Raw genomic sequence first — 144,179 nt, 5'->3', positions numbered from 1 at the left:
AAATCTCCCCTGCTGGCAGCTCGTGTTCCAGGCTCCTGGCTGGGACGTGCCTCTTGCCCTGCATCGTTTTGGGCAGGTAGGCAGGCAGGCAGGAAGGCACAACTGGGGATAGTTGAGCAATGTGGAGCTGCTGTGACCACAGCTGGTGCCAACAGCCTGGCACACAACCCACCCTTCCCCTCTTCCTCTTCACCGAGAACTGCACACAAAGGTTGCAGGTACCTAAAATATGTGATACACAGCTTCTAGGACAGTTTGTTATTTAGTTACTAGGTTGTTTTTTTTTTCCTCCAATTTAAAATTTAATTATTCCTGTGCTTACATGGAGAACAAAATATTTCCATCACCCGCTTTCCCTGAGGACAATTGTACACATTCTCATAGACACACTTTTAAGACACATCAAAGTGCCTCTAAATGTGGGAAAAGAGGAACAGGTTCAGAATAAAGAGAAAATATTTACTATAAATAGCAGTTAACTCTCTTGATTATTTGCAAGAGGCATTTATTAGCAAGGCAAAGGGGTCCTGAAGGTTGTGTTAATGAACAACACACACACACACACCCCCCCCACACACACACACATTCTCTATTCTTACTGGGAATCTTTATTCAAAGCAAACAAGCCATTTTAAAATTCAGATGATAAACAGAGAAATCCTAATGTGCACCAAATAAACAGATTCTGCTCTTTTGCTTCTTCAAAAGCCGAGTCTCACCCTACTTTTTCTTCTCCTTTTAACCTCATCTAGATTCCCAGCTGAGGGTGCCAGTGACCTAATTCTGCTCAGTTCTAATGCAATTCAGAATATCTCGGTATTGGCCTTGGCGGGATTGCAGAACCCCAAAGTCGTTATCCTCCTCCAGAGGTAATCCTGTAATCATAACACCACTCACCGGCCCTTCTATCGGCTTGTAGGAGAAACGCCTTTACCCCCTGTCCAGCGGGGACCTGAAGAGTTTAATCCAGTTTACCTGTTCAAGGTCAGAGTGGGTACAACGCTATCTATTTTGGCCTAAAAAAAAAGGAAAACTGCTTGCTCCAAGTATTAGATTTCTGTTTTTGTCCCTGTCCCACTCCCCCAGCCTCTTGGTCTCTCTAGATGTATTAAAGGCCCACGTCGGGCTTGTAGTTTTCCCTCCATCATCTCAAAGTTTTAACTCTTGTTCTCAAAACAGGTGTCCACTGTCTTCAATTTTTATAGTGAAGGGTTAGGAAAGCAAAACTTTCCAGTTCCTAATCTAAGAAGCATTGAAGCTTTAAACTAGGAATTTATCGACAATCCCCAAACTGACTATATTCAATGATCAAGATAAAATGCATACATAAAATCCTGGCCAATTTGCATGCTCCATTCTTACACACACACACACACACACACACACACACACACACACAAACACACACAAAGCTAACTATTTTTAACCTATGACTGTGACATGCATTTGTTTTTAATATATCTTAGTTTTATACAACCATATATTCAAGGTCTTTATCATTCAAGGTACATGAAGGTTGTGCCTTTAATCTTCAGCATGGTGGTAGGAGATATGATTCACAGAGTAGAGAATAGATAAAAATAAGCATGCATGCAGCAGCATGGTGCCGAATCATCAGAACTCACCATCTTATCAACAAATAGAAGTCATTCTTCTTTATTTCTTGAGCAAAGCAGTTTCATATAAGATAAATAGCTTTCAGTCAGAATGGCCTAGCATGCAGGATGCATCTTTTTGACATGTATATTCTAGTACTACTTTAGACTGTAAGATTAAAATAAGAAGAATCTCAGGGTTGTGTGTTGACAACAAACACTGGTTGCATCGGCATTTTTTTCTATTTTTCATCCCCCAGAATTTGGCTCAGTGTGTCTATGTTTGTACGTTACTGGCTATTATTAAATGATCAACCTCTAGTGACCTTCAAATATCATTTTCTAAGGTCTTATAAGGGAAATAATTTGGGGGATCTGTACTTTTGTATATCATGCTTTGAATATACTGTGTTTTGTTTCCAGGGCATAGCAGAAAGTGTTTCTAATAGATGTGAGAGACTGGGTTTAGATTTGTGACCTTGAGAACGTTACTTAGCTACTCTGGTTTTTAGTTTCCCCGTCTTGCAAAGAAAGCATTTGGGTCAGATGGTTTTTCAGATTACACCTAGCTCTCATATGATGTTATCTATACATCATTGTTCTTTCATTAACATAGAAAGTAGAGGGGGGATGAGGGAGGTAGTGAAGAAATTAAGTGGGCACCATACACGGCCCAAGCCTACAGCACTGGACCGATCTTCCCGCTGTGGGTCCAGACTGAGCACTGTTTTATGGCTGAAGACCTTTCTCACCCAGGCTCTCTCACCCTTCCTGTTCACCAGCCCTGTTGCAATGCAGCCATCGTTGTCTTATACCTTTCAGGCAGTAATGTTGTTGCAAAGTTTCTGTTCTCACTTATGTATTAACTTCCACTTTCTGAGATGGAAAACTGAACTGACGCTCCTGAGAAAATTGGCATAGTAGAAAGCTTCAATTTTCAGATATTCATTGTTCTTTCTATATTTACCAGTTTGCATGTGTGGAAGAAAGAACTTGGATTTTTATAGCAGGCCGCTTTTGATTAAAACTTCAGCTCTGCTACTTATCTCGCTGTTTTTGGCCTCTTTGAAATTCATCTCTGAAATGTTCTCTCATCTGTGAAATGGACAAAATACCTATATGGATGGTATTATAGAAGAAAAGCAATGTATTTACAAGTGCTCAAAAAATACCCTTTTCCCTCCCTCTGCTTCAAGGTCATTATTCTGGAGGGTATTAACAATGATACTGAACATTATCAATTCCAAGAAATCTACAAAATCTATTTCTTAGCCTAACATTAGTTAGTGAGGAGCCATGTTTTGAAATGACAAGATGTGAAAGAAACTGTCTCCTTTACCCCAGAGATACTGCTAACTCAGTTTACTCGGATCAGCTTTGTTTTGGCTCGTACTATTGAGTGAATTGGCTGCTCTCTTAAGGTTGACCTTTGTCTGCCTCTGTGACCTCATCCCTCTCTCCCAGCCCCCACAACTTCAATATAAACACCTGGGCCTAAAATGAAAGAAATTCTGCAGGTGTCAAATTAGTCTTACACGTGAAAGCTCTTTGAAAAGGATGAAGATCTAAGCAAACTCAAGACAGCGAGTGAGAATAAAGTGAGATGCAGTTTCCAAAAAAGTAAATTTGTTCCTACTAGATAAAAGGTCAGTGTATAAACACGTGCTGGACGACTATACCCATTTTGGAGCATACGAGACAGGATAAAGGAAAACCTACTAAGAGAGCGTCAGGAGGCCTGGGTCCTAAATACAACTTTCCTCCTTGCTCTCCATCTGGGCTGTGATTTGTAGAAAGTAGAGTAGCATCACCAGCACTGGTCCTGGCTCTCCACAATTTACTGTGTGTGTGAGCTTGGACAAGTTACCTGTCTCTCAATTCCTCATTAGAAATATGGGACAGTTACTGTCCAACTCACGAAACTGTGGAGCACATTAAAGAAGATAATAAATGTAAAGATCTTGGCTCAAAATGTTACTCAGAGAACATGTTCAAAAAAAGTAGCTAATGATTATGAGTATTATTATTTTTGAAAGAGAAAGTTGGATTAGATGATCTGAGTTCTTTTTCATCTTTAAAAGTCACTACATCCCTCTTTCTTCCTTACAAAATACTCCTTGTGGAGTTTGGTACATCCGGAGCTCAGGGTTTCAGAAGCCTGACCAGATTTAGTAAGAGGAGTGTTCAGATTGGGCAACTGTAAAAACAAAAGCTATCCTATCTTTACAAACCCAGCTGGTAAGTGAATGTGCCTGCATTACTGCATCTTCGGCTTATACTTACAAATACAGAGAACCAGCTCAGATAATAAAAGTGAGTGCTGAATATTTTTGCAAGCTATTCTAACATTTTGAAAGAATACTATAAACACACACAAGATGTGACTATATGGTAATGAAATGAATTTTCCTGTGTGGCGCGAAGGCTCATTAGCTTAGAGTCATGCTCTGCGCTGTTCTACAGAAGTTCCATGTGACATTTCTCACTAATGGCTCATGCTGTCACTTAATATTTGTCTCTAACTCCCTCAGTTTTGGGGAATGCAGACATCCACTTGTGTGTAAATTAATAGCTCTGCAGAATCTAAATGAGATGCCCAGAAAGGTCCCTTCATTTTCTGAGTTCAATAAGGGAAAAAAAGTCCTCTTCCCAATTATAGACTTGACCAGAGTTGTTGTTTCCAAATATATAAGAAAATACGTATTTTATGGGAAAGAATGCTTTATAGGATTCTCTGTTAATAAAACTGGGGCTTTGTTTTTAATAACTTTACTATTTACACTGAACTGTGATTTTCAGCTGGGGAGAAAAGTAGGTGTGCACACTTACTTTCTTCATCAAGGAGATTTTCAGCAGCTGATAGTAATCTCATCCTGTCTTCTGGGTTTTTAATGTTTAGTTCAATGAGGTGACTCTCTTTTATATCCTTTAAATCTTCTAGGGTCTCATAACCGTTGAGCAAAAGTGTTGAGGTATATTCCTATGGGGGGGAGAAATATGTATAATATAAACTAGTCAGATTCAAATATTTTATTTTTAGTTCTCTTTAGGTTTAAAGAAAGTGTAGAAGTGCATATAGAAACCAAAGTCACCGATAGAACTTTTGCTTAATTTTATTTTACTTTGTACTAGTTCTCCACACACGAACTCTAGGGCATTCAAAAGAGTATGTTGGAGAATTCTCACCTTCTGGAAGGACAAATGTAAAGAAGAAATAATTACCTTAAGCCGTGCAGTGCTAAATCATGGATCAATTATATAGCTGGATCATTCATCCCATTTGGCACTTTTTCACTTCTCAAATAGCTCAATTGACAAAGCTACCGTGTCCTTACGTCTATCAATAAAATGCCTCTACAAGAGTAATTATAGTAATATTTCTGAAGCTACATCTCTTCTTGTTTGCTGGCTTGCAAAAATAATTTACCCTCACTAACTTCTTGGGATAGTTTAAAAAATGAATTTGAGAGAGGCACGAAAAATAGACTTAGCATTTGGTGAAAGTCATTATATAAACCTAAGGAATTCCAGACATTCTATTTAATTAAAAGATTTTATTAAGCATAAAAGCACCATGGCTGGGAAAAGTATTGTTTTCTTTTCTCAGCATGTATAGTTTGTCCATCATTTGCATCAATATATATTAATTTAAAATTCATAGGCTTCTGATTTCTGGGTCTGTATGTTATTTATGTAACCTCTGTTCTCTCTAACAGAATAAAAATGCAAAGTGAAGTTGAATGCTTTACAACTTCCTCAAAACTTCCTTCCATTTTACTTGATCATAATTTCAATATCCTTAGTTTGGTTACCAAAACTGAATAAGAGGAAGCATAAAAGTTTTAAGTAATCAGGAATAATTACCAGCCCCTTTTTACCAAAAAAAAAAAAAAAAGAAAGAAAGAAAGAAAGAGAGAGAGAAAGAAAAAGTACCACTTCTTTTAAAAATAATGTCTCTTAGAAGGAGCACTGAATTAGAATAGAGAAACCAAAATCCCCATTCTGACATAACCATCTGATTGTGGGTTCTTGAATAAGTTATTTCACTTCCTTAGACCTTGGTTTTCTCATAGGTCACCGAGCAAACAAAAAGAAGAAGCAGGTTTTAAACTTTGTACATTATCCAAGCAGAACCCCATCTGAGGGGCACCAAAAGTAATATAGGAAGGCCTGGGTAGTGTGTCTACAGACAGGAGCATAACTAGATAATTCAGGAGAAACAATTAAGGAAAGTTTAATTGGCTATTGCCTTGATGAATTTTGAAAACTATCAAAGTACTGCTGCATTAATATTAGAAATGGATTGCAAAACAGTAAATTGAGTGAGGCTAGGTAAATTGTATGTACACACCATTTAACAAGGTAGATAATTCATAAAAATTTTGCTAATATAACAAGAAAATAATTGGATTATAAATATAGACAACACAGTTTCCTTAACATAATCATCATGGGGGCTTAATGATCACTATTTCCTAACAAACTGCTTTTGAAACAATTATATTTAGTTATCTTCTCTTGACTTGCTTTTGATCTCTGCCCTACAGAAAATGCAATTTTCTTTCCATATTTCCTTTCAATTCTCTGGATTTTTACCTTTACTCTTCATACTCTCTTTATCATTCTCATTTACATGTTTTCTCTGGACCTTTTAGTCTCCGAGGTATTTTTCATTTTTCACTGCACTTTCTCAACATTAATCTCTACTGTCACTGCTAAGTATCATTAGAGTTTAGTCCGAGGGAGGTTATATCAAGACCTGTCCTTGTGTAATAGAAGTAATAAAGGAGAAATAAGAAGTCTTCTTGGAAAACAGATTTTCCTTGGCTGTAAGTCCTATATTTTTTTACCGCTGGACCAACACTGATCCATTCTCCTCAATTATTCCATCCAGACGCCACCAGGATCAAAGAGGCCACAGGTTTGCTAACCTGAAGGTGAATCCTCTCCAAGAACTCCTGCAGAGTTTTGGGTTTTTCCTTTCCACTCTTTCGGTGTGCCTTTATTTTCTTGGGGGCTGCTTCCTCTTCAGAGATGACATCCACATAAATAAATTTGAAGTTTCCCACCTTATTGTTCAACATTCCTGTCCACATCCCCATTGGCGTTTTGCAGATAATGTCTATGATGTCTCCTTTCTAAAGACGAAGAAATATACCAATCAGTTTTCAGAGAACTTTGGTGCTATGACAATTAGTAGAAAGAATGGAATCAAAGAAAATCAAAGAAAAATGAGGGAATATGATAATGGGGGTTACTGATAACAGAATAAGTCTAAGAGAAAATTTCTTTTAAAAGTTCAAGGGAACTATTTGCTAGTAATAATGAAGAACGCTTCAACAAGCTTGAAGAAAAGCTCCTACATGCATTTGATGACATCTTTATGTTTTTGGTATATCAATTTATGAACTCATAATTGTAAGGCACAGTGGAATTTACAAAATCCTTTTGCAGATAGTGAGTCATTTTATGCCCATGACACACTTCGTAGGTACATATACAAGGTATCTTTATAACTCTAAATATTATAGAAAAGAAATGCAAACATTAACTTCCCAGAACTCATGGCAGTCAGTTGTCTGACCTCAAAAATGATGTGTCTTCATTCATCTTGTCAAAGCAATAGATATAGAGCAAAACTCAAGCCACCATTCCTGGAGAGGCTCCCAAATGTGGAAGGGGAAGAAAAAGAAATCTATCTCTGTCCATGCTTCTAGTTCATCTGAAAAACCTATCTAGAGTAAAAAATAAACCATCTAAAGTAGCTTGCATTCATCTAAAATAATGAAACTGTTAAGAACTTCCTATATCTAAATATGGAACAAAATTATGTGTGTGTGCACTAAGGACAAATTATGCTACTGAATTATTTAGAAAAGATAATACTTAGATTGAGCTTCATGACAAAGTTTGGATTGAAGTATGAATGGAACACATTAGGATGGACGAAGCAGTCTGTCTTTTTCTTTATTCACATCTAAGACTCTTAATTGGCTACAGGCTGCCAGTTACTGGCAAGAGTAGAAAACCCCCAGGGGTACTTCTTTGTAAAGAAAATTGATTTCTAGACAAATGCAGTACCTACATTTAAAAGTCATATTTCCTCCTTTGAGACATAAGTTTCTACCCCAGAGAGGACATTATAGATTCTGATATTTTTGCCATTTTAGGGGTTTACCCTCCAACAAACAAAACATCAAGTCTGCTACTAAAAATGTTTTTTCCTCAGGCTTTATGAATGTGTATTTTTCCATCTAAAGCATACATTGTATTTTTAAAAGTAGGATTCAATGTGATTAAAAGATTTGATCTTTTTGATTTGTGATCATCTGCCTGTCTGACCCTATGAGCTGTTCCCCTGGTTCTTCCTGTCTTTAACTATGGGGAATCAAATCCTGGGCTAGATGGGATCAGCTAAGTGGACCTAGAAAATCCCCGGAAGCTCTAGGGGAAGTTTCTAAGCATGGGAGCTCTCTGCTGCACCCTTCCTATTATCCTCTAAACTTACAAAAAAGTATACATTCCAGGAAAGCCCATAGGTCACCAAGCAAAGACCCAATTTCATTGTGGATAAGACCCTTGATATAAACAATAGCATTCAATCCTCAGTGGTAACTATGGGATTCTTATTGTGTCCTACAAGAGCTCTACAAATATCATCTTAGGCTGCGCAAGTGGTGGGGGCACTGGCATGGTATCGTAGGGAAGGCGAAAAGCTCTCCTGAGTCAAAATGTGTTCGATTTATTCCCTTCTACACCCTCCCCCAACAATGGTTACTAGGCTACAAATATTCTTTCCCCAAGACTTGAATTTAGACTTCAAATCATTTCACAGAAACGACTGAGGAGCTAACCATGGAAAATAATGTTTTCCTCAGTCTCCTGCTGAGCTCACTCTGGTTTGTTACAGTGGAAGGGATAAGGAGAACAGAGTGCCTCAAATGCTACATAATAACATCAATACTTGATAACTTATAATTACTGGTTAACATTGGCTTGGTGTTGATAGTATAGGAAAGTTGTAATTTCTGTCCTTTTAGCTATATCAGTTTGTGTTACTAAAAGGAATAATTTAACATGTATAAAATATTTAGCACCGAGCCTTCTATTTGTACAATTGCAACAGCATCTCCCCTCTAGTGTGAGTAGGACTATGAAAATGATGGATTTCACACCCATGATTATGTTGTATTATATGGCACAAGGGATTATGGAGATGTAATTAATGTCCCAAATTAGTTAATTTTGTAATCAAGAGGGAGATTATCTGGTTGTTTCTGAATTTATCAGGTAGGAGCTCTTAAAAATAAAGAGATTTGAAACGTGAGTGAGCTTTTCTTCTGCAGGCTTTGAAGGAACAAACTGCCACGTTGTAGAGAGGACCATGGCTGGTAATCTCAAGGGTCCGAGAGTGGCTCCCAGACATATCCATCAAGAAAGCAGGAGCCTAAGTCCTACAACCACAAGCAACTGAATTCTGCCAATAGCCGTGAGCTTGGAAGAGGACCCTGAGCCCCAGGTAAGATTACAGCCCCAGCTGTCACCTTGATTTCAATCCAGTGAGACCTTAAGCAGGGAATGAGGCTGGGCCATGACCAAATATTTGACCTATAGAACTGTGAGATAATGCATTTGTGTTATTTAAAGTCCCTGAGTTTGTGGAAATTTGTTACACAGAAAAAGAAAATGAATACAGGGAATAAGAGTAAAGAAGAGGGAGTTCAGGAGGGAATATCATTGGGAGAAAGATAATCTGGTTATTCACAGCAACCAACTTAAGCAATGAAGTTGCCCAGCCAAGTCTGGTTCCCAAGGGAGTTGCTGTGAGGGGCTCTTGCCTGATAACGCCATCTTTTCTCTCCCTCCTTTTACTCCAGCAAGTATTAGGCAGAGCTGGGCACCTCCAGTAAACTGTGAGGCTTTTGGTTTTCAGAAAAATGTAGACAATTTCTTCTCCCCTGATAGGCCTGGATTCTGCATTATCCACATAACAGCAACTTGTGCTATAGCCTCAACAGACCGATTCCCCTATCCCACCTCGAGTGTTTTATTCGAATTCTTGCCCCAGTAACCCAGTCCTCAGTTCTACAGGTGGAAAGAGCACACTCACTCCCTCCACCCCCTGAGTTCCCACTGCTTGCACTTCCTGGCACAGCTCATACAACCAGTGCTAGACAAACCATACAGAATGCAGATATGATGTGCACACACCTTGATTTTGAGGGAGTCAGTGTCATAGGGGCTTGGTGTAAAATCAGTATGTACTCTGGCACGGCCACAGAACGGTCCAGAGTAGGGGCCATCGTCATCAAGTCGAAAGCTATCCCGGTTACTGGTACCATCTGAACAGCTTGTTATTCCACCTGATGAAAGCAGAGCTGAGGTTAACAGTTCTCATTGAAGGTTCATAACATTCTGAACCATTGTCTGGATAAAGCTAAGCAGGGATAATGCTGAAGCACTGGATGCCAACCCTTTGAGAGGGTTCTAAGTGATGGAGTCTTACTTGTTCTGCCTCCCAGTCATTCTCCATCTGTGATCTCTCTCCTCTGAGCCATTTCTGAACTTTCTGACCACTCTTTCCTCAACCACTAACCCAAACACCCTGTGTGATCTGATCTAGAAGCACAGTATTTGAGCATTGAACACTTGCTAAAGAGGCAGACAATATAGACTTAACTCCCTGTATAGGCCAGACAATTAATTTTGTACCTGTAAACAAAAACAAAAACCTGTAGCAACAGTTTGATCTTTGTGTGCTACTGATCACAAATGATCAAAGCCTAAGACTACAGGGTTCCCTCTACACTTATCACAATGTAGCTAGAATGCTCTCCCAAACATCCTATTATGTACCAAAAGCCATTCTGAAGGAACATCGCTATGCATTAAAGGTAGCACTTTTGCTTGTGTGAATGTGAAGGAAAGAGAAAGTGTGTTCCAGTGTTTGTACTCCCAAGTGATTCTAAACTTTCTAAACTGGGCCTTTAAATTGCTTCAAATCCTTGTTCTCTGGTCCTTTTCCCTTCTGAGTTTGAACCTCAAGGGGAAAAAAGAAAGACATTCCATTTTTGTTGTCTGCAAGATGGGGACAAGAATGGCTCCCAATGGAAGTTAACTCTCAGTTTCTCCACCACTCTCGCCACTCTCCACTACTCTCACTTTCTTCTTCAGTGTGGCCTTTCAGTGCTCTGTTCAATGACGAAACAGCCCTGGTTTCTCTATTGTTTATTCAAATGATTACAGAAATAAGGTAAAGAACCTTAGAGATGTTCCATATTGAATATGTACCAGTGTAAGAAAGGGCAAATTGCATTTAATCACAGAAATTAAGTTGCATATGACAACAGCTAAGTGGGCCACCATCTCCTTACACCTTCCCTTCCATGGCCACCCCTGGCCCTGGCTTTTTATAGTACATTCCAGTTAGTAAAATTCTACCCACATTCAGCATTACAATTTAGAATTTTAAAACTTCCAGCAGAAGTGAATACTAATGAAATCTGAATTTCACACATGCAAAAATATATCCTTCAAATGTTTCTACATTAGTCCCCCCCCCCAAAATAACTCTTCTTCAGCCAATAGGAAAAATAGGAATAAAATTCGGTATATCTGAAACATCTGGTCTTCGTGATCTATCTTCAGATAACAGAAGCAGTTGATTAGAAAGGAAATAGAAAACAAACCTTGCAAAAAAATAAAACATTTAAAACCCTGAAAAGATCAGAAGGATGTATAACAGTGTACACATAAAAAGGTACAAGGCACCCTGCAGTATCAGTAGCTTCATCCAAATATTGTAGCAGGATATGTGACTGAAACCTGACTTCCTTTAGAAACAATGATTTTAGAAAATCCTTGTTGAACACAGGCTGCTTCCTTTCTGTCACCCAATTGGTGATATTCTTTCTATTTAGTATTTATATAGTATTTCATTCTTTATTCAATAATGCTGGATGGACACCTAAAAAGTAAATGTCAGAATTGATGCATATGTCCTGCTCTTTTCAGAGAACTTAAGGCAAAAAGGAACAGGAAGGAAGGAAAAAAGTAAGAGAGAGGACAGGATAGGGAAAAAAGAGAAGAAAGAAAGTAATGAAAGGAGGGAGGGAAGAAGGAAGGAAGAAGAGAAGAAGAAGAGAAGGAAGGAAGGAGAAAAAAAGGAGGAATAAAGAGAAAAGGAAAGGTGAAGAAAGGGAAGGAGGGAAGAAGAGACAGAGAACAGGATCTCATTTATCTGAATATGTCAAGTCATTCAAAAAATTTGACTCAAGATCATGCTAGTTCTCCTAAGCAAACATTTTTATTTTAGGGATGCAGACTTAGTCACCCAGCATGATCATTTTGAGGCATATCCCTAAGAGCCCTGCCAACTACAGTGTTAAAAGTTTCAAAATAATACATGATTCTCTCGAATATATTGTGTATCATTTTAAACAACAGCAACTATACCGATTCAGCAATCCTACATTTTCACTATTTTCTCTTATCAAGTAGCTGGAAACTTTTGCTAATTTGATAAGCCCTAGAGAATCAAATCTGTTGTTGTTGGTTTTCATTTGAATGTGTTTCTTTTTTTTAATTGTTTTTTAAAATTTTAATTCCAGTGTTATTAACATACAGTGTTATATCAGTTTCAGGTGTACAGTATAGTGACTCCACACTTCCCCCCATTACACAGTGTTTATCATGGTAAGTGTACTCTTTAATCCCCATCACCTGTGTCACCCATCTCCCCCCCACCTCCCTTCTGGTAACCATCAGTTTGTTCTGTATGGTTAAAATCTCCTGTTTTTAATTAACTCAGCCCTCCCAATTGGGATCTTGTTCCTTATTCTGTAGGCTTACTTGATGAACTCCGCCCACTGTAGAGACTATCCATGGAGTCACTGGCTTTGAGGGAGACCTTCTCTGTGTGAGATCCAATCATTGGGTCACTGTTCCGATATGGGAGGGCATTCTCTCCATCTTCCTCATCCTTCAGAAAAACATATCAGAGGTTAAGTGCAGAGAACTGATTTTCATGGAGATATTCACTGTGTGCACTGATTTAACAAACAAGACATATTTTAGCAATAAAATACTTAGGAATACATCAGCATAAAATATGAGAGTCATTAATCTTTAGTTCAATTTCTAGCAAAACACGTTATACTTGGAAAAATTCTTTAGATGAAACATGCCACATTATGGAATTCAAATGAAATTATAATAGTTCATTTTGTAAATTAGGATGAATATCATATTGAGACTACTTAATCAGAAATGCTAGATTTATTAACATCTATGCTTTTTCTGTTAAAGTACTTTTATTCCTTCATGTTCTCCTTATCATCTATTTAACGCCATTACTAATCCTTTGAGATCAGATATTACAAGTTTAAATTCTGCATAGTTGTTTCATGTCAGTTATTTGCACCCTACCAGATCACTAGATATGAATAAAACATGCACATTTTGCAATTCTGAAGCAAAGCTTATCTAAGAAGCTTTACAAATCTCATACCGAGCTTGCACACCTAGTCAAGTGAAAAGCAAATCCTGCATAAAATTAGGAAAGACAGACAATTTCAAAACAAATTACATCTGCTTGAAAACATCCCAAATGTCTTCCATATTTAGATAGTCTGGACAAAACCTATAAATTTCTTAATATTCATCAAAATGTAATTCAATATTCCTCATTTATGAGCATTTCTAAACATCAGTAAAACTTCAGAATACATATATGATATATACTCAGTTTGATTCTCTACTTTTATCCATTCCTTTATTCATTTGCTCAGTCATTCAACACAAGTTTACAGAACACCTTGTAAGTACCTGGCACTGTTTTGGGAACTAGGGATACCATAGCAAACAAGATAACAGGGTCCCTGCTCTAATAAGATACATTTTAGTGTGTTAGGGTTTGTATGTGTGTGTGTGTGTGTGTGTGTGTGTGTGTGTTTAGTGTTTGGGGAGGTGTGTGTAAACAAAATGGAAAAGAAAATTTCAGAGAATAAGTGCTATGAAGGAAATAAAACTAAGTGATGTGAAAGGATTAACTACTAGGATTAGGATTAGGGGAAGGTTGGCTGATTTAGATGGAGTAGCCTCCAAAAACCTCCTCTATAGGGTAATATGTGCTCTGAATTCTTGACCCGAATGTTAAGATTTAACTTACATGTAGAATTGGAAGCAGTTTTCTAAGCAAAAGGAACAGCAAGAACAAAATAACTAAACTCAGAATTAGCTTGGGTTACGAGCGGGAAGACCAGGCCAGTGTAGCTGGAGCTGAGTAAAAACAAGGAGAATGTTAGGAAATGAGCTCAGAGAAGTGGATTGCAGTCAGATCAGGAAGAGCTTTTTAGACCATGTGTGGTGGTCATGGAAATGTGTCACTCAGATCTTTTGCTTTGAGACCCTTCTTTACTGACAGCCCCAGCTGCCTGAATCCACCACTGTGTCTGCATGGAAGCCATTTTCTCTGCCAATGACTGAAACAGTGAGTGTACCATTTGAGTCCATTCTGGTAGGATATAGGGCTCCTCTAATGGAAAACTTTCATTAGTTTTCAAGAATTATCTACCAATCTGGCTAAAGCCTTCTTCCTGTCCTTTCACAGGTGTCAAACTTGCACTGTTGTCTGAAGACTTTCCCTATCCAGTTCTTCTTTCTCAATCCTTCATATTCATTTTCCCCAGTAATCTTTGGTGTGTCCATTGCTCTCCTACGATCTGCTTCTCAGAGGACTGGAATGAACATACTATAGTAAGGGAATGCCTTGTGAAGGCATTGTAAAATTTTAACCAAGGGGCATGATGTGTTCTAAATTCCACTTTAGATCTTTCTGGCTTCTGTGTGGAGAATGGCTTTTATGGAGGAAAGAGTGGAAGAAAGACGACCAATTAGGTAGTTATTATGGCAGTCTAAGCAAAAGAAGTTGTTCTTGGTTGGTTGGTTGATTGGTCTAAAGCAGGAATAGTTTACATAGAGAAATTATGGATTTTAGATAAGGTTTTGGAGTTTGAGCCAAGAGGATATGCTGATGAATTGGCATGAAAAGTGAGAGAAAAAGGAATTTGGAATGATTCTTAGGCTTTCTTCCTTCTTGCTTCCTTCCTACTTTCCTTCTTTTCTTTCCTTTTCTTCTCTGTTCCATTCTTTTCTTTTCTTTTCTCTTCTCTTCTTTCCTTCCTTGCATCTAGAGTTATGGCAATGTTGTCTATTACTACTGTAAAACTGGACAAGAAACATGTTTTTTGGTAGAGCATAGAGAATTAATAATTCAGTTTTGGATATATTGGGTTCCAGATAGATATTGTGTGTAGATATATGTATAGATTCATATAAGTGATGATATTGAATACACAATTGGTTGTTTGAGTACAACAGATAAGATGTCATAGCTAGAGATTAAATGCGAAAAACAAAGTGATGAGAGTAGATGAGATCACTGAGGGGGAGAGTAGACTGAGTAGAGCATCTAGGAATGACCCTTGGAAGGACTCAATATTTAGAGACAGGAAAGAAAGCAAAGCGAAGAAAGGAAACTCTGAGAAAGAAAGCCAGAAGAATGCTCAGTTAAAGAAACCAAGAAAAGAGAATGTTTCAAATGTATTGAAATTATCACTTGTGTCAAATACGTAAAAAAGTAACGTAAGAAGTAAGAAAAGTGACCAGTAAATTCAGCAACACAGAGGTTAATACCGATTACAACTACTATTTTAATGAATTACTGGGCACAGAAGTCCTATTGAAGTGGGTTAAAAAGAGAATGGACTAGACTTACAGATCAATGTAATAGAATTGAGAGTCTGAAATAAACCCATGTATTTATGATCCATATAATTATGACCATGTATTTATTATCAATTGATTTTCAACAAGGGTGCCAAGAAAAGACAATAGTAAAATAATTGTCCTTTTAACAAATTAGTGTTATGACAGCTTGATACCCACATTCGAAAGACTGAAGACGGACTCCTACTACACTCCATAGAAAAATTAGATCACACACCAAAATTTAAGAGCTACAACTGTAAACTCTTGAAGAAAACAAAGGAGTAAATCTTTGTGACCTTAGGTTAAACAATAGTTTTTTAGTTGCAATATTAAAAGTTCAAATGACAAAAAAAAAAAAAGATAAATGGGGCTACATCAAATTATAAACATCTGTGCTGCAAATATGATGAAAAAAGTGAAAATATAATCCACAGAATGGGAAAAATATATATTCAAAATCATATATCTGATAAGGTACTTGCATCCAAGATATATTTTTTAAAAGCTTAAAAGTCAACAATAGAAAAACCTCAAATAACCCAATTAAAAAGTAGGCAAAAGATTTGAGTAGACATCTTTTAAATTTTTTTTTGAGATTTTATTTATTTATTTGACAGAGAGAGTGTGTGTGTGTGCACAAGCAGGGAGAGCAGCAGGCAGAGGGAGAGGGAGAAGCAGACTCCCTGCTGAGCAGGGAGCCCGATACAGGCTCCATCCCAGGACAAAGGCAGACACTTACCCGACTGAGCCACCCAGGCGCCCCATGAGTTTCTTTAAAGAAGATACACAAATGGCTCATAAGAACAGGACAAGATTCTCAACATCATTAGTCATCAGGGAAGTGCAAATCAAAGCCACAGTGAAATTTCACTTTACACCCACTAGGAAGGCTAGCATCGAAAAGACAGTAACAAGTGTTGGCAAGCAAGTGGAGAAATTGGAACCCTCACACGTTGCTAGTGGGAATGTAAAATGATGCAACTGCTTTGGAAAGCAGGTTGCCAATTTCTCAAAATATCAGATAGTTACCATATACCCAAGAGAAACAAAAGAATATTTCCACACCAAAACTCATAAATATTTATAGCAGCATTATTTACAATGGCCAGAAAGTGAAAACAACTCAAATTCTATTAACTGATGAAAGGAAAAATAAAATGTAGTTTATGTATAAAATGGAATATTATTTGGCATTAAAAAGAAATGAAGTACTGATGCTTGTTACAATGTATGACATACTGTTCTCCATATACTACGTGTGACCTTTCTGAGCCTCCCTTTCCCCTGTTAACATAGGAGTCATAACATTTTTTTTCCATCTAACTTCTGAGCACAATTATTAAGGGAGAAAATAAATGCTGAAATCCTTCTTAAAGGACCAAGTAATTCTATCTCTAGAAGAAGAATCTGTTGACGATTTTAAGAAAAAAATTAATAGAAAAATACAAATAATTAGCAGAGTACACTCACCTTTTCCTCAGAAAGGGCTTTGATGTACTTTTTACCCACTTTTTTCTTCATCGTCCACGAAATAGCTCTCATTTTTTTCCCTAAACCTCCTCCGTTACTTGTTTTATTTTGTTCACCAGTTTCATTTATGGGTTCCCCTTCATACACCTATTTAGAATTGTTTACAAAAGAAAGAATAATCAAGCAATAAAAATCATTGATCTGAAAACATTATTAAAGAGAAGATTCCAAATTTGTAGGCTTTTTATATATTGTGTACAGCAGCCTCCAAAACTTCAATCTGGGTATAATACATATTTTTAAAGTTGACCAAGGCTGGTTACATGTGTTACAAACTCAGAAAATAAAACTTGTGATGTCAAAGGACCTGAGCTTCACATCTAAAATTTTTAAAGAGAATTTTAGTTTATTCTTTAAATAGCTGTACAGTAGAGCCGCTTTAGTTTTCCCCATTTTTAAAGAAGATTTTATTTATTAATTAGAGAGAGAGATAGAGGGAGAGAGAGAGAGAGCATGAGCAGGGGGGAGAGGCAGAGGGAGAAGCCAACTCCCGGCTGAGGCAGGAGCCCGACATGGGGCTCAATCCCAGGACTTGGAGATCACGACCTGAGCCAAAGACAGATGCTTTATCTAAGCCACCCAGGTGACCCAGTTTTTCCCATTTTTGAGATGGGCAAAATAGAATTAAATGACAGGCATAATGAGTGATTAAGTCTACATAGATGGGAGTTATTTTATTGGGGGCTTTAGAAAGGCTATAGCATGTATTCATACTGGACAGGCATTAAAATATCCTCTGGATTCTTATAGAAATTGAAATGGTCATTTCAAAAAAAGTTTTGGAGTTAAGTAAATCCACTGAGAAAGTGCAATTTTTTCTTCTTGCTGGTGAGTATCCCATGCAGATTTCCCACATTCTCAAGCAATAGTAAATGTGAACTTGATCGAGCCGTTAGTATGGAAATCTTTGTGTAATTCACATGGAATATATTCTTCAAAGTATTTAACATTGCCTGATACTACATTTTTGATTGATTATTACCTGCATCTCCCACTATGAGGTATGCTCCATGAGAGTAAAGATTTTATATTGTTTATTTATTCTGAATGTCTAGAACACTTACAGGAACATAACTAACACTTGATATTTTTTGAATAAGCAAAACTTCTCATGTAGAACTTTGGGGTGATTTTTTTTTCTTGAAGGACCTACTTGGGTTATATATCCTTAATATCTTAGATTTCAAGAAAGGACCCTTAAAGGTCATCTAGTCTAGCATTGCCCACCATTCTTGATGGGTGGGCAGACAGATACTTCCTGAATATAAAAAAAAAAAAAAATCAGGGGAAACGTCTCTTTAGTGAACTTGAATATTTTATTTTAATTTTTGTTAAATTTAAGATTTATTATTTAATTTAGAGACAGCATGTGCGGGTGGGGGGCGGCAGAGGAAAAGGGAGAGAGAGAGTCTCAAGCAGACTCCCCACAGGCCCAGCACTGGGCTCAGTCTCACAATCCCAAGATCATGACATGAGCCGAAGTCAAAAGTGAGATGCTTAACTGACTAAGCCACCCAGGCTCTCCTTGAATATTTTAATATGAAGGTTTAACCACATGGTTAAGAAAATTATTAATCAATACTATGTTTTGCTTCATATTTTACCCCAAATTGCCTATGATAAACATGAATGGACAGCCTATTTAAGTCCTCATTGAACTTTATTCATTTTTACATTCTACATCTTTATAAAAGGCAAAGATTCTTTGCTTAATTCAAAAGCCCTAAATAAAATATAACATAACTTGGAAACCCTTTAAATTTTTTAAGTTAGCCTTTTTCTTCTACTTAAGCTCTATATTCACTGTAAAATTACAAACGAAAAAAACAAAAACAAAACCAAGAAAGTATATTATTTTATTACTATGTTAAATTACCATTGCCTAAGCTTCAAAAAAGTATCACAAATATATTTTTTTAAGATTTTTATTTATTTATTTGACAGAGAGAGTGCGCGCGCAAAAGCAGGGGGAGGGGCAGGCAGAGGGAGAGGGAGAAGCAGGCTCCCCGCTGAGCAGGGAGCCGGATGTGGCGCTGGATCCCAGGACCCTGGGATCACAACCTGAGCTGAAGGTAGACCCTTAACCGACTGAGCCACCCAGGTGTCCCAGTATCACAAATATTTTAAACTTTAGGTTTTTCTATCATTTTTTCAAAGAAACTACCTCAGCATATTCTAAACTTTCACATTTTTCTATGCTGTTCTCTTTCAGAGCCTGAATCACTTTATTAGATATTTATTTACAGTTGTTATTGCTTTTCTAAGATCTGTCTCTCCCTCTGTACTTTAGGCTTCATGAAATAGGGAGTTTCATCAATTATTGCAACAGTAATTTCTGAGTGCCTAATGGAAACCCTGTCACAAAGTAAGTGCTCAAGAAATACTTCTTGAATGACTGAATGCTGCATTGCTGAAAAACGTGTGAACTACTTTTTCAGGTTCACTAAATTCTTTCACAAATTACTAAGCCACAATTACTAATCAATGAACCTGAAGGAGCCGGAGCTACTTTCACAGGTTAACCCTAGAATTATACACTAAATCACAGATTCTACTGTGTAAAACCTACAATCTATGTGTGATTAAGGAAAGTTAAAGGTTTATATAAGATGTTAATTGAAAATGACATTATATAGGGTTTCTCACTATTTATATACAAATATTGTCTTATTTAAAACTAAATAAATGTGGATAGACTATACAGCTATTTACAGGTTTATCCATATGCATGTGTATATAATAGAGAGATAAAAGGGGATATAAATAATACACATGTATAAAAGGGGATATATTATACACACACGCATATATGTGTACTAATGGATATTTATAAAGTAATACTAAATGTCATTCTATTTTCATTTCTTTTGTTTAGAATATCCATTACTGAAATACCAATATTTAAAAATATTATAGGGGCGCCTGGGTGGCACAGCGGTTGAGCGTCTGCCTTCGGCTCAGGGCGTGATCCTGGCGTTATGGGATCGAGCCCCACATCAGGCTCTTCCACTATGAGCCTGCTTCTTCCTCTCCCCTTCTCCCCTTCTCCCCTTCCACTCCCCCTGCTTGTGTTCCCTCTCTCGCTGGCTGTCTCTATCTCTGTCGAATAAATAAATAAAATCTTTAAGAAAAATAAAAATAAAACCATTATAGACATATACACATAGGAATCTGAAAAGTATGTTGAGAAATTAAATATAACAGGAAAAATTCTTTATAAAAAACAAAAAAATAAACATACAATAATGAGAATGAATAATTAAGAAATACATTAGATCCAAAACCTATTGATCTAAAATGTATCACATGTGGAGTTCCTTAATCAAGTTTAATGATAATATGTTTTTAGTTTTCTCAATATATATCCCACCTCTCTACTATTTGATCAGTTGTTAGATCTTTCATTAATCACATCACCGTTGGTCTGTGATTTGTGAGACAATGTAACAGAAATGCAAACTTGAAGTCAGACAAGATGTTGAGTTCTGCCTTTGTCATTTATTAACCCTACTTTAGAACTAATTTTACTCAACAAAATATATTTTTCATTGGTAACATAATAATACTAATAGTTCCTACATTATAGGTAGGTAAAGTGTTTAGTGTCATGCTTGTATCATGATAAATGTTCAATTAAATGTAGATATTATTATTATTACCATTACTTTTATATAGACTTAATTTTATGGGAAGCTTTCCTTAAGCTACATTTAAAGTGTTCATGGTTGGCAAATGTGAATGTAATAGTCACCTATGAGGCATTTCAATGCATATGGTAGAAGTGTGAGTGCAATTGAGCAACCATATGTTCTCCTTGACAAATTTACAACTAAGCCATTTAATCATTAAATTAAATTAAAGAAATTACCATTTACATAAAATTTAACATATATATATATTGTTTTATGGTGGAAATGCTCAGAAATTTGGGCTTATTTGTGTTACTTTAAATTGTCACTCTTTTCTTAAGTTCATGTTCTGCTTTTCCTGATGTTAGGCTTCTTACAGAACTTTTGACTATAAATACCCAGCATGGTAACTAGGTACTAAGTAGTTCTTTGCTCATTTATTACAAAAATATAGGCAAGACTGTGATTTTTAAATATACTTATTTTTCTTACTGTGCTTTGCAAAAGTAATATTGGCTTCATAATTTTTCCTAACGTGTTTGCATAACATTCATAAAATTGTAATAAAATACTAACCTCCGTTGAATCATCTGGCTTTGAAATGGAATTATTCCGAAAACGATCAAAATTCCCAAAACTGCTGCTGCGCTATAAAATAGGAAAGAGAAAGGAAAGGATGCTTAGGATTTGTGACTTTCACTGATAAAATCGCTAAATGTATCAGATTAAGGTTCAATAAGCATCAGTATATTGCAAATACAGGATTAAAAAAGCTCTTCTCTCTGGAGTATCTAACGGCACTGAAGGTGTAACTATTATTAACATTATAGTATTTACAGTTGACAAAATGCCTTCGTAAGTTTTATGTTATAGTGTTAAGAACCCTGAAGAAAATCTATTAAATTATTTTCAATTTATAGTGTTACTTTTGTTCTTGGGGATGGCAGCTGAAAGATCTATGAATTCTAAGCCAAGCCTTCTGGAAGTGAGCTAGCCACAAACTAATTTCCATGACGGAATGACATGGATTACTAACCAACCAACTAATAAACAACTAACAACAGCAAAACAAACAAAAACATCTGAGTAGATCCACCAGTATGTGTCATAAAGATCAGATTGGTCAAAAAACCAAAACCGAATACAAATGCATTTATCATTGATAACTTGATAATTTGAGACTCTCTACTTGGTGTCAGAAAAAGAAGGCATACGCATAGAGAAATTAATAAATCAAAAGGAGCATTTAGGCATGCTCAGTCTAAGGTTGGAAGTAAAACTGAATTTGTCCACATTTAGCATGGAATTACAATGAGACCTCTAGGTCAATTTCATTCACTGGTTTTGAGAAAAAGCTCAATATGTTAATAGAAGACTTGTTCCCTTGGATACTTTTTGCCTCCAAAGCTAAATTTTTATTCTTATGTAACTCATTCTAGGCAGGTAATTATAAATAATTTCTGATATGTTCCAAAGTAAATGATTCTCCTAAATACATTTTCAACAGTCTTTAGAGTCATTGAGTCAAAAAATGGATATTTCTTCGCTATCTATTTAATTTTATATATTGTTTGGAATGGTGGATATCTGATGTTATGTCCTTTATATACCAATAAATCCTAAGAATATGTTCTATCTGAAGAACTTAATTTCATTCCAAGTTTATAATATTTTCAGAATAAGCTGGTGATACTGAAAAATAACCTGGTAATTACCAGGAGCCAGTAATTTATAAAACCGTGTATTGTCCTGTCAGAAGTCACAGCCCAGTTTAGTGCAAGTCAGCTTGGAAGGCTCATTGTTCCTACAAGCACCCTTACAGTCATGTTTGCCCACCAGCTATCTTTAAAACTCCTTGCTTCCCTTTTAAATAAGCTGAAATAAAAAGATCCTGACGTGTGACAAGGGGTTAGCTTGATAGACAGTGTGATATGTAATATCGCCCCAAGGATGATGGCTGTGTTAGACACAATTAACGCCTTTTGCTGACTTGCCACCCCTGCTGAACAAGCCCTTCAGCTTGTGGCAAGAAGAGAGAAAGAGAAGGGCTGAAACTGAGAACCACACTGGAAAATACAAAGTCTTCTCATGCAGGGCTTACTAACCTAGAATGACTTCCCAGAGCATTAATCACTTCAACGTGCCTAGTAGGCATTTCCATGAGGCTATCATTGCTTAGAGATCACAAATAGGAATTGTTGTTGTCCTGCTTATAAACAATCTGAACACAGGGAAATCTGTTACTCTTTTATATACTTGAGACATTCTGATGGCCTATAGGAGCCTATGCCTAGGGCGATTTTGCAGCCTACATCCAGCCTGCGTCCTGCCTATTAAATATTAATGAGGTTGCAGCATGATTTCCACCACTGGATAATGGGTCCTGTTGCCCAGGAGGGCACACAATAGTCTCACTTCAGCATTTCTCAACACTATCTTCTGCCATTAAGTAATCAATAGTCACCACCTTTTAAAATTAATTCTCCCCTCATTATATCAATAAAGAGAAGCAGATTTAGAAGTAGTGGTTTAAGAAGTCTTTAGACTATTACTTTGGGTTTTGTCAGTCATCTCATTGCAAATCACTCAACAGCTTTAAACCAAAGGAGTATAATACCAATCCATGGTAACACACCGTTAAGAAGCAAATCTAAGTATTTAAAATTTCATTAATCTCTAGTCAAAAAGTTAGTGACTTTCTGAGATGGTTTCATAATGTATAGGTTATGGTTTATGATGAAAAGGGCTAATGTCTACTATGAGGTATGCGCAACGAACACATTTATAATTTCTACTCCCATTAAGTTTCCAATGAAAAGGTGAATCATGTGGAAGCAAGCTGGCTTCCTAGATAATAGTCCTTTATAAATGAGGATATGTTTGAATATCAATAATTTTGTCTTGTATGATCATAATGGATTAGATTTAGCAAATATTATCTTGTGACAGAAGCTCCCATCAAGACAGAGCTCTTATATAAATGAATAGCTGTCAATGGGATGAGTAACTTAAATAAAAAAGCAATTAGTATTTGGATAATTCTTTGTATCTGTTGACATTAGATCATATTTAGTCTTTAATTCCACTCTCTCTATATTTATACAGTCTTTCCTTGTGCAATTAGATATGCATTTGTAAAATGACACAATATTTGTGGAGGGTAATTTGGGAAAACTAGCAAAATTATATATGTATTTGCCCTTTGACCCAGCAATTACATTCCTATACATCTATACCAGAGACACACACTTGGCTATAAACCGACTTACATATCCACATTCATTATAAAACTTCCATATTATAACAAAGCTATAAAGTCTAATGTTCATTGAGAGGGGACTGATTGAATAATGTGTGGTAAATCCAAACAATTAAACTGTGTTTAACTGTAAAAACCTAAAATGTATCTCTTTATACTTTTATGGAATGATCTCCAGGATATAGTATAAGTGAAAAAAGCCAAATGTACATAGAGCAAAATGTACATAGCAGGATGCCATTTATCTAAGGGTGGAAATAGATGTTTGTGTTTTAATACAGGTGAAAACATATTTTCTTTCTTAGAAAATGGGGCAAATGAAAAGTGAAAAAGAAGAGGAAACAGACTTCTTTTAATGTACCTCGTTTTGTAGATTTGACTTTAAAACCATGTAACTTTTACTTATTTTTAACAGAATTCAATAAAAATAAAAGCAATCCCTAAAAATTCTAAATAAAAATAAAACAAATGAACCTAATTCTATATTGAATCGGTGGTTTAGAGAGAGGAATTACTTTAAGTGATTTTTAAGAACAATAAAAAAAAACCCCAATAATCTGACTACCCAAAGAATAAAAAACAATGACAAATTAAATTTTAACCTGTCTTCAGTAGCCATATTGTTATTAATAATATTGGCATATATAAGTACATATGTTGAGGGACAATGAAAATAAGTAACGATGTTAATGACTTTGGAGTTAAGGTTCTCAGCCAAAATTCTCATATTGGTCATGGCATAAAGCAAGTAGTCTTTCGAAGACTTCTAGGGCCCATGTCAAAGCAACACAGGGGCCATATTGAAACTATTCTCACTGGGGTAAATTATATCCAAAGATGGGATAATTTTTATATCAATAAAAATAATAAGTGAATATTGAAATACATCTAATATATCAAAGTTCGTGAGTTCATAATGATACCAAAAGGAAAAAAAAATCAGTGATCGCCTAAACATTACAGTTATATTATGAAAACTGGTAAATAAAAGATTTAAGCATTTAATGTACTCTTCTTTTATGAAATATATTTCAGAGTAAATAGTTAATGTGGAAAAATTTATCTTTATGTGTGTATATTCAAGCTAATCAATTAGGAATGATGAAATGACAAAGTGACTGTTTCATAAACCCCTGATGGCAATAAAAGGTCTCAGCGATGATCCTTGATGGCTACTACAATTACAAAAAGAGACAACAAGAATATGTGCTTCCTAATAGTAGCACCTAATACCACCAGTAAAGTATTCTTAGAAAAATAAATAAATAAATAAGTAAATAAATAAATAATAAATAAGGCAATCACACCAGACTTTGTATCAAACTACCAGATATAGGAAATACAGGGACAAAGGAACATTTTAAATGACACCAAAAGGAGGCAGGCAATCAGAAAAATCTAGACAGTGAGAAAATCTATAGGCAAAATAACCTGGTTTGTTCAACGAATCAATAGAAAGAGGGAAAGTATAGATTAATAACCTCTAAGAGTTGTCTAACCAAATACAACCCATGGATCTTGTTTAGATAGAGATCAAAGAAACCACTGTAACAAAAGTATCCAGGACACAACTGAGGAAATTTTTTAAATTACTAGCTCTTTGACGATACTGAGGAAGTACTTTTATTTTTTACTTGTAATTCAAGATAACCTAGTGAGGGGCAGCAATCGTGTAGGCAGAAGAAAAACATGACTGGCCATTTAATGGTTAACTGGGTGATGGATTTATGAGGTGGATTGTACTACTCTGTTTTTGAATATGCTTGAAGTTTCCCATAATAAAATGTTGGACTGAAAGAAAAAAAAAAAAGAGAAACGTACCTATATGATAGCTAAAAAATAAGAGTTAATCATATGCAGGGGCTGGGAGGTACATGGGAAAACTACTTTCCTCTTAATATTGCTGTGAACCCAAAACTGTCTAAAAAAATAATCTTTAAAAAAAGTTAATAGTTACACAACTTTCTAAGGAACCAATTTGTAAAAATATCATTAATATTGCTTACATCATAGTTGTTTGGAAGTACAGACATATTTAAGGAGAAAATATAGTTCTGCTTTCCAAGTTTATTTTAGAACAACCAACTTTCTGAGATAGATGCACGTTATTAGATTGCCTTTTGAAGACTTTCTGCGATTACACGGTACAGGTGACTTTCTTTCACTTAGTCTACTTGGCTTCCACAAAAAAAGGGCCAAATAAGGGTGTTTGAACACATCTGTGTGTGTCCCTACACAATGTAATGAATAATATAAAAGAACTTAAGAGGATTCCTTTTTTTTTCTGTTAGTTGCATTTTTTTTCTCTAGTTTTGTATAACAATTCTAATTATTACCAAATGTCATGTCATTAAAGCTGACAGTGTTCTTAGAAATGATCTAGTCCTTCTCAGTGAGGAAATTTACGGGAACCAGAACTTGCAAAAATAAATTCTTTTTTTTCAATTCTCCAACCTGATGTACTCTCAACTATGCCATCCCATTCCAAAGTTTCAATCTTGTCTTCTATTTTCAAAGAAACTCACTATCTGAGCAGGATGGAAATTTGGAAAGTTATCTTGATCAAATGAACGGAACTGAATCGGATTCTCAGAACAAAGGCCAGCCTAAACTTATCAACTTGAAGGACAACTGGGGGTCTCTTTTTGGAAATGTGAATCAACCTTTTGACCAAAACCAAGACAACTTGACCCTTATTTTCATTTCTGAACCAGCCATCCACTTTTGGGGTCTTCAAGTAAAATCTCATCTCCAGCATGACTGGTAAGGCACTGGTGGAAAAGTTTCACAGTCTATTTCAAAGAAAAATTTACATATCTGAGTCAGACATCCGCAGTATTTTGAAATACATTGGCAAATTAAAGATTACACACTCTCTGCCAGTGAGTTCTCCCATCTTCTAAATATTGCACATAGAGCGATGGTTAGTAATATGCTCTTGAAAATCAGAATCCTTTCAGCATGTGCTTGTATGAATATTCTGTAATAACAGTATGCTAAACCAATAAGCTTGTCAGCTTTTATCCAAAGGCATTCGAGGATTTAATTGTTCTAACTTCACTCAGGTGCTGAGATCTTTTGAAAAGTGTGAAACAGATTTAACTCACTTAAAATAACCTGTTAGGATTGCTTCAGTGTTAAATAACGACACTATCATGTGGTGTCAGTGGAGGAAGGTTGTGTGTCGGGGGTTGAAGAGTAAAAGACACCTGGAGTTGTGAAAACCTTCAGCAGCAACATTTTCACCCCAAGTCAAGGCCACGCAACGCTCAACCATACGGTGGGGCTCTCAATGTTGTTAATGCAGATCTGGACTCTTAGGCAGAAGTTAGTTCACTTGATCTCTCTGGTTCAGTATCTTTTCTGTCAACTGCAAAATATCTAGAGGAAGTGCAGATTCTGACTCCACTCTAGTGTTTGAAAGTTGTGTCAAAATTTCCACGTGAAAGCTTTACTTTCAAAAGTTGATGTGCCACTAGATGTGGGTTTTTTGTTTTTTGTTTTTTTGTGTGTGTGAACTGAAACAGCCTCAAAAGAAACTAGATCTAAAAAAAAAAAAAAGAATTAATGCAAAATGATCCATAACCTATAAGAGTGGTTACTCATATCATCCTGTTTAATGTAACAAAACAAGTTTTGTGAGTAAAAAAACTCGAATATTTAAAATTCTCAGTCGCACCTCTGCATGATTTAGTACCGCACGTCATGATTTACATTCCATCCACAGATTGTAAGTCAGGCTGCAGTTTTAAGAATTGAATAGAAATCAGGGTATTCTATTTTAGTTGAAAAGAGGTTTTAAAATAAATAATACTGGGGCGCCTGGGTGGCACAGCGGTTAAGCGTCTGCCTTCGGCTCAGGGCGTGATCCCGGCGTTATGGGATCGAGCCCCACATCAGGCTCCTCCTCTATGAGCCTGCTTCTTCCTCTCCCACTCCCCCTGCTTGTGTTCCCTCTCTCGCTGGCTGTCTCTATCTCTGTCGAATAAATAAATACAATCTTTAAAAAAAATTTAAAAAAAAATAAAATAAATAATACTGATACGTCTTAAATATCTTGTTTTCAGTTAAAAGGCCTAATGTGGCAAAAGTTCAGTCACTTGATATCACTGATTCCTACAAAATCCTATAGAGTAAAAAGGAGATGAAAACTTTTAAAAATGTGACCACGATCAGGCTACCCTGAACTGCTCAGCTTCTTATCTGCCCTATTGTGAAACTTCTGCTTGGCTCGCTCACTCCTAGACTATCGATAGAGTTCATGGTCTATTCTTTCTTTCTCTAACTACTAAATGGTCCCTCTTGATCCTCCTGGGATTGTGTCATTATACCACTGCTTCCTTGAAATCGTCCAGGGAACCCATGTTCACAGCTGCGCCAGCCCCCAGTGGCCCTTCTGCCTGCTTTCACGCTGGAAGGCAGGTGCACCAACCAGGGGTTCTCTCTGCTTCTATCCAGTTGCCCCTGAGGATCTGCTTTGATTCTGCCTTCTGAGCCAGCCACCTGCACTCTTGGAAATCTGTGTTTGCTCACTCTGGGGAGTGTGGACACACAATGCAAAATGCAGGCTACTACACACGCATTCTCTCAGCCTCCACATCTGCTCAGTTCTTTCTTGAAATCTCCGTTGTTGTAGGCATTGGTTTTCATTACTGCTAGTCAAATATGTGCTTATAGCCTCATTCCTGAGCCAATGTGTTAGCTTCTTAGTCCCTAAACTCTTGCCTTTCCAGTCGTCTAACATCACACCACTGAACTAATTTTCCAAAAATATCAGTTCTTATCATTTCATGCCTCTCAACATGTAAAGCTTGCTCCACATTGTTATGATGGTTATTGAGGATTTGTTTCATGCCAGGTGATCTGTGATTATCTCATTAAATAGACACAATCACCCTCTGAGCTAAGTATTGATTTCTCCAGCATACAGATGAGGAAAACTGAGGCTCAGAGAGTTTAAGTAGCTCTTCCTTAGTCAATAAAAGAAAGCTCAAACTCAGCCTGCTGCACTTTCATGATTCCCCGTGGTATCAGGTAACAGTGGTCAGTCTAATTTGGAACGTCCTGCAGTTCTTGCTGGTCAGAATGGACACATTCACTTATGCTTCTAAGCTGTTGCTCATGCTGGTTTTTTTTGTTTCTGTTTTGTTTGTTTGTTTTCCAAGAAAAGTCCTTCCTCTTTTTTTCCACCTACTTAGATCCAGTCCATTCTTCAAGGGCAGGATCCAATCCCACCTTCCCTATGAGATCACGTGCCAGTGCCTCCCTACGTTAGCACACACCGATTGCTCCTGTTCTTAAGTGCTACAGCACCTGTGCAGAAAAATCCGATACTTGTGAGGCTTGGGAAAACCACAGTAGATGACAAATCTCATGTTCTGCTTCAAGTTCAATGTCCAAAAGCCATATATTTCATGGTTAACACAAAACCAAATTGTAACTCGATCATGTTACAGCCAAGAAAGATAATTTGCTGAAGTCTAATTAAAGACTAGAAGGTATTGCATTATGCAATTCAACATAAATATATTAAGTGGCTTCTCTGGCTAAACTTTATGCATGGGGTTAGGCTGTCTCTAAGAATAAGACAAGAATCTATCCTGGAGGAATTTGCACTCTATTGGTGCCATCAACCAAATAACTTCAATCCCTAAGAGCTAAATAGAACCATATTCAAATGAATGGTATACAAATGTAGAAGCAGTTCCTAAAAGCAGATTATATTTATTCACAAAATAAATGAACTTAATAATGTATAATAGATGTCAACCTGGAAATTTATATTCATCCATTTATGAATACTTATTTGCGCTGACTACTTAGTACATGAAAGGCATTTTGTATACATATGTCTCTACCTTTATTATTTATAGTCAGTCTAAAGAAAGGGGCATTAAAATGATGAGAAATTTTTAAATGAGCTGAACGCAACATAGTTTGAATTTGCCTCAAAAATTATTTACCTTAAGAGATTATATAGTTGTTAATTGAGGGACTTTTTAGAAATCTCCAAACCCAAAGATGGTGATTGTTAAAATGATGACAACATAACAAAAAGGTGATGGACCACACACTGTATATTAAATGGAACACTGGATAACAAAAATGCATCTAATATAATCATTTCCTGAACTCTTCAAGGGAGAGAAAGGTTGTTTCTAGTGAACATCATAATTTTGGTCACTATAAGTGTTGTGTATTCAGTACAGGAATATTTCACTAGGATTTCCATTATCCGGACAAACCATCTCTCCAAACCAAAATTGGCAGTAAGTTTTCAATTCTTGCACCAGCACAGATAGTTTGTTAAAAACTCAATAAAGAGCTGTATTGAGAAGTGTTCTGAAGCCACTTGAAGGCTTAGAGTTAAAGAGGTCATGATCAACTGTGTCAACAATGGTTACAGAAGATAGTGTGTGTTTTAGGGAAGATGGTGGGGAGAGGAATAAGGAATTATAGGTAACATGTTTGATGTATTTACCATCCCTACTCTAAGTAACTTGCCTGAGCGAATTTCTCATTACTAATTTTGTTTTCTAAGTACCTTGAGAGAGAGAAGATGGTACCAAATACAGATAATTCAAATTTCCAGTTATAAAAATATGCATTATCCTTCCATAAATTTAGAAATTGGCTTTCTATTGTGTGCATATTAAATTTTTTCTACTTATAACCAAGTATTAAATATTGTAATTGTTGACACATAATTATCAACTATTTCCATCCTTTAACTAAACTTCAAAAACAATCTTGCAAATAAACTGTATAAATAATCTTTGTATAAATAAATACATATATAAATAACTCTATAAATAATCCTCCTGTGTAGGGTATGGCTAACAAAAGAAGATAATAGTGAATATGATGGTAAAAGAAGGCAACAGTTATTTAGGAGAAGAATAATTTTCTTACTTTTTTTTTTTTTAAAGTAGGCTCCATGCCCAACGTGGGGCTTGAACTCACAACCCTGAGATCAAGACCTGAGCTGAGATCAAGAGTTGGATGCTTAACCAAAGGAGCCACCCTGGCGCCTTGGAGAAGAATAATTTTCAAGTACTAAACATAACAGGCCTTCCTATATTGACCATAATCTTAAGTATCAAAATTCTGGTTTTCTTAAACAATACCTCTTCCTCTATTCTACCTTTTAATGAATTTAGACTTATGCTTTTTTTCCTTTTCAATAATCAGAGAGAGAAAAAGTCTTGAAAATGCTTCATTAGCTGACACATGGTGGAAGAATGTACTTTTTAATCTGTTAAGATACTTTTGAACATACTTAATAGTTAATGTTGACTAAACTTTAGGTTCCTGAACAATTTCCTAACATATTTGCCAAATATTTATACCACTAAGCCCAGTTACTCCAGTTTAAAAAATAAAATTATCACAAAGAAGCTAATATTCATTGTTTTGAAATCACGTTTAAATAAAGGAGTGAAAATTAAGCTGGGAAAACAGAATCCATTGAATAAACTTTCCCCTCAAATTCTCTGGAACAAAAACTCAGTCACTTCCATTAGTCTTAAATGTCCTCTGCATTCACGTGGCCTCTGGGTACATAATAACCTTTCTAAAGGTCTCCTTGAGGGGTATTTTAGTCATGCAGCGATCTCCTTGAACACAAGTAATGACAAACAATAAGCTAATTCTCAAAAAGTTTTTTTAAGTCATTTTTACTACTTTTAAATGAGCGTGTTTGATGCATGATTTTGGTCCCCCTGATTAATGGTCACCACCAGCCCAGCTTCTGGAGTTGTAATGTTTCCGTGAGCTTCCCTCCAGCAGAGCTCGACCATTAATCCAGTGGCATATGTCAGCTCAGCAGAGCAAGGTCACTCTTTGCTTCAAGGGGAACCTTTTTAGAAATAATAAAACTGACAGAAAGTTCTTTTTTGCATGCTTTATGCCACCTGAGGTTGAGTGCTGCAGTTAATATCATAAAGCTTATAAACATTCCCATCGCAGGCAGCACCCGCTGCCACTATGGTTAGGAATTTAAACGTTTTTTCCTTAGTAAGAGCAGACATGTTTATGTGGGGCAAATATACAGTATGTAACCCCAAACACGGAAAGAATGGGTAGAAAAAAATAACAGTAAGTTCATGCTAGGATATTTGGAAGAGATGTTAGGGTTCTGCAACTTCCTTATTATCAGTTACATTCTACTTTCAGCAAATTTGGATTTGGCTATATAAATGTTTCATTATATTGAGGGGCTAATAGTGATGTTGAAATGTAACAGTAGGTAGAAATGAACTCCGTTGATGATAATTCTTAAACTTACAATGTCTGACAACTGTAGACCGTTTATCTTGGAAGGAATTTTCTTTTAAAATTACAAGTCTGCTATAATTATTTGTTTTATAGGTAATGGCTGCTTTAAAATTGATAAATAATTAGAGTGAGATATTCATAACCTTAAAGTAACTTGAAATATAGACGGCCTAACTTAGAAGATGATGGCTGTATAATAACTAGCAATATAAAGAATATATACCCAGAAGCATTACAAAATTTATATATTTAATTACTCATTTTGTTACTTTTAGCTAATTAAAAAAATCAAAGTTGCATAGCTATAACCACGTGAAATATTCAGAAAAAAATCTAAACCAAATATCCAGATTAATGCTTAGACATATCACTATGTATATTATAAAATAGAATTTGCTACAAGGTAAACCTGCCTTAAGTCTTATTCCAGGAATTTAAATTATTTAAATTATGAAAAGTACAGAAAAGAAACTTCATTATTTATATTTAGCTGTCTTCACTGCATGTATGCAGAGAAAAGGTGGGGCCAGGTGGCAGCTCAGGCTCATCCTTTCTGGGAAGCCAGTTCCTTGGCCAAGTCTCCACGTCCAAGGACAGGTGCTCACTTCATCAGATACAGAAACTTTGTTTATTTCAATAAACAATTTCTGAGGGACTGACTCATCAATTAAAATAGTAAGATACGAAAAATGGCAATGGCAAGTATTGGTTAGGTATGGGAAATTCAACTGCCAAGAATACATATTCTTGTTGACTTACAAAGAATTTTCTCCCCTGGAGAAAACACTATATGAGATACAAGATCATTGTTGTAAGTTTGTTTCCTTAGTGTAGTAAAGCTATAGTAATTAGGTGGTATCCAAGGCTGGACACATGAAGTTACACGGCCTAAATTGCTTATCTTACTAAGTGAGCAAGTCAGCTGAGCCAAATGGAATATTTGCTATGTTGTTATGCAGACACTGGCATATTTTCACTCTTCCACTCTTTTCTAGGCTTCTGGCAAAGCAAGCCCCTCTACTTTTTTTTTTTTTTTTTTTTTACTCTTCAAACATATTAAATTACTATGTTTGATTATTGTTTTGTTTCATTACATTCTGATTCTAAGAATGGTTACTTTGCTTTATGTGGGTGTTGCCCAGATCTTTGTCAGCAACCCATTTGTAAACTATGTCCTGGGGTAGAGTACTTTTTAGATGACTAATATTATCCATTAGTCATTTCACACTCATTGTAACCACATTGAGAAATCATGACTATGTTTTGTATGATAAATATTTTTGGCAGTAGCCAAAGTATAATAGGAAGCACGTGGACTCTGAAAGTCAGGCAGACTGAGTTTAGTCCCCCTTGTTCCCCAACAAAAATTCCAGGGATGCAAATATGCCTAAGGTACATCCCCTGTTCTTGATGGTAACTCTGGTTGGGAGGGCATATTGTAATAAACTGTGTTACAAGAAACAACAGAGGTGTGGAACAGGTACTGTAAAAACAGAAAGGAGAGTGAGATTATTAAGGGACCATGTACTGTGTGCTAGAAATTTTTCATATGGTAATTAACTAAATCCTCACATCAGTCCTACGTCACATGCTGTAACACACCCCTTCTTCAGATAAGCACACTGAGACTTCAAAGGGGTTTAATAAAATGTTCCACGTCCCCTGGTGAGGAAATACCAAATAGGACTTCAGAACCAAGTCTATATATGTGGCTTTTGTTCATGTTCCCTACTGCTTTGCCAGAATGCCCTCTACAACACTTCCTTGGGCTAATTGGTGAAGGCTTTGTGGAGGGTTTTAGATGATTTAATACGTAGCCAGAAAGCCACTGAACAAGGGGGCAGAGCGGACGCTTTACTTACATTAATTTTCAAATGATTCTTAATAGAGGCCTAATGGGAGGCAGCAGAGGTAAGTTTGGATGGGAGGGAAGAACAAGGACAAAGACTGGACAGTGCGGGTAAAAGGGAGCCAGTCAGCGAGGTCAGTGGGGCTGGTTGAATGAGGGGGACTGGTCAACTGGAAGTGAAGAGGGATCTAGGGTAATCGGAAGGAAGCAGCTGAAAATCAAATCTTCATTTTCAATTAATAGAACTTCATGGACTATGCCATGAAGTTTGATTTTCCCAAAATTTGTATGTTCAATACCTAATCCTTAGTACCTCAGAATAGGATTGTATCTGGAGATGGGGCCTTTAAAGAGATGATTATGTTAAAATGGGGCTGTTAGGGTAGGCTCTAATCCAATCCTACTGGCGTCCTCATAAGAAGATAAGATTTGGACACAATAAAGAGAGACACACATGGCCAGAGGAATGACCAAATGAAGAGGAGTAAACAACCACACAGACACCCTGATCTTGGATTTCCAAACTCTAGAGCTGTGAGACAATACATTTTCTGTTTTTTAAGCCACCCAGCCCACTGTATTTTGTTATGGAAGCCCTAGCAAACTACTATAGGCGAGGTGAAAACTTCTAAGGCTCATCATGGGGGGGGGGGGGGGGGGGGGACACAGCCAGTTNAAGACACAGCCAGCTGTGCTGACAAATGGCTCTCTCTATGTATAGAAGAATCACTTCGTCTACCACTAGAGACAGCTTAAAAACCTCTTCTATTCTTATTAATCAATTCTTAATGTAGGACATTTTTGTTCTCTGCTAAGAAGCTAATTATGAATGTCTTGTTTCTGAAAGTTCACCTAAATCCTTAACACTAGAAAGGAAGAGAAATGGATCAGTTTGGTAATGCTAAATTTGGAAACTTAGATATGTAGAGTATGGAGTTAATTCCATTAGAAAAAAACACAATCTTCAGGGATAATGAAGCCATTTGTCTCCAAAGCAAGGCAAGGAAAGATTAAAGAGATGTGTCCCATTAAATTGATTTTTAACAAATCCAGTGCATTGGTAGTCAAAGTAGTGACTTGATACTCTTCCCACAGGATATAATATCCAAATTTCCAAAGAAAGGGAGGCTACACTTTTGTCATTCTCTCAGCCATTTGTCTCCTGAGCTCTGTTACCGACCGTGTGGTCACTGTGGTTTTTTTAAGTTTAGCCAACCTATTTGGCCCTACTTTTTTTGCTACTTGCTTGCAACACAACTTGATTATAGATTTATATTCTATAAAATGGGAAGGCTAGAATGAATTAGTGCTTTGGAGAAAAGTTTTCAAGGCTAAAATTACTTAAGTCTTTCAAGCAATTAAACATGATGAAATGAGCAAATTATTTGTTCATCTCTTCTGATTTGAAGTGCACTAGAATTGAGAATTAAGTTCAACAAGAAATTGTAGTTTGGAGAAAGAGCAGAAAATCTGGGGAAGTGGAATATCAATTTTGGGGTGAATTTCTGGTGGCTATGACAGAGAAACATAGGCATTTTTCCTGGGAACGTGGGCACCAGTTAGAAGAAAGAACAGTGTAGGGCAGTGGCGGCCTTTCTGTTCACCATCTTTTCAGCACGTGTGGTGTGGTTAAGTTTCCTGTACATATTCAACCGGATGCAATAGGTACAAACAGACCCCAAATTCAACATTTTCTCAACATCCACCCTGCCACTCCCCTTGTCTGAGCCACCCCCATCCCTTGCCTAGTTTCTGTAGGAGCCTCCTAACTGGTCTCTTCTCCCTATTTTCTAAGTCCTTTCAGTGTATTTGAAACCCAAAAGACATAATAAACCCACTAAAATGTAACCCAGATCCTTCTTTTCTTGAAATTTTTCAATACTAGCCCAAATCCTTATAATGACCTAGAAGCCCTGTGTGATCCTGCTCTTTGGGAATACTCTTCCCCCTGTGCACTCTGTTCCATGCTTCTCAAACACACTAGGGACACTTCCACCTCAAGGCTTTTGGACTTGCTCTCCCTTCTGCCTGGAATGTAATTTCATCAGTCAAACTCATGGGCAGTTCCTTCATTTCCTTCTGGTCCTTTTTCAAATGTCCCACTCTCACCAAATCTTTCCTGGTGTCTTGTATTCTTTCCCTAATTTTTAGCACTTATCATTACCTAGCATACTATATATTTTAACATATTTATCTTGCTTTATTGTGTGTCATCCCCAGTAATGTCAATTCTATGAGGGCAGGGATCTTTGTTTTATTCACCATTGTATTCTCAGAATATGGTCTATAGTAAGCACTCAAGAGATATTTGTTGTATTGAAGAATGAACGAATGAGTGAATGAATGAATGAATCAATCAATCAATTACCTTCTAAGTCTTTTGAAAAGATTGATAGAAAAAATGTTTCCAGATTGGGTAACTAAAAATTCCTGATGCTCAGGCACATTCTATAATAAGTCATCAAAATATCTGAAGATGGAATCCAATCATTAGTATTTCTTAAAGTTCTTCAGTGATGACTCAGATATGCAACCTAGGTTGAGAACCATTGATGTAAACATCATTTCCAAACTTCAAAGTTCTCAGAGAACTTGTAGGTATCTTGTTACAATATATATATTCTGATTTAATAAGTTTGGGGGAGGCCAGAGTCAGCACTTGTAACAGACCCCTAAAATGCCAGAGCTGCTGGTCTGTATGACCATGCTGAGCAGCAAGCAGTCAGACCCATGTTCAATTTGACCTTGGTGGCCCTATGATACCCTTTTAACATGATCTACATATTCTGTTTCCTCCTGACTTGTTTTAGTTTTGGATCATAATTTAACTATTTCTTGGAAAACAAAGGTGACATAGATACTAACTAAATACATAAATGAACAGAACCTTCGGGAGATCTTTTTGGGTATGGAGAGGAGTAATAACCAAAAGTAAAAATAAACATTTATTTACATCCATCATTTTTTAAATGGAAAAAGTGAATTTAAAATATTTCCTCCACTGTAGATCACATATCTTATTTGGGGTCACTTTGTTTGAAAAGCCAAAACATTCAACTGAATTTATCTAAATTAAAGTCCAAAATTACACATCAGATGAAGAAGCAAAAAGAAGTAATGGGGGGAAATCCACAGGTTTAGAAGAAGAAAAGCTGTCCCCTATGATCTTGAATAATTTTTTTTTTAACTAGCTATGATACTTTGAGGAAAATATTTCACATCTACAGGACTGTTTTCTTTCCTATACATTGGAGGGACAGTGTAAGCCCCTTGTGTAAGTGCCTGGCCTCAAGTAAGCACCTGTACATGTAAACATTTCTTCCCTTTTCTTATATATGGTTAGATAAGAGTTAAAATGTATCTCAGCAGTCCTGATAGGAAAAGCAATGAAGAAAGCTCTTTAATGCCACAACTATGTGTCATCCTTGTCTAGGAGCATAAATTTGCACAGCGGGCAGTGCAGTGAAAACAGCTCATAATCAACTCATCACCTCTCATCATTGCTAGGATCAAATGCAAATGGGAAAGAATGCCACTTCAGTCATTGCTAGTGAAAATTAGCATCTGTGACACTAATGGTGTCTCATTTAGTATGTACTTTAGATTTAAAAATATTGTAAAAAAAAAAAAAAGCTATTTCCAGAGCTGCCATTATTCCAGTGTTTCCCTTTAAAATAACAGTGGTATTTGAATCTCCTTTACTTAAAAAAAATCCTGTTAAAATTTATTAACACAGATCATTAATCCCAGCCGAATAAAGGCCAACTTGTTCTAATAACATTGCAAAGCTTCATTTATCTATTCTTTTTCTATTTTTGAAGTTTCTACCATATTCCCTGACCTGGAACAAAGGTCTGTGGTTACGTAAGGGTGGTCCTCTCCAGAGATTCTTGTACAACATTTGCTATGTTGGAGTCCTTAAAATAAAACTTAAAAATAATTACAGTTGCATTTATACACATACATGTAAACTTTCTTACGAACACACTAACATACTTAGTACCAAGGGAAATGAAAGTACACTGCACTAATGGGCATCCACACTTGAACCGGGATACACAGAGTAGACGCAAGGAACTCCATTCACTTTACACACGTTTGTCAGGGGCGTACTACACTGAAGGCAGTATGCTGGGGCAGGAGGGAAATACGTGGTCATACTTAATCTCAGTATTAGGTCATAAATTTTTGACAATTTGAATATTTTAAAAGTTATTGTTTTACAATTGTTAAGTATTGAAGCTTGAGTGGACACCTGGAGGGATTTTGTGGGCGGAATTCTAGTATCTAGTCATAGACAGGAATGGAGGACTTTTAAATTCCCTTCCAACTTACGGAGGCTCTTAAACATATGTTCTCCCTGGTTTCCATAAAATGCATTTGGTAATTAAGACAGAAATAGGAGTCATATCTCCAGTTCCTATGGTAGTAATGGCAGCATAATAATTAAGAACAGGAGTACTGGAAACTGACATATGTATTTCACATCACAGAGTTTTATTTTTCATCTGTGTGTCTTTGCTCAAGTTAATTAACCTTCTCTATGCCTTCTCATCTATGCAGCTAAGTAAGAGTGATTCAGAGTTGTTAGAAATATTGAATATTAGGGGCACCTGGGTGGCTCAGTAGGTTAAGCGTTTGCCTTCGGCTCAGGCCATGATCCTGGGGTCCTGGAATCAAGCCCTGCATCGGGCTCCCTGCTCAGAGGGGAGTCTGCTTCTCCCTCTGCCCCTTCCCTGCTCATGGTCTCTCTCTCAAATAAATAAATAAAATATTGAAAAAAAGGAAATATTAAATATTAAATAAATTAGTGTACAAAAATCTCACAATAAATATAGAAAAATAAAATAAAACATTTCAGTTAGAGAAACAGTCACGGAAAATGATGTTCTATAACTTAAGAATTTACAGAGTGTAATGAGATCATATCTTATCAAATCCGAATCCTAGATATGCTTAAAATTTTTAAAAATCACTATTAGTACTGGGCACTAATGATGAGAAGGCAAAAACAAACTTCAAAAAGCAAAGTACAGAACATTGCGTGTATGTTAAGCAAGGGTATTTTTGAGTGATTAATCTAAATGTAGAATACTTATCCACTATTCATCAAATTTCTTTACTAATTTGCAATTTACCTATATACACCATAGAGAGTTTGGAGACACAAATTAGACTTGTTGGAATTTTTTAACATTCCAGTATACATAGTGGGTTTCTTTTGTAATAATTCTCCAAGGCCTTCCCGGTTTCCCTTATAGAATATCTCTGGTCTCACTCCCTTAACCTACACTACAAATCCCTTATAACAAATATGAATACTATTGGCCCTATTCATGAGGTATCTGAAGGAAAGATCCCATACCAAAAAAGGAGAAACAGGTATAAAGGGTGAAAAAGATGACATGTTAATGATAAAATTAAAGATGGTAAAACTGTATTTTAACATATGTTTTCATTATGATTTTTTGAGTCGTGGACATGTCTATCGATAAGGCTTGTGAATTTAAGAAAATAATAAATCATCTTCTATATAGACTCTTATAAAATCTATTGCTACATTTTATATCCATGAATGTTTTGAACTTTCTCACAATTGCAGGACCTACTTAAAAATATTCATAACAAAGTCCTTCTCCATTGATTTCCTTTTTGAATGAACAGTTCCATAATTTTTATCTGTGACATTAGGTAAAATATGCATTCACCATTTGAATTGGGTACTAGGTCACCTGAACTATAACACACAGGAGTTAACACAAACTAGATGATTCAGTAATGGTTCCCTCATTTTTAATGCTGTTGCTCTTTACCTACTGTAGCATTCACAATAAAAAACAAGAAAATTACTCTCAGACATTCTGAAAGAGTATAGTGCAAGGAATATGTCTTTCTGGGTCAGGAGATGTGAACTGTTGTTTGAGCCCATAGTTAATCAGCATAGACTGTTACTCCCCATACTTCAGGCTGATTTCTTAATGGTTCTGTTCTATCTTTCTAGACACGGGTCGTAGGATCCCTTCGAGTAGATGAAGGAATTTGCACTCTTCATTCTACTAGCCATTTATTTGTAGGGATCATCGTGACACCCATCTCTTTCATGGTGACGATAGACTAAAGTATTATCTTGAAAACAGTTCAATGACATAAATATGATAGTAACTCACTACATAATGCAGTTCTTGTGAGATACTTTGACTTTAGATTTTAAGTACTTAAAGGAAAACCTCTGTTTCATATTAACTTTCATGATCTTCCTAAAACCTACTATTGTCAGCTCAGTATTAGTTACATTTAATTGAGTAAATTCTATATAAAATTAATCTTAAGTATAAAAGTGATGCTTTTAGAAATTTTTTTTTTCCTCTTTGGGAAACATTGCTGTGAGTTTTTATTTTATTAGGGAAAAAGACAGAAATCATGATACACTATCCAGCTGTATTTTTAACTAAAGATGCTTGACTTAGTTTTTAAAGATTGGAAATAATTTATTTTTTATTTTCCTTCAGACAGGTTGTATAGTAACTTTCAAAGACTTATAAAATATTGACCATTGTTCAATGCCACAACAATTTAGAAGTTCACAATCAATTTCCAACTCCGTTCTCTCAGAATGGGTGCCAAGAAAATAAAAACCAAAAATAGATAATAAGTCAGTCCTCTTAAAAGACATCTGACCTCAGCTATAGTTCATTCACAAATAGATTGAAAATGTTATTTATCTAGGGAACTCAAGAAATGTGTACGTATTGGAGAAAACCTTTGAATCCAGTATTTCATAGCTTCTTTCATGTTAGTAATGAAACTAATTTAGAGTTCTACAATAGAATCTAAACTTTGTTTTCTCATGCTGTACTTTTTTTAAAATGGCAATTATTGTCAAGACAAAAATAACAACATTCCAAATAGAACCAATTTGACAAATCTATTAATATATGGGGTTTTGATGCTTCCTAAAATATAACCCAGTCCTCCCTCTAGTAAAGCATTAGTTCAAGCAAGAGTAGGAAAAATAATCTTTTCAACAAGCTATCATATTTTAATACAAAAAAATGAAAACAAATATTTAGCCAAAACATCTCTATTTTACAATCTTCTCATAATTAAAAGTATTATGAGAGCTGAACTTGTGAGGGATAAAATTCATTCAGTTAAATATACACTGACAACTTTATAGTCATTAAAAATGTTTAAGAATATTTCATAATATCAACCTTTCAAACAGAGGCCACCAACTTGATTTCCATAAGGTTGGATCTGAGCTCAAACTTCAGTTACAAAGGTGAATGATCAAACACACATGATAAGGTAAAATTACAGAGATAATAATTGTCAGGTATTATTTAACACCTAAGTTTGCAATTCAACATTTTTCATGCTTGCCATGAGGCATTCACCCTAGGGCTGAATTGATTTCTGACTGACAAGAGAAGAACAGTGTGTGTGTGTGTGTGTGTGTGTTTATTCTGCTAAATGGTTTTGTTTTGTTTGTATGAAATTACCTTACCTTTGGTTTTTGATGTTTCTCCTTCTCTGAAACATTGGATGGCTTTCTCTTCAGCATTTTGAATTCCAACTACTCCAAGGAAGGGCACTTTCTGTTGTTACAGAAACAACTGAAGGCTGTCAGCACTGTGCCGTCTATGATGTATAGCAGATCAGTTTGAGCCCAGTGACCTGACACTTCCTCCTTTGGTCAGGATATGACTTCACATCTACATGGGTAAAGTTTTTTTTGTTTTGTTTTTTTTTAAACGGTAATTCTTTGGTAACTCATGTGCTGTATCTGCTATTTTCTATGAGGTAGATTCCTAAATCTCACACTTCGACATGCCTGTAGTTACCGTGAAGGCCATAAGCATTCAAAATGAATATATATATATATATATATATATATATGTAAAGTTTATATGAAAATAAAAATCTGTAACACATTCTGTGGATGGAGGGAGGAAAATATCTGAGCCCATAAATGATGTGGGGATTTTACTATTAAAAAAATGAAGAGAATACTCAGGGTAGTCAGTTTTATACTTCTAAGTAAACTTTGTTATAAGATGAAACGAAGTAAACTTTATACAATACTAATCCTACTTAGAGCACAGATGTATATACTTAAAAAACAGAGTATGGATGAAATTCATCTAAAGATAAATAGGAATATGACTTCAGAATTCAGTGATTATACATATTGTCACTTTTTAAACACATTACTATGTTGTCAAGCCCTGATTAATATGAAATCAATGAAACAGAACCCGGCCTTAACTGGACGTCTTTTCTGTTACAAGCAGCAATGCCATCTACTGATAACTGTTATTCCAGTGCTGATCCAATGCACCAATGGTACCTTCAATTGAAGCGTCAAGAGTCTCTATTTAAAAGGCCTGGAATAGAGCTAATATGGCTGAGAAAGACTTTACTCATCCAACAGAAGGGTTTAACATTTTTATTATAATGTCAAAACCAAGATACCCAGAAAGTAAAAGCAAAAAGTTCAAGCTTTCTTGTTAATTAGGGATTTACCAAGGGAGACCTGTGGAGCATCTAAAATTCCAGTTCTATTAAAACAGGCTTGTTAAGAAAATCAACCCAGATTTCCACTTATCAAACTCCTGGGTTGAAAAGCAGTGGCACCGTATTCTTAATGAGCAGCTTGCCTAGGTCAAAACCAGCTGACTTGATTTCTCAGTCTTCCCTCATGCCTCTGAGCTGGCCCTCCCTGAGGCCCAGTTCTAAGTGTTCAAATTTCACTAATCATTCAATGAATATTAAATTACATGTTGTGTGCTGTTTGACAGTATATCATGCCTCTTGACTAACTTAAAAATTGTTTATGTTTTATAATAGAATTAAAGACATACACTTAAGATTCTGGTTAATATGCTTCTTCCACTAGATAGTAAGAGCAATTATATTTTTAGGAATTATCAGACTGATATTTTCAAAATAACACTGAGGACTCTGAGGTTGGGTAATTCCCTAGAAGCGTGGCTTAGGTTCAGACAGTGACCTAAGTATATTTTTGTTTCATCTTTTCAGGAATTGAAAGTCATGAAAAAAATATATTTCTTAACTGAAGCATTTGCCCCCTCAGTGCCCCCCTTTCTTTACCTGTGAATAGAAATTTAATTCAATTGTGGAGTTCAGTCAACAACATGAGAATAATACCTGCACTTACTACAGTAATGGAGTTTTAGGGAGAATAAAAGGAAATATCAGTAAAGAGTGTACTTATTATATGACTTCAGCATTTATAGAATATATTATGACAAGAAATGTTTGTGGATCTTAAAAAAGTAGGAGATTTCAAATATTTACGTTGGGGTGGTGTTTGCTATAAATTATATTTCTACAATGATAAGTGAAGAATAGAGAACACATTCATGGGGACATACATGGACTAGACTATCTGCAGTTTTAAAAAGAGTTATATTCGAGCAATTTGTATAAAATTGAAATTTATGATCTCTAGGCACTTTACCATCATTAACACTTTGAGAGATATTTTAAAATATAAGTAAAACCAGAATCTTTTCCTTCAGAATTACAGATGGGAGAAGCGATTTTCTAACCTTCTGTACTACTCAGGAAAAATCTTTTCTGGAGATATTAAAAGACATTTGAAATCCTATCACAATCTATGTTAAACGATTTGGTCCTCAAAAAATCTCAGGTGGTAAGGTAGCAAATGTTTTTTCTCTTTTTTTGTTTTTATCAGTTATCTACTTTATGGAATTCTGGGGCCACCAGGACATTTGATGAGTGACAAGAATGACCCAGCAAATTCAAAAGTCAAAAGTAGGACAAGAATGAGGGAAAGAGTATTGAATACATCTAACTCCCTATCATGATTAAACCACTAACCCACATGTTGCTTAAGACATGTTCTGAAGCCGGGAAATTGCAAAACAGCAGTCTGGGTACTTTGTTTTCACAAATTACCTTAATGGTCTTAGAACCCTGGCAGGGTGAAACAAGATTGGGACTTTGTGGCATATATATCAGTCACTCTTTCTGCGTCATAGAGAGTGAGTCAAAATTTTAAAGAAATTGCAATCAAATAACAGCCTTTTGGGTGTATTTTATGAGAGAATGAAGAGGCCATAGAGGAGTTATTTTAGCAGTTCAACAAATATTTATTAGGGGCTTGCTAACACATGAATTATCAAATTCAAATCAGAAAAATTAGATAAAAGAAAATGTGGTCTGATGTCTTTGATTCTGATGTCTTGATTGCCTGAGGACCTTCATCTGTCTCTTTGCTTCCTGACATCAGGTTGAAGAGTGAAATTAGTAATGTTTGGATAAATCCTGGTCTATACTTTATTTTTTTTTTTTTTTTTTTTAAGATTTTATTTATTTATTCGACAGAGAGAGAGACAACCAGCGAGAGAGGGAACACAAGCAGGGGGAGTGGGAAAGGAAGAAGCAGGCTCATAGCAGAAGAGCCTGATGTGGGGCTCGATCCCAGATCGCTGGGATCACGCCCTGAGCTGAAGGCAGACGCCCAACCGCTGTGCCACCCAGGCGCCCCTGGTCTATACTTTAGACACTTACATTTGTTCAATGGAAGGAGGGTTTTCAAATCAAATCTTTTAAAATGGGACTATAATCCCCACACCATCTTCATGTGTGCCCCTCCAACATGTGGACTCGGGCAGAGTAAATCTAACGCTTCCGTGTATTACTGGGGCGACCATGACCAAAAGCTGCTTTAGTAACTATGACCTAAAATACTCCTAACTAGGGGCACCTGGGTGCCTCAGTTTGTTAAGCATCTGCCTTCAGCTCAGGTCATGATCCCGGAGCCCTGGGATCGAACTCCATATCAGGCTCCCTGCTCTGCGGGGAGTCTGCTTCTCCCTCTGCCCTTTACCCCGCTTGTGTGTGCCCTCTCTCTCTCTCTCTCCCCCAAATAAATAAGTAAAATCTTAAAAAAAAACAATACTCCTGACTATACCTTGAATGCATTGTTGGAGGAAGACAAAAAAGAAACATCTATAAACTTGAAAAATAGAAGAAATAAGATTGTAATCATGGAGTACAACTCTGAAATTAACATCTAATGTGAGATAATCTTACAGGAAAAAATGGATTATATTCCATTTAGATCTACAGAATTTAGTCACTTGTGATAAAGAAAAGAAGGAGTCAATCATAAAAAACACTTAAACTTGATAGTTCTGTTTTTGGCTCCTCAGAGAAAGTTTCTCTCTATGGAATGGGGAAGGGAAATTTATAGAAAGAAGCCCAGTGGGGCTGCTGTGTTCTTACCTGTTTATAGTTGCTGGAAGTGGAAATCCTACACTCTCATAGAAATCATAACTCTACTCAGGATTTCTTGAAGCAAGTACACATATTGATCTGATGAAGTTCTTGCAGTCCTTTACTCAATAATTCAGTTGGTAGTTTCAAAGTCATTTGGCCATAACCAACATATTGGGTGTTGTACCCTCCATATATCTGGCTTATTCTTACAATATGATGGATAAAACACCTCCTTGTTTACACTTGGGGGTTTACAGAGAAATGGTAGTATGGATATTCCCCCAGACTTACAGAGGGGATGAAGGTGGTGGAACCAGGGAGAAATGGTGAATTCTCTGTGAATCTCTTACATTTCCTAGCTCTCCGATGTCATTTACCCATTCTGTCTCTAGAGTCCCTATTTACTAACACTTTTCCATAAAGGATCCACCTCCTTCCCTAAGCTTTTGAAATCCCTTCTTACTAATTGAAAAGCCTTATAGTGGCTTTTCTGCTTTGCTCAGTGACCTGCTTTGCTCAGATGAAGAAAAGTTTTTGGGGAGATAATTGGGAGAAGAGAAAATTCTGATCCTATTAACAGGAGGTATTAAGATGGAAGCTATAGAGGTTTGTTTTTCCCAGCGAGGCCTGAAATTAAGCATATGTATCATGAGGATTAATTTTTGTCCAAGAACCCATATCAAGTCTTTATGAGAAATTAATATTTCATCTATTAATTTCTCTGTGATATGGTGCCTTGCCTGGGTTTTATCAGAGTTCTCATAAGGATGATGACTTAGGAAGGTGGGAGAAAATCTTAATTCATTTTGCCTCACGTAGAGAAAGGAGTGTAACAGAGGCAAATATTTGGTAGAACATAAATATCTGGGTTCAAGAAAGAGCACTTCCATGAACTTAAGTATCTTAATTCTCTGGCAATATAATCCGTCTTGTGGAGATGGATGCAGCAAGCCATTTTAGCTGGATTTCAGTGAACAATGTGTCTAACTACTTCTCTTTATTTTATTTTGATTTTAAGCTCAATAAGTAACCTTCTAATGATGATTTGGTTCCTTGGGTAGGTCTGTCTACAGGAGACAAATGCATCGTCCAAATGGACATCAAATACTGCAATTGTGTTTCTTAGTATAAATTAATGAATTAATTAATGAATTAATGAATTGCCATAGTGGTTAATTAGAGTATGTCCCAAAAAGGGATCCACTCCTGGTATCCTCAAAATATTATCCTTCTGAGAGAGGAGAGCTCAGGTGCTAGATATCTTGGAAAGCCTCTTGAGAGAGGGCCTGGTGCCCTGAGATATTATTGCATAGTTTAAATTTCCCACAAGATAATTGAGAACCTCATCTCATTATCTTAATTGTAGAAGAAATAGAGAATTGAGATAAATAAAAAGGACCAATGGTCTAAGATAAATGGGGAACCTAAAGAATCATACAGTAAGAAACTGTCTTGAAAGAGACAAAGAACTTCTAAGATCATATCTATGCCTGGCAAGATGTTGGAAAACAATGTAAGAGTTAACAAAAAATGAGGGGTACCAGTTCCAAAGTGACAAAAAAAATTAGGAGAGCTAAGTTCAAAATAAGGGCAAATTATTCAGATTATTCAGTAAATTGCAAATATATACTTTCTAAGTGGTTGCCACAAGTAATAAAATAAAATTTCATCTATTTATGATTCAAAGTTACAATACTCATGAAGTAATCTTATTCTCAAATTTAATAATAATAATGAGTATCAATTTTGAGTACTTATTATATGCTTAGCATTATGCTTAGTGCTTTACCCGTATTTCCCCTGTAAGCCTCCATGAGCTGGTCTAATGTTATCATCCTCAACTTCCAGGTGAGTTTAGGTAAAATGTCCAGTTTGCACAGCTAGGAAGTGATAGAGTCAGGATTCAATCCAAAGCCGTGGATCGTAACCATCATTCTCTATCATAGTTATTACTTGGCATATTGAAAGACCTGCTATAAAACAGAAATGATTTATTTGGGGGTTAGGTTCGAAATGGTAAAGGCTGGGAGGAGGGTAATGCTGAGCTACTGGTTGGAGACACTGTTTCAATTATTATGTGTATAAAAGAATTTGAAACCAGTAAGTGTGCAACCCATCTAGGACCCTCTTTAAGAGTCAGCACCACAGGGACACCTGATACCACCTCATTTTCCTTCTCCAACCCAAGCTACCTTGTTGTGACTCTAAGAAGAGTTAAGAGGCCCTCAATGCTATCTTTAATAATAATTTCATGGTTATAAAAATCAGGGTAGAGCACAAATTAGACTTGTCCACACTTTCTGAAATTCCCTAGGTTCTGAAGTGCCCTGATGATGGCTTTTGATAAAGTATTCATCTATAAACTGATACTATCTGTGAAGTTACTATCATGAGCACATTCTATTTCCTTCTTGATCTGGAGCTATAGTTCCCAAATTTATATTACTAAAATTTATTATTCTCTTAATCTTTCACCTTAATTTCACCTGTGTTTGCTTGCTTCAATGTCACATCCAAATTATGGTCATAATTTTCACATTTCTATAATACTTTTCCCTTTAACACATCTTAATATCATTTTAAGTTTTTAAGAATTAAAATGCTTACCCTAAAAAATTAAAAAACAAAAGCTTTCTTTTCTACTTCCAGACTTCCTAGTAATTCTTTTCCTGACTTCCTCCAGTATTAAAACCATCTTTCTCATTGTTTAGATTCATTTTTTCAATGATAGGCCCATACTTTCTTGATTTATGTATTAGACATTACCTATTGATTCCTGTTTTTATCCTTGAGGATTTTGTACTCTTTTCACTCCCCAAATCCCTCATAGTTATTTAGTTAAATCATTAGTCAGTATTATTTTGTAAATACTGTCTGTGGCTAAGTCGAATTGTATTTACTGTTTTATGTCTCCTTTTTTTGTCCACTTTTAGAACTTATGATTACATTCCTTTTGTATGGTTGGTTCCCTATGTATTATTGTTAGACTATCCCAGATAAACGCCCCAACAAATCTATCAGCTGATTGGCTTGATTGTTTGTTTTTGAGAGAGAGAGAGTGAGCTCCTGTGCGGGGGGGGGGGGGGGGGGGGGGGGGGGGGGGGGGGGGGGGGGGGGGGGGCAGAGTGATTCTTAAGCAGGTTCCACACCCAGCACAGAGCCTCACATGGGGTTCCATCTCACGCCCCTGTGATCATGACCTGACCCAAAATCAAGACTTAGATACTTAACTGACTAAGCCATCCAGGCACCACTCAACTGATTAGTTTTGAATATTTAAATATACTTGTAATTTAAATATACTTGTAATTTCAAATGCTCCATTTCAGGTTTAGTTTTTCCTCTGTTCCAAGGTGGTCTGGTTATTTAAGTATGCAGGGCTGAGGCTGAAATGGAACTTTTCAATCCTCTCTTAATTTGGATACTCTGTGGCCTGAGTCTCACTTCATCAATGTTGTCTATTCTCTCATTTGCAGAAACACGCTTTCCCGAATGGAAGTGTTCTAGGTCCTTGTAGATCCTTCACATATGAAAGGTATTTTGACTGGAAATAGAATTCTAGCCTCATTTTTCCTTAGGATTTAGAAGGCCTCTCCATTTTCCTCTAATTTCCAATGTTGTTATTGAGAAGTCTAATGCCATTGTGATTCCTGGTTTACCGTATATGGACTCTCTGTCTCTCTCCATTTTTCCCCTTTATCCTTGGTATGTCTTAAAATCTCGTATAATGTGTCTTGATACGGGTTATTTTTACGTTCCCTGTATGTTCATTCAGTGGCTCTTTCAAAATGGAAACACAAAACTTTCTGGTCTGTTTATTTAATAAATTCTTCAACTCTTTTTTTCTGTTCTCTTTGGAAATCTAGTTAGTCCAGTGTTAGATATCCTGGATTGATACTCCCATTCTTTTATACTTCTCTGTTTTCCATTTCTTTTTTCGTTCTGTTTTTTTACATTCTAGGAAATTCCATTACTTTTTCTACTAATGATCTACTAAACATTTTTACCTATAATATTTTGCAAAAGTTCTGGTTGTTCTATTTTCATAACATTCTGTTCTTTTTATTTTTAATAAAGCAGTAAAATTTAATGAAGTCAACTGTCATTTAACAATATGGATAAACTTAAAATTATAATATTACCATTCCCAAAACAATTACATGTAGCATAATGCTCTTTAAAACAAAACAAAACAAAAACAAAAAGCACATATACACAGTTTTAAAAAGGAAAGAGTAAGGAACACAGCATTTAGCATAATAATTCACTTAGGGGAGGGGGTGCACCATAGATATAAGGTATTTCTGAGGTCCTATTTTGAGACTTTATTTCAGGGGTTTATTTTAATAAGAGTATATTATTAAAACTAACTAAAGAAAGTGGGTCTTGAAAAACATTCTGTTCTCAATTCTTGGTAAGGCAGTAAAATGTACTGGGTAAGAGGGTGCACTTGTGAACCCAGGAGGCTACCTGGGTTCAAATCCTGGCTCTGCCATTTAGTAGGATGTCCTTGGCAAGTTACTTGGCCTTTCTATAAAATGGACATGACAGTAGTGCATACCTCAAAGGGAATACTATGATGATTAAGTGAGATATTATTATAAAAATTAGTACAAAGGTGTCTGGCATGCATTAGACACTAAGAGCTAAATACATACATGGAATATGTTCTCTTTCTGAAGTTATTAATTATCATTAATTTTCTTTTCCTTCGGTCTCTTTGTTATCTTTGTTTTTTTCTGATTTCTTTCTTCTGTTTGCTTTGATCTCTGTCTTTCATCTTTGAGGCTTTCTTCAAATGTCTAGCTGTCTTTGGCTGTTGGTACATCCCTAAGAGCATGGTATGAAAATCCTCCCCAGTACCTCTGTAAAGGGTGGGCTTATTAGGTGATCAGGCAGCAAAGAAGCCTTTCCAGCAGAAGACCCCTACCTGGCAGTTTCTGGAGTTCTAGTCTCTGATGGCATTCAGGTTTGGCAGGTAATAATCATCCCATGTCCTGGGAGGGCTGTGGGGGGGAGGAAGTGGCTTCCCTGCAGGTTTCAAATGCTGAAGCTCTCAGGAGGTCTTCGGTGCACACTGACATGCTTTGCTGCAGGTCCTGAGACTGCCACTGGCTCCAGTCCTTCCTTCACCTTCCATTGTCCCTAACACGAGCTGGCATCTCTCCTCACCTCCTTTTACCAAGTGTTTTTGGTGATGTGGGTTTTCATCTTTTTGGTACATGTATGCAGATAATAAATATACTATATTGAAGCACGAGTTTGGCCAACTCTGTTTCTTCACATTTTTATTACCTCTGACTCTCTTTCATTCTTTCCTTTAAAATATTTGTGTCTCTTTATCTTATTTTGCCAAGCTCCTAATTATAGGGAACATACATCTAATTACAAAAAACCAATCCCTGTCACTACCCCTCCTGCCTTACAATTTTTAGGACTGACGTAGGACATGGTTATTGGCATGACATGGTAGGAAGAATCCAAGCCACGAATACAAAGATTTTCCAAGGCAAGTCCGTTCTCACAGTTAAGTATTTGTGCTTTCTAGACATTTTCAGATGCCTTTCACAAGCACAATCTCGTGAAATAGTTTGCCTTTTAATTCTTTATAGATAATATAAAACAACAATAAAAAACTAACATTTCATTAAAAGACTTCAAAGTAATTCCTCAACTAAGAAAATAATTCAGTGTCACCTTGATCATACCTCATTAGGCTGAAAGGAAATTCTGTCCGTAGTACAATACTGACCAAACAAATTGAACTAACTTAGCAAAGAAGTGTTTTCTAATTAACTTTTATCTGAGCACATGTGAAAAGTACTTCACAGGTACTATTAAAATCCCCTGCTTCCTACTTCTTTCCCCAGAAGCACAAGAGGAAGGGAGACTTCTGATCAATAGACCATGATTTCCTGTCTTTACCTACTGAAGAAAAATGCAATTAATAAAATATTGCTGAAGAGATATATGTGAGTTCCTTTCCTCAGAAAAGCTATTCTTAAACCAGAAGAACAAAATTATTTCTATTTCCTTTCTACCCTCACTCATCAGAAAAATTTACAGCAGATTCAAGAGTGATCGTCTGTTTTTCAGACTTTATAATTTGAAACTGCACTAAAACTGTAAAGCTATAGGAGACAGTAATCATATACCTTATCTATTTAAATAATCAAAATCCTTTATGTGATCTCCATTCCCTCAACTTTGGCTACAGTAAAATTAGTTTAATTATGATTAAACTCCTATGCAATTAGACCTACTTTAATTACATATTAGTTTAATTACAAAAGAAATAAGTAGAATAGGATGGTGGTGGATATTTTTAAATAAAAATGTTTACCATAGCAAGATCAAATTGCACAGTGCCACATATGTACATATGCATGTGATGTGTGCATATGTATATATATGGTATGAATGTATATATACATGGATATGTTCATTTGGATGGAATGCCTTCTTTTCCTCTTAATAAAAAGGGTAATGGAAGAGCCTCTTAGGAGATCAGGTACATTGTAAATAAATGCCCGCATCCTCCCGGACCCAACACACGCAGGGGTTTCCACATACAATGTGAAGTCACAGTGAGGCGCAGCTCTTCAGGAACCCCCCTGCATTCTAATTTTAAAGCATCTGTATTTTTCATTTCTGGGAAGGGAAAAATCAGGTGATCAATTTACAGCACTTTACAAGTATGTTACTCACAACTCAATTCTATTTTCCTTTCTAGCAAGAAAATTTTCCATAACTTTTCACCTATATTTTTGAGAAATGAAAGAAAAGTCTGGTTTTCTTTCTTGATCTGTAGTACGGTGAACCAAATAGCCTAGTTAACATCTGCGCCCAGCAACCCAAGAAAACTAACTGACTAACTGAAAACTAATAGCTAGTTGGAGAGAATATTGGATTCTTTGTTTCTTTGCAAGGGCTCAGGATTCTAACCACCCAAAGTGGCCCCTACAGCAGTTATACATTCTGGTGACTAGTCCTCTGTTGAGCAAGCCTGCCTTGGGGTCTGCTTTTCCTCATGCCACCCATCCTTGGAGACCCTGTGGTGTGATGAGAACATGTGTGCCTTGGAGGACTGATGTAGGTCTGAATTCAGACAAGCTATATAACTGGGGCCCAACATTTGACCTTTCAAAGTTTCAATTTCCTCCTTGGTAAAGGGGGGAAATATTTCTTCTTGAGAGTTGAGTTTAAATCAGAAAACATCTAGGGGCGCCTGGGTGGCACAGCGGTTAAGCGTCTGCCTTCGGCTCAGGGCGTGATCCCAGCGTTATGGGATCGAGCCCCACATTAGGCTCCTCTGCTATGAGCCTGCTTCTTCCTCTCCCACTCCCCCTGCTTGTGTTCTCTCTCTCGCTGGCTGTCTCTATCTCTGTCGAATAAATAAATAAAATCTTTAAAAAAAAAAAAAAAGAAAACATCTATAAAATTCCTCACACAAAGAAGGTCTTAACAAATGCTAGTTTCATTCTTTCTCCTTCAAATCAAAGGTTGAAAAACACGAAATTCCTAGGGATTCAAGCCCCTCCCTCATTCTGGGATATGGTCACAGTGTGACCCAACTTTTTGGTAACCTGGTCAGCCTCTGATTTCCGAAGCCTGCACATGATGTCCTTGCTAGCTTAATCTGATGTGCTCTCATTGTCACATGCTCTAATGATATTTGAATATGCTATTTATCCTCTGCCAGCAACTAGGGGAAATTTCTACAGGGGAATTCAGTTCTACTTTCACTTACATTTGGGGATAAGCATTTAACTGTGGATTCGCAAATGCACTTAAAACAAACTCCATGCTCTTTTCCATGACCAGAACATGGGAGTGTTCCCCTGAACCTCTCTGGCCTTTGCCTGTCTCTGCCGCTCTCCTCTTCGACCTGGTCATGTTGGTCTTCTTACTATGCTTGGACACCATTCAATTTGTTTGTTTGCTTTGGTTACCTAGAAGGCAGAGGCCAGGCCTATTCCTGGCACTAGCATAGAGCCTGGCACAGAGAGGGGCTTAGGAAGCATTTGTTGAATGGATGAACACACTAAACTCTATAGGTTTGCAGACATTAGGGGCCATCTCCTTGGACTGGCAAGCATTAGGATCAAAATGTCAGAATTCATACCCCTGAAAACCAAAGGGATTATGGCAGGCAGAATAAATGTCTAATTAGACATTATCAGAAAAACATCTTGCAAGAATTTTGAAACATACAGACTACAAACCACTTCATAAAATACTTTCTCCTTTATGGAGAAATGCATAAGGTATGTCAACATACCTCCTAATGACGATAATGATCTAGTATTGATTTATATAACATTCTTTTCCAAGGCTTGAGCACATTTTAACATAAATTATTTTACCCTAACAGCTTTCCTATGAAGTACTTGTCCTGATTTTATGCATATGGGAAACTGATTATTTGAATTTCCTCTTCTACCAAGTCAGCCCCTGATTCTAGGACTTCTAACTGAGCTCGTGAGCTTTCCTGCAAAACATTCGTTGAAATGAAATACCTCCTTACAAGCTACTGAAAGAGATTATATTGGTCCCATCTCCACTAAAATCCTGGCGCTGTAGTTCTCTGAATATTAGAGCTTAACTTAAACTGACCAATTCATCCTGTGGGGATGGTTCCTTCGAAAACTAACACTTCTTTAAAAGAGAAAAGAAACTTCCTTTACATGATAAACATATAGGGGAAAAACATGGATTTTGATTCTAGTTCTTAGTGCAGTTGGTAAGTATGCCATATGGTTCATGCAAAGCCAACTTCTTTGTATCAACCAGCAAAGGTCAGCTCCTCTTCTGGCAGGCAGTTGGTGAACAGAAGCTACACAGTACCACCTCAAGAAGGCACCAATCTAGAAATTGTAGACGTTTGTTGCTGGTCTTTAAGTCACTGCAGCTCTGGCCACCAACCTGGAAATCCTTAACATGTTCAAGGCATTTCCTATGACTGACTCTTTAGCACTGGTGAGGAGGACTTGGCATAATCCCTCTATTAGGTAGACAGAAGACTGAGTGGGATTTGAATCTCTCACAGGCATAAAATGTTGCTTCTGGACTTCTCTCATCATGCTTGTGCTCCAAGATGTGGAGGACAGCCCTTCCTATCTTATTTGTTTAATAAGTATTTATTGAATATCTCCTGTGGACTTGGCATTCTGCCAAGTGACCAAAGATGGGAAGGCATGGGCACTGCCTTCCAAGACTTTATAGTTCAGTGGGAAGACAGGCGGACCAAGACACAATGAGACTCCAATATAACACAGTCTGTATCAATCCAGGTTGCAATGTATGGAAAGAAATAGAAAGAAAATTGTTCATTTGTCTGGAGGAGTAGGGAAATTATTCACTAAGAAAGCAAGGCTTGAGGTAATAATGAACCAATGGGAATTTGCTGGGCAGACAAGTGAAAGGAACATTCTAGCAATGAGAAGAGTATATGATAGTATAAGAGGTATGAGAGTATTTGTTGTGGTCTGGAAGTGGGAGTAATTTCTTATAGCAAGAGTTTACACAAAGAGAAAGGCAGATATTGGGGCTGCCAGATGGTTTGAAGCCAGACTATGAATGGTTTGGAGGGCATGTGTTATGGGTTGAATTGTATCTTCCCTCCAAAAGCTATGTTGTAATCCTAACCCCCAGTACTTCAAAATGTGACCTTATTTGGAAATGGAGTTGCTGCAGTTGAAAACTGGAGTAGGGTGAACTCTTAATCCAGTATGACCCGTGTCCTTAAAAGAAGAGGGAAATTGGATACATCCATGCACAGAGGGTAGACTAAGTAGAAATACACAGAGAGAGGTTGGCCATGTGAAGATGAAAGCTAAAATTGGAGTTATTCTACCACAAGCCAGGGAACACCCGGGGCTACAAGAAGCTGGAACAGTCAAGGAAGAATCCTTTTTTAAAAGCTTCAGGGATAGTATGGCCCCGTCAGCACTTTGATTTGGAGCTTCTAGCCTACAGGACAGTAAGACAGCCACCCAGTTTGTGCTACTTTATCATGGCAGCCCTAGGAAACCAATGCACTATACTAAAGAGAATAGATTTGAACATAATGGGAGTATACATTTGCATGGGATAGGAATTACTGAAGAACGATTGCTGAAACAAGAGAGTGACACAATCAGATGTGTGTGTTAGCCAGAAGGCTCCGGCTGAAACATGGAACTTAGACTGGAGATGGGGAATGGAAAGAATTTGCAAAATTTCCAAAGCTTCTTGGCCACTATACTTAGGATTTCCTCATCTATGAAATAAACAAAAAGGATAGAGAAAAGATCACTCTTCTCCTTCTCTTAGTTTGACTCAAAATGTTATAGTAGAGCTCTCTCCTGTCTGTATAATGTTACCTGGATAAAGAAAGGAGGGCACACTTTGATATTCAATTCTTCCAGACTCCCTTGTTTAGTGATGGGAAGGTCACAGTGAAAAAATGACAGTACTAATACTATGATACAGACACTTCAAATGATTTTGATATTGATATTTTGATATTGATAAAAAATATAATTCAGTTGAAAATCTCATAACCATGAAATGAATAAAATTAATTTTCCAGTAGCAAGCCATTTGAGTTCCCAGAATGGTTTTCGTTGATCTATCTTAATTGGAGAAACTAATTTATATCCATATTTTGAAATGTCTATTCCTAGGCAAGTGAAAAACTTATTAAGAAACATACTGTCACTAAGATCAATACTAGGGATACTGGGGTACAGCAGTTATTTCTGTTAGGTGTATTTCCTAGAAATATCATGAATTGTGATGATAATTGGCAGCTCTAATGCAAGCAAATGACTTTTTAATTGGAGTGGGTGGCATCCAAACCTCTGACACTTGTAAGGCTATATACCCTCTAGCTGTTTCTCATCTTAAATGGTTTAAATAGATCCTGTTACAAATACAGAAGACTTGTGTATGTTTTCAGTATTTCAAGCAACATAAATGCACACACACACACTTTACAAGTGATATATCTTTACTAAAGTGATAGAATTCACTAGAGAGCAAGAAGACACTGTTAAGGCATTCTGATTTACATTCTGCCATTTTATCATAACCTCCCGAGACACAGCGTGTTGTACTTGCATACATGAGTAAATAATTTAGTGAATCTAAAGCATGTCTCAATAATGTCCACTTACTGAATATCATAACTGATGTTACAGAAATATTAATTTGGGGGCACCTGGCTGGCTCAGTCGGTAGTGCATGCGACTCTCGATCTTGGGGTTGTTGAGTTTAAGCCCCACACCGGACATGGAGTTTACTTAAAGAATATGTATTAATCTTATAACATAACCAAACATGTACAGTGTACGTTTCGGATTGTATTATATTGAGGGAGTCATTTAACACGACTACCCCTTGTTTTAAGCATAAAGTATATAGTATAAAAAGTTTAAAAATCATGAGATTGTTAAATTAAGACTCTTCCTAAATAAACATGGAAAAACTTGTGTACACAATTTAGTGTTCAGGTGTCTTGAACACTGATATGTAAAATTCTGCTATTTCTTTGGGAAAGTTAAGGCTTAGAGGTCAGTAAGGGCAGCGCTGCTGTAGAGCCTGGCCCTTTCATTGTGGGGCAGATGTAGTGAGCGCCGCGCTGTTGTCACGTGACCTTCCTCCACAGTGATAGGCTCTGGGTGCGCAAACAACAGGGGCTGTTTTACTTAGTGATTCCAAAATGGGTTTTTAAAGAGGTTGGAAGCCTCAATCAGTATTATATGATAATTTCTCATCCCACAAAACACAATTTCTCTAAGGAAAGAATAGATCATACTTAAATAGGGAAAGACTGAACAAGTGGTATAGGCACATTTAAGAATGGTAATGGAAGTAAAACAAAAAATACCCTGTATCTACATGGGGTGGCTGAGTTAGGTGCACTTACCCACTGGCATCCATTTGTTTTTTCCACTCTTTTCTCCAAACCCAATTTTTAGTACTTATTATGTACCTAGTGTGGGAGAATACCTCCATTTAAAAAAATGTTTGATTTGCATATACTATCTGGACTCAAGAAGGAAAGAGATGGCTAGTTTTGAACCCATGCACTTGATTTCAGATCAGATCATCTAAAAGAGGAACTTAGATGCCTCTATAATACTGACTTGAAAGAAGAGTTAGATAGACATATGGACAGAGAAATAGTGTTTGTAAGTTAGAAAGCCACCATGCCCCATACTCACATATTCAATGTAGTTTGTTATTAAAGTACAGGATAGACAAGAAGAAGAGAGACTGCTTGAAAGAAGAAAATGAGCAAACATTTACTGATACCCAGCTATAGAACATTGCATCTCATTTAATCTTCTGAACAACTGCATAAAGTATTGTCATCTCCTCATTTACAAAGAGGAAACTGAAGCACAAAACAGTGAACTCACCGAAAGTCAGAAAGCTACCAAGGACCGAACCCAGGCCTGTCTGACTCCACTGTACCACAGAGCCCAATCCTTTATACAGAATAAAGTTCAAAGCGAATTAAGGGAGAAACTTGCAAGCCAAAAGCAGCACCACTCATTTCTTTAGCGGTCAACTGTGCACATAAACCTTGGTTTTATAACTAGAGAATGGGCCACTTCCTCACCTTTGTCCTCCACCCCTTCTTCTGATCTCTTTCCTTTCCCCACTTTCTATGTTGTAATTCTTTTCCAAAGCCTCACTACACTGCTACTTCCTCCTCAGACCCCAAGGGAGTATTTTTCAGGAGCAATTAGAGAAGGAAGTTGAAGGCAAAGGAGGGTAAACCCAAAATCAAGCCAAGACAAGAAGATGCAACAAACACAAACTTACCAGACAGTATGCAGGCTTTGAAGTTATTGAAATTGAGCAGAGGTGAAGGGGAGAAAAACAGAAAAGATACGCAATGAAACATGTGAAGCTAAGAAAACACATTTTGCTTTGTGTATATTGTACAGAAGTCTTCAAGATGTATGGAAAGTATCTTCAACTATTGAGCCTTTATTGATAATGTTAACATTTACACTAGCAGCCATTTTGAGAAGTTTAGAGACAATATTAAAGTTCAAAAGGAAGTCAAAGAGCTCAACAAAATGCGTCATTGACACCTGAATCTATAATTGCCACATTGGTGTTGAGATGCAGCTTTCCAAAATACGTGCTTCCTTTTAACATTGGTTCTTGGGGTTTTTGGTCGCCATCTATATGCTAGGCAGAGAGCTGAGCACCTTAATCTCTTACCACCTTGGCAATAAGTCTGGGAGAAGGGCTCTATTTTCCCCCGCCATGCAGAAGAAGCAACTGGAGATCAAACAGTAATGTGACTGTGTATACCACGGATTCCAAATTTAACCTCAGGGTTCCTTCTGTTAAAGTGCAATGCATTCCCCTTATACCATGCTACAAAACTTCTAAGTACAAGGCTAGCCACACTACAAATGCAAAAACATTCTATGGATAGTAGGTTTAATAAATACTGGTAATGGGCTGATATGTTTACTTTCAAAAGGCAAGCTATTGTACTATGTCTCTGTCAGGGGGGTGGGGAGTGGAGCATATGTCTAGACAATGGAAAGTACAGGGACATACCACAATTTATTCACTTCCAATTTCATATATACAGACTGACTTTTTAATTAGTCCTGTTTTTGTTACTGATAAAGCTGTAACCTCACCTTTCTAACAATTTTCTCAGATACAAAGGCCATACTGTTGCTTTGGGTGACAACTCATTGGCAGTAACCACATTTGCACTGCAGTTCCTTTGGTTGAATTTAAATTCAATCGTATTTTAGTCAAGGGAGGCTTTTTCCCACTTTCATCAGAACTGAATTAATGCACAATAAATACAGCCATCAAATGTACTAATTGTGGTGAATAAAGATATCCAAGGGTTGCAGACTGTCAGGAAAAGCATATTATAGAAGCTAAGTACTCAATTTCAAAAAGCCTTTTAACATAAATATTTCAAAATCATCAGTTTTGTTACCATTTAACACCAATGATTTTCATTTCCCACAACCTATTCTGACATTTAAAGGAACATTAAAAAAAAAAAAAGAAAAACCCTATTGCATCATATATGACTACCACCATATAATGCCACTTACAATGTACTGGTTTAGAATAAAGATAAAGACAGAAGGGGGTTGGCCATGGTGAATCAAATGAAACCTTTTTCACGTTTCTTTTTGAGTTATCCTAATGTTATTTGATGCAAAGAAATACACACTCAGATATGCACACACTCAGACATGCACACACCACCTTGAGATCCCTTCCAAACCCATCAGCTTGGTTCAAACATCTTAGGATTTAGAGATCATGAACAAATGATATTGGAAATACTAAAGTAAGTGGGTTGCATACTTGCATACTTAGCAATTCTTTAATCCTCTGACAGGGGATGACATTTGCCCCTCAGTGATTGGATAGAATGCTGTGTTAGGGCCTTAGGTCATTCAGAAGTGTTGGGAGAGAGTTCCATGACTACTAGAATCACAGGAAGGCAACCCACTAAAACATCCATACTGAGGAGGAGTTGGCAGAAAGAGGGCTAGAAAATGGCAGCATAGAAAACAAGGGAGGTACCCATAATTGGAAGAAAGTTGCAAAAATGAATTGGGCAAATGGTTTTTAATCCATCTGGGATGTTAAGCTTGAAAGAACAGAACTATGATCTAATTAAGAAAATCAGCTTCCATTTACACAGTTACTAAAAAAAATGATATCATAATCAAAGAGTTATTTATATTCAAAAGCATTTTATAAAATCTGGGAGCTATAGGATAAGCGGCCTGGTGGTTTGTTATCCTTTATCTGGGGATTTTTCTGCTCTGTGATTTATCAAAAGCCCCAAACACTCTCTGATGGGAGTTTTCATCAAGTCAGTTTGGAAAGCAATGAAGTACCTCTGGGGATTTATCAGGTGCACCCATTAGAGGCTCTGTACACTTTCAAGCAGGCTGATCACATGGGCTTTGAGAGTTTCCAGGGGCTGCCCAGTGCATTCCTTTGCTGTGTTCTGAGCATGAGGTCCCAAAGGTGATGTAACTATCTTATAGGAATGGGATTCTGAAGACTTTGATTGAACTCCCAGCTTGGCCCTGGAACAGAGCTTGGGCAAATTCCTTAATCCTCAGAGCCCTACTGCCTCTTTTGGAAAACTGAATTACTACTTTACAGGGTTGTTGTCCTACTAAATTATCTATTTATCTATCATCTATCTATCTATCATCTATTCATCTATCTATCTATCATCTATCTATCTATCTATCTATCTATCTATCTATCATCTATATTTCTCAAAAAGTTTTTAGGTAGGTGAAGATTAAATTGGAAAGTCAGCAAATCAGGAATTGTTTTCTTCTACTCAAAGGTGATTCTCAAACTTTGGTGAGCATAAAGATATCATCTGTGGAGGTTTTTAAAAGAATGTCCATCCTAGAAATTCTAATTCAGTAAGTCTGGCATAGGCAGACCTTAGTAAGAAATGCCTTAGGTGATTCTGATGCCTTTGGTTCACGGAACCACACATTGAGAAATACAGTTTTATAACATAATACTCTAGCAAAATTGTGAAACATATTTTATTTGGAATTGTCAAATGTGCTGTGTTTCTTTCTTCCTATGTCAGTTCTCTCCTTTGAACCTCAGTTTTCCAAGGCCTCTGATTCTCATCTAGAATGAGCTCCCTAAGTCCCTCTCATAAATGAAACTATATCAACCTTCCAGATCCAAATAGCATTGAGTTCTAGTAAGTGTGCAATGACGAGACACCCAAGTTAGAACACTACACATTGCCTAGTTATTTAAAATTGGGTAATAGGTTTTTACCATTTTACTTTTTAAAATATAAGGCTCTAAGTTTACGAATATTTTCATGGGAAATAAGTCCTAACCCCAAGATGATGGCTTAATATAATCCTCAGCTGCTATTTATTCCTTCTCAAAGCTGATTTATAAATATTTATCCCTGAAAGAGATCTTAGTAGTTACCTAGTCTTATCCATTTGTTTTACAGCTAAGGAAATTATAGTCTATACCATCTGGCATGTCCTCCAACCCAGAATCTTTACAAATGAAGACGTTTCCCACCCAAGGGAAGCCTAATTGAGAACTAAGTCTACACTTAGAAAAATTTCCCCACTGAGCCAAGCTTTGCTAGCCAGCGTCAAAAAGGACTGGTGTCTTAAATCATAGTAACAATTTCTTCACATAAGTAGGTTGCAGGGCATTTGGGTTAACTTCCTTCAGGGTATCTAATTCATGGGATGGAAAAGCAAGATCCCTGATTCATTTCACAAAGAAATACACTACTGCAACAAAACAAAATTACCCAGAACTATTTTTTACTTCAAGTATTGAAAGTCTAGCATTAAAAAGCATTAAAAGGTTACTTTCTCTAAAAATAGATCATCTGCCACATTCCATAGTAAAATCTGAATGTCTTCAGGGTCACTGCTGCTTTGGACGTTTCCCCCATTTTCCTTCCACACGTATGGAAAATTTAGAGATGATGGTATTTTTAATCTTAATCCTCACCTGCGTTTTTTATAGATAATTTTTGCAATTTTCAGAATGTGTTTTGTTAACCCAGGGCCACACAGCCAGCAAAACTCCCTGGAACTCATGCCTCTAATTTTCTTCCTCAATCCTATAAAGCTTTGAAAGATATTGATTCTGCAAATGTAAAAAATTAACTTATCAAAAAATAGCACACATAAAATGGGAACTGGCCAAAGAAACCCTAAGAATATTGTTTTAACTGGAAGTTGTACCATTAAGTGCTACAACTTACTGTATTCCTGTTAGGGCTCTTTGAGATATATTTATCATTGTGTGGGAACAGTTTAATCTACTCCATACAGAGAGGAGTAGGAGCTCTCAGTGGCCTCAAAATATGATGGCCCTTGCCACAAACAACGAATCTCAATTTCTTGCAGGTGGCAGGTCTAACTTTTTTTTTCTAAAAGGAAATAACCCTTCTCTAAAAGTCAAATTTGTTTTTAAAGCTGCGGTGTCTTTAACCACTTCTTTTTCCAGTTTTTCAGTTGACACCTTGTCATGACTTACGGTGGGTTGCATCAATCATTCTGGGTTCTTACAGAAAATATTTTGTGGTGGTGACTATCACATGCAAGAAGCTAAGTGCCCTTTGTGGGTGACTGCGCAGGCACCTCTGATTTCTGGCCAAATCATTCAGAATGCCGCAAATCCATTAAATCTCTCCACAGGGAGGAAAAAATTCCCGCATCCTAGAGAGAGAATTTATGAGTTCCTTTCAATCACCACAAATGAAAGCCACCCTTAATATTCATTAGAGATTTTATGGTGGCAATATGCATTATCTATCCGTATGCCCCCCTGAAAGGCCAATTTCCCTTGAAAACTTGCATGGCTTCAAGCCACTCTTTGTAGAAACAATGGCCTATGTCCAAGTGGAATCAGGGGAAGCAAATGGATGACATTTTCTTATCCATTGGTAATGATTCCATGAAGTCACCATGGTGGCTCTGAGCTTCTGAGTTTTAAAAATTAAGGACAGATTTGGGATGTGCAGTCATGTCACTGTGTTGCTTCTCTGCTGTCATCTGTGGCCACATGTCCTAAAGCGAACGGGGCTTTTCGGTTTGCATCACAAACGATGACTTTCAAAACTGACATTTCTTTCGTTTGGAGAAAGGTGTACATTGGGGACATAAGTCTATGAGCCCGAGAGCTTGTTTTTCATTTCTTCTTTCTACCACCACAGTTCGGGTCACCATCATCTTGCACCTATTTCTACCCCCAGGCTAGTCTCATCACTATGGAGAGGGAGCTTTTCAAAATATAAACTTCAGCACATATCTCACACCTTCAATAAATAAGGAACAAACAAACAACGACAACAACCCCAAGCTGGTGGTTTAAAACACTTCTTGCAGAGCTTCCCACTGCTTTTTGGGCACAGAAGACAAAACTTAGGATACACAGTTCAGCCATAGTGGTGTGACTCCTTCCTCAGACTTACCTTGTACCATGTCTCCGCGCTCTCCCCCAGCTATCCTGACCTATGTCGCATCCTCCCTAGCTTCGGCTAATTAACTTGACTGCTTTCCTCAGATTTGGGTTCAATCATCATTACCCCAGGAAATTTTTCCCGACACCTTGACTAGATCAAATCTGTTTATTGTAGGCCTTCACCGACCCACGGAGCTCTCACAGCTCTTATCAAAGTTTTCATTTCGTGTTTATTTGTGTGATTATTTCTATTTTTGTCTCTCATTGGACTATGAGGTTCACAGTGCCTGCTTCTGCCCGAAATTTGATCCTACTTAATGTAACTATTCCAAAAACAAATTGTTCTGTGAGTGAATAAACGACTTCTTGAACTTAATCCATTTTGTGCCTTGGCTAAAAATCCCTTTCTATGAATGAGATGCGGGCTTCAGTTCGGCTTGGGCTTAAGGTGAGCTGCAATAAGGCTGTATTTCTAATCCAGCTATTTATCAGTACGGTTGTATTTAATAGCTAGGAACGATGAGATGCATAAAGATCTTACACTGAATATTCATATGGGTTTTTAGAGTGAATTCAACCAGTTGCTTTACAACTTCTTAGGAAGGAGAGGGAGCATGAATTTCTTTCCTTCATTTTTCATTCTCTTCTTAAAAAGATGAGTTATGTCTGAGAGTTGTATTCTGACTCTGAAATAAAATATCGTGAAATGCATATGTGATATGGCTATGGTAAATATACGAAAGGAGCCTTTAGAAGCTAAAATAATTTTATGTAAGTAACATGCTGCTAATATGGTGATAATCTGGGAAGTCAGAAATGGGCAATGGTAAGCACAGCACATACATCCCCAGCCCCACCTTTTTTTTTTTTTTTAAGATTTTATTTATTTATTTGAGAGAGAGAAGAGTATGAGCAGGGGTGGAGGGGGCAGAGGGACAAGCAGACTCTCCATTGACTGAGGAGCCCAAGGACGTGGGGCTCAATCCCAGGACCCTGAGATCATGACCTGAGTCAAAGTCAGATGCTTAACTGACTGAGTCATCCAGGTGCCCCCACACCTTCTTTTTGTCTGCATGGTGTCGTCGCTAGGGCAGCCCCAGGCAGCTAAAAGCAGAGTTTCACCCTACTGCGTACATCTGAACTAGGCAGTTCTGGCTTTCTTATCTCCAGGGAGAAAATTAAGCAAATTATGTAAAAAAAATCTTAAAAATAAGTGAAAACTAGTAATGTACCTTTAATACAACATTATCTCATACGATATGATATCACCAAGAATTACTGATGGTGAGACTCTAATGCCAAGTATATGTCTCAGCCATCTTTTCGGCCCCACAGGCCAGGGCGATACCTGACATCATAGACATTATGCTGTCTTCATTGAGTGAAGGATAAATAATTATAAACACATAGTTATACATTATAACTAAATAGTAATAATTGTCACTAAAAAATAGTAGCTCTTCTTCATTGAGTTCCAACTGAGTATCAGGTACAGTGAAACACTTTACATCCAATTCTCACAAGAACTCCACAAAGAAATCTTCATTATGTCTATTTAATAGATAAGAAACTGAAACTCAGAGAAGTCAAGTGGCTTAGTCACACAGTAAGCAGTGAGGCCACAATTCAAGACCGGGCTTATTTGGCTCCAACACATATGGAATTTCTACCCTGTACTGTTTATCTTTATGCTGAAAAACAAAGAACAAAAACAAAACTTAAAGACAACTTACTGACAGGGAAGGTCTGGACTAAGAGCTCAGAGGCTGATGTTCAGTATCTGCCATCATCTGCTGTGGGACCTCAGGTAACTCACTTAATCTTTCTTGTGCCTCAATTACTCCATGTGTAAAATGGCAGTAATGTTTTGCCTAATTCACAGAGCTAGTATAAGACAAAATACGAGATAAGTTATATTGTACCTTGAAGGCAGGGACTCTATTTATTAAGCTATTAAGCCCCTACCTTGAATTGACACTTTCACATGGATCATTTCATTTTACACTGCAAGGTAGGAACTAATGTCTAGATAAGTTACCAGCCTAGTCTCAAACGGTACAAAGTCATGATCTTTGCAGGAAAACTTTGGACTCTTACAAATCGGAGCTTAAAATCCAGCTCTGCCACCTACTATTACATTGCATGAATTATTTAACCTCTTTGAGCTTCAGGTTTTTACCATAAATATGGGGGGTATAACACCACCTTAATGAATCATGACACGAAGTCGCATATATAAAAGCACCTGAGACATGGTCAAGCGCTAAGTCAATGGAAGCCATGATCGTCATTATATCGATGTGCCTGCCTGGTCAGAACAAGATCTCAAGGGCCTGAACCGCTCAAGGTGGCACCTAGGGCATGTGTGTGCATGTGGTGAGTGGCAAAGAGGACGCCTCATTCCAACCCGGCCCTCCTTTACCCTGCATAGCCCTGGCTCTTCCGCTCCCCTCTCTACAGTCTTACTTCAACTTCACCCACCTATTTTTTAAAGCAAAACTCATGCCTCTGAAATGACATTCAAAACGTTCTTTATGAATGGCATAAGCCTTCTTAGCTTCTGAGAATGGAAATGTAGACATTTTGGTTCATGGAGAAGTTTGCATGGCCAGGAGAACTTGGCTATATCTCAAGTGAAGTTTATATTCACATACACAGTTCCTGGTTCAGAACATGAGGGAGAGAGAGAGGAAGTAGCTGGGACAGAGGAAGTACGGTTAGGGAAAAGAAAACAAACCCAAACCTAAAATAGCTTAGGGGAAAAAAATGATAGAAATAAGGTCACCAACGGTCATCTGAAGAGTGAAAAAAGAGCGGCTTTTAAAAAGCTGAGAGAAAATCTTTATACACTAACCTTTATGTACATAGAATTCATCATCCTCAGTGTGTCCTCATAGCCCCAAACATTGAACGTAAAAATAAAAATAAAATAAGACCTTAAAAATAACAGAAAGCTCTCTTTTATTCTAAAAACGAGGGGGCAGAAGACCACGGATATTAAGCAACCTGACCCACAGTGATTCTAGTAAGTGGCGGAGCTGAACTCCCATATGACGCTCCTGGCTTCAACCTGTGCTCCTTTGACGTGTAACGTGGCCTCCAACACACCACACTGCACACTCAAAATGTGACTTTTGTCTTTAGCTTGCTTAGCAGTTTGAATTCTGAGCTTGTTTCTCTGCCACAAAAGAAAATCTACCAACACTTGGAGTGTTTTCTAAGGCTCATTTTATGCGGTGTTCTAATATTCAGTCTTCTCTACTCCCAAAGGTTGATTTCCAGCTTTAGTGATTTCTTTATATTCTTTTGAACCATATAGGAGTTAGGTTCTAATGAAGAAGGAGATGTGGGTCTCCCATGGTCAATGAGCATAACTGGAACCCTGTTCAGACTGATGCTCTTTGTCCTTCCATTTGAGGATCCAGTGAAACAAATTTCAACTTTCTTATGGAAACCAAAATGTAGTTATAACTGATTATCATGGATCCTATTTCGTTATCAAAAGAACTACTCTAAATGACAAATAATTCATGATGACTCTAGAAAGGTTTTATTGTGGGAAGTGCCAATTCAACATTCTCCCGAATTTGATGCATTTCAGTAAACAAGCACAGACTAACAAAACAAAACAAAACCAAGGGAAAAGTGTAGCAAAACCGTAAGGCCACTCATGAAGGAGAAGGATTCTTGGCCTCTAACAGCTTTAGAACTGGATCACAGGTCTCATATTCTCACTGATATGCATGCGGTTTGTATAACTGCGAAAAGCCACACACGAACCCAAATGATCAGACTGGTTTTCATTGTTCATCGTTCTGCCTCAAAAGTCTAATTTAATAGTATCTCTAGTTATCCTGGACTTGGAGAATAATACTTTACACTTACAGAGCAATTACATTTTCTCATTTTATATTTATTCTTATTATACACAATTTTATTAGAAATGATATTTAAGAATTTTATGTACATTTACAACTTACTTTCCTCAAACTCAATCTTAAAAAGTTCCATAAATCTGATACCTCGTACTTTTACAATCTCCCATAATTTGTTTCTTCTATAAGCTCTTTTTTTTTTAATGTAAAATTTGTATGTCTTGCAAGATCTTTTCCAGGATTATTTTATATATAAGTACTGCAATGTGTTTGCCATCCTAGTGAATTTTTATACCAAGGATTGTGATTATTTGTTCCCTTCCTTTTTGACTTGTCCTCTTAACCCATAAACTCTCATTATAAATATGAAAGAGGGGCGCCTGGGTGGCGCAGTCGTTAAGCGTCTGCCTTCAGCTCAGGGTGTGATCCCGGCGTTATGGGATCGAGCCCCACATTAGGCTCCTCTGCTATGAGCCTGTTTCTTCCTCTCCCACTCCCCCTGCTTGTGTTCCCTCTCTCGCTGGCTGTCTCATCTCTGTTAAATAAATAAATAAAATCTTAAAAAAAATATGAAAGAGTAGGTTGGCCATCCCCCCACATACACACTTCTAAGCTTGTACATTCATACACTAAGTGGCTTGGGAGGCACTTAACATGAATTCGCTCATGAGTGAATGAGTGGATGAATGAAGGAATCAATAAGCTGTTGCAGCATCTCCTATTTTTCAAACACTTCTCTTGGGTAAATGTTAATTCTCCTTCCACCAAACATTTTACTGGTTGTAGTTAAAATTTTGTCATGTAAAATATTCATAATTCATTATTCGTTCTTGTTCATTTATGCTTTTAAAATTATTTTTAGAATCTCAGTTCTCAAGTTCATCAATTTCAGTGCAGCATGTAGTAAGTATAGACATCTTTTGGTATTTTTGTATCACATTTTTCTATTTTTCCTTTCATTTTCTCAGTCTAGATTATCATTTACTCTGCTTTCCTTTTCACGAGTTGTCCAAATCTATTCTCTTTCCATACTACCATAATTCCAATGTCAGCAGATAAAAGTTTAAAGCTGTTCTAACAAATGGTTTTTGCTGTCACAGTTGAACACAAGGGCATGAAACTATGAGAAATTATGCATGGATGGTTCATAGCCTGCCTCCCTCTGGGTGGAAATGTGAGCAGTCTTCTTAGAATGTCTTATTCAGTGGGACCAGAGAGACTTTTTGGTAGAAGTCTAACATCAATAATGTACAAAGAAAGTGGTGGAATCTATGAAATTAACATGTTCTTTCTTTCTAAACCATGTGTTTTCTTACCCTCTTTTTACTGGTCCTCTCAATCTTCATTCTTTTTCATATATATTTTTTTTCTTCAAAGTGTACATCACGGATTCTTACTTATCCATCTACACTTTTAAATTTCCATACTATTCATCAAATAGGTAGAGAAGGAAGGAAGGACTAAATGAGGAAACAGTATAAAGAGGGAGAAAAATCACTCTGTTTGGTATCACCTTGCCAACAAACAGAGAGAGAGAGAGAGAGAGAGTGTGTGTGTGTGTGTGTGTGTGTGTGTGTGTGAAAGAGACTTGTGGGGAGCTAGTTAAAAGGGCAGATTAGGTGAATGAGTTTGCATTTGACCCTGTCCGTGTTGGGAGATATTTAAAGGTTTGTGAGAGGACCAGTACCGTTAGATTTGAGCTTTGCAATCATTAATCAGGTGGATTAGTGAAGTAAATTAATCTGCTAGATTAATCTGGTAATGACATGTCATGTTGATTGAAGGAAGCAGACCAGGGTCAGAGAGACTGGCAGAGGTTGCCAAGGTAGAGAATAGAGAGAGAAAGGAGAAGAGGCCCACAAATAGCTTAAACTGCTTTGGTCACTTCTTTCCCACAGATCAGTAGTTTTCTTGGTCAGCATAAAAACTCTTATACCATTTAGCAGTGGGTCTATAGGTCCCAAGAGCATTTTCCCATGTCAATAACTAGAGTATCCATTACTCCCCATTTGAATCGAAAGGTGAATTGAATATATTTTGTTCCTTTATTTCTTGGTGAGCGTTAGCAACATCCTGTTCCTCTCACTGAAACAGTTCCCTCTAGAAATTTTCCATTATCCACGCTTTCTCTTCTGGCGCAGTTGTGACAAGTTCACATACTACTCCAACAGACCTTCAGCACTCCACTCTCCTCATCCTCTTCTTAGGTACTTGAAGATGCTTTAAGTAGAGCTCTGTTTATTTTCCCACCTTGAGATTCTGTATATAAACTTCACTAGTCTTTCTTTGATTTTTATCTAATTCTCATTATTACTTTTCTATCCACATTGTATTTGAATTACCCTGTACTTGGGTCTCTGTTCTTTCAGGCCTTTGACTTTCCTTCTTCCTGAAAGAGCTTTTGCTATTCTCACTTATTAAATGTATCACACTATTTTTATAAAATATTTTAGACATATGAAGGGAGAAATGGATATTTGCTCCCCCTTTTCGTGTCAACATTACCTCCATTTCTTTATATTATGAAAAATGAGTTGTTTATCCTCCTTATAAATCTGAAAAATTATCCCACGTTTTGAAAAGTATGTTTGCTATTATCATAACACTATATTAAAGGAAGGTCTCATCTCCTTTGCAATTACACATTTTATTCTTTCTTGCCCTTCCTCCCAACCAAGTCTCTTCTGACTCACTCTCCTCTTTTGTTAGGATGTTTCAAGCCCTTAGCATGCAGAGCTTCGTTGTAAGTACCCTTCAATTACTCTTCTTGTAAACTGGTTGTAAACACTTGGCTTCAAATTTGGTTACCTCCACTATTACCTTTCTTAAGAGCATCTGAAATCCCCTCTCCACACCACTCATCTCAGATATGGAAAAAAACACCCTCTGCATCCTTAAGTAGTTTTTCCTTTCACGCTTCTCTTGTGGAGTATATACTTTCATAAATCTGGTCTTTACCTTTCTCAGTGTATATCAGTTCCATAATCACTTATCTTTTCCCCACACTCCGGATCCCATAGACCCTGCAAACAACTAAACTGCACGTTAAATATCAGTGTGTGTCTCAGCCTCCTCCTGTTGACTTCTGTGAAAAGCCCTTCACAAATAACACATTGCCTTGTCTGATTTCAGTTTGTTTATGGTATCTCCACTGAATAAAATGTTGCTTCTTTCCAAGCCTAGTACAAGCCTCTGGATTTGGTTTTGGTATGAATATCACCTACTATCACCTGAGTCCTGACACCATTTCCTCTCACCTTCCCAACAGCCCGACATGGTAGATGCCAATAACCTTGTGGGTGTTTTCAGTACACAAAGTCACTTAGAAGAGAAGGGATGAGCAAGGTCTGATAGCAGTGTCCAGAATTGGAATTAGTAGGTTAAAGAGGGTGAGGAGTTTGCCTACTCTCACTCTGCTGGTGAGGTCAGAATTGGTGTTAAACCCGGTTCTATCAGAACCAGCTTTGAGAGTATGAGCCTGCAGTGGGATTATCGGGGAGCGAGTCTAGGGTGAATAAGAACTTTCTGGAAAACAAGTCAGTTTCAGGCCACCTGAAAACTCTGCTTTGATAACAAGATCAAAGGCACTGGAATCTACTGTTGCTGAAATTTCTGAAGTCAAGGAGAAACTAGTATCTTTGTGGATTGGTATCATTTTCCCTCAGATGTGGGGTTTTGGCTCAGCTCCAGCATATCTGCATATGTTGGTATGTTTAAAAAAAATCTGGTCACACTTTTACCCTTTAAAATTGCAAAAACGTCACCTCTGACTACCTGTCATTGATGGTAAGTAACACTCATTTCAGAAGCACAACTTTTCCCTCAACACCATTTGCCTTCTGTACGTTCTATAGAATGAAAGTTAAAGTATAACCCAAATAATAACCCTGCAATTACTACAGAAAAAATACCAGCTCTGCTAAAATGAAACTGGGTATTTTTCACTTGGTATTATTATAGAATATATGTGTAGAATATAAAAATAATAATTTGCACTCATCCAACTTCTTTCATTCTGTGTTTCAAATCCCCAAGTGTAAGTGGTCTCATTAAGTTTACCAAACCAATTTAACTCTAGCATGTTCTTGAACTCTCTCTCCAAATCCAGTGAGGTTTTCCTGTCACAAATGCTGAACATTCTCATCTGAAATTCTGAGTATTCTGTAGATATGTTTGACCTTCTGCAGATAAAACTCATTTACTTAATCATTTAGTTATGTACTAAAATAGACAAAACCACCACCAAAAGTAAAGAAAAACGTTACTATGTATATATAATTAAATCTAGACACACGTTCACAGACACACATACACAATAACTGAGTTTTTGTATAATTGGATTAATATAAGAACGTTTAGAAGAATGAGAACAAATATTTTATGTAGATCTATGGAAACAAAATCCATTGGTTTCTCAGACTCCATTCATTTAGTTAGCAAACGCCACTCAAATATTAATCAAGGACACATAATATTCTAGGGACTATGGAGGATACAAAGATAAATTACTTATATCAAATGAACAAATGCTCAACTAATCCCACTCTAAGGTAGAGTATGGTAAGCTTCATGAAGACAGGGGCAGGGTATGTACCGTTTGGCTCTGTATCCCCAGTGCTTAATACTGCAAACTGGTATACAGTGATGCCAATATGGGTTTGATAAATAAGTAATGAAAGAATAATGCCCTTAAGTTCTCTAGAAATTCAAAGGAAGGAGTGATTACTTCTATCTGGCATGACCCAGGAAGTCTTTCTAAAGGACAACAAAGTAATCTGAGTCTTCACGGCTAGGGTAATGGTTAAAGGGGAGAATCACATGCTAGGCAGAGGCCAATACCTAAACACAAAGATAGGCAGGAAAGTACAAGACAGTCATTAAGAATAAGCAATCATTCAGTTCGGCAGTCAAGCACAGGGAATGCACAAGGAAGAAGTTGTAGACGATGCTGAACAGTTAGACTGACGTCAGACTGTTAAAATCCAGAACTGCCAAGTTAAGGACTCCAGATTTTACTCTTGAAAGAAGCTCTAAATATGTGAATTTAGATTCATATACACCAGCTTTGCTACTTGCCAAGTAGTCATTATTCTTGATCCTGATTCTGAAGCTGTCAAGGGGAGTCTTCAGAAGTAGTTCCTAATTATATTACCAGTTGCTCTCTAAGAAAGTACTCCAGGAAGAAGGCTGCAAAGCCCAGTGGCCCCAAAAGAGAGGATGAAGACGAAGGAAGTGGCAGAGATGTTCCTAAAAATAATTGATGTTGGACGGTTTTATCAGTTCCAAGTCTGCTACTAGACACCTGTAATATTTAATGTGGTACTTTGAACACAGATTACTTTAGCTCTAGTCTGCAAAGACCTAACTTAATACACAAGTCTTGAAAGGTGAAAAGGACTCCAAGCCTCTTCAGAGAGCTCTAATGTACCATGAAATATAACCTCTGTCTAGTGAGAGACAGATTCTTAGAGCAAAATGGTATAGAGTAGGGATCCTGGAAACACAAAGTTGTTCCATTCATTCACTATAAGCACAAATGACCATGAACTGTAGAGAAATAAAGGTACAAAATATACGCTTTAAGTAAACTACAGTCAAGGTGAAAAAAAAAATTACTTTTAAGTCCTCGGATATTTGTGTTATTTAGTTTTGGTTTCTCAATTACCTCATGAATATTACCATTTCCATTTTACAATTGAGAAAATTAAGATAAAAAGTTTTAAATTAATTTTCCCAAGCCAAACAAGTAGCAGAGCTTGGATCCAAATCCCAATTTTGTGTAACTCCAGAGTCCATGCACTCTCGTGCTACATAGCCTCAGGGCCTAGTTTAGTGTATGGGAAACACTATAATGTATTAGCTCAAAGCTAATAGCTTAGCATAAGCTTAGCATAACCTTAGCATAAGACTGTCTAGTTCTACATCTTGGCTCCACTTTTTCTTAGCTTTGTGACATTGTACCTGTTGCTAACTTTTTTGTGCCTCACTTTTCTCAATTGTAAAATGGGGGAATCAGCATTAGAATAACTTTCCCTACCTTACAGGGTTGTTGTGAGATTTAAATAAAATAACAAAGTGCTGAGAGGAATGAAAGGCACATAGAAAACGCTCATTTAAATTAGCTATTATTTGTCAGTGAAGCTTCATGACCACAGCAATGATTTAGACAATTCAATCCACCTCTTGATCTGAATCAACATCCAAAGTCTTCCTTCAACCAAAAAAAAAAAAAAAAAAAAGAATACTCTAAAAAATACCATGCAGTAGTTTCTTTGAACACAAGGTACATATACAATAGTAACATGATAGCAAAAGTCACAAGAGCTCCATTGCTTTTCGGAAACACAGCTTTAGTTCTAGTAACTTCCTAACACTGATAAAAGTGACTGAGTAGAACTTTTGTTATCTGTTTCTTTCCTGCCAGTGCAAACATCCAGATGAGATGTTACATTTCTTTAGTTTACAAACTTACCCAAGAATGTGGGAGATCCATATCTGTATAAGAAGACTTAAGCTGTGGGTGGTGAGTGCAGCGGGAACAGTTGTTCCAGGGTCCAGTTTGGGCAATTTGGAAATCAACACATGTCCAGAGAGGGTTTTCTGGAAAAGGTTTCCAGCTGTTCCACATCCGAACTTCACCTTCATGATGGGAGAACATTTCTCCCGAATTACATCCAGTTGAAGGGCTGGATCTAGCCAGTGATGCAGAAACAGAATCTAATCCAATCTCCATTTCTTCCTTTCCTCTTGTGCTAGCATTACCAATTTTCTTTTCTTGGCATTTGGCTAATTTCATACAGGGAATCAAGGTTTCGTCTTCATCTTCTGAATGACAAAGAAAAATGAGAAGTCTGTCTAATAATTTTGTACATGTAGAAATTATGAATATTTCCTTTTCTATAGTAGAAATGAGTGAATCCCAAAGGATAAAACAGGAAGTCATTTAATTTCACAAAACAATTTATAATTGTAATTCTTTAAAGAGTCATCTTTTGTATAGTAAGCGATTTGTTTTACAAAGACAGATTTACCTAAAATATTTTGAAGCTATATATAATGATTAAATTCAGTTTGACTACAATGATGAAAGCCACATGCAAATAATATACAGAAAGATATTTGAGAACAATTACAAATTTAAAAAATCACATCATATAAACATGATATAGTGTGTTTATACACACATCATATAAACATGATATAGTGTGTTTATATTCTTAAATATTTTTTAAATTTTTTGAGATAATGTGTATAAAGAACATCATAAGGAAGTAAATGGAATATTCCTCTTTATAAAAAAATGAAATTTCAGTGGACATGGGCTGAAATCCTATTGGTACTCTAATTTTTTTTCTCATATCAGTCTATAAAAAGATTTATGCATATAGTGTTTCTCACAGTGAAATACTTTGGAAAAGGAAGATCAGGACTGAGAAAACAGCAAAAACAAGATATACCTTTAATACCAAAAAGTTGATTAGTGATATATATATTTACATGTGGTGAAGGGTCTGATGAAATTTCTCGTAATATATAAAACAGTTACAAAAAATAGATGTATTACCCATAGTAAATTGTACCATATCACTGAATCTCTTTTAGTTCAAATGTTTAACTGGTGTAAACCAAGGATTATGATCAAGAGCATGTAATTGTGAATAAATAAATGAACATCTAAGTTGCATGGCATGCCATTTTGCTGCACTCATGTCAAAACTGAAAGATATTGTTTTCTGTGGCCAAAGAAAGGGTGGACATAGTGGACAGTGCTGACCCTTACTATTTCTTTTTCTCACTCCATCCCTGAGTCTGGTCTTGAAGGGAAGGAGATACGGGGTATATAAAGTAAAATTTAGGAATAGGGTAACAATAACTGTTTCACAAATAAATTGGTAATTTAAAAACCCTCAACGTTTAATGATTATTTTACAGCCTTATCAAAATGGCCTTCATTTCATATAAGCTACCCCAGTTCTTTCTCAAAGAACTTTCAGCAGCATTTTGACTGTTTACTTACGGAGATTTATGAATGTAGGTTTCATCTCATTCAGACTTGGCACCCTGGCTCTCTTGGTCCGGACCAGTTTCTGTAGTCTCTTTAATGTCCCCATTGATTCCACTGGGTCACCACCTGATTTTACTGCCTAGCACAAACACAGCTCAAGGTAAAGACAAATTCTTCTTCACAAAAGATTAAACGTAAAATGTGTCGAAATCATAAATGTGGGAAAATTAATAATGTGACCTTAAAACCTGTAGCCTGGGACAATTTTAAGCAGTAACTTGAAAGTAGACCATTTTTTGGTCGCAAACTTGTAAAATATATTACAACCGGCCAGTCATACTAAAGCAGGGTGTTTTTTACCTTTTTTTTTTTTTTTTTAACTTCAACATGCAGTAGAATGGATTGAATCTGGAGCCATCTACGAATGAGTCGCTCTTGCTCACTGTGAAATAGTGGAAAGCAACAAGGTCTTTGCAGGATAACAAAAAAGGAACAAGAGGTTTAAAGTTGCTTCTTGTGTTAGAACAGACTGACGGTATGTACACACAAAAAAGCAAAATTCAGATTTTCTTCACTTTTCCTTGTGGAAATTTCTGATTAAACAGTATTTTATTTCAAGTATGAAATGTTTTCAAATAGTCTACTTTTCTTTATATATAGCCTTTTGAATTTTAGAAGATAGACACTGAGCAAAAAACAACAAAACAAAACAGCCACGGCATTCTGTATTATGCTTTAGTTAGTATATAAGTGTCACTGGTTTATTATAGCAAAAAAATTGGATAGAAGAATTAATACTGCTTAATGACTTGAAATTTCTTTGAAAGATACAGAAATGCTTCCCACTAGTTTAATGTTAGCAAATCTGTGTTTATACTGCTTTTACTTATTATGTTTAGGATAGCTTTCTCTTAACAATTTCAAAGTATTTTGGAAATTAATATTTTATGTGCTAAATTTAATACTAATTGGTAAAATAGTTGTATTCTGTGCTGTTAGCTAGATATGAAGTAATACATAGAGGAATACTTCTTTTTCATCCAGAAATCTCTGGACGCAGAAATATTTCTCCCTCTGTTTTTGCCTCATTCTTTCCATTGAACAGCTGATAAATGACATCTAAATAGATACTGCAGTTTTCAAAAGGTGAATGACCTGTTTTCTCATTAATGTTTGAATAAGATATGTTGATAATAGTGCTTTCCAATCCTTTGAGAGAAACTAAGCCCAAAGAAATGTTTGCAAGAAAAGGATCTCTGGCACACAAACATTTCCAATCATTATTTTCAGCACTTAATTCTTGGTCTTTAAGAATGACTTTGAGCAACCAATATAAACTTCATGTTCTGTCTCTGCATAATAGCACCTAAGTAGGAAATGTGACGTTTTGTCAGAGAAAGCCATACCTGTTTGCATTAAATAAATGGGAAAATATTGAAATCATTTTAATCTTTCAGGGAGGCCTGTGATGAGATTTTCTTAGATATGCAAAAATCTTCCCTCTCTTTCCAAAGGTCATGCTCAGCTCAACACAATTTCTATTGCTATTTATTTTTGTATTATTTTCTCCTGTATTCCTTTTCAGTATTTTCTGAGTTACTTGGCTTTACAGGCCCTGTAACTCAAGACGAGTCATTTCCTAATCTTGAGGCCCTTCCAGAAATAATAAGCTGACATTGCACAACCACTGAGCACGAAAATTTTCTTTGTTGTACTTCTTTTCATATGGCAACCTCCTCCTATTACAGCCAATGCTTAATTGCTCCACTGAAACACTGGTATCAAAAATAGCCTTCTCCCTCCCCCTTCTTTGTGAAAATGACTTTCACTTGATATGGGGAAAGGTGTTATATACCAGGGTAACTGATTTTTCATATTAATGATTTGCCCCTAGGAGGAGTGAAAGCATTTGTATGGCGTCTAAATTCACATAAGTGAGAGCTCATGGCCCAGAGGAGTTAAAACAAACTGACCTTTCATTATTTTGTTCAAACTGTATTATAGTTTTTTCAAAGCACAGTCTCGTTAACTTTTGTATCTTTAATCACTCACGGATAGTTGAGTTAATAGAGATCAATCTATTGCATTTTATTCATTTTTGAATCCCGTATGTCTAGGATAGTACATGGCTTGATAAATGTTTGCTGCATATAAATACACTCTTGAGTTCATACACATTTTATCCACCAAATGCATTATCCATAGTAAATTTTTTACACTAGTCTATTTTCTTTAAAAGATTTCATTTATTTGAGGGAGAGAGAGAGGGAGAGCACAAGTGGAGAGGAGGGGCAGAGGGAGAGAGAGAAGCAGGCTCCCCACTGAGCATGGAGCCTAATGCCTGGCTTGATCCCAGGACCCTGGGATCATGACCTGAGCTGAAGGCAGACACTTAACCGACTGAGCCACCCAGGCACCCTAGGCTGACTACTTTCTAATAGCTAAATACTTTCAAAAAACCTTCTCTTGCTATTAGTTAGTACTTACCTGAGGGATGAAAGTTAGAGTAAATATTATCATAAGAGATACTAGAATCATTAAGATTATCTATTAAAAAGAAATCCTTTAGAATATTTTCAAAATTACAATGTTATTCACTACAGTCCTCTAATCTGTTACCTGTATATTTGTCCTGAATTTGATTAAAACTTGTAATAATGTGCCTTTAAATTTCTAGATGTTTTCTAAGAAGACTGTCTCATAAACTGAACTCACCATTCAACCAATCAACAAACTTAATTGAGCACCCTACTGTATGCCAAGCATGATCACACATTCTGAAGATATGGCATTGAACAAGTAAAGTGAAACCCCTGCTTTCATACAGTCTACATTCTAGAGGGAAGTGACATACCATAAACATATAAACACACACATAAACAAGAACATGTGACATCTGCTACGCTAACAATTAAAAGCATGACTGAGTGTGGATGGCAAAGGGTAACTAATTTACATTGGGTAATGGGGAGAGAGTGATTTCACAAAGGATATGGAAAATACGGCCTGAATTACAAGAAGGAACCAGACATGGAGATTTGGAGATGGTTTTGAATTCAGTGGATGGTCAGGGAGGACATTTCTGGGACTAAGAATTGAATGACAGAGAAGGGTCAGCTCAGCGAATAGCAAGGGGAAAAGAACTCCTGTGAGGGTAGGGCTTGTGTGAAGGTTCTAAAGCCGAAGGTCCTGGAAGAATTCTTAGCATGCCCAAAGAAGAGAACAGAGGGAAGAGCATTGTAAGATCAGCCAGAAACCAGATGAGGGGCCCTAAAGGCTGCCTTTGTAGAACAAGCTGGGGAACATGTATTTGTTCTAATCAGGGGAGTGTCACATTTGGTTTCCATTTTTATTCTTCTTCCCCCTTTATTAAATTTTGATCACCTTACTTTTTAAAGGACTTTTCCCAAAAGCATTCAAATATGCTCTGATCGTATCCATCTTTAATTCACCATATTTTATTTGCCACTCTTTCTGTTCCCTTTCCTGGGCATTCTTCTCAGAAAAGTTAGCTGTATATGCTTCCTTTAATTCCTCTAATTTCTCATCCTTTCAACTCCCCTCATGTACTTGTCAATCAGCTTTTGACTCTACTATTCCATTTAGATTATTTTTGTTTTCCAATAAATCATTTTCAAACTCCATTACTGCTTGATACGCAGCAATACTGACCATTATGACCTGCAGGAAACCATTTCTTTTCTTGGCTTCTGTGACACCATGTTTTCTTGTTTTCCTTTCACCCTTTCTAGCCCTTCTTTCTCTAACTCCTATATGCTGATGACTCCTTTTCTCTCAAAATCAAATGCTTAAATTCCATTACAGCTAGTTCTGGGCCCTCATCTAATATTACCAGCATGCTTTTCACACACACACACACACACACACACACACACAAACACACACACACACCTTTTAATGCCACTTATATGCTGATGTTTCTCAATTTATTTATCCAGGGCTTTCATCAGAGCTTCAGACTTATATATGCAACTGTCTACCTAAAATGACTCATAAGCACTATCAAGACTGACCTCTACACTCCCAAACATGATTCTCATCTGGTCTTCTTCCACCCAGTGAATGCCATCTTCATCCACCCTCATGGACATTCCATTAAATCAGATTATCACCTTTGCCACTTACCTCTCCTTTGTCTACTTATATTTATTCCATTACTAAATTTGGTCTATTCCCTTACTGAGTTTGGTCTATCCCCCGAAATCTATCTTGAATCTGTTTCTTGTTCACTATTTCCATTGTTACCACCCTAGTTTAATCTTCTCTCATGGAAACTACTGGCAAGTCTCTAACTGGTTTTTTTTTAACCTTTGCCTTTCTTCAGTTGATTCACAATATAATGTTAAGAGTTCTCTTTGAAAGATATAAATCTGATGATATTACTATCTTGCTTAAATTACTGCAAAATTTCCGTGTTCTTTAAATAAAATCCCAAACACGAGACTGGGCCTATAAGACCTATGTCTCCAGATTCCCTTCATATTCACAAGGTGAAGACTTTTAGATTCCCAATCTCCAGAGCACTTTTTTTTCTCAGTGTTTTTATGTATGCTGCTCTCTGCCTAGAATGCTTATTCTCATTCTCTTGGACTGGTTAATACCTACTGACTCCTGGAGCTTCATCCTAAATGTCATTTTTCCAGAGATCTTTCCTGACTCCCAAGTCCAAATTAGGTCCCCATTCTTTTACCTTCTTGGCTTTCACCACAAACTCAGATTTATATTTTTGTGTTAAATGTCTTCCTTTCCCATAGACTCTAAACTGAAGGAAGACAGAAACCATAAACCTTCCATATATGTACCATGCAGTACCCTTAGTACCTATAACATTGTTGATAGTTGGTACTCCGTATGAATTATTTGAAGTAATGATACAAAATGAATGAATGAATAAATGGTTGGGGACTTGATTTGGTAAAATCTATTTCTTTAAAATGTAATGATGTAAAAAATAGAATTAGGGATTGAGACTGAGAGAAGGAGATAAGGAAATTATTGTATTTAGTTTACTTACAATTTTTCTCCCATAAAATGGCAATTATATGTGAATATAAGTTATTTTCCCTATGTATATTTTACTATGTATATACTGTATCTTTCATTTATAAATGTGCATATCCTTTACTTCATTTTGCTCACATTCCTTAAATAATGTAAAAATTTTGTTAGAAGTTTTAGATTAAATATACCTCGCTGGCACTTTGCTTGACTATTAAGATGATAGAATAATTTTTAGAAAATAGCATCAATGAATTATTGAACTGGAGTAGTTGTACAACCATATTTTATGAGCTGGGATGGAACTTATTGGACATCTAGTCTACCAGCCTATTTAAAAAATGAGAAAAACCAGAGAAGCTAAGTGGCTTATCCAGAGAAAGATAATTCATTAATAATAGAGCAAGGATGAGAATCAAGTATTCTGACTTTTAATCCAATGTCCTTTCTCACAAGATTTTTAGAAGCCAGCATAATTACTAGTTGTCTAGGATTGACAGCCAAATTAAGCCCAACCAAATCCAGGGTTTTGATTTATACATTAAATATGCTTCTCCAATAGAGGATAAGTATCAGGTAGACACTCTCAGGTTTATAGGCCTATTTGCTTTCATATACATATAATATTTATTGTATGAAGTATATATATATACCTTCTCTTTCATATATATGAAGATATATAGATATGTATAAATATATATGGATATATATGAATATATAGATATCTTCTTTTATTTTTCTTATTTATATGTTATTTATTCATACACAGATGTAAATACATGAACATATATATATTAAACACCTCATAAACACACACACATATCTTCTTCCCCACATATATTTCACTACAAGGGAATTTAAATTTTTTCCAATAGTATCCCTTCTTTTCACACAGGAGAAACTTAGGCTTATGGAAACTAACTAAATCCAGATCACCTTACTGTCTGAATTGTGTACTCTTTATCCCACTAATGAAAAGGAAGTTGGAAAGTAACATGATAGACTTTGCATGAAGTAATTTCCCTTTGTTCTTTTTTTGTTCTTCTGATGTAGAAAACTGTTCCTCTCTCATGACCTCTTTAACAAGTATTCAAATAGAAAAAGCCTGATCACTTGATATCAATTTCACATAATTTCTTTAACAGGGGAAATAGAGATCTTTTAAAATTAATATCTTGGTTTATTTTAAAGAAAGCCTGTAATGAACTCCCTGAAATGAAACCTCAGATAGTTTCTGACTCCACTTAATTACTAAAGATTTACCAATTTCAGGCTTTAGAAATGATTTTTATAATGCTTACAATACACTATTAAGTGAAAAATCAGTATATAACTTTGTATAAAAAGTACAGGGGCGCCTGGGTGGCACAGCGGTTAAGCGTCTGCCTTCCGCTCAGGGCGTGATCCCGGCGTTATGGGATCGAGCCCCACATCAGGCTCTTCTGCTATGAGCCTGCTTCTTCCTCTCCCACTCCCCCTGCTTGTGTTCCCTCTCTCGCTGGCTGTCTCTGTCTTTGTCAAATGAGTAAATAAAATCTTTAAAAAAATAAAAAATAAAAAAAATTTTTAAAAAAGTACACCACTCTAAGTGGCTTTTTCCCCCCTCTTTAAATACTCTGCATTTTCCAAGTTTTCTACAATGAACATATATTACTCCTATAATTAGGAGAAATTCTATAATTTAAAAAATATGTTTAGAATACAGGTTTTTAGGGGCACCTGGGTGGCTCAGTCGTTAAGTGTCTGCCTTCAGCTTAGGGCATGATCCTGGCGTTCTGGGATCAAGCCCCATGTCAGGCTCCTCTGCTGGGAGCCTGCTTCTTCCTCTCCCACTCCCCCTGCTTGTGCTCCCTCTCTCGCTGGCTGTCTCTCTCTGTCAAATAAATAAATAAATAAAATCTTAAAAAAAAAAAAGAATACAGGTTTTTATAATCAAATTCATTTCTGCCAACAGAACCTAAGTACCCAGTTTTTCTACTGTGAATTTTTAGCCACTTGAAAAGAAAGGTACCTAGGGACTGGATAAAAATGGGGAAAGTTATTTTCATGGTAAAAACAAAAATAATTAGCTTTAAATGCTGAGATTATTAAAAGCCCAAAGCTGTATATCCATTCTCGTCTATATAAAAGGGACTACTCTCTATGACTTAAAACATACTCTGAAAAGATTATCTGTAAGGTCACGATGATCAATTAACATTTAGTAACTCAATGGACAGTAATAAAACCAAAAGAATTATGAACTAGAATCAATCAATGCAACCTATGAAAACAAACAAGTTTCGTTTCAGAGAATTATTTTAATCCTTTCTTGGAACTACAACTAACTAAAAAGACAATTTGAAAATAATTCATTTATACAAATGAATTGATTGAAAAAATAATTGGCAGAAAAATTGCCATGTTGATGTTAGGTATTCTTGTATAATTATAAATTTTATTTTTTTTTAGTAATAGAAATTAAAATTAAACAAACACTGGACCAATACTTAAAATAAGGTTAAGCATAATTTTTAAAAAGGCCACTGAATGAATAGGCAATTGAGTGAATTAATTAATGAAACAGAATATATTCTCCCAGAAGACTTATAAAATATTTATTTATTCATTCAACACACATTTACTAAGCACCTAATCTGTCGGAGATACAAAGGAGAATAAGATATTTTGCCTGCTCTGTGATGCTCATTGCTTAGTATGAATGATTAAAAAGCAAACAGGAGTCTGCTCCCGTGCCTGCTCCCACCCCTAAAAGGATGAGCTTTTGGGGCTTCAGAGTTATTTTTACACATCTCAAACTTGGTCTCTAATATGGTCAGTAAACATATGTGAACCCAACAGTTGGTTAAACATACATCTGGGCGGGGGCGGGGCCCCTGGGTGGCTCAGTTAAGCGTCTGCCTCTGGCTCAGGTCATGATCTCAGGGTCCTGGGATCCAGTTGCATCGAGGCTGCATGGGACTCCTTGCTCAGCAGGGAGCCTGCTTCCCTTTGCCTCTGCCCTTTCCCACTCCTGCTCTCTCGCTCTCTCAAATAAATAAATAAGTAAATAGATAGAATGTTAAAAAAAAAAAACCAAACATCTGGAGGAAAAGGTTAATGTATGTCATCTGAGAAGTACAAATAAAATATGATGGTTATTCACAGGAGAGAAGATTGCATAAGGTAATGTGGGGAAGGGAAATGCACTTGCTTAGAGGATTAAGAGGCATTTGAACAGTGTAATTTAGCATGTCTAACAGAGCCCTTTATGTAACAGTCTTATCTCACTATATAAATACAAATCATCTACTTGAGTTCTAATACAGGTTTCTGGCTCCTTCTGCTTCCTCTCAAGTAGATTTTTGATGTTTACAGTTCTGGTCTAGGAATAATGTGCCACATAGGCTCTATTTTCCATGGCACAAGGAAGTTATAACTCCATGGCCATCTTTCCCCACTTCTGTGTGGGCGGAGCCAAGACTGCTCTTTGCTCATTTACCCGTATGTTGGGGTCAGTCTTTTAGTGCGGAGACGCTGCGAAGTCAGCTGGGAGCTGCCTGGATTACACAACTCAAAGATTACTTCCTGTGTAATATCCTTTGTTCTGAAATTTGGAAGAAGTTTCTAGAACTGTTCATAAGACTATTTCTGTTTTTGGGTACACCCTCTAGCTGACCCAAAAATGTGCACAGTAGGAAATTTAAGTGCCAGCATACAAATTAATTAATTTTTGTTAAGTGCCTCCTAGAGTCCTAGCATACAATGAGCTATGGGGTAGGAAATTACATAGAAAAAAATTACAACCCTTGTATCTAGGAGTTATAGTTTAATCTACACAATAAATAAATAAATAATGACCTGGTTTGCTAGAACTAGGCCTGGTCTGCAGATACGTGGCTGCTTTACTGCGATGCTCTGCTTTGTGCCTAGCCGTGTGCACGTGAGCAAGCCACTTGGCTTCTCTGTGCTTCAATAAAATAAGGAGCTGGATCACAGGAATTCACTATTCCTCTGACAAGTTAATGGACATGTAACTAGACGAGTATCTCCTTTTGTTACTTTACATCCAACTCCTGGACCTCAGAAGGATATCAAGGAAAAAGTGAGAATGAGCTACTATTGATCACATATTATTAGAACTTCAACAAGTTTTTGTATTCATCTAGTCCAATAGCTTACTTTCAAAAAGAGGAAACTGAGGCACAGAAATGTGAATTTCGTAGCCCAAGAGCGTAGTGGTAGCTCCAGATCTCTTGATCTGGTTCTCCTGATTCTGTTTCTAATTTATTTCTTAGTTCTCCCAAATGCATAGCTTTATTTTCATCTGGGAAGTCCTTTATGTATTCATCAAGATTCAGTTGTTGTTTTTTTTTTTCTACAGCTCTCTGATATTTAATTAGTTATTAAAATCTTAGAAGCATGGGACCAGCAAGGGCAGAGTACAGTAGTTTTTCAGGAAATAGAAGTCATATTTAAATAGTACCTTTTCATCACTCTTCCTACCTAGAATAGCTATCATCCCTTAGGCAAAAAACTACTGTTGAGAAGAAACTACTATAGAAACGTAGATGTTAACATGTTAATTATCTTTGGGAAGAGAGTGCTGTGAATAGAGATACCTTGAAATGATCATACTCATACCTACATAAAGAAACAAGATTTACTGAAGGTAGTTATTTGCCACAGAACCTGCAAGTTTTTATTACATTTTAGGAAATAATAATCAAATAAATCTGTATAATTTAGCTAGCAGTGTTCCCAAAAGCAAGTCTGGAAAAATAATTGGGGAGAGGGGTTATAGTTAATTCAGGTCCATAGCACTACAAAATGTGCTGATGTCCATGAGTGTCCTGGAAATTGCCCATACCTTCTAAAACATGTCCTTTCCCTGAGCTTTGTTTAGCAACGGCCCAACATGGAAAGGAAGCTGGTTAAGGTGATCTGAGGATTTTATATGGCAAGAGAAATTTGGCACACAAAGATACACTTCTTAACACTATAAAATTTTCCTTAACTCAGGAGAAATTGCTAAATTTGGGGGAATATTTTTACATTAAAAACGTATTCTTCTTTAGAGGTACTGCTTTATGCTTAAGTCAGAAAGCTTCTCAATAAGGATGAGTCTTTATGTTCTCTAAAAACATTTCCATGTGGCAAATGTAATAAAGAACTATAGAAAATAATGCTCACTGTACTAAGATTATTGGGAAACAGGAAAACCAGTTAAATAGTATTATTTGGGGAGAAGTTTCCTATCATTTCATTGGCAGTGGGTTTTACATGTCTTAGATAGGGAGATGGAGTTCAGTATTAAAAGGTTACCCTCTTTAGCATTAGAAAAAGAAAAGGACGAGATTGATGTTAACATTCTTTAAAAAAAATAATAAAAAATTTTTTTAAAAACCACACAGGTGCCAAAATAATGGAGAAAGGATCCATTTTCTCAATTTTAGTAACCATCAAGTCAATCAATGGTACATTGATTACCATTTCATCAAATACATACATATAAAAATGAGTATCTGTGTGCAGGTATGTGTATATATAGTATATATACATTACATATAGTGGATTCACTCCCCATCCTTCACTGACTCCAGTCCCAACACATGATCCCAAACTCAGAAGAAGTTGGTAGAAAGAGAGTTAGGAGCAAGAAAATGGTTTATGAAGCAGTCTATACCTTGTTCCCTTTCTGCCCTTCGCTCTTAGGTACATAATAAGCATCATTTTTAAAACTCTGATAGAGCTTAAACTCAAACCAAATATATATTTGGAGTTAGGTAATATCTGGAATCATAGCACAGGACGTTTTTTATTATGTTTAGTACTTGTCAATGTAAGCTCCTTACTGTTGACATCTTCTTGAAAAATCCATGTACCTGGTATTAAGCAAAGGGCATTGGATGGAGTTTACAATGGAATAGAAGGGAATTTTAAATTTTATTCTGAGGGTGAGGCCTACAATGGGATTGCAAGTTTAGGGAGAGGACACAAATGCTCACTGAATGTCTTCTGGGGGTAATACACATATGCTGTTTCATTTAATATTTATAATAATGGTAAGAAATTTTTCTCATCACCATTTTACACATAAGGAAACTGAGACACAGAGAATTTAAACAAGTTCATAGTCAAAAGTTATAACTCATATAATAAAAGTGAAACAATTTTGGTTACTATAAAGTCCAAAGTTAAGCAGAAATCCTACAAATTCTAGCCGAGGACCAAGAGGCAAGAAGTAGAAATCAACAGAATAGCTGAAGTGACTGGAGCTAGTTCTGAGTGACCGGGTTTTATTTTGCCATTGGGTGTAGTATATGGATTTGTAAAGGACTAGGCCCACATTTTCAGGTCTGTGCTACATTTTAAAGATGTCAACTAGTACTTGGTGCTTGGCACAGTATAAGTTACCAGAATGTGTTCGCAAGCCATATTTTGAAGTGTATAATTCTTTTAAAAATGAGAATAACGCTAAGGAATACCCAAATAATTCCTTTCAACCTTTTAAAATGATCAAGATGGTATAATACCCATATACATATTTAAAATAAGAACTTGGCTAAGGCATATAGTTCATTCATAAAATTCGTTTGTTAGAACCAGGCATTTCTTTTTCTGTGTATAAACTAAAAGTTGACGTGGGGACTGCTGAACTTCTTTTCCTTGCTTTAAAAGGGGATGGATGGATGATGGAAAAATAGAAAGATAGATAGATAGATGATGGATAGATAGATAGATGATAGATAAAGTGAGCATGACTTTGGATACTAAAATAAGAAAATCTATTCTGATTTTAATTTCATATCACCAGAGACCAAGATACAGATTTCATACTAACATTCAATGTTCCTTTAACACCAACTAAAGCTACTCTGTAAAATCTTGTATTAAAACAAAAGGTTATATTTTTCTTCTAGCTAACAAATAGAGCTCTGCATTCTTTCTATCTGCAAAATGAGTTATAATATTGCTCTTGGGATATAGGAAAACTCCACCATCTATAATGGCGTAATATTATTAGGTAGCTTTGGTGGTTTTAAAATATGTTCATAAATTGTTTTATACTGTTCTCTTCAAAAGGTAGGTCATAATGCCCTCTCCTTAGTATGAGTTGGGATTTAATAACTTGTCTATAACAAATAGAATAAGGTAGAAGTGATGGTATATGACTTCTGAGACTAAGTCTTAAAAGGCATCAAGGTTTCCTTCTTACTCTGTGCCTTGGATCACCCGTTCTGAGGGAACCAAAACGCCACAGTATGATACACTCCTGCAGCCATGTGGAAAGGCCAACAAGATGAGGTACTGATTCCTCCAAGCGGCCTCCAGCAAGAAGCAGAAACCCTGCCTAGAATACGGAGAAGGAGTTCGAAAACAAATAACTAATGCAGTAGCAATATTATATAGTGTATAAGAATGTATTTGAAAATAAGAATGATGCACAACATAATTTGTTCATTTTTATATTACATCATACATAAAAACACTATTTTTTGGTTGACACTTGCAAGTACTATTTAAACAATCTGTCACTTTGGCCTGTTTTTTTCCTGCCTTACAGTTTGTTCACACCTTTGATTAGAATCACCCCAAATGTGTCTGATGAAACAATGAGGGACCTGCCTCTCCCGCTCATTAACAGATCACAGCATAACCTTCAAGTATTTTCCCAGTCACCTGGTGTCAAGCCATCTCAGTTAAGCTCACCAAAAAGCAGTCCCACTTTGATCCAATCTGCACATTTTTTTTTCCAACAGTGGTGTGCTGTACTGGATAACAGTTTTAAGGCTCTACGTTGCCAATGGGCTGTATGTAGCCAAGAAGTTTTTTGTTGTTGTTGTTATTAACCCAATTTTCTCTTAAGGACTAAATGACCAACTCTAACTCTAGATGCTGATTACCCTGGAGGAGGCTGGTCTGGATTGCACAGGCAGGGTCTGTGATGCTGAGTCAAGACACCCTCTAACTCTGTGGGCAACATTTGGTCTAATATCTTAGAGCAATTAGCAAAAGTGGCAGTTATACAAATAAAGTGTATCCATGAGGAATACGTTCAGCTTTGAAAAACAGAAAACCCAACCATAGTGGCTTAAGCAAGTACAGGGCTTATGATTCCTCAAAACAAGGACTCAAGAGTGTCCCGGAGGAATCAGGCTCTGTACCTTGCCTGCCTCACCATGCTTTTTTTTTTTAAAGATTTTATTTATTTATTTATTTATTTGTTGGGGAGAGAGAGAGCCAGCACAAGCAGGGGAGTGGCAGGCAGAGGGAGAGGGAGAAGCAGGCTCCCCACTGTGCAGAGAGCCCGATGGAGGGCTCAATCCCATGGCCCTGGGATCATGACCTGTGCGGAAAGCAGACGCTTAACTGACTGAGCCACCCAGGCGCCCCCCTGCTCCACCATTTTTAATGTGCCTTTTGCCCTATGGTGGAAGGACAGCTGCTAACTCAGTAGATACCATGTCCCAGCTTCCAGCAGGGAGAGCGCAAAGGACAGAACCTCCTCAGGAGGCTTTGTTCTTTTTTTTGTTTTTGTTTTTTCCCTGAAAAGAAAACCCTCCCCAGGCATTTCTCACTGGTCAGAACTGGATGCCATGACCACCCTAACCACAGGGGAGGCTGAGAACTCAAATACTTAAGCTTTGCAGTCTCCATAGAAAGGGACATTAAAAGAGAAATTGGTTGAAACGGGTGCGAAGTGATCTAGCCCTTAGAAGAAAACCTACCCCACACTTAACATACACACATGCATATTTTTAAAAATTAATTCACACAGCAACACTTTTTCCACTGAAGGAGCTTAGGGAGAAAATGTTTTGGTGCAGTCCTGGGTGGGGGTGCTTGACAGTGCTTAATATCATCACCAGCATTGAAAGTAATAAATGTTATCCTTCTTTTCTATCATGAATATGAATGACACTCTGAAGGCTGAAAGCAACCTAAGAATTTACGTGAGAAATGAGGCATGAAACATTTTTGAAAATATATTAGCCCAAAGTCTGTATTACTGCATATTTTATACCCTTTTCAATATGCTACAAAAGGTCTGAGCCATCAACTGAATGGTGCCAGAAAAGAACAAATAAGAAAAAGGATACAAAAATAAATGCTGGGAGTCAAGTTACCTCCAAGATGTTCTTTATGGTCAGTGTAATGATCACAGTACTGGGCAGACAGCTTTGCTTCAAACTCTCCCCATCAGCACTTGTCCTGCAATGTGGGTTCTCCAGGAAGTTTATCCCAGGCCAAGTAGTCAAAAATATTCATGGAACTAAGTTGGTATTGGAGAGGGGATTCCATAAACACTTCCCACCCCTGCCTCCTGCCCCTTGGTTCCTTGCACTTTCTTCAATGCCTGAGATCTTTCCTCTTATTTTGAGAACACGAAGGAAACATGTCTAGTTGAGGGGTTCCCGATTGGGAACTCAGTTAATGTTTAATTTTGTATTATGAATGTTTTATTGTCCAGATATATTTTGCAGGCATAGTCCTGTGATAATTAGAACTACGAATATATTTTACATCCCACGAACTCTACCCCATCTTAATGATATTCAGTAAAATGGCCAACCATATGAAAATATGTACCCTGTTAAGATATTATTCATTATTTTAATCCTTTCTACTTTTACATGATTTTAAAAAGTTCTACAATGAATATATATCATTTCACAATAGGAAACAAAAACCAACTTCGGTTTTTCCATGAGACTGCTGTCTTCCCAGACCAGACATGAGCCAAGTTTAGACTTGTAAAGTGAAATTGCATGGGGTATCATGTCTGGAGACAAGTGCCCATCAATCAACTGTCTGGATGCCATGGAGTCTCATGGTTCATGTACTCAGCATCATCAGTTCACTCATAAAAATACCTATTCCTGGCCCCAGACGTGGTGATTCAGATGTATGGGGGTGAGGCTCAGCATTTTTAACAAGTCCCCTCACTCTTTTTTCTTTCTTTCTTTCTTTTTTTTTTTTTTTTTTTTTGGAGTTTTNGAGCTTAAAAGAGCGAGCAAGCATGAGCAAGGTGGAAGGCACAGGGAGAGGGAGGGAGAGACTCCTTAGCAGACACCCCTCCCCCCCAACACAAGGAGTCCTAAGCAGGGCTCGATCTCACGACCCTGAGATCATGACCTGAGCCAAAATCAAGAGTCGGGCACTTAACTGACTGGGCCACCCAGGTGCCCCTCAAGTCCCTTCATTCTGATACAGACAGTCCCCAGGCCGCACCGGAGAAACATTGCTCTGGTAAGTCATTTGCTCACTCAACGAGAGGCCGCAGTCTATGCCCGAGTCCATTCTTACGGAGCCCACTGATAAGCCAGCCTGCCCCTTCACACCAGAGAATGGTGCCCTCTCTGCCCCATCTTTCAAAGGGTAAACTGCTTTTACTTTTCCTCAGTCACAAGGAGTTTATAGGTTAATAATTTGCCTAACACTTCTTAATACTTAATAAGACTTCATTACACTAAAGTATCCTGTCATACAGAAAAAGTATTTCTTCTTTTTTTTTTTTTCATTTTTAAAGATTTTATTTATTTATTTAAGAGCAAGAGCGAGAGAGAGCACAGAGTGAGGGGGAGAAGCAGACTTGCCACTGAAAGGAAAGCACGATGTGGGGCTCGATCCCAGGACCCTGAGATCATGACCTGAGCTGAAAGCAGATGCTTAACTGACTGAGCCACCCAGGCGCTCCAGAAAAAGTGTTTCTTAATTAGTTAAATTCAAGTGAATGCCCACCATGAATAAGAAAGATATTAAAGATAGATAAGACCAAACTCTACTCCAAATGAAGGTTTCTAGATTAGATATCTCCTGCTTGTCTGTCACTGCTTATGAATTCCCTCAACAGATCTTTGGTGATAAACTACACAGTACAAGTGAATGGTTACTATTCTAGAAGGATTTCTTAGCCAGTGAAAACGCAAGATTGGTGTAGTAAAGATATACCTTTAATGCTTTTCTTCTAAGAAGTTTTTATATCATTTTCTTCATTCTCAAAGATGGTTCTATTTTTCTACTAAAAACCTAAAGAAGGACTTCTCTTGGTGCCACACATGTCTGGGGAGGTCTTACTGTAAATCAGCCTTCACTTACTTCCTGGCTATCAGACAATGTTTCACTTAGATACTATATCTGAGGCCTCATCTAAATTAAGAGAATGGGACTGCATATTTCAGAAATAATCTGCCAGCTGTGCTTGTGGAAGGGTCATGAAGCCCTTGCAAAGAGTAAAAGGAGGAGGAAAGGGAGGGAGAAGAGAAGAGAGGAGCATCGGGGACAACAACAACTGAATTTTGTAAAGCATCTTCTAAACGCCAGCCATGAAGCTAAGCGCTTTAACAAAGTATCTCATTCAGTCCTCCTGACAGCCATGAGATAAAGTTTCCTTATAGACCGATTTTACAGATCAGGAAAACTGAGACAGAGAGAGATTACATAAATTGCCCCAAATCACAGAGGTACTAAGAGCCAAACTAAGATTCAGAGCTCTGTTTGCAGAGCTCTCCACCATGCACTGCAGGAGACTTCGGGGGCTGGAGGCCCTCAGGCCATGTGGTGCAGCCCCCGCAGGAGCTCACTACTCCAGCGGCAGCAGAACAGCCAGCAGAAACGGGCTGATCACAGGTTAAGGTCCGTTGTCTAATCCATCGGAAGGCCTCCGACAGCCTCAGAAATCAGGCTGGATTTAAGAGTGCGAGCTTCCTTTCCTCACCGAATCAGCCCCTCACGATTCAGATGCTGTATCTTGTCTTCCAATTGATCAGTCTATTGCACCAAGGAAGGCCAGTTCTAAATTTCCTAATAAAACTATCAGAATGATGAAAGAGAACACGATTGGCTGTCAGAAAAATATCAAAAATCAGTATGATGCTTGAGTTGGCCCGACTGGCTCATATACTATTTTTCATTACAAGGTGAATAGCAACTATTTGGCTGTTAATTAATGTTATGTTATTATTATGAGGGAGGCCCAAGGTTCAGACTTTCTTAATTGCCTGAACTCCTGGGCTAATTAATGCAATTTATAAAGGATATGTCAGGAATAATAGTATATGTTTTTATACCAAATGTAAAAACACGAGGGACGTGCCCCTCACTGAAGGTCACCAGATAGTTCTAAGTACTGAACATAGGTCTTGTCAGAGAAAATCCCAGTACATTAATTTAACAGGCTCAGAGTTACTTATCAAAAGGCTGTAGAGCATAATATTTTGCATAATCAAAATGGTTTATTAACTCAAGTCATCATTTGATTTTTCATTTATATTCCAATTCACAGAGATATAAGCATATCAATTACAAAACAACCTACAATATCTAAATACAAAATAGCTACAAGGCTAAGTATTGTACGCTGTATCTAGAATATTACAGAGCTCAATAACAAGATGATTTTCACAAAACACACGCCAAGTGTTGATTATTCACATTACCTGACAGGAAGTGCCTTGTGGTTTTTTTCCTTGTAAAGTATGTATGTTATTACTCAAAAGAAAATCATCTTCATTTAGATCTATGAAAAGAGATAAATGGTATATGTAGATTATCAGAAATTACAGGATTTGAGAAGTTTAAGTGCAATTTAATACTCATTATACTTTTCATTAGTCTATTAAGGTACTATATTGCCTAAATCATAAATCTTTATTTTCTGAAAGATAAGTTATTCTCATAAGAAACAGATCAAAATAAAATACACAAATTTAACAACGTAAACATGCAGAAGGCCACTGGTCTGCTGAGTACCTGAGCAAGCCATGGAACCTCTCTGGCGCTCAGTTTCCCTCTCAGTAATAAAAGAGTAGCATCCTAGCTACTAAAGCCATGTCTAAGTCCAAAATGCTCTGATTCCATGAAGTTATCACCTCACCCGATTCTGTTACACTAAGCTTTCCACCCCTGGCATTTTGAGCTTCATTAGCTTATAGACGTTTTCTCCACATGGATTATTTATGCTGAAATCGTTCTATGCATGCTTCAGTAAAAGGCTTGCAATGTGGCATCCGTTTGCTTGCAGCTACATGAAACCTTTCAAAGAGTAATAGCCTTTCCCTTCCAGGGACTGGAAAATGGTCTCCATTTATTTAAATGTGAAATGTACCTGTGCTAAAAGAGGACAGAACGTTAGGGTTCCCTAAATCCAAGCCCCGTAGTCTCCAGACGAGCTTACTGTGACCACAGAAATCACCTGGCCGCCAAGTCAGTGACCTTTCCCTTCACCTTCACGCTTTACTTGCAATCCCTGCTTGAATTTCTTGCTATTCCTCATTCTCAGATTCTTGGGGGGAGAAAGGGGCGGGTAAGGCCTCCCCTCCACGCACAGTGAAAAACAGGGGACAGGTTCTCCTCCAAATCGCCATCTTAGCAATCGTGAAAAGACAGTTTAAATTCAGTCTCAGAGTTATGTATATTGTTAACAATATTTAAAATCAGAATACCCAATACAAGTTTCCAGAAAACACTTCAATTTTATTATAAGCTTGTTTTGTGATCTGACTCTTGGAAACCAGATCTTCCATTATAGGGTCAGGATGCAAGACGCAGTCTGGGCAACCTTCTTCTCCTTCTTCTTTTTTTTTTTTTTTAAGTTTTTGTATTTAGCAAAAGAAAATTCTCTCCTCTGTTCCTTCATTCCTTTTCATCTCTTCCCTTTTCTGATTCCTTTAACATGAATTTTGGAGAACTCCCTCTGTGGTTATCCTTCCAGGTAGAGGAAAAGAGCGGTAGAGTGCTCACCTGTACTCTAGAATCCGGAAGCAGCTGAGACACTTGCACAAGGCACTGACGTCACTCAAACAGCGACGCAAAGTAGTAAAAGGAGTGATTCAGATGCTGCTATGGGGAGAGATCACTATGACTCGGGCTACTCCTGGAGGGGACCCCAGTGGAAGCTTGAAGAGTGGATGTAGTTTGGAAAGGCAGGAGAAAAGGAAAAATTACAAATATAGCAGCCTACGGTGTAGAATAAGTGGAACACATTTAATTCAGTGTAGGGACTGAAACTGGTCACATGACAGGCAATTCTCAATATAGCATAGAAGGAGGTAGGGCTGGAAGGGTAGATAAAGTGAAATTTTAAGGAGCTGTGAGCTCCAGGTGGAAGAATTTGGACATAACCTACTAGACTGATGTTGAAATATAAATGTATCAGCAGGAATCAAATAAGTACCTTAACTAAATGAGGCGAATTTTGTCAGGGAGATAATGGAAGATCTGTGGTGAGCTGAAGGGTCACCACTGATGAAGGGCGGCCATTGCTCTCAGCTTTCCCAGCCGAAATAACCTTAGACTTTGAGCCCAGGATTGCCGGTTTCCCTCTTGTTTTTCAAGAGAATATAAATATATGGATATTGATGTAAAATTTCCTGATTTTTAAAATATTGTGTGGTCCAAAGAAGCTTTTTCTCAGAATAAATTCAGTTACAGAGCTACCAGCATGTGGCCTCTACTGTAGAAAATGCGGGACCTTCGAGGGTCTTGGAGTAGGAAGAGGCATCAGAAAAATGGTATTTTATGAAGATTAGCTGTTTGTTTTGTGGTCTTATACATTTTTATTTATTTGCAATCTCCCAAATATTGCCTTACAAGAGAATATTTATAAAAACAGAAGCAATTTTGTCCTAAGGAGCCACCAAGTTGCAATAGTTGAATTAGGCAATATGCAGTTGTACTTTCCATAGACGGCCACAGAAATATCTCTCCCACCACATGTTCTGCAATGTGAACTTGGCACGCCTCCATCAAGAAATAGAGTTCAATTCTCCTTATTGAACTGAGTTGATCTTAGTAACTCACTTGTCACAGGACAATGCAGTGGAAATGATGCTTTGTGACCCCCCAAAACTAGGTCAGAAGAAGACTTACAGCTTCTGCCTTGTTCATTGGGGATGCTCACTCTCCAGACACTTCCTCCCATAATGTGTGAAGCTCCTTCTCATGTCTCTCCCTCTGGCAACCCAGCCCTTGGAGAGGCCACATATTGGTCTCCAGTTGAAAGTCTCCACTGAGCACAGCCTGCAAGTTACCCCAGAACAGGTGCCAAATATATAAGTGAAAAAGTCTCTAATGATTCAAGCCACCAGATACTTAAGGACTCCCCAGTCATTCAAGTCATTCCAGAAGAAGCCTCAGATATCATGAAGCACTGCCCTGAATGAATTCCTGGCCCACAAAATCCATGAGCCTAATAAAATGTTGCTCGACGCCGTTAAATTTTGGCGTGGTTTTTTTTTGCAGAAACAAGATTTTCTGAACATGCATAAACTACATAAGTGAGCTACAAATGACAGCGTATGTAGGAATGCACCATTCAACATAAACATTCAGACTCCAACTTCCCCAGCTGTGGGGAAGAAATGAGATTCAGTAAAAAAGCAGTATTTTTAATCAGCTTTTAGGTGATTATAATGAAGATACCTCTGGCCATACTCAGGTAACTATAATCCTGGGAAGAACTCCCCTAAAGAACTGAAGGGAAATTCATTTGTCCAAAACACTAGGATACCGAGTGTTCTTATCACTCAATTCAGAAAGCCCTCCTTGGAAGTTGGAGGCCCGCTCACAGGCAGCCTTTGCTCAGGGCATCTATTCCCACATGATAAGCAGATGACTGCTCATGTGATCCAGTCTAACCAGAGTTAAATTACATGGTCTTGGGAAACAATTTTTAAATTAGATGGGGGTCCCTGAATATTAAACAGTATAGTAAATACATTTGTGACTTTATATATAATTTGCCAGGGTATCAAGCCAAAAAAGAAAGAGAATTAATACGGTCTGGAAAAATCAAGCCAAAATATTTACATGCTTACTCTGAGGAGGTTGGCCAAATAATAACATTGACTAGAGTTCAGGAAAGAAGGTTTCAAACCAATGGCAATTCAAATGGGAAACTTGAAGGCCCTAATAACATCCCTCTTCTAATAGGATTTTTGATAATGAATCTCATCAAAATCATAGGTAAGGAGCATTTATTTTTAAAAAAATTTGACAGCAGTGTAGGTGCAATTAGCATTCCTTTCAATACTAACCATATTTCTTGATCTTATCCAGCCCCTTACTTCCTTTACTAACAGGCCAATTATTATTATTATTATTATTTTTTGTCTGTTTTCTGTTTTATGGAATAGTCTGTCATGGTCCCACTGTTTGAAAAATCGCTAAATACATTTTGTTTCCTTTTTATTATTTTTTTATTATTTTTTATTTTTTTTAAGATTTTATTTATTTATTTGACAGAGAGAGAGACAGCCAGTGAGAGAGGGAACACAAGCAGGGGGAGTGGAAAGGAAGAAGCAGGCTTCCAGCACAGCAGGGAGCCCGATGCGGGGCTCCATCCAGGAGTCCTGGGATCACACCCTGAGCTGAAGCAGACGCTTAACGGCTGAGCCACCCAGGTGCCCCCCTTTTTATTATTTTTTAAAAATTTTGCTTTGCTTTTATTCCTTGTACTTCCTGACGTAAAATATAAAAACCTTGTTCCTGATACTATCTTTACTTAAATCAAAACTTTATCTTAGGTAAACTCCAATTCAGAGATTTCAAACTTTGTTCTTTTCAGGCTTAACTTATTTTCTTCATAAAACTAAGGCCAAAATCAATTTTAAAATTTTAAAATTGATTTTGATTTACTCTAATGAACATTATGAATATTCTTCCTGTTTATGATGCTGAAAATACAATTAATATGAATTACAGATTCATTTTCCTTGATACCTCAACTATGCCCCTGCTTTATCACAAAGTCTTGAGCACTTCATTTATCCTGCATTTATTTTACAGATGTAGTCTTTTAACAGCACAGATGGAGATTTCGATAAAGCTCTTCTTAGAAGAAGGAAATGGACTAGATAAACTAAAAATATTATGCTTCTGGCACTCGACGTATTCTGGTAAATTTTGTCTTAACTGACATAATACAGTCATATTATTGAGCTACGTGAATATCCTTATGGATTGAAACACCAGGCACAAACCCTTGCTAAACATAACCTGTGGATGTTTCTTTCATCAGACCCCCATACTCTTTAGGCCTGGAATGCTGTTAAAATGTGTCATGAACAAATACCTTTTTGAAACTGAAATTGAGAAAAGTGTCTTGGAGTTTGTAACAGATTCCTTAGGAGTTAGTGCCCCTCCTACCATTTAATTCCTGTATATTTTCTTCTGTTTTATTGAGGCTGTCTTTAAAATTTCATCATACATGTTCAATAAAATAATGGGCTCTGGTGATAGTGACACGGCACCTTCCGGTCTTCCTCTCCCTAAACTTGACAGACTGCCTATCCTCAGACACAGTAAACCTCTCTTAAGTAATTATGCAATTAACAGTTGAAAAGTAGTGTTTAAAAATGAGAACGAAATATTATGGGTTGATGGGTAGGGCACTAATTGCCTAGAAATACTCTGAGCTTTCCAAATGAAGCTCCTCCACCCATAAAATTCACATCCACAACTGTGGCCCTCCCTTGCCCACTGAATTTCTCCCTTCAATTTACAGTGGCATGGATGGCCTTGGTCTCAGGCCATAAACTCTTCCTTGCACAGCATTAATCCCTAGGAAATGTCCTGTGACTCAGCTGCTACTGCTGAAATGTCAGCTGAACTTTTAGACACACACACACACACGCACACACGTGCACACACGCACACACGCGAATATATGGTAGCTCAAGCTTCAGAAGTAACCAAAGCAGAGAAGTTTTCTGTAAAAGCTTGCTTTTTTTCTTCTCCGACAAAGAACATGTCACTAATCAGAAACACCCCACCGTAAGCCAAGATTTTTTGGCTGTAATAGAATTACCTGCCTATGACTCCTAAATTTAAAAAAAAAAAAAAAAAGATCAGAGAAAGGCAGTTTTAGGAAATTGAACTTTTAAAGAAACTTATGGCAAAGTTTATAACTAAAAATAATCTACAGTACAATTATGACTTCTTGATCCATAGATCAATATACGGTAATCTAAAAATCACATGTGTTTATTAAAGGGACAGAGGACGGTGATGTGGATGAATGTTTGACTAAACATGTGTGAATGAACATAGCTGGCATCCATGAGGCAAAGATACAGTCCAATCAAAACATGATATTATTAAAACATTTCCTATGTTGTGATTAAAATATCTAAATCCCAAAATGTTTCACCTATTTGTAACAGAGAAAATTATGACTATTTAAAAATTCAGTTAAAATTATTCCCCAAAATGTTACATAATCTTGAGTAAAACTGAAATATTTCAAAATAAATTATTTTCATAAATACTTTGTAAATCTAAGAGCACTCTTAAACAAAAGGTAAAATTTAGACAGAATATATAATCAAATCACTAAACTAATGATAAATACGCACTATAATTCCCTTTGCCCTAAGATATTAAAAATATATTTAATTAAAAATTAGAAACTCTTAAATAATCAGTAACTAACAAAATCAATTATTTCTTGTTCCAGTAACATTAGAGGGAGAATACCAAGCAGATCAACTTTTTATGCTGTTGTTCATGTTTGTGAACTCTGAAGACTTACTGTTTTATTCATTACCTTCCCAAAGTTAAATAATTTTAATTTTGAAGTCATTTATTATTAATAAATTTTTCTACACCTGGCTGCTAATTTTCTCTTCTTGGGAATTTTTAAGTTATGAAATGATATAATCTTGTATTAATAATCAAGCTTACTCTTCTGTATTTTTAAGGAAAACTTACATGTTTTAACAACTATTAATATATTGATGTTATTTTAGAGGGGTTTTCTATGTGCTGATTTTTAATACATTTTAAAATTCTTATAGACATTAAAGACTTTCAAATATTATTTGCAATTGATTCTTTGCTTCCACAGTCAACCTAATTAGATTCCATTTCCTTTCTATATGTCTGTGTGTATCTATGCACACTCGGACACACGTATATATCCTATTAATAATACATACTTCCTATTCTAGTTGTTTTTCCTTTTTTAAGTAGACCACAATGCCCTGCTTATTTTAATAGGGAAAGATGTAAATTTTTCTTACCTGCCCTTTAAACTACTTTGGGAAAATGCGAAGTCAGCTGAACTGAATTTAGCAATTACCTTTTAGCTGACAGAGTCTTCTGATGTGGGAATCATTCTCAGGCTTGTAGGGTTCCTGCCAGATTGTGTCATTCACTGTTTTCCTTTCTAAAATAAAGCAGAGGATTGGTTAGCAGAATTCACAGTAACATCTGTCCAGTAAGTGTAAGAAATCTGAAATCAAAACAAGATCGGCACACAGCTGTAACTTGGTAAGAGACAGAAGAGCTCTGTGGTCCATCCTGGAGAGTTCTAGTCCCTAATGGACAACCCCCAACTGTCCCGTGGGCCCCCATTTATTTCCATGAACTACCTAAGCACCCATGCGTATGTGGTAGGATGCTGCTATTGAAATACCTGTTGGTAGTTTGTGATTACATTATTCTTGGAAGGATTTTTCCTGAATTAACATTTATGTTTTTATGCTTAGTTCAAGTGTCCCCACCCTCCACATCCCTTATCACTTGTAACAAAATGATCAAGTGTGTGGAGAGAACACTGAGCTGTGGTGATTTCAAGAAACTCTCAAATCTTGAGCAGAAGAACGATGACTTGCTGGGCCTTGTCCTCCCACCATCTACAGCAGGGCCTGGGTATGTGGTGAAAAACTGAACTGTGCTAACATGAACAATTAGAATCCCTTCTCATCTCCTTATCAAAGACGGTCATTCTACATGTTGTGTCATCATATTGATAAAGCAAATCTGAGATGACGCACCCAAAGCATCACCTGGAAACAAAGTCAGCACCCCTGTGCTGTTTTTAAAGGCACTATTTACTTTTCTATCTGACTACAGGAAGGGAGCTGAGCATCAAGAATTATACTAGGATGGAAACATCTATAGCACTGTGTATACAAACTGCATAGCAGGCTATGAGTATAAATCTAGATGGAAAATAAAACTTTCCCTTACTTCCTTTAAGATTATGCATTATTTAAATCAGGACTGATATGCAAAATATTTAACTAGTGAGATAGGACACAGCCCCGTGGATGCTTCCACCGGACGAATATCAGACACACTTGGAAGATGCATCCACTGGTGATCATCACCTTGGTCTGAATGAGCTTTTCAAGTCCTGCCCAGGAGACTGGCTTTTAAAAAGATGGGGAAAGGAGTTTGAGCATCCAACTCTTAGACTCTACCGGGGAGAAAGGGCACCCACAAGTTTAACAAACTTCATTAAAAATAAATTATCGGGGCGCCTGGGTGGCTCAGTTGTTAAGCATCTGCCTTCGGCTCAGGGCGTGATCCCGGCGTTATGGGATCGAGCCCCACATCAGGCTCCTCTGCTGTGAGCCTGCTTCTTCCTCTCCCACTTCCCCTGCTTGTGTTCCCTCTCTCGCTGGCTGTCTCTATCTCTGTCAAATAAATAAATAAAATCTTTAAAAAAATTAAAAAATAAGAAAAAAATTAATTATCGCCTGGGCGCCTAGGGGGCCTCAGTCAGTTAAGCATCCGTCTTCAGCTCAGGTCATGACCTCGGGGTCCTGGGATCAAGACCCACATTGGGCTCCCTGCTTAGTGGGGAGTCTGCTTCTCCCTCTCCCTCTGCCCCTCCCCCTCGACTTGTGCTCCCTCTCAAATAAATAAATAAAAATCTTTAAAAAAATAAAGTATTGCCTGAATAATCCAGATTTTTAAAAAAGATTTTATTTATTTGAGAGAGAGGGTCAGATATAGCAACACAGAGCATGAGTGGGGAGGAGAGAGAGAAGCAGGCTCCCCATCAAGCAGGAAGCCTGATGCAGGGCTCAATTCCAGGACCCTGAGATCATGACTCCAGCCCGAGGCAGATGCTCAACGGACTGAGCCACTTAGGTGACCCTAATCCGGATGTCTTGCCACTGTGACTATTTTATAATTACCGACACTATATTCTGTAAGAGAAGGCGAGACGTTATCCATTAGCTTTCTAAAAGTGATTAATAGAATTAGATATTTACTTCAGAATTAAAGTACAAATCAAGCCAATGGCCTTTATTATAATTACAGAAGCTGTAATCACAGAAACTAAAGAAAGGTCTGGTGTTTGAACTGCTGTGGAAGAGTCTTTTGTAATATATTTTTTATTTCTTTTTATTCATTCCTAGATTCATATATCTGAAAAGATACGGAAGAGGTCACCTTGACCATGGTCAGCCAAGCTAACATTGGGAAGCCGGAAGATAATCAGCCAATAAACCATCAAAGAGAATTATATTTTTAATGTAAAAGGAAATTATTCTGAATAAATCAATGATTTCTTTGTCTTAGCCATTTACAGTTAGAATGGAACCACCTTCCTTTTTAAAAAATTTCTTCTATAGAATTCAAAGACAACTCAATTTGATTTTCATTAATCACTTATTGTTGCTGTATGGAAGTGGAAGAGAAAAAGAACTTTTAGAGAAACAGAACAGATTATCTGCATGAGTAATCTTCTAAATTACTAACCAAATCCTTTGTTTTCTGACATAGATCTCTGGATCAACCTAGAAGCATAAAAGAAACAGATATTTAAGTCTACATCTAGTAAATAATATTTTTAATCAAACAGAAATTAGATTACCTAGACATGCATGAAATACATTTGAGAGCAGAAATAAATCCTACCTCTAACTAACGTCTGTATATAGCCCTGAATTTTCTTGACCCTAGATGGCAAAGTACAATTAATGTAAGTATAATCTTGGCCTGGAAATTTCCATGCAATTTGGAGAAATTTCCACGCAACATTCATAAAACCCACACACAAAAAAAAGTGGGCTATTTTTACATGATTGTATCTCAAGATAATCAATAGTTAATATGGAAAATCTCTTTTTGAAATAATTCCATTCAATAAATACAGGAAGAATGATTGAATATAATCATGTATAATCCCTAATGAAACAACAGATCTGGGCAATAATCAACAACTGCTGTTAAAACTTTTCATGGAAAGGCTGAAGGGCAACTTTGTGCTGGATGGATCAGCCTGATACCATCTGAACCCACTAAGCAAGTTCACAGTCATAAAACTACAGACAACCAGATATACGGGCTTCCAAAGTAATGCAACAGGAAGCCTACAGTCACTGATGACCTACTTTTAAAATATATACACATATATCAAACTTGAACATTATCAACCCCAGAGATCTAACTAAAAAAATTACAGGAAACATAGAGGATAGAAGAACATGTTTTTTAAAAAATACCACAATGATGCAATCAGCAAAATTCAAAAATATAGAAAATTCCTCAGAACAAATAATCCAGTTTCTTCAACAAATCAATGGAGAAGGACCTAGAAATTAAGAGAAATGAACTGAATGCATTGCAATGATCCTGTTTGGATCATGATTCAAATAAACTATTAAAAAAAAGCACATGAGGCTGTCAGAAAAATTTTAACAGTGACTATATATTTGGTCATATTATACAATTTTTCTTATTTTATTCTAGTGCAGTGGTGGCACTGTGGTTATGTTTGTTTTTTTTAAATACATGGCTTGCTTTGTAACAATATATATCAAAACATGAAATTATGTGTCTGGGATCTGCTCTAAAAAAATAGTGGGGGTTGAGGGCTGGGGAGTCAAATGGGTAGAAATGAAATAAGATTGACTGTAGGTTGATACTTGTTCAAGCTTGGTGATGCGAGTTCATCATTATCTCCTCCTTTGTGTATAATTGAAAATTTCCATAATAAAATGTCCAAAACAGAAACAGAGGCCAAGACTATGCTGACTTGATCACGTTAATTATTTTACGCACTGGGTTAACACACACGTGTCCTGTACATATAATTAACTTTGTGGTAGCTTGAGTGTTTTCCACTATTTATATTCTTGGTAGTCATTAAATTAATGCCACATTCACCTTTCCTTAAGCTCAGGATTGTAAGAAAAAAATCTGTATATATAATTTTTGTCTTTACCATTTTATTTGTTTTTTGTTTTTGTTTTTGTTTTTTTTGTTTTTTGTTAATGCAAACGTTTAAGACACCTCTTGGCAAAGAGTAAGTGTTCCCAAAAAGCTATTTATAGTATGGGAAGGTGAGGTAGGTGCAGAACAGCTCGAAATGTTATTCCCTTCAGGGGAGTGGTGGACAAAAGAATTAAGGAACTCGAGAGTCTTCAAGTTTATTTTAATTGGTCACAATCAGAGGAGCACATTAACTGCTTTTGCGAAACCCTAATTCAGTCAGCATCCGGTACTTTCCGTCTCATCCATTCCCCCTTCGCCTCCCCATGCTTTGGTATCCTCTGATCTATAGAAGCATCAATCGTAAGCCAACAGCTGGCATTTCGTGTCAGTCCCTCATCAGGAGTCGCTGAGTTCCGTCTCCGCGGAGAGAATGAACCGCCACGTAGGCAATGCGGCTTTTCACACGGAGATGAGTCCTGCCAAAACCCCTTCTTGACTCCAGCTCAGGCTTAAAACGCCACCGTTGTAGTTTAAATAGTTAACTGTGGCTACAAGACGACTGCCCCTGTCATCCAGGTGCTCTAAGCTGTTAATCATCCAATTACCTACTTCCTATGGGTGTGTTTTGCATCCTTACTGGGAGAAGGCTGTGAGCAGGAAAGGAAGGAAACTAAAGGAAAGCACAGAATGCCTAGGGGGCAGGAGAGCAGGCTGTCCAGAAAGACTCCATCCAGAGAGAATTTCACATAGGAACAGTTTGGTCTCAGACCATTCCAGAGTGCAAGGAAGCTATTCTGTATCATCAGCAACCAATCTGGAAACTTCCCCATAAACCAACTTCCGGCCCCTCTGCTATTTCCCGCTTATTAGTTAAAATCCTATTACTTTATGCAACGTGTGTGTGCCACATCCTCTGGCCGCTTGATGTGCTGAATGTAAAGCCAAGCCTGACCTAAATAACCCAAATCTCTTTACAAACACATTTTTACTTGGATTAGAAGAACCCTTCAGAAGATTAGTAGGTCACCGATAGCAGCATGTTCTTGAGTAAGCTCCCACTTTAACTGGAGTCTGGTTTGAACACATGTTTCTTCTTCTGGAAATTTCATTTTCACCTCCCCGTGTACAGAAATGTCACAACACAGGTTTCCTATGCATCAGCATAAACAGATAAATGGTAGCAGAGTAAAACATATCTAGATTTGTACATGACAATTTTTTTAAAAAGCGCTTTGACAGGAAAACCACTAAAATATTCCATTCAACATTATAGAACTAACAGAGCATAAAGTTTTCAAGGTAAACTTGACTTACTTTCTTTTTGGTTGTGCATTCTCAAAATTAGAAACTTCCTGAAAAAAAAATACAAAATAAAATAAAATACTACTACTCCAAGATATCAGGAGAATTCAAGTATGGTTCATCTTCGAGTATAATCCAAATGTAGTTCATTTTGCCTTTTCCCAATAAAATGACTGGTGTTTCCTCCTTGTATTCTGGTACCATGTCATAGAATCTCAGTTCAAGTTGTTTGTATTTTTTCTCTTTTTGTCTTCGTAACTTTGAAAGACATAGAGTGCTTCCTTTATTAACTAGGGCTTGTACCTTATTCTAAGCCCTGGTGAGTTAATAAACGAAGTCTTTTAAATAAAAACATTCAGTTAAATCCTTATAACCTCAAGTTTCCATTCCCCAGCAATCCACCGACATCAAGGGCAGAGACAGGCATTAGAGTATGCTAATTATATCACATAGTACTTTCCTCCGAGAAAGTTTAATCTATCACAATACCCTGAGTGTGTTGAAATACACCTGTGATTCATCTGGCCTCTCTCTTCAAAGCAACTGAATGTTGTGTAAAATCCCTTACACTTTTCGGAGAAGAATATGTCGCCACATCTTTCACCATCCTTGAAAGAGCTTAAACTGCCTCCAGGTACCTTTAAGAACACTTCAGATTTTCTTGTTATTCATCTTCTCCTTCATTCAAAACCACTTATGTTTTTGATGTTCAAAGTGCTTTTTAACATCTCCTATATCATAGGCAACAGATCATGTTGTAGAGAGGTTTGATTGGTATGGTAGGAATTTGTGTGGTAAAGAATACTGGAACCAATATTCCACATAAGGGGAAAAAACAGAAATGCAGGAGTGGGGAAGAGTAGTGAATGAAAATCAGAAAAAGGAAAATTGGTTTTATTGTTCCAATGGCTGACAGTACCCGTCTGAGCACTGCCAAATCCAGGATAACTTGTCCCCTACAGGGTAACTGAAGGGACCCTTTCATCACCATTAGCAACCACACCAGCACCGTGTCATCAGGAAAAAGGATGGCCATCTTTGTAGTTACACTTTCCTGTCACATATATTTGGAATTTAGCTGGGAAGGAGCAAGTTCAATATTTACATAATCTATGAAGTCTGGGCCAAATATGTTTCAATAATCAGAATCCACTGTTTTGAGTCTAATGAATTTGTTGTATGGGTTTAGATAAATTTCTTCCGATTGCAAATCTCATAGTCTTCAAAATCGATTCTACCTGTTTTGAGTATAGAGAAAGAGGTGTCTAGTCTAGAGTTAACTAGTACAAAGGGTCAACTTGCAATATGAAAGATGGGAAACATTAGCTATCTTCTGGTTGTTTTTTTTTTTTAAAGATTTTATTTATTTATTTGACAGAGAGAGAGACAGCCAGAGAGAGAGGGAACACAAGCAGGGGGAGTGGGAGAGGGAGAAGCAGGCTCCCAGCGGAGGAGCCTGACGTGGGGCTCCATTCCAGAATGCTGGGATCACGCCCTGAGCCGAAGGCAGACGCTTAACGGCTGTGCCACTCAGATGTTCCTAGCTTCTGTATTTTTAATCATGCAAGTCACAGGACTTCTGAATTCACTTACTGTATCAGTAATTCATTATTTTGGGTTTTGTTTTACACAGGAAAGTTTATTTTGTGCTGCATGAAAAATGCTACCAAAGAGATTAATTCCGGAGGACTCCCAAAAGTTGTGCGCAATGGAACTCTAAGTGTTTGAGTCTGGGACAGGGGGCGTATTATTATTACTTTTTTAAATAAGTTTTTATTTATTTATTTGACAGAGAGACAGCCAGCGAGAGAGGGAACACAAGCAGGGGGAGTGGGAGAGGAAGAAGCAGGCTCCCAGCGGAGGAGCCTGATGTGGGGCTCAATCCCAGAACGCTGGGATCACGCCCTGAGCCGAAGGCAGACGCTTAACAACTGCGCTACCCAGGCGCCCCTGGGGGTGTATTATTAAAGCACAGTCTCCTGCTTCACTTGGGTGAAGACTTTGACTAAGTTAATACAAGCAGGTGTTGGGCCCACACAAAACTGGTCAAATACGTGTGGCTCCTGATTGTGGTAAAAGAGATAGTTAGCTCTGGGCTGAGGCATGAAAACATCTGGATCAAGACTGAAAGAATTTCATAAGACCAGGGATAGAGACTGGTTATTTTTAGGGCATATATTGTCACAACATTCTCTAGGGACTATCTACTTTGCTCTGTTTTATTGGAATCTGGGTTTTCCAATTTTTATTTGTAATGAATAACTTTGGTTTGGGGGTTTTTTGTTGAAGAGTTTTCTTGTAATGGATACTTTGAAAAAGATTTTGAGGCTTGCCTGGCTGGCTCAGTAGTAAGAGTATTGATCTCGAGGTTGTGAGTTTGAGCCCTGTGTTGGTGTGGAGATTACTTAAATAAATAAAACTTGAAAAAGAAAAAAAGAAAAAAGAAAAAGATTTTGGGCTAAAACTTCTTTTAATCCCTATTAAGATATTAGAGATAATGCAGTTTTCCTTCAGCAACATGCTTCCTACAAGACGGTAGAGAGAGTCAAGCACATTAAATGTGTGTCTGAAGTGTGATTATAAGGGGGAAGGGGATTATGTTTTCAAACAAGGCAACATCTACTTAATTAATAATACATCTGTTCCCTGGGTGTTGCCTAGGTGTACATTACTACTGAATTGGTTAAGCAATTTTTAGTACTGTTGTACCAGACTCAAAGCAGCTGCTTTCCTTTCTGACTTCTGCTTACATAAGCAGACTGTTACGTATTCAGAGTTCAGACCCTGTATTCCTAAAGGGGCAAGTCAAGGAAAGACTAGATACAGCTTTATTTTTAGAGCTACATCTGTGTGTGTGTGTGTGTGTACTTGTGTGTGTTACTCTGAACTCCAAAAAGAAGACACCATTTCAGAGAGTCAATGAAATGATTCTGTTTAGTCCATTAATTTGACACTTGCCGTAAATACCAGGCAAAACTTGCTCCTGTTAGCCTTCATTTCATTATCCCCTAAATCAAGCACTAATCATTAGTCTTACCTTTCATTCACTAGGGAGTTTGTGGCTTGATTTAATTTTTACCCCGGGCAATTGTTAGGAAAATAAAAAATGAAATGTAGGCAAATTGTTACAAACGGGCCAGCAGAAACTAAAGGACATGTCCAACATGTGTTATTATTCAAGTAGATGAGAGTAGGCTATAGGAGTAAAGCATTTTCACATAACTATGCAACAAGGTCGTATTAGGTCAAGTTAAAAAAAAAATTCAAAATGAAGAAAGAGAAGAGGACACTTAAGAGAAATTTTGGATACCCAGTGCCGTATTTCTATTCTCATGCAGTGGTTATGGTTGACTGTCCTTTGGGGTTGAGTCTAATATGCGTCTGTTTCTTGTGTTATTGGTTTTTAAATCTTACTTTCAAATCACAAAGTCAAAAAGGAAAAATGAAGTGAATAGGTCAGGGATTGTTGTTGCCTAACTAATGGAAATGTGAAAAGTGTTTCTGCACCAGAGAAAACTGATTGGCAGTAAATGATGGTGTAAATCCCATGGTGAACTTTTAAGACTGTAGAGATCTGACCTTTGATCTGCGATAAGTAAACTGAGATCCCAAATGGTAAACTGACTTGTCTAGGGTCATGCACATAGTGCTCTACTTTGATTAAATGTTAGTCATGTCTTCATTCTAATATACTCTATTGGAATTATATACATTTATTCATTCATTCATACATTTACAGTTCATTCAACAAATATTTATTGAGCATGTACTGTGTATCAGACAAGATGCAAAGAAGAATTATAAGTGGTCCTTCTCTCAAATATTCAACCATCAGTGACTGCTGATTTCAGGATCCTGTTGGAGTCTATGATTTTCTTAACTTTGAAGATTAAATGGGCTAGCCTTCATAAAATCCTTACACGATGCCAAACACATTGAAGAGAATTATAGATGTTATTTCTCATTAAATTCATTATTAGTTACATTGAATTCTAATACTGAAGCAAGAGTTGAACACACACATATATGTACACACATAACTTCTCATTAAAATAAGTTAACTCAATTTCTATTTTGTCTGACTCATTCTCTTAAGAGAATGAGGATGATTCACTTGCATAACTGAAATGGTTTTACTAATATTAAAATACAGCAATTCCAAGAATGCCACATCCAAACTGAATGAGCCTGTTTCTGGACATTTCTTAGGTTCCTATGCTTCAGTAAAGTTCCCACGATGTTCAAAAAAGACATGGAAGTTGATGGAAGTTCCTTTTTAAAAAAATTCTCAGAGACATCTGGCAAAGATGATTATAATGCTTCAAAGTTAATAAAATAGAGTAGTTTTGCAGTGCACCTAAAGCCACCCGAGAGAGTGTGTACACACGCACACACACACACAGGCATATACACAAGCTATCAACTCTGTTGTCAAAACAAAGAGGAGGTTGGTGTGACTGGATTACAAACCATCACCCATGGGAAGGAGTCCTACCCCTCATGAGCTCTTCTCCCTTGCCTGTGCATCTTAGTGTAAACATGTGGAGAAAAATCCTGTGATGGAGAAGTCTCCTAAGTTACCAAATAGATCACACAGCAGACAGGCATATTAGCTAAGGTAGCTAATCTGAACCCAATTGGTTAAAGCAAGTCGCTAAGAACAATATGGCTTTGAATCACATTGCTTTTCTATTTCCTGATTTAACGCGTTTGCAGAATAATAATGGCAGAACAGTCACGTCGTAGTAAGCACAATTCTAAATGCGTTATATATCGTAATTCACTTAGTCTTTACAGCAGTCCTGTGCGGTGGATACTATTATAACTATTCTCAATTTACATATGAGTAAACCGAGGCACAGAGCAGTCGAGATTCTTGCCTAAGGCCACATAATTAGCATGTGGTAAGGCTGGTATTTTATGCCTGATGTCTTAGCCAGGACATATACTACCTCTATACTTGACTGCACAGATACCGAATCTCCCCGGCATTTAGACCAGAGATCTCACAAATGAGCACTACTGGCCAGAGGGAGAGTGGCTATGAAAAAGCCAAGGGAATACAGTGTTATTTCCCACTACTAAACCAAGAACTTGGAAGGTACCCCCTCACCAAAGCATTAATACCAATAATGTAGTATGATTTGAAGACAAGGGCACAGACAGCACATTGATGTGTTTTAAAGGCGCTCATCATTTTGTGGAGGCTGCCATCATCATCAAAGAATGCCCAGTCATTTATGACAGCACATTTAATTAAAAGTGGGCACTTCACGAATCGCTGAATTTAGATGACAGTCTGTACATTGGAGGTCCCCCGGTGTATTACTGTAATAATGTTACAGTTCTCAGGGAAAACAGATTTCATCCCCCCATGAGAATGCAATGAAGAAGAAGAAGGAATGTCAGCTCAGCCTGATGGGAAAAGTAGACTTTCTTGCCAGCGTGTCCGGCTCCTGTCAAAGAGTAACAACCCTATATAGCTAATGAATTCTGACTTCCTCAAGAGAAGCAGGTGGTGTATGGCGTCCCCCCATGGCCCGTCATCTCAGGGCAGATCACAGAGCTTGTAGCGTCTGGAGAATGCACACGTACCGGATCTAATCCATCAGGGACAGAGCTGGTAAATCACATAAAATTTTGCCATTTGTCTACTGGTGTGCTAAGTGAGCTTTCTATCCATCCTGAACTAACAAACTCCTCTCACAGCACTATAAATATCCAGGATGACAAAACAAGTTTCCTAGGGGATGGTTATTTGCATTATAAAAGCTTCTTCCGTTACAAAAAGATTCCATTCCAGATTTCTTTAAAAAAAAAAAAAAAAAAGAAGAGGTTTTCTGAAGTTTCTTCAAATGTGTCCTGATTTATGAAATTATATTTACACAAGGTTTTGGGAAGGGGAATAATGCTCATAAAGTCACCAGTTTGCTGCCATGTAGATCGTTACCTGATTTCTTCCTCATAGCCACAAATGGAATGAGAGCAAGCCAAAGAACTTGCGAGAAGTCAGGTAGGAAATGCGATGGGTAAAAACGTGAAATTCCACCCTTACAATGAGAAGACACTGAGCTGGCACTCCAGAGCCTGGCTTGCTTCCCCGGGTCTGCTCCTCAACTGGGCAAGACCCAAACATCCTCACAGAGCTTGAGTCTCTGCGTCCACAGAATAAGGCTGGTGAAGGAGAACTTTACAATCTCCGCCAGTAGAAACAAGCCATGGTTCCTAATCTACTATATTTCAATCCAAACTCAGTAGGGATGACAAAAGCTTTTAAGAGAAAATTAAAGTGAGAATGGGCTTCTTTGCTTTACAGCTTTTTCCTTAAAACATGATTAAAGAGATAGCCGTGGCTTTCATGAGATTCAATTAGTAATTGTATCATAAGCTTAGGAAATAAAAAAGAGAATAAGGCATAATTAACCTTAATCTATTGATTTCATTTTATTTTAACATAAGTCTCTATTTACGAGAGGAGACTAATTAAAACCACCAGAGAGTGTTCACACAGGAATTGGTGGCAGAAGAATCATTGTATGTGATCACAGATATAATGGGTAAAAAAATAAAAATGAAAGAAAAGTGTCATCTTTTTAATGAAGGTAATCTATGTTTTACATGTCAGCTTGTTAGGAGTCATTTTACAATCCAGAAATCAAGAAAAGGATTACATGCGCTGTTTTGACACTGACTCCTCTTGCTCATAGCTTGATGAAGACCTAGTTGATGGGATGCCATTGTTAATCTCATTTTCTTCCTTTAGTGTCTATGTTATTAATAGCTCTGTCAGCGCTGATGCTAATATGGAGACAGAACAAAAAACTCCCAATTTTAATAGTTTGGAGGCGAGTAAGAAATGCAGTTGAGTGGTTAGAATACCAACCTGAGAGTCACCTACCTTGACTTCTCCATTACTCACCTATTCTAAAATGACATGTCACATTTCAATGTGTCCATTTATCCATTTATAAGACACTTGGCTTTAAGTGCTTTTTAAGCTCTTTTGTGAAAAATGCTAGAATAGTGTGCGATGATAATGTCTTAACCACCTCTTTTCATCACTTTTAACTCTAGTTCTTCCTTTAAGTCTTAAATCTCATCTCTGTGGAACTGGCACCGTTAAACCACAAACCACAGTTACGTTCTTAGAGATAACACCTATTAGTGATCATTTATTTTGTGCCAATCACTGTGCTAATAATGTTAATTATATTGTTACTTTTTATTCTCAAACGATGAATAAGGGTAACAGTTTCTTCATTTTACAGAAGAAATGGGGCTTGAAGAGTTTAAGGAAGCTGTCCAAGATCACATAACAAGTAAATTTCAAAGCTGGGATTTTTACAAGGCTTATTTGAACCCCAATTTTGTGCTACTGACAACTATATTATTTGGTCTTTTGAAATTCCTTCTGAGAATTCTTATAGAAGTTGGGCTTGATGCTTACAATACAGCATTTAATTACATAGTTATTTATGTTTCTCTCTAGATATTTTGGGCATATGTATTTCTTGCCGTAGTTGATATCTGTCATTCACTAAACCTAAAATCAATGTGCGGAAGCGAAGGAAGAAGAGGAGGAACGGTGAAAGAGAAGGAAAGAGGAAGGAAGGAAGGGAAGGAGGGAGGGAAGGAGGAAGGAAGGGGAGAAGGAAGGAAGAAAGAAAGGAAGGGTGGAAAAAAAGAAAAAGAAAGAAGGAAAGAAAGAAACTACTCTTGTTATGAGAATAAGATGTGGGGGTTTAGGTCCTGTCCACCACATCCACCAGCCTAAGGCACTGATACCAAAACTAACATAGGGCAAAATACAAGTTATGGACACTCATTTTTAATGTAACAAATCTCAGAAGAGACACCATGGCTCTGGACCCTGCCACGGTGACAGTGTCTTCTTGATCTGGCCACTTCCTGATTATGACAGAAGCAGCAGCTCTCTTGGGTGGCAAACTTTGTAGTGTGCCTCTCAGAGTAATTCCTACAAGCTTAGCTAGGTATCTGTTTTCAGACTCCCAATAATTCTGAGTTCTCTTTAACTCATATTATATTCTTCTCTGATTAAATTAGGTAGCATGGATTTGATTATCTGCAAATAACTCTGATCAATAACTTGTCAAATTAATTTTAGTTCCTGTGTTAAATATTGCTGTGGGGGTGCCTGGGTGGCTCGGTCAGTTAAGCGTCTGCCTTCGGCTCAGGCCATGATCCCAGGGTCCTGGGATCGAGCCCCTCATTGGGCTCCCTACTTTAGCGGGGAATCTGCTTCCCCCTCCCCGACCCTCCCCCTAACATATGCTCTCTCTCGCTCTCAAATAAATAATAAAAATATTGCTGTGTAATAAATTACTCCAAAATGTAATGGCTTAAAACAATAAGCATTTATTATCTCCAGTTTCTGTGGGTCAAGAGTATGGGCATGACTTAGATGGGTCCTCTGTTTCATGGTCTCTCACAGGGTTGCAGTCAAGTTGTTGATCCAAGGGTCTGAGGTCTTATCCAAAGTTTAGCTGGGGAAAGGATCCTCTTCTAAGCTTGCTTAGTGGTTGCTGGCAGCATCCAATTTTTTGAGGGCTATTGAAATAAAGGCCTCGCTGGTTGTAGGCTGACTGCTGCTCTAGCTTCCTTACCACATGGGTCTCTGTAGATGGTATCTTGCTTCACCATGATGTTCAAGCCAAGAAGGTAAGGAAGCCAGTCTGCTAGCAAGACAGAAGCCAGGGTCTTTTGTAACCTAATTATGGAAGAGACTCTCTGTTACCTTTGCCAAATTCTGTAGGAATCAAATCACATAGAAGGGTGGGGATTACACAAGGACTTAAATATCAGAAGGCAGATAGTTTGATTAATTTTGTGTCAACTTGGGGCGCCTGGGTGGCTCAGTCGTTAGGCGTCTGCCTTTGGCTCAGGGCGTGATCCCAGAGTTCTGGGATCAAGCCCCACATCAGGCTCCTCAGCTGGGAGCCTGCTTCTTCCTCTCCCTCTCCCCCGCCTGTGTTCCCTCTCTTGCCGGCTGTCTCTCTCTCTGTCGAATAAATAAATAAAATCTTAAAAAAAAATTTTTGTGTCAACTTGGCTAGACTACAAGACCCAGATATTTGGTCAAACACCAGCTTACAAGCCACTATGAAAGTATTTTTTGAGATGAGATCAACATAAAATCAGTAGACTTTGAGTAAAACACACTAACCTCCATAATATGGGTGGATCTTATTCAATCCATTGAAGATCTTAAGACAAAAGACTGTAGTCTCCCACAGGGAAGAATATGTGTAGATAGTCTAGGCATCTTCTAGATAGTGCCTCTAGACTATCTCTGGATTCTAGTTATAACATCAACTCTTTCCTGGGTCTCCAGCCTGCCAGCCTGCCCTGAAAATTTCTGACTTGCCAGCTTCCATAATCGCATGAGTCAATTCCATCAAATAAAATTCTTTCTTTATATTTCCACAACCTATTAGTTCTGTTTCTCTATACAACACTGACTAATATAGTCAGCTTCATTAGAGGACATTTTAGAAGTCTGCCTTCTACAGTTCCAAAAGGAAAATTATAGTGTTTTATGTTAGACAACACTCCCCTACCAAAATAATTAATTTCTTAATAGATTTTATTTATTTATTCGTGGGGGACAGTGCAGGGAGAGAAGCAGGCTCCCCACTGAGCCGGGAGCCTGACACGGGACTCAATCCCAGGACCCTGGGATCATGACCTGAGCCGAAGGCAGATGCTTATCCACCTGAGCCACCCAAGTGCCCCTTCACTTCCAAAATTATTTAAAATGTATTCAAGGAAACATTTTAGAGCAGGAAGGGGCCTTAGAGTCCATCCAGTCTAATGTATCACCTTATAGAGATGGAAACAGATTCAGATAGTATAAGTACTTATTCAACATTATTTAGGAACAAAGCTGGGGCAAGAACTCAGTTTTCTCTCACAATGCGCTTACCACTGACCCCTGAATTATCCCAAGTTGAAGGCTGAGAATTGCACTGGTGTACTGAACACTGATTATAGTGAAGGAATCTCTTCATGGGCAGATGAACTCTTGGTCAGCAAGGTTGCTCTTCCCTGAAGTTGCTATTCCCATAAGTGGGTAATGGTTTTGTGCTGGTGCTTCCTAACTTCCAAATCAGATCCCTTACTGATCAATGGCTCACACAGCCGAGACAGCGGACTGGGGTCATGGATGCTGCCAGTGGCTCTGGAACACAGCAAAAATAACCGGCCATATGGGGATTAAACCCCTGACCTTGGCCTCATTAGTGCTGAGCTCAAACCAACTGTTAGACATATATTGTATTGTTTGTCTTTAAAGGTATCTTTGAATCTGCTCTATGACTTTCTCATTAACATTTGGTGGCTGGGAACAATTTAATTGATTTCTATAGTGCTTTTTATCAGTACAGAATGTTGATGAGTGAGTATATAAAAAATTAAACTTGCATTTTAATAATATTTAAGTTAAAATGGATCCCCCCTCAAAACCAAAACCAAAACCCAAAAAACATCCTGAAATAGGCATTAGGCAAACAAGAGCCACTGTGATAGATTTTCTTGTTCACTGCTGTCTACACGTGATGGGAAATCTCGGGCTAAATTGTCAAACATTGCAGTCAACCTGAGTGTTCATGATTTGAGGCAATTTGTGTAGATTAAAATCTTGGGTGTTCTAATGCACATCAACAATAAATCCTGTTGCTTCTTCTTGTCCAGCCCTCTAAAAATCAATGCTTTTAGGTAAGGAGTGTTGATTACAAATTATTTTTGAGCAGTTATTTTAAAAGGACATTCGAGCTCAAGTGAGAGTTTGACTTAAAGTCATTTAATCAAGGATATTAAATTAAAGGATCACTCTGCCCTGGTGTGATGGGTTGCAGAAGGAAGGAAAATGAACATTAACATGCATTATGCCAGGTGCTTAACGGGTGTTATAATATTTGATCCTCACTACAAACCAAGAGGCAGACATTTTTAGCCACATTCTATTGCTTAGGAAATTTAGGGTCAGAGAAGTTCAATAACATTTTCAAGGACACACATTTCTCAGCCGCCTGGGGAACAGGAATAAAATTCAAGTCTATTAACTGCATTGCCCATCTCAAGTTCTTTCTGCTATGTTCTCTATATCATTAGATTATATTTAGCATATATATTATAAGGTCAGATTCTTTATCCTCCTATCTTCCCCTTCTCTTCACTTCTCATCTCCCAAAAGCACTCTGCCACTCACCTGTCTCCTGCCTTCTCTAACTCTTGTGTATACATACATTCATATCCCCCCACTCTCTCTCTCTCTCTCTCTCTCTCTCTCTCTCACACACACACACACACACACACACACTGCTGGCAGAGGGGCCAAAGGACAAGATTAGTATTTGGGAAGCCAGAACTCCAGTCTTGACTCCATCTGTCTCTCCATACAAGTCACTAATCTCAGCTTCCTCATTGGGTAACACACCTGTTCCCTATTGTCTTGTTTCCTACAAGTATATAATTAAATGTTTATCATCAAGTATTTTTATACTTTAATATCTATACTTCCTTAAGTGAAGTGGAGTATGATATCATCTAGTTACTTTGATGCCTCAATACCACCAGCAGTTTCAAGCCTCTCATCCTGCCCTGTTCCCATACAGAAACCATTACTAGCCTCATATGGCTATTGAGCAATTGATAGATGGCTGGTGTGACTGAGGAACTAAATTTTAATTTAACTTAATTTTAATTTAGAAACTGAAGCTGAGTACAAAATACGCAATCTATGATTTCACTAGGATTAGGTTTCACTTCAACCACTGACACTTTAGCATCTGACTTAAGATGTATAAAATACAGACAAAAGTCTTAGTTTAAAAACAAGAATGTAAAATGTCTCATTAACATTTTGTATTAATTACATTGTTTCTTCTTACAGTTTTTTTATTGTACTAGAAAATCTAAAATTATATCTGTGGATCACATTATATTTCTACTGGATGGGGTTACTCTAATCCCTTCTTACTGATACAGTAGATCCAGATAGGGCCTAGGTAGATGCGTCTTCAGGTGATCCTGAAGTCCAGCTGCTCTTGAGAACAACTGCCAAAAGTTGTGGCAAAGTCTTTTTTATAGCAGCTCTTCTGTTTGTGATTTATTTATTTTTTTTAAGGTTTTTTATTTATTTGCAAGAGAGGGAGAGAGAGAGAGAGCGTGAGTAGGGGGAGAAGCAGAGGGAGATGGAATGAGAGAATCTCAAGCAGACTCCATCATGGGGCTTGATCTCATGACCCTGAGATCATGACCTGAGCCCAAATCAAGAGTTGGATGCTTAACTGACTGAACCCCCCAGGTACCCCTGTGATTTAGTTTTTAATGTAAAAACTAAATTATTATTTTTATTATAATGCTATGTTAGTCACCATACAGTACATCATTAGTTTTCGATGTAGTGTTCCATGATTCATGATTTGTGTATAACACCCAGTGCTCATTACAACACGTGCCCTCCTTAATACCCATCACCATGTAGTTCACTTTAAATGTTAGGATAATACTGTAAGCCTGTGGTAAAACGCAAATTATTTTCTACTGAGACAAAGGACAGCCACCTTCAGAAAGCTAGCCATCCTCCCTGTCCACTGCAGAGGAGTTCCAGAGGTGAAAGGGCACAGCTTTTGTTTTGTTTTTTGAGGATGGTAATGCCAATTATAATTAGTATGAAAAGTCTCAGAAGGAAGGATAGTGGACATAGTAGATTAACACTAAACATCTCCTCACCTTCCTTCTGGTGTACCTTCATTTATCAGGGGCCAAAAATCTAAAAAGCACATTCTACAAGTTTCCTAAAGCCTGAAGAACAGATATAATTTGAGTCTGGCAGAATATAAGCATCTGTGTGACATTTCAAAGGTGGGATGTGACGCGGAGGCCACCATCCAGTAGCCATGTTAAGAGATGAGTGAAATTCCATTTATCCTAATATATCTAAAATATTCTCATTTCAACAATTAATGTAAAAATTGTGTAAAAAAATGTAATAAGCTGTTTTATGCTTTTTTCATGATAAGTCTTGAAACTATGGCATGTATTTTAACCCTACTGCCATTCACATTTGGACTAGCCCCTTTTCAAGCACTCAATTGCCACTTGTGTTTGTAGCTTCATAGTTCTAGGGGTCAGTAAACTTCTTCTATGAAAAGCCAGATAGAAATATATTAGGCTCTGGGGGTCAAAGACAATTTCTACAGCACAGTCTTCTTTACTTTTGCTTTTGTTTTTAAACAAATCTTTTAAATGCAAAAGCTGCTCTTAGCTTGTAGGTCATAAAATACAGGCCCCTCAGGCTACAGTTTGGAGCCCTTCTCAAGGTTCTTTCCTTCCATGCTAAATCCTTCCTGCATGTGGACAGGAGGAGGATCAATCAAGAGGAGATTGTCTTCCTGCAACAGAACTCAGCTGAACCTACACAGGGGACTGTTCTCATTCTACAGAGAAGGACACAGAGGTCTAGAGAATTTTAGCAAATTTCCCAGGTCAAATAGCTCATAAGTGGCAGACCCAGAATGAGAACTCTTATTTGCCCAACTCCAAAGCTCATGCTTTTCAACACTGCATCATACATACTTCATTATTTTTTTAAAAAATTTTTATTTAAATTCAGTTAGCCAACATATAGTACATCATTAGTTTCAGATGCGGTGTTCAATAATTTATCAGTTGCCTATAACACCCAGTGCTCATCAACATCACATGCCCTCCTTAATGCCCATCACCTAGTTACCCTGTCCCCCCAACCTCCCCTGCAGCAACCCTCAGTTTTTTTTCTAGAGTTAAGAGTCTCTCACGGTTTGTCTCCCTCTCTGATGACTTCCTCTTCAGTTTTCCCTCCCTTCCCCTATGATCCTCTGTGCTTTTCTTATATTCCACATATGAGTAAAACCATATAATTGTCTTTCTCTGACTGACTTGTTTCACTTAGCATAATACCCCCCAATTCCATCCATGCCAATGTAAATGGTGGGTATTCATTCTTTCTGATGGCTGCGTAATATTCCATTGTATAAATGAACCACATCTTCTTTATCCATTCATCTGTCGATGGACATCCTGGCTCTTTCCACAGTTTAGCTATTGTGGACATTGCTGGGGTGCAGTTGCCCCTTCGGATCACTACACTTGTATCTTTGGGATAAATACCCAGTCGTGCAATTGCTGGGTCATAGGTAGCTCTATTTTTAACTTCTTGAGGAACCTCCATACCATTTTCCAGAGTGGCTGTACCAGTTTGCATTCCCATCAATGGTGTAAGAAGGTTCCCCTTTCTCCTTGTCCTTGCCAACATTTGTTGTCTCCTGTCTTGCTAATTTTAGCCATTCTGACTGCTGTAAGGTGGTATCTCATTGTGGTTTTGATTTGTATTTCCCTGATGCCAAGTGATGTGGAGCATTTTTTCGTGTGTCTGTTGGCCATTTGTATGTCTTCCTGGAGAAGTGTCTGTTCCATACATGCTTCATTATTAAGACTTTCTTTAGCTTGATTAATGGAACTTCACTGATCCATTCATTTAGCTTACACATATTTATTGAATGAATATTTGTGCGACATATAAATAATAGGGACATTTCCCCTACCCCACATGAAAGATCATTTTTGAAAAGGCTCAAATTTCTTGCCAATGTAATTTGTGGGTTACAAAATGCAAGCAAAAATTGACAATCATTTGCTTACTTCAGTCGATACAGATGGCAAACCAGATAATTCAGGACTGATCCAGTTAACCCCCAACTGGCAGAGGTACAAACATTTTATGTTCTCACTCAATTTCTAAATTAAGATACTTTATTAGTTTCAGACGTAATAAAGAGGTAATAAAATAGGTACAGACTCAAGCCATAATGGCCTATATTTTAACTAATATAATAACAAAGTAGTCAATTCTTAGTTAGACTAGTATATTAGCATAGTTTCTTTCAGCATATTTACTTAGTTGCACAATTATTCACTCCAAAAAACTTTTTTTTTTTTTTTTTTTTTTTTTTTTTTTTTTGGTCAGTAGCCCTCCAAAACTCTCTGGCTTTGCTAAGATATAAGTGGATCACTTACTATTCTTCTTCACAAAATTTAATAAAATCTTGTATTTTAAATTGATTTACCTTTGGGTGGACTCTCCATTACCAACCCTTCTTAGAACTACAATTAAAATGGAAGCTGGATATTTCAGATGTTTCTCATTTAAAATCCCATAATACGGAACAGACGTTTTTCCAAAGAAGACATGCAGATGGCCAACAGACACATGAAAAGATGCTCAATATCACTCATCATCAGTGAAATTCAAATCAAAACCACAAAGATATCATCTCACACCAGTCAGAATGGGTGGTCTCAAAAGGACAAGAAATAACAATTGTTGGCGAGGATGTGCAGAAAAGGGATTCCTCCTGCACTGTTAGGAGGAATGTAAATTGGTACAGCCAGTGTGGAAAACAGTATGTAGGTTCCCCCAAAAAACTGAAAATAGAAATACCATGAGATCTAGTAATTCCCCTTCTGGGTATTTACCCAAAAAACATGAAAACACGAATTCAAAAGGATACATGCATACCTATATTTACTGTAGCATTGTTTATAATAGACAAGATATGAAAATAACCTAAGTGACCATCAATAAATGGATAAAGAAGATGTGTTATACATGCACACAATGGAATATTACTCAGCCGTAAAAAGAACAAAATCTTGACATTTTTAACAACGATACACCAGAAGATTTTTATGCTAAGTGAACTAAGTCAGACAGAAAGACAAACGCCATATGATTTTACTGACATGTGGAATCTAGAAAACCAAGCAAACAGACAAACAGAGACTCATAAATATAAAGAACAAACTGGTGGCTACCAGAGGGGAAGGGGGAAGGGGACAGACAAAATAGGTGAAGAGGATTAAGAGGTGTACGCTTCCAGTTATAAAATAAGTTGCAGGGATGGAAAGTAGAACATAGGGAATATGGTCAATAATATTGTAATAACTCTGTGTGGTGATAGATGGTAACTATACTTATCATGGTGAACATATCATAATGTAGATAATTGTCAAATCACTATGTTGTGCACCTGAAACTAATTGTATATGTAAACTATACTTCAATTATTTTTTTTAATTTAAAAAATCCCCAAATAAACTTCTTCCCTTTAATACCTACTCAACACTTAAATGAGAAGTTGATCAATACTGGATAATCTCTTCAGGGAGTCTGGATTATCCTATATTCATCTATATAATTCCACACCTTGCTTAAAACAGTGTTTTCTACATCACAAAATTCCTAATAAATATGAATAAATAAAACGTGTTTAAGGGAAGCCAGGATGCCTCTCTCATTTTGATTTTTCTTTTCTTTTTTTTTCTTTTTTTTTTTTTTAGAGAGGTAGAGACAGCAGGGTCAGTGGGGGGGATCACAGGGAAAGGGAGAGAGAGAATCTTAAGCAGGCTCCACACTGTGTGTGGAGCCTGATGAGGGGCTCAGTATCACAACCCTGAGATCATTACCTGAGCAGAAATCAGGAGTTGGATGCTTAACTGACTGAGCCACCCAGGTGCCTTTGACTTTTCTTTTCAATTCATGTAACAAATGCTATTATTTTTAGTATGGGCTATTAATTTCCACCGGAACAACCAGATATGCTGTCTGGTTGTTCCTAAAGAACCTGAGTATGAGAGCACCTCTCCTCCCTCAGAAGGTTACAGATACATTTGGATTGAGGACTGGGAGCTTGATCCATGAACTTTTGGGGTGTTTTTATAGTATTTCTAGAACATGAATCCTGAAAGAATAATTTTTTTCTGATACTGTCAAGACTAGTCCAAAACTTTTTTTCCCCCTTAAATCGGGGGTCGGGGGGAGAAGTGAGAATACTAGGAGGAAAAAATGATCCATTCTTCAGAGGCTCAGAGGGAAAGTTCTAATCACTAAATGTCATTTTATTAAAAGACTGATTTTATTTTATCCAAGCCATGGAATCATTTTTACAAGGAATAAAATGTCAGTGGTAATTTGAAAGGACTGGTACAATTTAACAATTGATAGTAGAATCAGTGGTTGAACTGGTTGCCTTTCAAAAGTACACACATACACACACACACATTTATGCTTGTATGTGTGCATAAATTTTTTTAAATTAAATATGGAGACAAATATATCTATATACATGATATGCATCTACATATACATATATATGTGTGTGTTTTATGTATATATGAAGAGTGTTGTAGCAAATTTAAATCATGTTTTCATTATTCTCATCTACTTTGCAATGTAAGAAGTTTGATAAAAATTCTAGTAGACTGCTTGGCTATGAACTTGTTTATTTTTCATGCATATTTATTAAACTAACACATTTAAGGAAATATCTTCAGGCTCTTCAGCCTATTCAATTTTTCTTCTTAATTATAGAGTAAAAATGCTTACAAACATTTTGCAATGTCAATTGAGAGTCTTCATGTAAGTCTCACTCTCTCACATTAATATGTAAATGTACTGCTTCCTCTTCTGCATATCTGTCAACATCAACAGCTTCATGGATATTGAAAAGAGTATAGATTGAGGGAAGAGTTTCCACTACACTAAATTTTATTTTTACTTACTGAGACTTATTATTGAACTTGGTTGTTAACTAATATGACATTGCTTACAACTATAAAAAAGAAGTTTTCAAAGAATGTCCCCAAGGAATAAAATAGGTAGGTATGAAGGTAGGTATAAAATTTGAAGGTATTTTTCTGGATTTGAATCTTGGGTCACCCTTTTTTTAATTGGGAAAGTTATATAAAATTTCTCCACATTTTTTTTTAAAGATTTTATTTATTTATTTGAGAGAGAGAGAACACAGAGAGAGAGAGAGGGAGAGGGAGAAGCAGGCTCCCCGCTGAGCAGGGAGCCTGATGCAGGGCTCAATCCCAGGACCCTGGGATCATGACACGAGCCAAAGGCAGATGCTTACTGACTAAGCCACCCAGGCACCCCCTTTCTCCACATTTCTAAACCTCTCTAAAGTTATTGTGAGGATCACTACAAATGTCATATATAACATCACCTAGTACAGTGCCTTATAAAGAAGGAATCAGATATTAATCTTTGTGTTGTCATTGGGGAAAAGTATGATTGCAAGGGTAGGAGATGGCATCTAAATCTGTAAGTACAGGGAAGCTCTTTGTTTGTAGCAGACATGGGATATTTTGTATTGTACTAAGCCACAATAGAAGCAAAATTAGTATGTTAGTATGGGATTAACTTCAATATAGCACAATCAACTAAGAGAACAGCCAGCACTGTTAAACAGGGACAGGGCCAATTTTGCAGAGCACCAAGTACTCTCTGCCTCTAGTAATTATAAAGATAATTCAAAAAAACTATCTGTATTTGCATTCTAGTAAGACTCGTGTTTTCTAAGTTCACGGTGTGTGTCCATAAATTTAAGGAGCAGCTTAGTAAAGTGGTTAGCATGGATTTTAAAACCACCACTGGTGTGCTGCAGTTGACAATGGGAATAATGAACAAATAAATATTCAGGCATTGTAAGCCTGTTATTAAACCACTGGTAGCTCGAAAATGACCATGGTAGGAGCATTTACACCAAGGCAATTGACAAATGCTACAAATCTGGGGTTCCCCCCACCCATTCCAAAGACCTCATTTACCGATACACTACTGATGAACTGCTGAGGCAGACCCATATATCTTTAACTGCCAGCTTTACCACTTCACGGTTTAGAGCCTTTAGCAAGTTATTTTACTTTCTCTCCTGCAGTTTCCTAATCTCAAAAAAGATATAATTATTTCCTTGTCTTAAGATTGCTTTGAGATTAACTGAGTTAACTTATGTAATCACCTAATACATACTTTATAAATGGTGGTTTATATTCATAAGCTAAAATTATGAAAGAGACAACAATGAAGAGAAACTCAGACACCAAAAGTAAATGAAGAACTTTCTGAGAACAGTGGTTTTTGTATTGAGGGGTATCATGAAGCAAGTGATTCTAAATATAGAGAGAAGCAATCCACTCAACTCCAGGCATCACTCACCATGAAGAGATTGCCGTGTGCTTTTCCACTCTCTCCAAAAGGTGACCTAAGAGAACCAGTCCCAACAGAGGTGTTTTCTTGGTTAGTTTGTTGCTCTGGGACGGGCTCATATAAGCTGTCCATGGAGCCTTCCTGCAATAAAAGAGATTCATGAGGCAAAAAATAATAAAAATGATACTTTCCTTGAAAAGTCTTTTCTTTTTAAAGATTTATTAATTTTAGAAAGAGAGAGCACACAAGCAGAGGGAGGGGGAGAGGGAGAGAATCCCAAGCAGACTCCCCACTGAGCGGGAGGCGGGATGCTGGGCTCCATTTCATGACCCCAAGATCATGACCTGAGCTGAAATCAAGAATAGGCTGCCCACCGACCAAGCCACCCAGGTGCCCCTCCTTGAAAAGTCTTCTAACCTAGATACCCACTTTTGTAAAGTACCCTATCTAAGTCTTCTGGGGCACAGAGATGAAGAGTTAATGGTACGCCAGTTTTCAACAGCAAACAAGGTGGTAGAGAAAAGCATTCTCACCACTCACTACAGAGCCAGGAAGTCAAACAAGACTCAGGTGTTGGGGAGCAACATACAAAATGAGACAGTTTCTCAAGGAGCGTGATGAAGACATCCAGTTCAAGGCACTGCTAACTAAAGGCCGATATGGACAGCAATAAACTGTGCTGGGCATCGGGTCACAAGTTTTAGATACACATATCCCTCTAATTAGTCCTATGTCCTCGCAGAAGAAACACAATCTGTTGTACTGCAGCTTCCTCAGCTGTGTGCAGCAGCTCATCCACGTTACAGAGGAACTGGCAGGATAAAATGAATACACAGGATATGTTTTCAAAATGCAAACCGAGGGTTTCAGAGGGGAGGGTGGTGGGGGGATGGGTTGGCCCAGTGGTGGGTATTAAGGAGGGCACTTATTGCACGGAGCACTGAGTGTTATACGCAAACAATGAACCATGGAACACTACATCAAAAACTAATGATGTACTGTATGGTGACTAACATAACATAAAATTAAAAAAAAAAAGAAAAAGTATTTAACAAGTACAATAAAGGCATTAACATTAATGTTTACAATATTTACATTAATAGTATTATTTACTTGTTTTTATTCTTTTAAAGAATAATGAATCTTAAAATGTATGAGTTTGCATTTAAAACCATTGTGAACTATACTGTATATTTTCTTCATATTTGGGAAGCCAACTTACTAACTGAACTGACTTGTTATATTTTCTCCTTTTGAGATAGGATTGGTCTAGTTGTAGAAACAATCTTAAGGGAGAGAGGTATATACTTAGTATATGGAAAATTTCTATAGTAACTGGTGATGCTGATAATGGTCTCACTAATATAAAGGTCTGTTGGATTATGAAAAAGTTATCTTGCTTGAAACAGTGAATAAAAAACTATAGTGAAGGGGGGTGGCAAAAAAAAAAAAAAAAAAAAAAAAAAAAAAAAAAAAAACTATAGTGTTGTGCTGAAAATGTTCTCATCTTTAAAAATGATTTTTAGTAAGATATAAGCTAAGATTGAATTGCATTTGCATCGTCTACTTTAGAATTTTAAACTAAAATGCTCTACAGTTTCATATTTTAAGATTATTTATTTAATTAATTAACTAATTAATTAATTAATCTATCTGACAGAGAGAGAGAGGGAGCACAGCATGGGGAAGTGCAGAGGGAGAGGGAGAAGCAGGATCTCCACTGAGCAGGGAGCCCAATGCAGGGCTTGATCCCAGGACCCCAGGATCATGACCTGTGCCAAAGGCAGATGCTTAATGACTGAGCCGCCAAGATGCCCCTACAGTTTTGTATTTTAAACAACCTCTGCTCAAAACACATGGCAAAGTACTGGGGAAATGAAAAAGACTAAGTCACATATGCTCTGAGGTACCTAACCGTGTAGGGAGACTGAAAATCTAACTGAAACACAATATGGTGAGTGAATGTAAAGCTTTGGACCTGTTAGGTGCCCAACCACAAACAGGCAGTATTGACCAGATCTGGGGCTCTGTGGGGTAATGTGCAGTAGACATCATTCACATAAAGCAACTCCATGCTGAAATCCAGGGGCTACAGCAACACTCAGAGTTAGAAAAAGTAGGCCGAGAAAACCTCTTTCCAATAGCTGCTGGGGCTCTTGCTTCTAGGAAGGTGTAGGCCAGAAAAACGAAATTTACCATCACAGTGAGCAAAATGGGATCTGAAACAAGCAAGCAGCCACCTAGTGCAGTGACTGGACCAGTTATACAACAACTTGGGATAAGATCCCTGGACCAGCAATGGAAGTCTTCGCTCTAAACTGGAGCCTCAGAAAGACTTGAGGTCTCTGCCTCAAGATGGAGATGGAGAAAGGTGAAGAGGGCAGAGAGGAAAGAAAAAGAGAGGGAGGAGGGTGTAGGTTGTGGGGAGAGGAGGGTGTGGGAAAGGCATCGAGAGACAGGGAGAGAGAGAGAAAAGACTTTTATCATTCAACATTAACCAAAACACATGAAGGGATTAAATGCTGAGAAAGAGAGCCAAATGAACTGACAATGTGAAAATAAAACCATTTCATTCCAGATAAAATTAAAATCAAAATGGATGGAGAAATAATTTAAGAAAGAATGTGATCTTCATATGGCAAAAATGAAAAAGTAATACCCAACTATAAATAATCTATGATGAAACCAAACAGGCAGAAATGAAAATAGTATCATTAAAGAGCAACAAAAAATAAACAATTACAACATCTTGAAAATGAGTAATATAATCAAAGAAATTTATGTTAAACAATAAAAAATTTGGATTAACTTTAGATCTCTGAAAAAAAATTAGAAAATACTGAAGAGTCTGGGGCGCCTGGGTGGCAGAGCAGTTAAGCGTCTGCCTTCGGCTCAGGGCGTGATCCCGGCGTTGTGGGATCGAGCCCCACATCAGGCTCTTCCACTATGAGCCTGCTTCTTCCTCTCCCACTCCCCCTGCTTGTGTTCCCTCTCTCGCTGGCTGTCTCTATCTCTGTCAAATAAATAAAATCTTAAAAAAAAAAATTAAAAAAAAAAAAGAAAATACTGAAGAGTCTACCCACAGTGCAGCATATGAGGATAAATAGAAAACACACGGAACATTTTAGGTAAAGAGTGGAAGGTTTATTAAGATGTTACAATATAAGATTAATAGGAATTCTAGAAAAATAAAATAACAGACTTTTCTCAATTCAAGAAAAACTACAGACCAATTTTACTTATGAAATTGTTTTAAGAAATTCTAAATGAGATGCACATATTTAAATTTAATTAAATTTAGTAGTCTGCATAAAAATACACCCTGGTCAATCAGTATTTAATATGGGAATATAAGAATGTTTCAACATTTAGATGTCTTCTTAAAATATTAAACAGAAAAATTATTATTTCAATAATCTTAGCAAACTGGGAAAAGACAGGACTTCCTTAACCTCAGTAGGATTATTTATCAAAAGCCTCCGGAATGGTGACTAACATAATATAATAAAAAAATGTTAAAAAAAAAAAAAAGCCTCCGGAAGACTCAATTAAGAGTAACAACATGAATGTGAGAAAGCAGTTTAGGGTGCCTGCCGTTACAGCATTCTTACTCGTCACTGTGACAGAAGAGAGAAAAAGTTGATAATGAAATAATTACTAAAGAAGAGGAAATCTTACAGATTATCTGTATGGGAAATCTAAGAAAAACTTAGACTAGCAGAATTTTTTAAATTCAGCAAAATTATTTGCTTGCAATATCAGGAAGTCAATAATGCATCTATAAATCAGCAGAAACAAATTAAGAACAAATAATCACAACAGCAACCAAGATTCTTAGACCCCTAGCAATAAATCTAGTAAAAGATTGCATGAATTTTACAGAGCAAATTACAAAATATCTTAGTAGCCCATAAAAGAAAACTTGAATAAATGAAAAGCTACACATGTTTGTGGATGGGAGGACTCAACTCCATAATTAAGTCAATTTCCCCTAAAGACGATGTGAGATTAAATCCATTTTAAACAAAATCCCATCAAAGATTTTCATATTATTTGAAATTTACCTAGAAGTACAAAGATTTAAAAAGTCCAAATTTTGAAGAAGGACAAGGAGAGGATATTCTGCTGAATAAGATGTCTCCCTAAGCATTAGAATTACCCTAACAGGTATATAAAAGAACAGGTGTAAGGAAAGGGGTAGAGATAAACCAAAGGGATAGAATAGAGTCCAAATAAAATAGAGGCAGCATTATTACAAATCACTGAAGAAATGGTGCAGGGAAAATTGATTTATAACCTTACTGGGTTACAAAGTCATGTTAAACTCGATAACTATATGATGAGCTCAACAAGAAAATCATCTTGCTTCTAATGAGCAAGCCTACTAAAAACCTTATTGCAATGTAAAATTGTAAGAAAAATCCTGGAGTCGGAGTGGCATACATAAAAGGATATCCCTGCCTGCCTTTTGAAAGATAGACCCCATTTCGAGTTTATAGAACCAAAATAATAGCAATCACCTTTAATGGATTATTTATAGGATCCTTGGTTCAGAATGGGTAGTTCATTAAGTTTGCTTTATATTTCTCTTAAAAACCCCATTTACTAAAAGATTTACAGTTTCCTCCTACACTTAAATAAGAGAGTGTTTAACTCTTTCTCTGGCTTTCTTTAGTGGTAATCTTTACGTGATGCTTAATATTTAAAACCACCTCCTTCCTACAGAATTAAAGATCGATATATAAATATAAATATACAGCTTTACTTTTTAATTCTGAAATCGTTCTTTCCACTAAATCAGTGATTTTTATTCTCTTTATCTTAAATGCCTGTCCCATATGTTCACATTCCTACAGGCACAGATAAAATATGTTTTGAATTATGCACAAATTCCTGGCGAAAGCTGTAACCCCTACCCCTTTTTCACAGCTCATAACAGCACAGTAGGGTGTCACAACACCCTGATTGAGAGCCCACAGCTGAACGATTTTATTTATTTACCCCACAGGAAGAAATAAAAAGCACCTAAAATAGTTCTGATTTTTTTTCCCAAGTACCTTGTGGACATGTTATTATGAAAGCAATTAATTTTGACAAACTTTGGAATGCTTGAACAAAACATTTCAGTGTTCATGATGGTTCCATCTAATCAAATATGTTTCCAAACAAGGAAATGTTTAAGGACAACTTTAAAACATGGAAAAGAGTTGCAGTCAGATTGAGTCCACAAGGAATGGTGTTGAACCAATCCTTTTTGAGTGTGTGCTCCTTTCCCAATATTACAGAGAAAGACAATGATGCTCATTAGATGGTTAGATGTCTTCAACAGCAGGATTACAAACCTATGCCACACTATGCTGAGCCCTGCTATGTTATAGAAATATTAGCATACTGATTATAGAGCCATTCAGAGTGATTTCCGAACGCAGTCATCTCTGCTGCTACACTGCCTATTTCCATGGGAAGTATATTCCTATAAACCACATATAGCTCTTTAAGATCGACTAGAAAAGAATGCACAATACCGCTTAAATCACCTGAAATGGGATTTCTCCAGTCAGATTTATATGGCACAAAGCAAAGTTGAGCACCAGCAATTATTTTGTAAATTGGGACTGTATAGGCAATCAGAACTCAATGATTCAGCCTGCCACAACTCACAACTGCATTTTATTTTTCAAGATGCTCCAAGATTAAACCCCTTATCGTGGCTTAAAATGCCTCCTGTTTAGGTATTACAAACTATGTCAGCACCATCTCTAGCGCTTATGTTAATCTTATTTGCAATTTGGAAAGAAAACAGACATCAAAGTAAACCATTTTATTTTCATAAATGACAGGGATCTCCCATCCACATCTTGAAAAACCAATGAATAGGCATAATGTCCTGCTGTAAACACAGAAATGAATAAAATTATTTTTGAAATCCATTTTTAGCATTGGCAGATGGTCACAGTTGCAGGTTAGAGTTTTAAAGCATTTCCAGATCTATGACTATCTGCTAACTTTCACTGATCTACTTCAGGCTAAACTAAAAAAAAAAAAAGGAAAAAAAAAGTAATAATGTAAAAAAGCATTTGAGAAGTGCTTATACCCTTGAATGAGCACGACTGCAGGACTGGAATAATGTATTGTACGTCACATTTACACTACTGTGTAACTCAGAAAGCTGCCTCCATGGTAGTTTAAAAAGCCAACAGTAAACAGAATTCATTACTCAAACAATAAAGAAGAAATTTTGATTCCTAGGATGTTTCAAAGCAAAGCAAGTAACCCAAATGCAGCATATTTTGCAAAATTTTTCTCATATTTATAATAGAAGAAAATAATTCCTCAAAAATACCATTTACATATCATTCTTAGAAATTCAGCATCAAAATGTTAAATAAATGGTAATTGTTTTAGATAAATGTATTTTTGTTGTTGTTGTTAAATTACTTGGCTCTAAATAGAGTTGGCTTAAGTGCTTTAATTAAAACTTCCTTATCCTCTTTCTGATGTGGACTTTTTTATGAGACCCTAAATGTATTAATTAATCACCACACAGGAAGTTTAGGGTATCCCCTAACTCCATGCCTTCTAATCGATACAATAAAATAAAAATGAGGCTATCAATGATGCATGTAAAGATACTCACCAGTGAAAAGCAGAAAAGATTCATTTTGGTGGGCTTCAGTCCCTTGTTGCTCTGCCTGAGAGACTGTGATCACCCCTTGTAGCTCTCTCTTGCCTTCACAGCTGTTTGGGCAGTTCTCATGGGAGATTATTACAGAGTAAAATCCCCACCATAATCCAGGGGATTCAGAGACCAGGATCAAATAAGATAGGTCTTTATTGAACAAACAATTTTCTAAATTAATGAGGAAGCCTGACTAATAAAATGAGAGAAGGGGACGTACCATGTTCTGTGTAAACAGATTTTGAAGGTGGCAATAATATTACTAAAATCTGAAGGAAAACTGCAGTGAAAACAATCACAGACCTAGCTAACTAAATTGAAAAGATGAAGCAAACCTTGAAAAAAAAGACCATCCTTCAATATAAAAATAACACCTTCCCTTCAAAGGTGGTAGGTCAAGGCTGTGTCCCATGTGTGCTTCTCCATCTCCATCTCTCAATTTCCTTCCATTAATTAAAAAAAAAAAAAAAAGTTGGATCTTTTATGTGACAAGATACTAAAATAAGTACTTTTTATGGGGGTAAAATAGAGATAACAAAATTTACCACTGTAACTATTTAAAAATGTACAGTTTTGTGGCATTAAGTATAGTCACATTGTCATTAACCATCACCACCGTTCATCTCCAGAACACTTTCATCTTGGGAAAGTGAAACTCTGGACATATTACAAAATAACTCCCCATTCCTCCCTCCCCACCAGCCCCTGGCATCCACCATTCCACTTTCTGTCTCTATGAATTTCACTGTTCTACTAGGTACCTCATATAAGTAAAATCCTACAATACTTATCCTTTGGTGACTGGCTTATTTCTCTTAGCATAATGTCTTCGAGGCTCACCCATGTTGTAGTATATGTCAGAATTTCCTTCTTTTTTAAGACTTTGAATATTCATGTATATACCACATTTTGCTTTTCCATTCATCTGCTGATGGACACTGGGGTTGCTTCTACCTTTTGGCGTTTGTAAATAATGCTGCGATAAACAAGGCTGTACAAATCTCTATTTGCGTCCTTGCTTTCAATTCTTTTGAGTACGTATCCAGGGATGGAATGCTGAAAAGTTCAATTTTCATCTTGGAAATATGCTGCTTCTTCAGCTGGTCCTGGACTTAATTCTCCTTTAAATAATATTTGTTTCTAAGACCCTCAGAAAAGGCATCTACAGTTGTCCCCTGTTCTTTAATTAGGAAAGCCTGGAGAATTACATTGGCACTTTCTGCTTTTAGAGTGTTGTGAGTTAGGAATGCTTTGAATTCCAAGTAACAGGCTACATATCTGAGGATGCTTCCTCAGGAAGGGTTACTCTTCTCATGTAAGTATTAGTCTGTGCGTTGACAACAGCTGGTGTTGATGCAAAGGGTCAGTGAGGATAGTCATGGTCACTTTCTACCGTTTCCCCTGCCTTCCCTTCATGTTCTGAAGACAGAGGCAGAACCTCAAAGCATGAAGTCCTCACACAGCTGCTTTCAAATCAAAAAGGTACATCATCGGCACCATCGTTAAGCAGCCTTCTGTGTTTGGCTGCCTTCTATTATTTTTTCCAATGGCTGCCACAGCACCCCTGTAAGTTTCTCCATTTCTCCATGCTTTCCCAAATTAGTGCTTTGGGGGAGTGTTATTTACAGTGCATTCTGAGAAGATATGATATTAAAATTTAATCAAAAGTGAAACCAGAGGAGACTAGAACTTTGAGTTTCTTTTAGGAACTATAATATTATCTCAACTCCGAATATTTAAAAAATTTGATGATGAGCTTTTCATACGTACTCAAAAGTGGAGTTCGCTAATCCCTCCATATTCCCACACCTATGTTCAAAAATTATCAAGATATTACAACAGTTGCTAAATCTATCCTATTTTATCCTTATCATTTTTCCTTCCTGCGCAAGTGTTTGAAACTCCAGACATCATGTCATTTCACTCCTACACACTTCACTTTGTATCTCTAAAAATTTTTTGACATTTTCTTAGATAATCAGAGTTGCCATTGCTACACTTTAAAATTATTCCTTGATAACTTCAAATACCTCCCCATGTCATTCCCCCCACAGAGAGATGGAGTCTATTTCTCCAATTCTTTGAATGTGGGCTGAAGCTGTGACTACACTGATAAATGGAATATAGAAGAGATACGACCGTGCTAGATCTAAGCTTAGCCTATAAGAGGCCTGCCAGAGGACAGCCACGATAGCTGTCCTATTGTGAGGAGGCCCAAGCAGCACAAGAAGAAACCTCCATGAAGGAACATAAAGTGTTCTAGCAACAGCTCCAGTTACTCTGAAAGTTGATGACAAACACCGATGTGCTAGGCCTGTGAGTGAGGTCATCCTGGAAATAAGTCCTCAAGTCCCAGAAGAGCCACCCTTGTTATGGTGATGGGGCAGAGAAGCATCCCCGAAAGACCTGACCTGACTGCAAAACTGTGAGAAAACAAATTGTTTTAAGCCACTAAGTGGTCTGCTATGTGCCAAGATAGCCAAAGCATTTTCCATAATTAAATGCCTCAATAATCTTAAGAAGAAAAAGAAGAAAAGGACCTTTTCTTTCATTTGCTCCATTTGAATTAAGATCCAAATAAAAAAGGACCACATGTCACTTTTGGGTATCATGTCTCTTAAGTCTCTTTAGTCTATAACTTCTCTTTCTTTTCTTTTCTTCCTGTCTGCCTGTCTTTCTCTCTTCCTTGCTACTAAAATGTTGCCATCGGCAGACTCCGAAGATAATACTGTAGTATCTAACTTTTGAAATCTTTGTAAAAATGTGTCTCTCTGTACTTTTCTTCAATTTGAAAATTTCCTGATTCATGCGCCTGGTAGAAGCAATAAAAACAATAAAATATCCTAAGATTCTTTTTGCAAAAGTTCTCCAAGGAATTGTACCAGGACACCCACTCCCCAAAAGCCATCACCAATTCAAAGAGGAGATTAGGTCCTTATAGGCACTGCAAATGCCCCTATTTCCTCCTCTCCTATCCTTCTCTTCTCATATACTGAAAATTAACTATTTTTTATCTATCTCCTCTGCAGGCAGAATTTATGTATGTTGTAGAGATGACAATTATTTTTCATTCCAATAGGTAGTTATCATGACAGTGTGCAACGAGCAAAAGCTTTGGACCCAGATCTGCATTTGAATTCAGTAACTTACTATGAAGTCGTTGACAAGTCACTTAACTTCTCTGAATTCCAATTTCCACTTCTATAAAAAAGTGATAATAGAATCTGTCCTAAAGTCTTCTTACATGAGTTGATACCAATGTATATAAATTGAATTCCAGGAAGAATTCAGCAAACTGTTATGAATTAGTTTAGTCGCTCCTTCCAATAAAAGTGCTTACCAAGAGCGGCCACTAAATTTTACTGTCTCACTCAAAAAGAAGGAAGGAAGTGTGTCGTGGCCAAAGTGCATCAGAGCAAAAGCCACAAGATTTGGATTCTGCACCTAGCCTTAGAACTAAGGAAACCTCTAACAAAACCTTCAAAATTCAAAGGGCTTTCAATTCTTCATCTACAAAACCAAAGAGATAGAATAAGTTTTTCTAAACATTTTTCACATAACAGCACACACAAAAAAGCAAATGGAAGTTTCTTCAAGGCTCCACCAGTCACTTCAAGTTCCAAGGAGATGATATCTCAACACATCCATAGCCCTTCCTGGCATCTCAGCATGTCACCACATGCCAGCTGGGAAGCTCTGATCTGGAGGATTCTAAAGTCTCTCTAGCTTATGATACTCGTGAAAGATATTTCAGAGCAGGGAAAATGGTTAAATTAAAGTGGAGGGAGAGGAAAAAATCCTTCAAGCTGGAGAGTAAATCTAATGTTTATATTCAAATCTTGTGGACTGCTGCATGAAATTATCCTACAAGACAATTCTGAGACCCCACCATATCTCCAGTGGGCACTTCCTTAAATGAAATTGAAATAATTGCAAATCATACAGTCCTTTTCATTGCAAAGAAGTATCTTAGCTTAATAAATACACATTTATTATCTCATCTATTTCTGAAATTTCATAACCAAAGCACAAACATAAAGTAATACATTTTGAAGAGGCATAATTACAATAGTGGGACATGCAAATACCTACAATTTTGGAAATAATTCACAGAAATTATCTATTCATCTATCATTTCTATTAGCTAGTCAACCAAGATAACATTGTTTCCCCATTTTTAAGCATCCAGTATCAATGAATGAAAGGGGGAGAGAGTGAGAGAGAGAGAGAGAAGAGGAAAGCGAGAACTCTAACAGTATATACATTTTTGTTACAGACAATAAGTATCTTACCTTTTCAGGGACTGATTTTCAGGGAAAGCTAGGGAAAGCCATGTTTATTAGATAAAGGTTTACAGAAGTGTGTTGATTTTGCAATGCTGAGACTTCAGTCTTTATTTGGTAAAGGTTTTTAATGCTTCGTAGAATTTGACAAGGAATAAGCTTTTAGAAAGTTCAAAAGATTTGTTTTAGAAAGGAGTGATTTGCAGATATGGTAGAGAAGAGAAACACTTAATAAAGGGTATTCCAGCGGAGGGAGTACATACATGATATGTGTGTGTCTCAATTTCACCCATAAAGCATATGGCCTAAAGTTGGATAATCTAAAGATTCTTCTTCTTTTTTTTTTTTTCAAATTTCTGTAGAAAACTGCAATGAATGAAAGATGAGTTTAAAACTTTGTAAGTAGGGACTCCTGGGTGACTCAGTCAGTTAAGCATCTGTGTTTGGGTCAGGTCATGTGCCCAATGTCCTGGGATGAAGTCCCGCATCAAGCTCCTTGCTCAGCAGGGAGCCTGATTCTCCCTCTGCCTGCCACTCTCCCTGCTTGCGCTCGTTCTCTCTCTCTCTCTCTCTGTCTCTCTGACAAACAAATAAAAATCTTAAAAAAAAAAAAACTTTATAAGCAAACTGGAATAAATTAGAGTTTAAAAATATCAGACAAAAGTAAGGGCACCTGGATGGCACAGCGGTTAAGTGTCTGCCTTTGGCTCAGGGCGTGATCCCGGCGTTATGGGATCAAGCCCCACATCAGGCTCCTCCGCTATGAGGCCTGCTTCTTCCTCTCCCACTCCCCCTGCTTGTGTTCCCTCTCTCGCTGGCTGTGTCTATCTCTGTCGAATAAATAAGTAAAATCTTTAAAAAAAAAAATATCAGACAAAAGTAAACTAAATGAAAAAAATGTATTCAACTTAAAACAATGCTTTATGACTACAAACAAAATTGTCATGTTTTTAAAGTTTTAATTTAATAGAAATGATAAAGATTAGATAAAAGCAAATACAACTATTATCTTCTGCCCGGAGAAGCCCTGATCACTAGCCTCAGAGAGCACTGCATATTAACCACTTGGTACTGATGATTCTGGAAGACTGCTTCTGTCTAACCCAAACTGAAGTACTTTTCCTTTATAAGATATGATGACACTGGGAACTACACGTGTTTAATGTAATATCTTTTTGCTTTAGGCATAGTACAAATTTGGGATCAAGGAAAATATATGCCACGAAAGGGCTGTCAGTGTCTGCTTGTTGAACTTCTTATTTTGCTTATGTAGCCTTTATGTATTGTTATAGAGAACAATCTGACTGCATCTGCCTTTATGCCTATGCGTTATTTGATAATGCTAAAACAGCCTAGGTTTTCATAGAATTGGCCAAACCAAAACACTGATAAGCCTCCAGGCCACCAGACAGGCCCTAGAGGGTCTATTGATTCCAGACCTGTCTCCTTTGCTATGAACAGTGCCAGTCTGTCATAAAAATATCAGCATTATCTATGTGTGCCATGATGAGACAAGGATTGGGAGCTACAGTGGTGGGATGACAAGAGCAAACGTTTGAAGCACTTATTAACCCAAAAGAAATAAGGCAAAACGTTCCCCAAGATTTCTTAATGGCGAATTATTCGGCTCAGGGAATAACATCATTGCCAATTTTGAAAAATTGAGATATAGCCTACATAGAGTAAGCTATAAGTATACAACACAGCTCAATACATTTGTACATATATGTACACTCATGCCACAACTACCCAGATCAGATCAAGCCCCAGGGTTCAGAAGGCTACCTTACATCCACCCCCCAAGGGAGTACTCTCTTTACCCCCTCCCAAGGTAACCACTATTCTAACTTCCACTTGTTTTTTATTTTAATGTAGATCTGACTTTTTATTCAACATTATGTCTGGGACATTCATCCATGCTCTAATTTGTTCTTCTTAATTATGGTGTGGTATTCCATTATGTAAATATTCCATAATTTGGGTGGTGTTGTTGCTTTTTAACTTCAATTGTTATGAATGAAGCTCCTCTGAGCATCCACATGGAGTTCTTTTTGGTTATCTGCATTCATTCCTCTTTGACATATAACTAAGAGTGGAAAATTGGGTCATAAGTTAGGTATGTGGTTAGCTTTTGTAGATACTAGCAAATAATTTTCTGAAGTGATCGCACGCATTTACACTCCTATCAGCAGTGAAGAATTTCAGTCATTTCATACCACCATCAAAACTTGGCATCGTTAGTTTTATTAATTTTAGCTATTCTGGGGTAGGTGTTTCAATTGAGCTTTTAACAACAACAAGCTACTTTTCATGTTTGTTAGCCACTTTGATACTGATATATCCGTTCAAATCTTTAACCCATCCTTGAGCTACCCGCTTTTTTCTTATTTATTTGTAAGCATTCTATATGCCCTGTTAATTAGAACTTTGACAAATCTATAGAGATGTAATATTACAAAAGTCTTCTACCAGCCTGTGACCTGGCTTCTTATCCTCTTAACGCTATCATGTAATAAACAGAAGTTCTTACTCATTTATTCATTAATTAATTCAATTTATTTTATTTATTCTTATCATTTTTTGGTTAGTGACTTGTGTCTTGGTTAAGAAATCTTCACCTATTTCAAAGTCAAGAGAATATTCTCCACGTTTTATTCTAGAAGTTTGACTGATTTAGCTTTCATATCTAATGTTTGTGATCTCTCTCAAGTTAATTTCTGTGCTGGGTGTAAGGCAGGAGTCAAGGGGCTTTTTGTTTGTTTGTTTGTTTTTCATTGATATATCCAGTGGATCCAGCACTATATACCGGGAAGACCATCGATTCCCTATGGACATACAGTGGGATCTACACCATATCTTATCAAGGCACCAGTAGATGATATGCTTCTGGAATCTTCGTCTTGTCCATTGGTCTTTGTGCCAGTATTTACACTTTCTCAATTACGATAGCTTTAGAGCAAGTCTTGCTGTTTGGTAGCGGATGTACTCCAGCAGTGCCCTGTGTCTTTAATATTGCTTTGGCTATCCTAGGTCCTTCAGTATATTTTTTAAAGCAGTAGATTGGAAATCTAGACAGAAGTTTAAATTTCATCTTGGCTACTGTCTAGCTATGACCTTGTGAAAGACATTTAACCTCCCTCTCTCTGCTTCTCATTTGTAAAATATGCAGGGCTTGGATAGGCAAACCCAAAGACTTTTGCATATGTGATTTTCTAGCCCAATTCACACAGAAAGAGAAGGCAATTAATGTTCATAAATAAAACACAGGAAACTTCCCCTGGAAGGATGGTTGCTTAAACGCAGCCAAAATTTCCCTCTACAAATGTTATTTCACATTTAAAATAATGCATGAAAGTGGGCTTAAAGACCACTTGTTTAATATAAATCAAAGAATTTACAAATTCATTAAGTTCCTAATGACACAACAAAACGCATAGCTTCTATTGGAAATAAAATTTGTGTATTCCTGGAAACATTGGCTCATATATATTTCTGTTACCAGAACAGGAATTTAAGTCTGCTGTGACTGGTACGGCTCTACCACTCTAAACACAATCTTCAACCTAAAACCCATCCTCTCATTTTATTAGGCTGTTTTGTTCTCCAGCATTTTCCTATGTCATTCTCCACACCTACAACATCCCCCTGCTGTCTTTTCACCAATTCACATCTATTAGTTTCTTTACAAGTCACTGCCTGCTTGTCTTCCTTGAGTAACCCTATTTCACACTTTTTTTTTAAAAAGATTTTATTTATTTATTTGACAGAGATAGAGACAGCCAGCGAGAGAGGGAACACAAGCAGGGGGAGTGGGAGAGGAAGAAGCAGGCTCCCAGCGGAGGAGCCTGATGTGGGGCTCGATCCCAGAACGCCGGGATCACGCCCTGAGCCGAAGGCAGATGCTTAACGACTGCACCACCCAGGCGCCCCCTATTTCACACTTCTTACCTTTCCACCTTGTACTCATCCACATACACTGCATTTCCTATTTTATCTATATACACAAATTATAGCAAACGTTTCGCTCTGATCTCCCTAGCTCAATTCTAAGCTGCTTTTATTCTGATGTGTCAGATGCGGAACATTGTGTATAGAATTACGCAACCATATCCAGGTCTTTGGGAAGAACTGTTAGGCTGTGAGGGCTACCTCTCTGTCAGTCATATGTGTTACCTCACTACACAGTGGCCTAGTGAGGTAGTCAGTATCCCTCTGATTTTATGAATGAGGAAATGTTGATTACAATTAGATACTGCCCTCAGTGTCACTTAAGAGTGCCTGAGTCTCGTTTTCCATCAGGGAGATGGGAGTGGGAAAAATGGCTTAGTGGCACAACTGGCTATGGGGTAGGGGACAGGTCTTAAAGGGCATAGACTGAGAACAAGGTGTTCTTACCAGAGACAAGAGACCCTGGAGCTGGAGAAAAGACTAAGAGAGAAGGAATCAAATCTGGTCAAGGTCCAGGCTGAGAGATCCAAGATGGATACCAAATCCAGAGGAGCAGAGTTTGAAACAGAGAGATAGAAGGAAGATGTGCAAGAGCAGAAGGAGCACAAGTGATTAATAAGCATTTGCTGGATAAATAATAAATAAATACATGCCTTATAAGGAATAAATAAGAGAGAGCCATCAAAAACTTATTTGGAGATTTGAAACCTGGATAATGGCAAAATGTGAGTACCAATTAATAGAATTTCAGAAGTCAGGAGAAAATAAAAGCTTGAGCAGTGCACATTGAGATGGATTTTTAGATGTGGGACATCCAGCCGAGAATATCCAATATGCAAATGAAAAATGTGTGGAGCTCATGAGAGGTTGCAGTTTGCAGCTTACAAAAGCTTTGCATGCTTCACTAATTCTCAAACAAACAAAGACCTAAGTAAACTGGAAACTAAAATTAAAGAAATTGGATTTAAGAGAAGTTAAATGACTTTCCCAAAATGACACAGCTAACTAGTGGATGATCTGGAATATGAACTCAGGATTCTAATCATAAAGTTCAGTGCTCATTTTATTACATGATACTGCCCCCCAGATAAGAATGAGTAAAGCATCCAAAACAGAGGATTTCAGATAAAATGATTCTATTCAGGCCTCGCCTATGATAATGTCTTATGCTAATGTGTATAGCTTCAGGTAACAAAGAACTGAAATTTATCAGACACAGCTAGTTGACCTCCCCGTTGGTGAAAGATACTTTCTCATTCATTTCAAGAGTTACTTGCTTGCTGCAATTGGCCAGCTGGTGTGGACATAGCTGACAGCATCACCTGCCTGCCAAACAAATACATGTGCTGAAAGCTGTTAAGTGGATTAAAATTTTGTGCCACAAAGTAAGGCCCAAAGCATAGTAAAAAATTTCACCTCAACTGAAGATGTTCCTAAAAATTCAACCCAGAAAACAACACACTTAAGAAGCTTCATGAGGTAGAGGACGTAAGAGAAATTACACAAAATATACAAGCAAAGAAAGCAAATATTTGAAAATTTGCCAAGTAGCTGCAAGCAAGGGTTGAGGGGAAAAATTTGAATACTGCTGACTTTCTAGAATACTCAGGAAGTTAAACAAAGAGTAAAATAAAATAAATTATGTAAGTTAGTTCCTACTGTAGCAGAACTGGCACCTTATTTCTTCTGCATCCTGTCAGCCATAGGAAGTTGAAACGCAAGCCCAGTTTCAAGATGCCTCCTTTTAACGGAAGAAGCTGCAAAGTCACATTGCAATGGATGTGGACACAAGGGGCAAGGACATTTACAACCGTTTGGTAATCGGTACAACCAGTAACTAGATGTTTGATTTTAAGCAGTTCATTTCACCTCTTTTGGCTTGTTTCCTTATCTCTAAAATAAGGATGAGGACCAGATGGTCCCTAGGACTCCTCACAGTTCTCTATTTCTAATGCAATGATTTCCAAAACTGCTTTTAAGGCAAATTAGAGGGTTTTTAGGTAACTCGAAGAAAAAGAAAAACCTGCAAGTAGAGTGGCATGTAGTTGCTTAGCTAAACTCACTTGTAAGTATAAAGTCACTTATTAAAATGCAAAAGTGCTATATGGAACACAGAAGTGACAGAGGATGTCAGAAAATCAAACAACATTATAGTACTGCAGGTTGGAAATCATTGAAAGGTGCAGTTTAGCGATTTGACAGCTCTTATAGAAGTCAACCAGTGTGATTACAAATATGCTAGAAATTGAACTGTTCACTTCACATCCTAAATGACCCAATTTGGCAATGGCTCATCACCAATATTCTACTATGTAGATTTGTTTTCATCCATAATACAGGGTATGAAAGTGCCCAATGTTAAAATTACTTGCATTAACTGTTAACATAGCTTGAATTAAGTGATTAATTGCTTCATCTTCAATTTCACGTGGATCACAAAGATTCAACCAGTTTTATGAAGCCCAAACTTTAGCCAAGCAGATACCAAACGAAGGAAGTCAATCATCCAGTCAACTGTGCTTCCTGTTCTAGTATGCAGAAAAGTAGCATACTCATACGAGAAACCCCAACTGCAAGAGAAGACAAAATGCTTTACTTTTCTTAGACTGGTGAGGAAACAAGGGCTAAAATAGAAAGCGTCATTGCCCAGAAATAAAAACAAGCCTTCTTTGAATGCTTAAAAAAAAGAAGTTTTAATATTTTTCCATTGTGGTAATTTTCAAATATCTGTATGCTCTCTTTTTCTACAGGATACAGAGTTGAAAGGTCAAATGACTGGAACCTGGAAATTACTTTAATTAGATCTTGTCTTACTTAAATTTAAGCAGGCTAAAGTTAACCCTAACCACCCCCATCGGTAAGAAGGAACATATCTGAATTCCACACATATTGTAACTTACGAAGCTCTACTGTCAGACAAGAATGTGGAAATGCCCGAATCTAAATGGAGCTGTAGCTGTAAGAAAACCATCTCCTTGTTATCTGCAAGTTCATCATCTTAGCTCTCAGACCCCAGAGAGCTGTCTCTTGAACTTTAGGAAATTAGACACCAAAAAGAAGATCTGAAAAACTAAAATCTACTAAGCCTATACATAGCAGACAGAGGTCAGGCAGAGCTATATTTAGGATTAATATAGAGAACTCTGGGTTTGTTTTTGCGGGAGGGGTGGATGGTAGGGCGATCAGCATACACATCCTAGGTAGAATTTAGAGATGTTAGTAAGTCTGTGTAAACTAATGACCTGTTTCATTAAAACTTAGAGCATTCATTGGCTCGTTTGCTGCTGCAGTGATAAGTAGTAATTTACGTACATCATGTAGTCTTTTCCATATTTTCAAAATATAGAAAATTTAGGTGACACAATTTAGATGACATTAGCAAATGGGAACTACAAAACAAAAAAAAAGCATTTTAGAAAATAAACTCATTTTCTTTGCATTATTCTTTCCGTTGCTTCCAAAAATGTTTAAAGATCATTAGCATCATAAACTTTACAGTCCCATTTCCCAAATTGGCTCCCTTCTTTCCCCTCTCTCAATCCTTTATATTCCCCTTCTGTTTCTGTAGCACACAGCTGAAGACCCAGGGTTGCATCTGCAAAAACACTCTGACTTTCTTCATGAATGTGAGTTCTCAGGAATGCCTATCGAAATAACTGGAAGAAGGCATTTTGAATATGACATTTCTCTTACACTAGCTTCCTGACTTCCTTCATCCTCTCATGTATCTGGCATATGAACAATTTCTCTTTAACTTGACAGTGTGAGGTTAAACTCCTTGCTGTGTTGATGCTTTCATCCCCTCTATCTCTTCCAGAACAAAGATCTTATACTACTAACAGTGTATTTTCAGCCTTTTTGCCTGTACTTGTTCTATCACTGTAGTCTATACATCAGCTCAACCCATCCCTGCCTTTAAAAACACCCTCTGTGACTTTAATTCTCCTTCCATTAACCATCACTTTCTTGTTCCTTCCTCTCAGAGCAAAGTTTTTCCAAAGACTGGTTTATAATCACTTGGTCATATCATTTATTTTTAATCTGCTACAATCAGAGTTCTAGCCCCATCATTCTGGATGAAAAGTGATTTGCAGAAGGTTATTATGATTTAAAGTTTCTCAGCCCAATAGGGGCATTGATTGTGATGGCATCTCTGCGGCTCTTGGCACAGTTGATTACTCCTTCCCTCCTGGAATGGACAACCCCTTCTCCTGATCTTCTATTGTTCCTTTGGCCAGTCCCTCTCAGTCTTCCTTAAGACCTCAATTCTACTGCCTCCCCCACTACTTCCATAAAATGTCTGCAGTACCTTCAAATCTAACTCTACCCTCCAACCCCCTAGTGCCTTAGTTCAGTCTTCACCGTCTTTCCTTAGACTCTAGCGAGTCTCTCCTCACTGGTCTTGCCACCTCTACTCTCTCCCAGCTCCACTTCATTTAACCCCTTCCTGTCAATGTGATCTCTCTCAAAATTACTTTTATCTAAAACATCTGACCTCCTTCCTAGCACTCCTATTCATGTTGTGTTAGCTTAAATTTTCCCAGAAGCAGACCTTGACACAAAGGTTTATGTGCTGATAGTTAATTTGGGAGGACAAGGATTGCCAGTAAAGGAATGAGGAACTGATACAGAGACCGGAAGGCAGGATGACTGAAGCTTAATCCTGCTGGAAAAGTGAGACATGGTGCAAAACCCATGTCTCAGAGTTACCCCACTATGGGGGTATGTTTGCTGAGGTATATACATATCAACTCCAGTCAGTATGCTCTTGGGAGGGGGGCCTCACTTCCCTTGGCACTTCTGTCCTGCCAGGAGTGGCCAGAATGACCTTCTGCATATCCAGTAAAGCCCTAGGTGCAGCTTGAAGTCAGCACTATAACACAGTGAACTGGTTATGGTACAAGGGATATGGGTGAGGTTCTGACAGCATCTGCTACAGACGGCTTACAAAGGTCTTTTGCTTTCTTTACATCTTCTTAATTCACCTCTTGTGGCACCCTGTCTCTCCTTCTTCTTGCACACAATGGTCACACCATCAGAAAGAACTTTGATCTTGTGTGATGTGTTGTTCTGGTCTCTGCTCCTCTAGAATGTCCTTCTCTTTGGTGATTGACACCTGATAGTTTAACAATTGCCTCAGTTGTTATCTCTGTCACTAATCCTGTCCTGACACTCCCACAGCTACTAACCCATGCTTCCCCTGAATCCCCACTGTGAATTGTACACTTATCAATCCTACAACCTTGAACACTTCTCTGCAGGACACATGTTTGTCTACAGTACTAAATAAAGCTGTTTGATCCAGTACAGTGAACTCAGGTCACAAAACTACAGATACAAAATAATTCATTGTAGGTAATTACTTCCATAACTATTTGTAATGAAGTTGGCTACTATGCAGATTTACCTTGTTTAACAAAGATAATTCCCGAATATATGAGTAAAATTATAAATATAATTTATAAAAAAGTCAAGCAATAGGCTTGGATGTTATAAGAAGAGTTCCATTCTGAGAGTTAAAACATTTCATAAAATTTCTAATTCTATCTTGCTTTTTGGAAATACTTACCTTGATTAAATAGTAAGAAAATGGCAACAATAGAAAATGTTGAGATAATTGGCTGGCCCCCATCCTCACACTTACACACCCACACTACACAGACCAAAATGGTAGTGCAGCCCAAAAAGAACTCATGATACTGGGGCAGCCCCACCAAACAGGGGTTGGTGATATTCCTTAGTTAGATGATGGCCACAGCCTGTATCTGTTGATCAAAGATGGATTTGGGGCATCCCAGCAAAATGTATGAAAATGCAGGTCATGCAAAAATTGAATGTTGCAACAGCAAGGAGCACTTGGAGCAGAGTAAGGAGCCATCTCTGGAGGGTTTGTCAGCTTGTTACTGTCAAT

The 144,179-nt window shown here is 37.2% G+C and overlaps 2 protein-coding genes and 1 long non-coding RNA gene across 3 annotated transcripts in view; all 3 read right to left on the bottom strand.

The window, feature by feature from the left end:
• LOC117801565 overlaps positions 1-4,414 on the bottom strand; it is a 9,236-nt gene extending 4,822 nt beyond the window's left edge. The window contains exon 1 of the long non-coding RNA XR_004624227.1: positions 1,626-4,414. This is a non-coding gene — a long non-coding RNA (uncharacterized LOC117801565). The remainder of the gene's footprint in view (positions 1-1,625) is intronic.
• SAMSN1 (SAM domain, SH3 domain and nuclear localization signals 1) overlaps positions 1-41,573 on the bottom strand; it is a 48,905-nt gene extending 7,332 nt beyond the window's left edge. Inside the window, exons 1-7 of the mRNA XM_011218707.3 lie at positions 41,417-41,573; positions 21,101-21,172; positions 16,836-16,982; positions 12,447-12,576; positions 9,807-9,958; positions 6,527-6,733; positions 4,425-4,575 (exon numbers count right to left, since the gene is read on the bottom strand). Coding sequence (XP_011217009.1) covers positions 4,425-4,575; positions 6,527-6,733; positions 9,807-9,958; positions 12,447-12,576; positions 16,836-16,982; positions 21,101-21,172; positions 41,417-41,473 — 916 coding nt within the window. The 5' untranslated portion in view covers positions 41,474-41,573. The remainder of the gene's footprint in view (positions 1-4,424; positions 4,576-6,526; positions 6,734-9,806; positions 9,959-12,446; positions 12,577-16,835; positions 16,983-21,100; positions 21,173-41,416) is intronic.
• Positions 41,574-64,760: 23,187 nt separating this feature from the next.
• Positions 64,761-130,076, bottom strand: LOC109488893 (putative uncharacterized protein ENSP00000383407). Its single transcript, XM_034657455.1, has 9 exons — positions 129,996-130,076; positions 123,368-123,499; positions 104,317-104,354; positions 101,545-101,582; positions 99,128-99,214; positions 92,487-92,566; positions 75,058-75,184; positions 73,513-73,865; positions 64,761-64,856 (listed from the first exon to the last, which is right to left on the bottom strand). Exons 1-9 carry the CDS (start codon positions 130,017-130,019, stop codon positions 64,761-64,763), a joined length of 975 nt encoding a protein of 324 aa, XP_034513346.1. The 5' UTR covers positions 130,020-130,076.
• Between the last annotated feature and the right edge of the window lie 14,103 nt (positions 130,077-144,179).

The sequence above is a fragment of the Ailuropoda melanoleuca genome, chromosome 1 (assembly GCF_002007445.2).
Source record: "Ailuropoda melanoleuca isolate Jingjing chromosome 1, ASM200744v2, whole genome shotgun sequence".
Taxonomy (NCBI): domain Eukaryota; kingdom Metazoa; phylum Chordata; class Mammalia; order Carnivora; family Ursidae; genus Ailuropoda; species Ailuropoda melanoleuca.
Note: the sequence above shows the minus strand (reverse complement) of the source record. Positions and strands in the feature narration are given on the sequence as shown.

Bases quoted from the DNA above. Each gene is read 5' to 3' on its own strand.
- LOC109488893 (XM_034657455.1), bottom strand. From the start codon at position 130,019: ATGAATCTTTTCTGCTTTTCACTG. The intron at 104,355-123,367 runs GTGAGTGATGCC...TTTTTTTTTCAG, and splicing joins CACACGGCAATCTCTTCATG to GAAGTTTCTAATTTTGAGAA. The intron at 92,567-99,127 runs GTAATTGCTAAA...CTCTTTTCATAG, and splicing joins AAGACTCTGTCAGCTAAAAG to ATCTAAATGAAGATGATTTT.